Source organism: Onychomys torridus, chromosome 7 (genome assembly GCF_903995425.1).
Source record: "Onychomys torridus chromosome 7, mOncTor1.1, whole genome shotgun sequence".
NCBI classification, from domain to species: domain Eukaryota; kingdom Metazoa; phylum Chordata; class Mammalia; order Rodentia; family Cricetidae; genus Onychomys; species Onychomys torridus.
In genome coordinates this window covers 13,569,919-13,714,097 of record NC_050449.1, presented here as the reverse complement: position 1 = coordinate 13,714,097, position 144,179 = coordinate 13,569,919, and positions in this window count along the sequence as shown.

Here is a 144,179-nt window from a genome sequence, read left to right as displayed (position 1 = left end):
GGCCAGAAGATTCAACAGGCTAGACCCTACAGAAAAATGTGGAAGCTATGGCCTGACAGAAAGGTTGGATGTGGTGCAACAGGAATCTATGGGTGGTGGCAGGTAAGGCTGGTTCTGGAGGATTCCTAGAGGTAGGTTGTGGCACAGGCAGGTGTGGCTAAACTAGATTGGATCACTGGATGTGCAATCTGGGCTAGATCTGGTGGGTTGGGAAGAAGGTGTGGGTAAGAGACAGTTAGGGAGATTCACCAGAGGTAGATACTGGGTGAGAATGTGGATGATATCCCTGGGTAGAGATTGAATGTAGTGCAGAAGGGATCTGTGAGTGGGAGGTGGCAGGTTTTATCAACTGTTTTTCTTTTTTGATTACTGTTTAATCTTTTCCAATGGTATTATCTAGCCATCATTTTATTCTTCACAACACAAGGATATAGCAGATTTGTTATGGTTTAAACAAGAATAACCCTTAAAATATAACCATACAAGGTTTGGGGATTTAGCTCAGTGGTAGAGCACTTGCCTAGCAAGCGCAAGGTCCTGGGTTCGGTCCTCAACTCTGGAAAAAATATAACCAGACAACTTGAATTGTAAATGAAGAGGAAATGTTAAATGGAAGATGTTGTTATTTCTGTTGTGGAAACATGCTGATGTTACAGGTCAAACTTCAATTTACACTCAACAACATGTCGCTTTTTGTCCCCTCTCTTAGGCTTGTATGCTACAGAGTGTGTTTGCACAAAATGATGCTGTAGAGGATCCAGCGAGAATATTCTTGTCACTAATTCTATAACAACTCTAATAGGTACAGTACAGGATTGTTACAGTTTTAGTAATACTGTGATATGTTCTGTTTAAGCAGTTCAGTATTTTAGTTCTTTGGCATGCACTTCCTGTGTGTGTGATGGATGTGGTGTATATACCTGCTAGTATAGGTATGTGCACATATGGATGTGGGCACACATATGTGCATGAATGTGGAGGTCTGAGGTCAACGCCAAGTGTTTTCTCTAAAAGCTTCTCACCTTTAAAAAATTTTGTTCTCAAATTCGATCTCTCAGTGAATCAGCTCATCCATTCAGCTAGACTGACAGGCTACACTGACTGGCCAATGACTTTTATTTACTTCCCTATCTCTGCCTCCCCAGTTCTAAGGTTACAGGCTCCCACTACTGTGTTTGGCCTTTTCTTTTTTAACTTGTTTATTCTTTGTGGTTTTCACATCATGCAACTTGATCCCATTCATTTCCCTGTCCCTTTGTATCTGCCCTTTGTCCTTGCAACTTCCTTCACAAAATAAGATAAAACTTAAAAGAAAAGAAAAAATGAGGAAAAAGTAAAAATAAAAATAAAAATCTTGATATGGGAGCTGTAGTGTGACACAGTGAGTCACACAGTTTACCCTTTAGTCCATACATCCTTACTTGCAAGTGTGTATTGCAGAGTCACTGGTCTGGTTTGAGTCTTCTGGTTTCTGCTACACTATCAACCCTGGGTCCTTTCTGGGACTCCTCTTAAAAATCCTGTTGTTGTCCTGTGTCATGGAGATCCTATAGCTTTGGGTCTGCAGGACCAGCTCCTTTACATGTTCCAGTAGATTATAGATGAGATGGGTGTTCGGGTGGGCCAACTTACATCCCTGGTTCTGGGCCTGAGTGGTTGGAGGATTGGCCAGCCCACCAGCTCTCCCTGGTCCTGTCCGCCATGGTGAGCTCTCCAGCATTGCCCTGATCAGTTCACCCTATGCAGCATGGAGTCAAGGGTGGAGATGCAGGGGCCACTCTCCTGAGTGCTGCAGCTGGTGATCAGCAGGAACATCTCTCCTGTTCTCATGACCTCAGGGCCAGCTCTTGAACCTGCCACAGGCAGTGAGGAGCAGGGTGTCAGGAGGATCCAAATAAGTGGACCTCATGTGTGTTGACATATTATTACTGATTGTTAAAGAAATATTTTAGTTTCTTGTGGGGCTCATTGTGCTTCTTCATATAACGTTAACTCTTTTCTTTCATGTTTTGTGTACTTTCTATTTCCTTTAAGGACTTAAAAACAAATGTTTATAAAATCAGGTCTTAATTAAATAATCAGAAAAATAATTCAGTTATGAATAACTGTGATACAATCAGACTTTCTCTTTTAATGTCAGAAAATTAAAAACTAATTTTCATGGTCACTATTTTCTCTATTATGCCTGCTAGTTCTTTTCTCTTGAATTACTATTCCTGCATATTTACTATAAAAATAGTTTATTTAATCTTTTTTAGATTATAATAATGGCATTTCACATTATAAAAGTAAAACATTTATTTAATTTTTAGTCAACTTGATGTTTTAAATTAATTCACTCCATCCTTTGAATACTTTCCTCCTTTATACATACCATGTAACTTCATTGAATTGTATTTTGAAAATGGCTGTTAACCAGGAACAACGTCTTTGCCCTCACAGAGGTCAAAGCTTGGTTGTAGAGGTAGATGGGGGAGGGGGTGGTCAGCTTATATGTGAACTAGAAGCATAGATATTGTGCTGAATATTTAATGAAAACAAATACATGGTTCTTCTAAGTGTCTGTTGAATGTGATAAACTCATCAAGTATTGGGCATAGAGTATGTGAACAAATAATTTGTCTTCTCATTCCTCTAATAAATTGCTATAGCTTATTTCATTTGAATCAAATGTAACTTTGCAACTATGATACATAAGCAATGATTGGATATTGACATTATCTTTGAGGAAAAAAACATTGAAGAGAAAGATCATTAAAAGAATAGAGAAATAAGGTTAGAGTTAAGAGTCATTCTAATCTATGTAATGTGGTATATGTGTTTTCTGAGTCAGTAGTAATTGTTATGAATTATAAATCATAAAACCTAAATTTTTCTTTAAAAATTTATGATGCTTCCTTAGTTATACCTGTGTATTTTTAAAATAACAAAGCTGTCATAATTGGAAACTATGTCAAATTCTAACATAACATGACTAGTAAAAATTTGTGGCCAGTGTATTCCGTTCTTGACAGAGGAATTCTATCCCATATAGAAAAACAAATTTCACTTCATAAGAGTCAATACAAACTTTCATAAATAAATAAATCAGGGGCTCAAGTGTTCATTTTGAAAAGCCATGGACAGTTGAAGATTTCCTTGCATTTGTAAACAATTGTTAAATCCTTCCCTCACAATATAGCTATCCAAACTACTGGATGATTCTTAATCAAAATATTGGACTTCTTGAACCTGTTTTCCTGTTAAATAAAATTGAGGTGATGTCTGTGATATTTTCTTTTTCTTAGTGACTACTGTTTTTAAGCGTGTAAAGAGATAGTAGTGTCTTTACTCAGACACCTCAAAGAACAGCAAAGTAGAGTGCTAGGGGAGGAAAAGAGAAGACTGAAGGACTTTGACTCCAAACAAGTGCTAGAGTTGGAAGAAGCTTTGCAACCCCTGCTCTCACAAGGCTCCCAGGGAGAATCCAGATGAGAAATTTGGTCCTGCTTAGCAGAGAGCACAGAAAGGCTGCACACACACAATGCTTACCACAGGAATCTAGATAGTGGTATTTGAGCAAAGAGACCATTTCTAGATCTTATGACACTAGAGATCTTTCTACAACTGGACAAAGTATCACAGAAGACTTAAATATTCTGGAATAGCTGTGGCAAAACAGTAGTAAACAAAGGCCACAGAGGTGGAGATGTGAATATGGATCCACAGTGGGAAATATATAGAATCCTAAGTGTTTTGTTGACTTTGGGGACTTAGGTGAAATGATAAAAATATGAGGACAATCATATGGACTCTAAAATACCTACTGTATGACATTATGTTCCAGTTTTCTTTATGGATTTTTCAAGACATTAATTTTAATTGACTTTTTCATGCTTCCTAGACCTCCCATGAAATTTTCTTCTTGCCAAATACTTACCTAATGAGAACTGAGATATAATGTGTAAATTTCGACCTTAAATTGACAATGGAATTTATTTTTCTACCTATGATAAGCTTTCTTTTTCAAATAGAATTATTATATGATGTGAACGAGAAATAGAAATACAAGCAATTCAATAAGGTAATGCCTGAAGTTGGCAAAAAGGATGTAAAAGAACCTATTTATTTCTGTGAGTTTCCTGAATGGAAATATAGGATTTTTCCATGTAGGATGAGTGTTTTCTCTAGCCAGGGGTCACCTGTAACTGCTCATGTCTCAGGAACATAGGTTCTAAATTAGAAATTACCTCCACAGGTATAACCAGTTTCACTCTGCCTAGTTCTCTCTCTCTCTCTCTCTCTCTCTCCCTCCCTCCCTCCCCCCCCCCCCTCTCTCTCTCTCACACACACACACATACACACAATTTTAGTGCTTTTCTTGATTTTATTTTTATTATTCACCCATATTATTTCTCTAGTTGGTATTCTTTTTAATTTAATAGAACTAGACTGTGACCTAGTGCATGACTAGTTGTGAATCAATTTCCTCTGAGACAAACATTTCATATTGGAATGAAGATCATTAAAACTCAGAGTGTTCGAAAGGAAAGTGAAACATTCCATGCTGCAGGAAAGTTTTAAAAAGCAGGATGTAAATAGCTTAATGCCTTCAGCAAATCTCTGAAACTGACCAAATTTACTAGGTCCCTCGTTTCCTAAGCTTATACAAGCAGTAAGAACTTTTGTGAGATACTCTCAGACAAGCAAACATGCCTAGGAGGGGCAGAGCCAAGCCGGCTCCCTGGAAGACTCAAAGCTGCTGAGATTACTGGAAGTGGTGTTTTACAACTTTTGGGGCTGCCTGCAGGATGTACAGTGTGCTGCAAGTTTTCAGCTTTCATCAGCTGTCACCTATGCTGGTATAGGCCTTTGGTGATCTTTGAGTCATTTTTGCATCTGTAATTAACACCTCACCCAAATGTCTGTAAGAAACCCCAGGAAAACTCACTGGTTCACCCACTTGGACTTTGGTGATATCCTTACTTTGGCCTGTCATTGGTTCCCTATATGAGGTAGGTAGACATTTATTCATGACTCCATAGGAGTCATGTCACACGTGTGTCAAGCAACACAAGTACCAAAGTGTCTTTGTAATACTTAGTTCTAATTTTCATTTGAATAGTAATTTTTTAGCTTCTATATTATATTCTTGCCCTTGTGTTTTAAAATTCTATAATGGATCTATCCACTCAGACAATGTTAACTTTAAAAAAGAAGGTGAGATGTACAACTAACTCTGTATTTACTCAGGCCTGTAGGTTGTGAGAGTTGATTTACAATCTGAAGATCTATACTGGCTAGAAAACCATTAAAAACCTTCTTATTCAAAACCCTTTATTTCTTTTGTGTGTTTGCTTTCAATGGGGCAACTTGAAAATTTTACTTTTCACATGTCAGAAGAACATTTTCTGGTTCTATTTCCTGTTTATTTTAGCTTTGCTAAGATATAACTGACTTCTGAAAATTACTATATTTAGGGTGTATCCTGTAATTTTTTGGTATATGGAAACATGAGATGATTACCACAATCAAGCTAATTAGCACATATATCACTCATAAAGGTACCCTGTGCATGTGAGTATAGTAAAAATATATAAGATCTACTTTAAAGTATATATTATGTTATATATAATCATTGCAATATACATCAGGTCTCTTCTATATACATTATTTCTTATAACTCAAAAACTATACTCTTTACCAACATCCAATGGTTGTTTCTTTTGAATACCCACATCTCTTACCAAGATTACAGCTATTCTTTATAAAACTTAAGTCACAGTGGAGTGATATTATGGTAATATCTTCCCTTCACAACCAAATCTCATTTTTCCATAATAGCCATATTATTAGAAAGTAATATGTGCTTTTCAGATATATCCAATGTCTCCTTTGAGTGAATTCAGTCATGAAATGACTTTTAAAAACATTGGTGACTCCATGAATTATTGTACAATACTTTTTTTTGTGTGTGTGATTGAGATCTTTATTATTGTGGTAATATAAACTTTATTATTTCCACTACTTAAATTGCAAAAGTCAGTGTTATACAGTATGTTTAAAATGTCTTCAAACAGCCATTTCTCAAGTTCCAGAATGATACTTAATACTATGTAGACATACCTATTAAAGCATGTATTATCTCTCTTCTTTCTTTTTCCCTTTCTTTCTTTCTTTCTTTCTTTCTTTCTTTCTTTCTTTCTTTCTTTCCTTCCTTCCTCCCTCCCTTCCTCCCTCCCTCCCTCCCTCCCTTTCTCCCTCTCTCCCTCCTTTCCTCCCTTCTCCCCTTCTTTCCCCCTTTTTTTTTTAACAGAGAACATATTTTACTGAGGTGTAGATATAGAAGAACATACGGGAAAGAGCTTCACATCTGAAAAGGGTTTTACATTGTCTTTTAAGAAATCCTGTACTGAATTACCTTTGGATAAGTTTAAAAAGTAACTAGAAGTGAAGGAGAGCCATTACCGGGACATTTTAAACAGGAACTCCCCTACCCCACAGCTAAAATAAATTATACACAAACATGATGAGAGAAGTTGTTTGGTAGGTTCAATTTCTTCTGATGTAACCTAAGAAATATTTTTGACCATCACTGTATAATAATAGAAAAACAGTTACTGAAAGAGTAATCTGTTCTTGGGAAATTAGTTTTATCTATGTGAGAACACAAAGATAGTAACAGAATCACCAGTAGCAATCTAAGAAACTGTAGGAGTTGGTGGAATCTCACACTACAGTATTGTAGCTTTGGTAACCTGTCACAGTGTGGTGAATTATTAAATGATCTTAATCCTGGCTGGTATCAAAAGTAATTATCAAACAAAAGAAATTGTAGATACTTTTTTAAAGAAAACATATTAGACTTTCTTCAGTAGAATTTAAAATCAGCACTTTCAGCACTGGATGTGTTCTTTCTTATGTTACAGTTCCCTGAGTGGCAGCAGCATTTTTGGTGTGCTTACTGCCTTAAACACAAGTCATTAGGGAAATTGCCAGGTTGTAGGGGCCATATATATAGGGTTTGGGAATTAATTACTAAGAATTAGGAAACTTCTCTAATATGAAGTTGGATGATAAGTGCTATGCTCTTAGATGAGTAGAAAATTTAATTTATTTGTAAGGTTTGTAGTAACCTAGAATGAAATAAAAGAGAATATACTTCATTATGGCTATCCAGATCATTTGCCTATTACACTGATACTTTCCTCAGCTTTCACAGTTGTCTCAAAGTGTGTTACAGAAGGTTAAATTAAAGATAATACTGTAAATAGATTTTTCTTTGGGCCACTAGCTCACAAAAAATGACACAGAGACATGTTAATTATGAAAGCTTGGTCTTAGCTTAGGCTTGTTTCTAACTAGCGCTTACAACTTAACCCATTTCCATTAATTTACTTTGTGCTGTGTGGCTTTATTACTTCACCTCTGTATTGCCCATCCTGCTTGTTCTGTGTATCCTGGGGTCTTTGCCTTCTCCTTCGCAGTGTCCTCTCTGCCTGGAAATCCCACCTAGCTATTGTCCTTTCAGTTTTTATTAAACCAATCAGAGTGTCACATCTTCACAGTGTATGAAAAGATTATTCCACAACACGATATATTTGTGTAATGCTGATATTTGTTCAATATCATACCAGGAAAAGTATGATATAATTTCAGTCATAGTTTACATAATGCCTTAAACTGTGGTGGTAGTTAGAATAGCAGAGTAAAATATCCATACATGATCATGTTGGAAGAACGACAAAATTGTGACACAGTCAAAGGATAACAGACTTGCTCTTGTTAAGGGGTCTGGTGAAAACATGATAAAATCATAGAGAAGGTGATGTTGAAAACACACTTTAAAGAAATAAGTAGGATCATAAGCATGAAACACAAAGGAAAGTAGGAAACTGGGGAGCAGCTAAAGAGTGCGTGAGTAAGGCAGCCCTGGGAGGTCCATTTGCAAGTGGACATTAACTGAACAGCTTATAAAACATAGACAGAAAGGTAAAGGGCATAAGTGCAGCAATGCTTCTAGTAAATAAAAGGTAAATGTGGGAACTCCATGGATGTTAGACTGGGAAGCAGAAGTAGTCGCAGCATAGAAAGGGGCAGAGTTAGTGCTGACCTGCTCTTCCACTGGATGACTGCTTGGAATGAAAAATATGAACTTGAAACACTGTTACCTCTTATGAACATTGCCATTGATATATGAAAAAAGACATTCCAAGTTATAGGATGATTACATATGTAGTTCAAATGAAGTTATCCCATTTGGGCTGACAATCTTCTTACCAAGAGCTATCACTAACAAAAACATCAACACAAGTAATAAGAAACCCTCTTTCAAGTTGTTGATCAAAAGTGTTCAAGATACTTCCTCCAAAAGTGTAATCTATTGCTGTGTTCCTTGATTGCCTTCCAGAGGTTGAAGGTAAGTCTTTATTGCTGAAGACACCACGTACTTTGGACATGAGACCCAGAGAACCTGCTAGGTCTGAACTGAAAGCCTCCTACCTGAGCACTACCACTAGTGGTATCAGAAGGCACTATGCAAGTTTCCAAAGAACTGAAGAAAGGAATAGTTTTACCTAGCTATGATGCCTATAAGGCACTACAATAACAAAAAGTATGTCAGAACAACACTAAGAGTACAAAAATAGTACTCCTACCTTGGTGGTAACCAATAGCTCTCTAATTATGGCACACAGAACAAGAGTGCATAATGGAAACCTAGCTAACTATGCAGGGATAGCGAAGACATGAAACCTAGATGGAGACTTACTATTGGCACTTTATTATTAACTTTTATTTATATAATTCTTAACTGTTTTCTAAATGTGCATCCTTCTACTCACAAATAATTGTAGCCCTCACCCTTCATCAAAAAACAAACAAACAAAAAACCCCAAACAAAACACACCCCTTTTGTTTGCAATAGAAAGCAGGAATTGTGTAAAAGTTATAACCAGTCAGAACACAGAAAACAAGTTATTGTGGGTTTCCCAGTCTCAGTCGACATATCTACAACATAAATCCTGTTAAGTAGGCTTTTTCTCTCCTCAGCAGAGACTATCTGACCATGTGATGAAGCATAGGAAAAGAGGAAGGACTTAGCTAGTTCTGAGTGGATGTAGAGATTTTGAGAAATCTATCTGATTTTGAGAAACTTGTTCAGTAGCTAAAATTCCTCAATAACAATTAGTATGAATAAGAGCCAGAGACATTACAGTCCTATACTTAATATTCTTACTTCTCATTCTTGATTGAGGCTTGTGGATAGATACTCAGTATAATAATGACCTTTATGTTTTCTACTGCAGTACATAATTTTCATCTTTGTCAGTTCAAATGGTTTTCCACTAAGTCAATTTCCAGCAGGAGAAAAACTAAGGTTTTATGAAAAAATTTATAGACATATACAGACAAAACACACATACACATATATGTATGCATGTACTATACTCAAGTAAGTACAAGGAATTGAACTTTTTGTGGAAGTTAGACAAAGAAGCTATTATCCAAGAGGCTGAGGAAATGGATGACATTCTGACAGTCTGCAGCAAAGGAAACTACAGAATGAAGCTGTGAAGTTTAGAATTATGAAGGTTACAGGAAAGGAGCAATCCTTTCATCTTCTACTAAGCATAACATTAGATCACAAATTCAGTAGACAAAAAGCTCATTTCAGGCATTCAAGTACAGTGATGGTGCTATGGAGACTAAACTGTGATATTTCAAAGGGTCAAATAAGGTCCTGTTTCTGTTATAAGGAATGTACTTAACAACAGTGCTTTGTGACCTTAGGGTGACAAACAAGGGTGATAATGAGACTCTTTTCTTGAATCAAGTGACAATTCAGGAATGATAATGCTTATCATTATTTGATGTGCATAACATCTTTTTGGGATGTCCTGTTGCATGGCGATGTTGAAATTCCTGTTTAAAACATAGGAAATTAAGTGCTGTGTAGCAAGTGATAGGGAGAAAAGTAATTTATCCTTCATATATATGTATATATATAAAAGTATATATATGTATATATATACATATATATACACCTCTAAACACAAATAATATCAGTAATTGACTTTAAGAACATTTCACAGTGTGAGAATAGAAAATGTGATTTTGAGAATCATACTCTTTAATTGGACTTCTATTTTGCAATAAAATGTTTTCCATGTAATATCTTATATGACATATAACCTCAGACAAGCTGTTGAGCCAAAAGTTGTAAGTTTGATTTTGTAATAAACCTCTATTTAGGTCCTTCAGAAAAAACAAAACAAAACAAAACAAAACTTCACAGTTTGCGGAGGTGTTATATTAGGGCATAGCTCCCATTAAGTTAACTTCCATAAACTTCAGTAAAATACTACACTACCTGAGGATGAAAGAAAATTCTGTAATGGTGGGGAGATCACTGAAGTCCTCCATATATGATGGTGCATTATGTTTTACAAACAAGGGTACTTGAGGTATCAGAGTTTATCAGCTAATTCTATCTGTTGCTAGAAAAATGATCTGCCTAGAATATATTAAGCACCTGCTCTCAGATATTAACAGGGTTCTTATTATGTGGTTAAACAAACAAACACCTGTGGTGTGGCCTAGTGTTTTAATACTTACAATTACCACCTGGCAATCAATAGTCTCACAGTAATTACTCTGAAATGCCCACAACTGTTAATGGGGTTGTAGTTAACAATTTGTTCTCCCAAATTTACCATTAGAACTGTGTTCTGGAGTACATGCCCTGTGCAGTTGCCTTCAGCCTCTTGTTTAGAAGTGCCCCACACTTAATTAATACTAATTTCTACTATTATGAACTTCTAAGTAACTTTTTATCAAAGAATCCTGCATTTCTGAGTTGCATGGGGCCCTGCAAATTACCCCAGTCTGCTCACTATTTGGTTTTATGCTATTTTTCCAAATGGAATTCACTATCTCTGCACTCTGCTGTATTGCTCAGTCCATTCAGAAATAAACTGAAAAAGAAATCTTGTTGAATAGAAGTACACTGTTGATAAAATGTCATCACTTCTTTTTATTTTGGGTTAATTTCAAACATTCCATGACATTATGACCTCATGTTCTTAAAAGTAGGAATTTCTCCTTCTCTCCTGTCTTCAGTTCACTAATTCTCTTTGTTTTTATATTTCACTTGCTTTGCAAAAAGTGTATAAATTCTCATTTCTGCACATAATGTATATTTTCATTTGTATAAAATACTGTCATACTGAAGACACTTTATTGTTATTGAATTAAAAAATAAAGTGACTCCACATGTTGAGATTTAATATACTAAACACAGTTACTTCTATTCTTAATTCCTTCATGATGAGAGATTTTCACAGACATTACATTGCAGTTAATTTAAAAATATCCTGTGACTTGCTGTAGACCCACAGCAATCCTCTTCTCATTTATAACCTTGCTTTAAAATCTTTAATTTTTACAGATTTCATTTATTTCTGAAACACAATTAGATTAGTCAAAAATTTAATTAGAAAATTTGTATAGCAATGATAACTGTGCTTCATTTGTATTTTACTATTGCATTGCAGTCACATACTCTTACTAAACCCTCACATTGACCATATATTTACTGTGAATTATAAATTAACTTTATGAGTATAGGCTATATAATTCAACAGTTGGTGCTCCCATACATAGTGATGTTAGTACTCAACTGTTACCGATGGTTTTAATCACAGCAATGTCCTATCTCATATGACAATTGTATGTGAAGTCCTTTCCTACCCTGAGCCATGAGGATCTCTACTACTGGGATGGGGGGGTCATTTCAGCAAGGATTGTAGTCAACTTTTGCAACTTCTGCCTTTTCTTTTCCCGTATTCTTATTATTGGTCTTGTGTAGCTGAAGTTTTCTCCAGTCCTGCCTGGCCCACAGTCAGGACAAATCTCTGTCACCCGCCGGTCCCATAGCCACTCAGACCCAACTGAGTAAACACATAGGGACTTATATTGCTTTCAAACTGTATGACTGTGGCAGGCTTCTTGTAATCTCATTCTTCTATCTTAAATTAACACATTTCTATTAATCTATACTTTGCCACGTGGCTCGTGGCTTACCGGTACTTTACATCCTGCTCTTCATCGTGGTGGCTGGCAGCATCTCCTTCCCAGCCTTCCTATTCCCAGCAGTCTTGTGGCGATATTTCTCTATATAGCTCAGGCATAGACTGAGGCAGAATAAAAATATTAGCTGGAACTTCAGAAGGTGAGCAGTAGAAAGTTTAAAAGGCTAAACACATCTATCTCCTGGGATGAAGATTTGACTGGTTTATATTATTATATAGCAATATTAAACACATTCATAATTCTGCCCAATTTGGGGGGAATTACCTAATTGTGGGCACTATAAAAAATTTAAAAAGGAGTCTTGTTAATCTTTGTGAACTTCCTCTTTTTAAAACATCACCAGTCCACCTAGTATTTCTAGATGAGTTAATTTTAGAAGTAAAAGCCTGGAGATCCGTGCTAGATTGTAAATGTGTTATACATTTGTTCTTATCTTCTTTGATAAAGGTTAATTGGTGTTTATTCTGTTTCTCTGGGTTCATTTATCTCTGGTATTTGTGGCCTGACACTCTCAGACTTTGTGACTTTGTTCACATCTGTCAAAGTGATGCCATATGAGCTAGTATTGACTATAACATTTTCTCCTACTCGCATGCATAGCTTTTTTCATTTATAGGAGTCCTTCAGTATGTTCTGTACTACTGGAACCACAGGACTTCATGAGATATTTGCTGTGTTTACTTTTAAATTCATAGGCATATCTAAGTATTTTAAAATATTTAGTTGTGATGAAGGTAATTGAAATACTACTCTAAAATGAGTACTTAGTATTGAGAAATTAAGGTACTCTTGAGTAACGTGTTCCCACTCCATCATTTCTGATTTGCAGTAGGTTGAAAGAGAATGAAGACTTTGCCTGGAGAGTTTCACTCATAGTGCTGTCTAATGTGTAGACTGTCTACTCAAACCCGATTAACAGATCAACCAGTGGAGCACCCACTCACTTCCTTATGCTGAAAGCCTTAGTTCCTTCCTGCCACTCTAGCATACTGCTGCATACTGGTTAAGTTATAAAGCATAGGTTTATTCCCACAGTTCTAGAGGCAGATTTGCTGTCTGATAGGGACCTGTATTTCCAGGATGGGGTCTTATTTTATATCTTCTGGAGGGGGAAATGCTGTGTCCTTACAAAGTACAGAATGGAGAGGATGAGCCATCAAGTGCTGTTCACAGGATAACCCATTCATGGCTGAAACAGCACTTAAGGCCCCAATCTCTTAACATTGTTGCATTGGGGATTAAATTTCAACCTGCAATTTGGAGAGACATAGGCACTCAGGTCATAGCCACTACCTTACTCTTCAAGTGGCAAAACGAGATTTGAATTCAGCTTTGTTAGATGACCTTAGTGTGCCTCTTCACTGTATCCATAAGAATGAATTCATATCTCTACTGTTCATTGTTTACACATTTATGCCTAATGAAATTAGCTTTGAAAAATATTTATAGCTTATGTCAAAGAATGGATGGTCTATTCATCACATAGTGGAAGTTTTGGTAAACAATAAATAGTTTTAGAAAATTAAGAATGTGTAGCTAGAAATTCTGTCTATAATTTAGTAAACTGGTTTAAATGTGGTATAAAAGACATAAGGAAACATAATTTGAATATCTTTAAGCCTCTAACGCCTGAATATATCTTGAGATTTCTTGAGATTATGAAGCACAGTTGGATAGTGCATCTTGCATAATTTATTACTAGTAGAAGTCAGTCACACCTGGTTTTATTTTCAAGGTATTAGACTGTGTGGATTTAATTTTTCAGGAAATGTACTTATGTCTAGTTAGAATTCATGCTACTCTAAATGAAGAAATCCCTAAGGTTAACTATAAATGTGGCATAAATGTCCATGCTTTGATTAAAGCAAATTATTTTTATATGACATTTGTTTAAAAGTATAATCATCATTCATGTTCTGGAAGTAATTTTTATTGAGATTTTTGCCATTTCCATTAATGATGAAGTAATGCAGGACACCAATGGAGACTTAAACATGTCTGGTTTCAAATTTCTCACTAATATGATATTTTAAAGACAGCACTGTCTGTGTCTGGCAAGAGACACTCCTAGCATTAACTATGGGATCACATTTCTGTGCTTGTAACACATAAGTACAAGCTTTCACTCAATGATAGAAACTGAAAAATATTCTTAGTGACCATATAATTAAAACCAGGATTTTCTAAAGTATATTCCTCTGCTTGTTATTAGTTTCTTTCCCATACCCAATGAAGAAAAAAGAAGAGAAAATCTGTTGGTTTGAATCATTTTTTTGCTAGTGAAAAAAACTCCAACTATTGTGACTTGTGAGAGGAGAGATCAACCATGGATTGAAAATTTAATTATCTCTCTTGTTTTATCTAACTTGCCTTTGCTTCTCAGTGTTCTGGTGAACACGTCTCTTAGAAACACGTGTACTGGAAACAGTGAGCTCAAAAATGTACATTATTGGTGTTAGTGAACAGTAATGATAAAGGGCCATTGCCATCAACTTAAAAGAGCAAATGCTTGTGAAGGGCTTCAGTTGACTAAGCCTAATAGGCCTGTTACTAGATCATTGTGCTAGGAAGTAATGAATGACTGACTCAGTATAATTGGTATGTAATAGTATTGTTCATTATTGAATAATGAAAGTAGTTTTAGGAACTGATCTGTTATTGGTGGGTTTTGCAGATGAGAGGTCTGAAGATGTGGAGGGCCTGTTCTTTCTTTACATCATATATACAAGTATGCCTTAGTTGTACTATTATCCTCATGTCTTCCTAGAGGCATATCAGTAGGCTGCTCTACCTGGTATCCATAATCCCACTTTCCTCTGACAGTCTTATTTTTTGAAATAGTATAAAATATTTTTAAACATTTTAACTAGACAATGTTGTTGCCACACTGTCCTTGTTTAAAAGTCCCTGATGGCTTGGTATCTTGTTGAGCAGAAATTAGAGAATTTGTTACCTTTGTCTAAGATGATTTGGTTGCTGCTGTTGCCTTTGATGTTATTTCATACCCTATCAATCTAAGAAGTATGGACTTAGCTCGGCACAACTGGGGTCACTCTACTTTCAGCTGCTGCTATTGTACCTTCTTTTCCTCAGGGCCATTTAGGAAGATTTCACATGGCCTGTGATTCCTTGCCTTTTCAACTTGTCAAATAAATCCCCCCAAATAATTTAAAACTAATGTCACTTCATTTTCTATTCTTCCCAACTACCTCTGCCTCATTGCTTTTTCATTTTTTATGGAGATGGGGTTTACAATTGAATCTGTAGAAATTTCAATATTCAATATTAATTAAAAATTTCAGAGTGAGAAAAATATTTAAAAGGACAAAATGGGTGCCAGGTTGCCTAAGCATTATATCTAGGATTTATTTATCCTCTCTATTTTCATTTTTCTTCTTAACCATGTTCATAAACTTAACTAATTTATTGAATCAAATTTTAAATTTTAACAAAAGGAATTAATGATGTTCAGTATCTCATATATCAAGATATATATGACCTACTTTGTGGGAATTGATTATATTACTTGTGAAATCAGGTTCACATATACACTCTGAATATTATTCTGCATTGACTAATGCTTTGCTCTGTCTAGTAACAAAGTTAAGTGTGAAGTTTGATTTAGTGTGGCTTAACTATGTAATTCAGACTTTCCTTGAACTTGTGATCCTCCTGCCTCAACGTCTTGAGTGCTGAGACTGCAGACATGCCGCATAATGCTGAGCACGCAGCTTAGCTGACTGCATGTTTTTTCATATTGTTTTGAAGATTAAAAAGGTTGTTTATTTCTGAAAATTACATACGTGCATACAATGTGCTTTGACCAAATTTGCCATCGACTATCTTCCCTCCAACTTCTACTAGAACCACTCACTGTAGCATGTATCCCTACAATTATCCAGTACTTTTTTTTAGCCCACTGTGTCCAATTAATGATACCAGTATGTGCATCTATGTAAGCCCATCATTGGAACACTGACAACTTATCAGAGGTCATATCCCGGAAGAAAACTAGCTTTCTCTCCCTGAGAAGCCATCAATTGCTAGTAAATATTCAGCTAAGGTAGGGCTCTGTGAGTCTATGCTCTATCCATGCTAGAATTTTGATTGGCTTGATCTGGGTATTGGGCATGCAACTACATCCAATGTGAATTCATGTGTACAATAGCCCCATCATGTCTGGAAACTGTTTTGTAGCACTCCTCTGCAGCCCATGGCTCTTATACTCTCTCTTCTTCCTCTTCTTCTGTGACTCCTGAGCCCTTGCATAAGGGTGTATCATGCAGTGGTTTCATTAGAAGTCCAGCATGCCTTCTCCCTATGAGAATTATGAGTCTCTGTACTAACTGACATGAACTGAAAAACAGCTATTCTGATGAGTGCTGAGAAATGTACTAATCTATGAGTAATAAAGGAAATATTTAGTCTTGGATACTATTCCCATTTAACAAAATGCTAGCAATAATTCTTTCTCAGGACCTATAACCAATCCAGCCATGGATACTTAGCTCAATTAACAGTACCAGGTATGAGTTCCACCTTATGAAACAGGTCTTAAATCTAGTCAGAAAGTAGTTGGTTATCTCTTTAATATTCATTGCAGTATTGTACCAGTAGGCATATCATACCAGGCTGGTCCTTATTACCTTCAAGGTGCACAGCTGAGCATTGCTGTTGTTTTTCCTCCAGTGACTTGCATAGCACCTTCTAGCAATATAGAAACTAGCCAGCTTGTTTTCTCCACATCCCATGACTCAAGTGTGTGATGTCTTAAGCAATATGGTCCTATCACTGAGTTCTGATGGGTAAAAAAGAGAAATGGCAATTTCCTGCATTGTTTTAGGGTATTTTTTTTTTTTGTCCCCATTGAGCAACTCAAAGGGAAGTAATTCTTACTTGGGATTGGTATTTTGTTCATAACCTGTAGCTTCTGGAAAGGGCATTATTCCACCTTATAAACCCATAATTTGATTGAAATCTAGGCTGTTTTCATTTCATAACTATTGTGAATACAGTAGCAATGGACATGGATGAGCAAGTATCTCTAAAGTATGGTATAGAATTCTTCTGGTATATGCCTAACAGTGCTTTGGCTGAATCATATGGTACTACTTATATCATTTTGAGAAAAATCTACATTTTTTTCCATAGTTGTTACATAGCTACATCAGTTTGTGCTACCTTAAGAAAATGGAGTGAATAATAGGTCTCCTTTATGTACATGCCCCCACTTGTTTTCTTGATCTTAATTATTCTGATTGTAGAAGTTTTAATTACATTTGTCAGATAGCTAAGAATGTTAAAGATTTTTAAAAGCTATTTCTTAGGCATTTGTATTTCTTCTTTTGAGAAATATCTGTTCAGTTCCATAGGCATATTTACTTGTGATTTTTTTGATGTTTAAGCTTTTTTTAAAGTTCTTTGGATTTTTTTGTATATGTTAAACACAAGTATCCTATCAGATCTATAGCTAGCAAATATTTTTTCCTATTATGTAGGTTGCCTCCCCACATGATTGATGGTGTCCTTTGAAGTGTGTTTTGAAGCTATACTTGTCAACCTTGGAAGTCTGAGTAATGGCTTCCCTGCATATTGTCAGCTCATTGACCTTACATTTCCTATGTACAATAATGATAAAAATTCTACATAAATTTACTGAGGAGACTATTTTCACCACAATGATTGATGCTTCTGTAAGAGAGGTCAAGTAGATCATCTCAGACAGCACACTCTGCTCTAAGAAATTGCAATGAAAGGGATGCCAAAGCTTTTTAAAATTGCTTGGTTTCATCTCAGATTTCCTTATATAAAATTATTTATATCTGCCCACAAGATGACTTTGACAACTTTTATCAGGAAAGTACTTGCTTAGTAGACCACCTCTGGGAGGTCCATTTTGTATATTCAGGAGATCATGTTTCTATGTCTATGTGTCTTTATTCAGAACTTCTTTCTTGGAGGAGTGACCATATTTCCCTCAGGAGACAGTCTCCCTCTACTCTCAAACCCAACACTTCTTATGTAGAACGAAAATTTCCTAATGCAGCTTAAGCCAACTTTCTATGGCCTGTCTCACTGGGGATAGAAAACAGCTGGCAACCATTTTCCAGGTAATAAATCTTCATATGATTTAAACTATGAATCCCTGTACTTGCTGTGTCTACTTCCCACATGAACTGTCTCCCTGTCTTAGGCCCGTTTTTCCCATTCTTTATTTTAGATGTATTTAATTTTCAAGTATCATATTATGAGTTAAACACAACTTCTGAGATTCTTATCCCAATATCTCACAGAATGTGATAAATTCACACACACACACACACACACACACACACACACACACACACACGTCAACAATCAAAAAGAGGTCATGAATTTGATTTGAGGTAGATCAAGGGGGACAGTACATGAGAAGGGCTGGAGGAAAAAGAGGGAGTAAGTGGTACACTTATATCATAATTAAAAATAAAAAAAATAAAGGAAAATATGCCTCAAAATAGTGTGTCTCTGGACTTATAACATCACAGCCTCATCAAATAAGTGATGTTCCAGGTATTTAGCCTATGTAGCCACACATTTTTTTTCTGGGAATTCTCATTGATAATTGATAATGTCAATCAAATTAAAAAGTTATTTTCCTTCCATAAGGATATTGTCCTCAGTATTTAAAATTAAAATTTGAACAAATTATTCACATTTGCAATATGCAGGGTCTTACATACTCTTTCAGTTAGATGTCCTTAGTTAAATCATTTGTGATTAAACATAAACCTTTTTCTTTTATGCATATAAAGTTATTATTAAAACTGTGTACATTTCTTTAGCATCCCAGAGTAAATCAACTTTTGGGGAATAAAATAAGGAAGGAAATGGGTAAAGTCATATTACTAATTTTTAATGTTAGAAGATGATCATAAATGATGTAGTCGCTAGTGATTGCTGACTATTCTGTAGAGGCACTGCTCCATGGTATGGCTCTTCCTTTTTCAGTTAACAGGAGTTCAAGTAGTTTATGTGGTTGTTTTTGAGAACTTTGCATCCTTTGATTTCACTCTCTTCTCCATTTCCTCATATGAGAAAATAATCCTCTTGATAAGGGACAAAAATCCATTTTGTGTATGGACTATGAATAGTCCTCAGGAAGGCCTGAGCCTTCACTCTCCTGCTTTACCATCAGTAAAGATGGCAGCAGCAGCATTATATCACCTGCTGCTCTGGTAAGGTCCTAAGAAGGGTAGAAAGCAATGCATCATAACCTCTGCCATTTTGGTAGGAGTCAGGGCATGTGTGTTGAAATTAGATTCTAGGCTCAGGAAGGACCTCTGCAGAAGGACTCAATGACAGTGGGTTATGAGGTAATAGAACATGTTAAGGGAAAATATTGCATGGGAATGACTAGGAAGAATAATAGTATTTTGGAAAGGATAAAACGTCTATGTGAAGTCACATAGAAAGTAATCTTACGTTGTTTCCTTGTATATTTTCTAGTATTGCTAAAAGGATGATGTATATTTTAAGGTGATGAGAAATGAGAGGTAGTCTGGTCAAGAATCTATAAATAACTTTCCCAATTGTATTTTCTTTTTTCTTTCTTTCTTCTTCTTTTTTTGGTGTTTTTTCAAGACAGAGTTTCTCTGTGTAGCTTTGCGCCTTTCCTGGATCTTGTTCTGTAGACCAGGCTGTCCTCGAACTCACAAAGATCTGCCTGCTTCTGCCTCCTGAGTGCTGGGATTAAAGGTGTGCGCCACTACTGCCCAACTCCCAATTGTATTTTCGAATTTTATTTGATAGGAAACAATTAATATAACTTATACTTAGGAAGACATGTTAAATTATTTGTAAAAAAAACTGATTTCACTTGGAGTACATCTCATTCTGTGGATGGAGGTGGCCCCCAAAAGCTTATGTGTTTCAGATTCCAGCACAGTGGTGCTCAGAGGAGAGGCTTTGGAAAGCAATAAAGTCATGAGGATCTGGAAAGAGGGGAAGGGGAGGGAGAGGGTAAAGACGAGGGCAAGGAGGAGGAGAGAGTGAGAGAGCAAAAGAATATTTGTTTCATATATGGCTAAAAGGCTCTAGACCTGTGGTTCTCAATTTTCTTAATACTGTGACCCTTTAATACAGTTTCTCATGTTGTAGTGTCCACCAACCATGAAATTATTTTTATTGCTACTTCATAACTGTAATTTTGTTACTGTTCTGAGTCATAATATAAATATCTGATATTTATGAATGTCTTAGAAGACCCCTGTGAAAGGATCTTTTGACCCCCAGGTTGAGAACTGCTGTTCTAGGCTGTGATCTCGAGAGTTATGGCTTCATCAATGGGTGAATCCTTTCCCACATAGCTGGCATGACAGCTTTAATAGGAGGTAGTAGAAAATAAGAGGCAGAGGTTAATTAGGAGAAAATATGTCACTAGACGTGTGACCTGAAATGGCATATCTTGTTTCAGACTCCTGCTTCTCTCTCTTTCCTTCCTGTATCAAAGAGAGTAGCCTCTTGCATATATGTCCCAGTCATCACAAACTCTGATTCCTCAGAGGCCCAAAGCAAGGGATCTATGTGACCTTGGATGGAAGCTTGTGGAACTGTGAGTCAGAATGAATCCTTCTTCCCTGGTCATCAGTATTTTATCACAGTGCAGCAGAACTAACTAGACATGAAGTATACAATGAGTCAATAGCCAGGTCTCCCTTGCAATAGCAAGAAATAATTTTTATCCTTCCTGGATCCCCTGCTGTGTCCACAAAGTACTTTTACAAAGATGGATCTACTTCCCACTCTGCCACTGAGACTGTTACTTTCCCTGGAGATGCATCTTATTCACTTTTGTTTGACCAGAAGCTAAAACGATGCCAATGTGATTTATATTGCTATTAGATTGTTATTGGCTTCATAGAGCACTCAGGCATGGTTAAAGTGTGTGTGTATGTGTGTGTGTGTGTGTGTGTGTGTGTGTGTGTGTGTGTGTGTGTGTGAGTGAGAGAGAGAGAGAGAGAGAGAGAGAGAGAGAGAGAGAGAGAGAGAGAATTTCTGCTTTAGAAAATAGATATACTGTGAGCAAACCTGAAAAAAAAACCCACTATAAAACAATTTATTTTTCTTCTTTGCTTGGGCCTATATAAAACTCTTTTCAGTGTTTTCAGAAGTCTATTAAAATATTACACTTCAAAAGAATAAAACCTAAAAAACAAGAATAAGTCACTAAGAAATTTAATATCAGTGACATTGTTTTGCCAAACTTGAGAGTCTATGACAAGAAGTACCATAACATGAAATCAGGGTCAGAGACACAGCTTTTTGTTGGTGGTGTGTATTTGCTTTTAATGTTTTGAGGAAAGATCTTGCTGTTGTAACCCAGGCTGGCCTCAAACTCAAAATCTTCCTGCTTCCACTTCCTGCTGGTGTGATTTACAGAGTGTACTCCACCCCCCTGCACTCATGGTATACCTGGCTCATGGTATAGTTTTATTAAATAGCTTTCTTTAGATCATAGACTTCAGGAAAGTCATTTCACTATATTTGATCTTTTACACTTTGAGTTACAATGAATTATTCTTAGAAAACCACAAGATAAGCAGTTATTCTCTCTTTATTGCCTGCTTTTGAAATTCCTCTGAAACAACCTAGGTATTTATGACTTGGCATCATATAAAATTTTTCAGGAGAAACAGCAATGAACAGTGTAGCCACAAGCAAATGAATTATATGAACCATTTTAGTGAGCCTAGGAGCTTCCTGGGTTAACTCTTTGTGTCAAAACTACAACAATATTTTGTAAAGAGAAAATATTTTAAGTCAGACAACTCAGTCCTCTGTCATATTTTCAAATACTAAAATCCTTGGAATCTCTTCCTTTTAAAGTACTCTTTATGTAATTATTGAGAAGATAAATATGATATTATCATGTATTTTTAAAACATGGTAAATATTACATTTGTAGATCAATAATTTCATGTGATTTCTTCCTCATTTGAATTAATAGAAATAGAGGATGCAGATATTTTCAGAAAGGTACCAATGTACAAAATGTAGAGAATAACTTGGACTACATTTGCAGTTTTGTCTGTATTTCCTCTATGATGTTGCATAAGTTAAATAAATATTTTTTTGATTAAATATATTCTGTAAAATGCAGGAACAGAGATCTTAATAAGTCAGAAAAGGCTAATGAAAGACTCTCACAGTCTGCTTGCTACAGTATACACCAAATAAGTGCTTGTGGACATTATACTAAGGATTATTCAAAATTCTAACAAACTTTAACAAATAGAAACCAGGTCAAAATTTAAGCTGTTTAAAGATTCAGTGCAGACACAAGCAGACCATGCTCTGTAGATCTTTCCCAAACATGTTTTTATTATCTTTAAAAAATTTTGAAATATGATTTAGAAAATTTCAAAGACAAGATGGAGAAAGTTTTGATAATAGGGATTAGTGAATATACATAAAATGGATCTTTGACATCATTTGCAAATAAAGTTAAATAAAGATTCAGGATGGTCATTTCTCTAGAATGAGCAGTAAAGCATCATGGGAACTGGAGGCAAGTAGCTGTGATGTCAGCTCCCACTCTCATTGTATTTGCTACAAAAATTATTTTACAATGCTGTTGTAAGATCTAAAATGTAGGAGACATCTCACCTGGTGTTCTTTAAATTCTGATTCATTTTTTTCCACCCCATTCTGGGTGGAGAACATGGTATATTAGCCTACCCCATTGACAAAAGCTAGGAAGATCATTGGATCCCATTGACTTTTAAATAGTCTTCTGTGGTAACAAGGGCTATTGTTGCCTTCTTCTCCAAGGAGACTCATTTGGGAACCTGACATGAATTTTTAATTCTCAGCATTTATGTACTACTGTAAGTAATATTGACCCTCTTTTCTTGAGTCATGTCAAAACTGACCTTGATGAACAGCAATAATAAAATTTAGTTTCTTGATTTTTATGTAAGCAGAAAATACTTTAGATGGAATCAAACATTTTGCCCATTTCCTGAAGTACCAGATATCTCCTTAATAAATGATGCATTTATCTTGTAACAATTACTTCAATTTTAAAGTAATACATTTTATAATCTAATTGTGATTTTATGTCTTAGACAGCCTTGATACATTTTGCTTTACTTTGCTTTTTTGTCCAATCATTTTAACATAAAATATTCATTAAACTCTTATAAAAGAATGAGTACTTCTAGGTACTGAGAATAGAAACAGGAGAAAGCAGACATGACACAGAGGAAAAGATATCATGTTAAGTGCACTTTAGCCACATAAAATAAACTTGTATTTCAAGACATCATTTTTAAAAATAAAATTATGATTATGCAGAGGTTCTTGTCATTATTTAGAAATTAAAAAAGAGGGATTTCAGACATGGTCAATGGAACAGAGACCAAGAATCATTCACTCACAGAAAAAAAAAATGACTTTTGTTTAGCTAATGTCTGATAGACACCGAGATGTGAAGCTGCAAATGCAAGACATGAGAATCCATATCACCCCTGATTAGTGTGCAGCATCAATGGCTGTGTAAGACAGCTTTCCACCACTGTTAGGAAAAATCTGAAGATACCAACTTAAAGAAGGAGAATTTCACCAGGCGCTGGTGGTGCATGCCTTTAATCCCAGCACTGGGGAGGCAGAGGCAGGCGGATCTCTGTGAGTTCAAGCCCAGCCTGGACTACCAAGTGAGTTCCAGGAAAAAGGCGCAAAGCTACACAGAGAAACCCTGTCTAGAAAAACAAAAACAAAACAAACAAAAAAGAATTTCTTTTGTTTTACAATGTGGTGGTATTGTGTTCCCCAAAATATTGTGCACCCTAATAAACTTATCTGGGGTCAGAGAGCAGAACAGCCACAATATTAAACATAGAGGTTAGGCAGTGGTAGCACATGCCTTTAATCCTAGCATTCCAGAGTCAGAGATCTGTCGGGATCTCTCTGTGTTCAAGGATACAACCAAGCATGGTGACTCATGCCTTTAATCCTGGAAAGTGTGTCTTTAATCCCAAGGAGTGATGGCAGAAAGGAGAAAGGTATATAAGGCATGACGATCAGAAACTAGAAGTTTTTAGTGGTTAAGCTTTAGGCTTTTGAGAGCAGTTCAGCTGAGATCCATTTGGATGAGGACTCAGAGGTTTCCAGCTCGAGGAAACAGGATCAGTTGAGGAATTGGCAAGGTAAGGAAGCTTGGCTTGTTCTGCTTCTCTGATCTTCCAGCATTCACCCCAATAACTGGCCTCAGGTTTGATTTTATTAATAAGTACCTTTAAGATTCATGCTACATTACAACATCAAATATTTCTGTCCATGATCATTGGACATTATGTTTTGTATACTTGTAGTGATTTAGTAGCAGAGGTGTACCTAGAATTGATCAAAGGGGCTCATTTTGTGTCAGAAAAGAAGATGATCTACTGTCTCTAAGTAGGTTCCACCACCTAAAGTTTTTACTTCCACCCAATAATGCCATAATGAGTCCTTCAGTGGATTAATCCATTGGTGATATTAGAGCACTCATGAGCCAGTCACATTCCAAAAGCGCCATCTCTGGACACTGTTGGATCCAATTAATTAACATATGAGTCTTTTGGTGGGGGGGTATGTACATTCAAACTGCATTATTCTCTCTGTGGCCTTCATGTTTCCTCCCTCTTATTCCTCAGTCCATCACCTTAGAACTCAGACTCCTACATAGTCTTGGGGCATGGATAAAAGGAAGACTGTAGTGGATAGCCATCCCAACATTGGCCTGGAAGTTCCAACCCCCATTGAGGCTTTGGTAATGGTCACACCCACAAGGCGGGGCAGAGGAGGAAGCGGAAGACACAAGATAGAGAGGAGCTCTCGCTCTCTTGGTTCTGGGATGCTAGACGCTGGAGGTAGACCGAGCAGAGTTCTCCAGAGAACACCGCCAGACTGCGCCATACCTTTGCCAGACCCTACAACCTATCTCTTCATTTGTAAGTTACCCCACAAAATAAACCTCCCTTTTAACTACGTGGAGTGGCCTTAATAATTTCACCAATAGAAGACAAGCACTTTGCTCAACATTACTTGAATATGATTGAGTCCATTTTTCAGTGGATGCCTCATGTCTCTCTGTAACATCGAGACACAGTCTAACTATCCACATTTCCATTAGCATTGGTTTCCTTTACTGCCATAGGATTTGCCTTCAGCACTTCACCCACCATTCTCTAGGGTTTCACTATCTCACAATGCCAAACTTTTCCGTATTCCTCTTTAAAACAAGTTTAAAAGTTTCAAAATAGTAATGTCAAGTGAGCTACTGCATCAATCCCACTTCTCAGTAAAAATTTTATGGCAGTTAGCTTTCTATTGCTGTAATAAAATACTGGATGAAAAGCACTGAAATTGCTATTTTGGCTCAGTCTATGGTCACTTGTCTCTATTATTTTTATGTGTGTGATAAGAGCAAAATGGTGAGGCATGTGATGGAGCAAAACCCCTCACTTTGTGGCAGTCAAGAGAAGGCATGGGGAAGGAGAAACAGATATATGATAGATGATAGATAGATGAGTTAGATGATATATAGATAGGTAGATAGATGACAGACAGAAGATAGATAGATGATAGATAGATAGATAGATAGATAGATATAGAGATAGATAGATAGATAGAAGATAGAGGATAGATAGATAGATAGAAGATAGATAGATGATAGATAGATAGATGATAGATAGATAGATGATAGATAGATAGATAGATAGATAGATAGATGACAGAGACAGAGACAGACACATAGAGACAGAGAGAGAGAGGGCCCAGAGTATTGTTAATCTTCGTGAAGGTCTCCAGACTGAACATGGAAGATGGGAAATTTGAGTCATCCAATTCACTATTGTGCTAAGTTCATTATAATACACTATAAAATAAAAATAAGAGTAATTGTAGAATTATTAATATACAATAATAATTACTATATAACTTTTTTTGTATTGAGGTCTTCATAAAACATGACAAAAGTTGCTTGCCATCTATGAATATTTAAAAAGACTTGCACTATATACTTTGAGAGTCTTTTGTCCAACCTAAACTTGTCAAAAGTCAGAGGTATGCTTTCTGTCAACACTGTCTTCAATTTCTAAAAGGTCTAGAAACACAATTATATATTTATATAACTTGAAACTTTCTCACAGTGGTAAATTTGAGAATAATTTGACTGTAATAGCAGGAATCAGAATATATAAAATAAAAAATGAGGAAGATGAGATTCTGTCACTACTGATAAATTTATTTTAGAATTAGCAGCTGTGGTAAGTTCAGGTTTTAATGCACAGCTATGCTGTTGCCCTTGGGAGCTGTTTCCCAAATGCAGATTCAGGAAGCTTATTTTTAACTATCACTTTTGCAAACATAATCATTGTTGTCACGATGAATTTTTCTCTTGTAATTTTCTTTGGAACTAGTTATTTGATAAATTGATACTAACATATCCTATTCACGCTGGTTGAATGATGTATTCATTTAATCCCAGAACTCAGAATGCAGAAGCAGGGTGGATCTTCATGAATTTGAGATCAGCCTGGTCTACATGGCAACTTCGAGAACATCCAGATATCAATCCCAAACCCTCCAGGGAATTTTTAAAGTTAAAGACCCCACAACCAAGAAGAATGTTCATATTCATATATTTGTTTATCTCCAAGGGGATTGTAATGGCACTTTTTTATTGTTAACTTACAAGTAGATTTAGAAACACGTCCAAGACACATCTTTGAGCATGACTTGAGAGATTGTGTATATTAGGTTACTTGAGGTGAGAAGATTCACCCTTTCTCCCTAAAGTGAGTGACACTGTCTCAAGAGTTTATAAAAAGAAACAAGCCAGATAAGTAAGCCTATTCATCATGTTCTGCTTCTTGACTGAAGATGGAAAGGGACCAGTTGCTTCACACTTCTGCCACCATGTTTTACTGCTATGATGGACTGCATCCTTACCATGAAATATAAAATACATCTTTCCTTTCAGAAGCTGTTTCTTGTCAGGTGTTTTCTCACAACAATGAGGAAAATAATTTATACAAGTAAACCCATTCATTCCCCCCCCCTAGTTATTTATCACACCAGAACCTCATGGGGCAGTGTTGTTGATCAGCTGTTCTCTGGAGACAAGACTCACTACAAAAAAAAGTTCCTTCCACAGTGGTTTGAGGACATTGATTTTTTTAACTTTTAAAATTGAGAGATTCTATAGGTTACAAATAGGTGAAGGGATAAAGAAGTTGTATAAGTGCTTTGAGGTAATTGAACAGTATTTAGCAAGATCCAGGATTCCAGTGACTAACTTTTGATTCAGCCGACATGATGCCAAGGCATTGTTATACTGTTGGTTGCATCATTCTATCAGACACTATCCATCCATATATTTTAAGCTGATGTTTCATCACAAGTGACTCCAGGGTAAATTGTCATGCCTCAGTAACATGTGGACAGATCACTTAAACTGACTTCGCATCATGAATGACTCTGGTGTGAACTGTCATGTCTCAGTGACAGGTGGACCGATCACTGACATCTTGTGAAAATCTCTAGCTGTGTCACCTGCACTGAAGGACTTGGAGAAACTCCTGGGTAACTCACAGACCTCATACAATCTCACTTTCTTCACTTATAAACTCTTCATCATTAATTTTCAATAATAATAATACCCCTAATATCATAATAATATAATGAAATTTGTATGCTGAATGTTTGTTGCTCTGCATAGTGGCTTCCATTTTGCAACACTTTCAAAAGAGATCATAAATGTTAGATCTCAGTGAGAACACAGCACCGGTATTTTACCATAAGTTTGAATATACATATATTAATATCTCTCTCTCTCTCTCTCTCTCTCTCTCTCTCTCTCTCTCTCTCTGTGTGTGTGTGTGTGTGTGTGTGTGTGTCTATCCTTCTCTCCCCACATCTTTTTCCATTCCTTTTAGCTCCAAACAGAGCTTGGCCTGCAATTAGGTGCTATATGATACATGGGAAATAGGTTACCTTTTGCAAAGTTCCCCTCAGGATTTTCTTTCAGAGATTGGAACAAGTCCTTAATTCATTTTGAAGACAGCACTATTTAATTATTATAATGTTAAGTACTTTGAGTTAAATTAAAATTGTCTAGAATATATACATTTCCTTCAAAATAAGATGGTTATGTTCTGAAGATGAAGAGGGTAGAATATCAGTTAAAATGTGTTAAATGTCCTACAAAAGGTTGGGATTAATAAAGACTATTTACATTTTAATTTGAAATACATCTCAGAATTTAAATGTATTGGATATAAAAGAGGTTTAGGATACTGGACCAAGGTATGAAGAAAGAATGAGGGAACTCTATGCATTAGACATGTCACATACTATTATTACATGATGGACAGAACACAGGAATGGACAAATGACAGCTTCATTGTTTTAATTTTATTTTTCATAAGAGACAAGGCAGGGAGACTAGACTCATTCTACAGGAAATGATTCACCTGAACAGCTGTAAGAGAGAGAATAAAACAAATCAGTTTTCCTATTAAGCCTCAGAGCAGGGAGGCTGGGGCTCAGACGACAGTGTGAGAAGTGAACACTGGAGGTTCTGGGATGAGTGAATAGACAGGTAGTACTATAGAAGGATGGCTTAATAAGGGAATATTATGGTAGATATCTAGGGCATTTAAAAACAGGAAGGAAGTTATCTTCCTCGGAGATTTATAATAACTTTATGTTGAAGTATCACTGTTTTTTCAGATGGCTGGATTGCAGTCATGTCTCATTTTATTTGTAATTTTAAAGAAGTAAAATTCTAATGTTTATGCTTTTAATGATTTAGCTTTTAAAAATGATCCTGCTAATTTGATCCTGCTAATTTGGCTTTGGAGACAGGACAGTCTTTGGGTTGTTGTCCTTTAGGAACAGTAGGGGCAATGGTAGATGCTCCTGAGTTCCTCAAGAAATACCTGGGACCTTCCAGTGGGTAGGTCTATGCACAGGGTTTGATTAAAAGACACAGTTTCCCTTGGGATTGAAATTTTGTGTAATTATTTGATGCTGTGCCTTTTTATTTTTTCTTTTCTTTTCTTCTTTCTTCTTCTTTCTTTCTTTCTTTCTTTCTTTTTTTTTTTTTTTTTTGAGACAGGGTTTCCCTGTGTAGCTTTGCGCCTTTCCTGGAACTCACTTGGTAGCTCAGGCTGGCCTCGAACTCACAGAGATCCGCCTGCCTCTGCCTCCTGAGTGCTGGGGTTAAAGGCGTGCGCCACCACCACCCAGCCTATTTATTTTCACATTTCCTACAAAGGACTTCAGTTTCTCATACAAGTAACATTACAGTGAAATCAACTCTTTTAAAGGCATATCCCAAGATAAAAATAATTTGAAGCCTTGGGAAACATCATATTATGGTTTCACATAATGGTGAGCCAATAATTTGACTCAGGGCCAGTTAGTCCATTCAGTGAATATGCTTGCTGAAGAAGTGCCTCAAAACATTTCAAATAGCTAGTGATTTATTTCATTAAAAAATCACAGAGGTGCTGGGAAGGCTCAGGGGTAGAGGATGCCTAGCATATATGATGGTAGCTAGTTTCAATCCTTAGCAATTCCAAAAATATCAAAAATTTTATTCATGTTTTCTAAATTTTAAAATGCCTTTCTAGTGAAAATTAGTCCATGTGTCATAAAATTAAAGTAAAGTAATATATAAAGTAAAAATAATGTATGGGAATACTACTAGAAATGGTAGTGCCTATAAACATGTTCCTATGAAAAATTACATTAAGAGATAATTTTATATAGATAATTTTATATAAAATCTCATAATTCTTTCCCAGTACATTCTCATAATACATATATGCTCTATCAACACTTTCGTTAAATGTTGGGTGAGAAGACCTACCATGTTGATAAATACAGATGTAGATTGCAGCTGCCTAGTTCACAGAGGACACCTGAAATCCATATATTAATTTATTTACTCAGGATCTCAAGCTTTTGAGCTTTGTTTTTTCACAGGTGCCATGGACTTTAATTAACACATAAATACATTCATGTGTATTTCTTATTGCCTCTGAGTATATTCCAGCAATGAGGTTTCTAAGTTAAAGAACATGCAAGTAAAAATTGGCATGTAAAGCTGGAGAGATGGCTCAGTGGTTAAGTGCACCGGCTATTGTTCCAGAGGACCTGGTTTTGATTCTTGGCACCCACATGGCTGCTCACAAGCTTCTTTACTCCAGACCCTGAGGAGGTGGCTCCCTCTCTTGGCTTCTTCTGGAAATGCACACATGATATACACAGGTATGCATTAAGACAAAACACACTTATATGTAAAATAAAAAATAAAATTAAAAATTGTATTGACCTGTAAATTTATCTGACAGAGTGATAAACAATGTAGAAAAAAGGTCTGTCTGCCTCACACCATTATCACTTTATTTTTTAAAAGACTATGTTGCATTTTTAAATATTCATCAAGCTCACTGACATGGAAGATGATAGGAATGTTGCCCCAAACTATGGTACTTTGGGAAAAGTGGTATTTTGAGTTGAAATTAATTGAGACATCAGAGGAAAAGGTGTCTATATTCCCCACACCCATTTTTTTTTTTTACATAGAAAGAAGACAGATTTCCATCTGTAAAGTGATAGGAGTTTACATTTTAAACATGATTCACTCCTCTTATCAGAAGGACTAGAACTATGCTGAACTGAGTCTCCATAGTAGACACTAATTATTCAAGAATCCCTTTTCACTGTGCAGTTCCTGGTCACCATCACATGAATTTATAAGTATATATGTGACACACAGACCTCGATTCTAACCAGGTCTTTGGGCCTTCACTTCTTTTCTGTGATGCTTCCAAGTACTTAAGAATAAAAGTAAATGCATGAACTTTTCCCTCTGCCAACCTGCACGTTGCCAGTTTAGTTTGAAGATCTCAAGTACACAACAGGAAAAGGGAAAACTATGTCTCTTTCAGTGTAATGTACTTTCTTTGGCATGATGCACAAATAGAGAATGGCAAAGTTGAAAACAATTAAAGAGCTCTCTAAATGATGTTATTGTATTGTTTATGATAGAAAAGATACATTAACATAGTTACTATTCAAGCCTCATGCAAAATCTAAGGTGAATGGTAGATTCAATTCCTGTTTTCTTTCTTTCCTCCTTCCTTTCTCTGATTTCTGCTTTATTTTATTGTATTATTGACATCATACTTAACCCTCAAGTACTTTTAAAAGTTTAAAAAGGAAAATCATGCATGCTTCTTTTTCTCTGGAAGCTTAAAACCAGTGTCACAAAAACAGATACAACAAGAAGTTAGCAACCTCAATAACAGTGGCCTCCTCGGAGTATGATTTCAGAGAAGGCAAAAATGGCCTTGCCCTGGAGAAAGAGCAAAGGCTTTGGAGTCTGGCAGGTAGGAATTTGAAGTCTGAATCCACCATTTAATCCCAGACTTCAACTCAGGCTGCCACAAAGTCTTCATTTGTGCATCAGGGGGTATCATAACATATCTCAGCTTTTCGGTGAGTATTTTTATGTTTAGAGAATATAGCTCAGATTATTTTGCATTTTGTAAATATTTTTATTCTTCTCTTGTATTAAAGTTCCACAACAAAAACTAGAATATTATGACTGGTTAGGGTTTATTTTTAAAGACTAGAAAAATGATAGTTATAAGATTAAAAGAACAACCAAACCAAACCAAAACTCAGGTTTTGAATAGGCAGTAACTTCCTTAAGCAAACACAAGGGTTAGTTCAGAGTTACATGAGCAAAAAGTCAGAAATTCTAGAGTACAGTAATTATATGTGATGTAAAGTAATTCTTTAAGACTTTATTTCATTTCAAAATTCATATTATATAGAAGAGAGTATCTTAGTCTGGTTACTAGTATTATTTTGTATCACTGTTTATAGACTAACAAATATTTCCCAGAGTAGTCATAAGTTGTATATTTCATATGAAATTAGAAACTAAAGAGTGGGAATTTGGATGGATGTCCAGCAGGGAGGTTATGTGGGTGGCTCTGGAGCTGAGGATGTAGCTCTGTGGCAGGCATGTGTTCTTCTTCATTCCTCTTCACTTTACACAAGGTGACATTAGTGTAGTGGCAGGCATCATTTGGAAAAAAAGATAAGGAGCTCAGTGAGAAAGATGGCAGTATTCAAAATGTTGTCAGCCTGACCTCAAAACTTATGATGTTTCCTTCATAACCCAATGTCTCTGTACACCATTGTTAAATTAATAAGTCTGTCCAAGGACAACTTTGCTGCTCTATCTAGGCTTCAGTCCCAGGCATGAAATTAGAGACTTTTCCTGGGATTCAAGAGAAATCAACTGATACAAAATACTAAATGACCACTACTGACCAAATAGCTAGATACAGTGAAGAAGAGAGAGACCATTTGTTCACCTCTACAACTACTGGCCAGCTCATCCAAGTTTCTCTCCTATCTCTTCTCCAGTTCCTCTGTTCTGAGTTTATAGTCTTTCAAAGGTTTATGTGGCACTCTTTATTTCATGAGACATTCATGGCTATTCTCTAATTCTGCTGGTTCCAGTATAAACTCCAGGCAAGAAGAGGAAGGAAGCTGAGGTGACTTTTTTCACCTGTGCTAGCATATGCAGTGGCTTAGACAGAGTAGACAACATACAAACATGCCTTGGGCATTCAGAGAGCAGTTTCTCCTCTACATCTATTAATTACAAAAGGTTTGGATAGGAAAAACTAAGCAGGAAAATGTCTGGGTAAGTATCCCATTTAAACCTTTATAACCTAAAATGTTTGTTCAATTTTCTCATAAGGGATAACTTTATTTTCTGATTGATTTGTGGATAAATGGTCATTATAAGCAACTTTAACACTGGGTTGAAGCGTATATTTTTCAGATGAGGTGGACATTGAGGCAATATTAGTCTTAGCCCCAAGAAGAGGATACTGTGGAGCGCCTATGTCAACTTTCACATTGTATCTTAGTGAGACCTGATAATTGTAGAAGATTAAGTTCCAGTTCACCATATGTCCTGATATTTTCTGCGGTTCCAAAGAGTATTTTGGGGACTGTATATACATTTTTCCTGCTTGGCCTACTGTTGTGTGATACATTGTTTGCCTTCTGACAAATGTAGCTTGCCTGGAGATCAGAGGGTGGAACTAGCCAGTATTGGTGAAATTATTAAGGCCTCTCCACATAGTTAAAAGGGAGGTTTATTTTGTGGCATAACTTAGAAATGAAGGGATAGGTAGATTGTAGGGTCAGGCAAAGGTATGGCGCAGTCCAGCGGTGTTCTCTGGAGAACTCTGCTTAGTCTACCTCCAGTGTCCAGGGTCCAGGCACCAAGAGATCCTTCTCATTTGGATCCTGGGTCTTCAGCGTCCTCTCTTGGCCCTGTCTTGTAGATGTGACCCTTACTAAAGCCCCAATGGGGTTGGAACTTCCAGGCCAATGCTGGAATGGCTACCCACTACATCTCCCCCTTCTGTCTAAATAAGAAGGTTCTAATCTAATACAAGACGATATACAAAGAAATGGTTATCAAATATTGTCCAGGAATAATGAGGGATAATGACCTAGATAAGATGGAACTACAATCAATGCAAACAATATCAAGCAAGAAACACATACTAAAATCCAGGGAAGTCTAGAGCATGGGTAGGTGGCATATTACAAAGATCATCCCAAAAGGTGTCCTATCCTAAAGAACCTGAGTCTAATACTTAATATATTCTATCTAAGATTGTATATATATATAAAGTTGTAACTATAACTGCTAGTCTTCAATATCATCAAAGACCTGAGAAGGAATATAATAGTACCTGAGAAATGGGAAAAGGATGCAAGCAACTTTTGGGAGTCTTGCAAGAGTAGATAGAGACAGTTGGCAGCCTGGACAGTCACCTAACGTTTCTGAGCATCGTTAGTGCATTCAAATTGGCTACATGCATAGAGTATCTGACAGACCATTTTCAGAAGCAGGAATTCTGAAAGACCATCTTACCCTTTCTTGGCAGAGTACAGTGGTTGCTTTCCTTGTGTCCCACTTGTCCAGAAAGGACAGCATTTGTACTGTCAGCAGTTGAGGCAAGGGCAGTTCTTTGCCCAGTAGGCCATTTTGTGCCAAGAAGACAAACTTCCAAATGGAAATGTCTTAGAAGCCTAACATTCTCTTGGAATCAAATTGGTGCTGCCAGGAGCAATTATGTCTCATGTCAACAGAATTCTAAATTATTTAAATGCCATATCCTCTAGGTCCATGAAGTGTTTGAAGATTACCTGTCTCTCCGACCTATGTATGTATAAATCTGGGTAACCTAACTAGCATAATTATAGAGATGACAAGCATAGGTGACAATAAATCTATAAGTCTTATCTACTTAAACAACTTAAGGACTAAGGCTTCATGTAAACAAGGCAAACAGTCTGTAAGCAAATGTACAGTAAAAGGACAATGTCTTTAAAATTGTGACAATACACAAAATATCTTTAACAGAGGTAGGAATGTGTAGTGCAATATGCAATATGATAATAATCCTAAATATATATCAGTATACAGAATATCTTAAACAAAAGGAGAACATACATACAGTATGACAGATATAAATTTACATTTGTATCAATATACAAATATTTGAAATAAGAATAAAAATATGTGTACATTATAACAAACATAGTTCCGTATTTGTATCAATATACAAATTATCTTAAACAGGAATATAAAAAGTTTATATCTGTATCAACATATAAGAATTCATAACAGTGCAAATTATCTAAGGCTGCTATTTTACTAAATTTGTTTACTAATGTATACAATAGTCTACCATAATATCTTATACCTATCCATTCCATTTCTTCTTTTCCCTTTTTTTGAGACATATTTTCTTTCCTTAGGGAGAATACTGAGTTTAATAGTTTCTTCCACCCCCAACCCTAGAACTGTCATCCATAACCTGAGAAATATGAAACCTTAGGGAGAAGGGGTGTAGTTTTCTTAGAATTGCTTCCTGCTGTTTAGGGGGCTATGATATATCTGTTGGGTATTGTGAGAAAGCTCAGATATTTAAACCTCAGTTAGACTAACTGTAGATTCTGCAGCAAGTCTCTGAGAAATGGGTAAGATTGTTTGAAATTCTGGCAAGAAGTGTAGTATAATGATGATTACCATGGCATCATTCTGGATTGGATAGAGTTGTTTTTCTTGGGGACCCATCTTCCTTCTGGAGACTTCAGAGATTGCTATTGGAAAAACTTATTTTTTATCAGAATGGAAGGTTTGGATTTAAAGATGACATGACATGTAAGAAAGGATTCTGAGAAATCAAGAGTAAGCATGGAGAGAATTAGAATCTTGAAGACAATGGTCCCTTATAATTGGTTTCCTACTGTCTCACATCAGAGGGCTCTTCTGATATGGGACTGAAGAATCTCTCAAGCTTTTCTTTTATCAATATGCTTGAGTTTAGAGGAATGAGCCAATTCCATCTCCAAAGCCATCTTGGTTTATAATTGAATTGGAACTACAACTATTCTAGATTGATAGAGATATAGATGTTAGTGTATATTTTACCCTGTGTAGATTGGTACCAATAGATTCTTTCTTCCTGTTGTAAACATCTGGATATCCAAGGCCTTATGATTTCTGGAAGATGGGTATTTCCATTATCCTGGAATGACAAAAACAGAACCCTACCCCAACCTTTGATTGTTAAATTTTTCTTACAACTTGAAGAGATGTCACATTGGTGGATGATCTTTTACTTCTCCTCATAAAGGGGTTTCTCCTGTTCAAATCAAATTTTTATTAATTTTGTTGGTATCCATAGCTTTTCTTCTCCTGTGGAAACAAAAGCAAAACCCATTCCCCAATGTAGGACATATCTAGGTTTCCATTCTGAGGTCAGCACATCTTTGAAATAAACCAGTTGATTTAGCTCAGGAGTTTTGTCTGTCGTCCAATGTCTCTCCACATCTGTTGTTCCTTTCTCATCAGCATTGAGAAAATTCAAGGTTAATAAAGCACTATGCAATAGATTTCTAGGAGTCAATGTTACCTATTGTTGTTTATTTAGCATATTCTTTAAAGGTTGATTGGATCTTTCTATGACTACTTGATCTGTGGGATTGTAAGGTATACTTGTAACATGCTTTATATTGTAATAAGCAAAGAACTGTCTCATTTTATTGGAGACATATGCTGGGGCATTGTCTGTCTTAATTTGTACAGGTATTCTCATGATGGCCATAACTTCTAATAGGTGTGTAATCACAGAATCAGCCTTTTCAGAAGTCATAGGAGTTGCCCACTGAAATCCTGAACAGGTGTCAATGGTATGGTGTACATACTTTAATCTTCCAAATTTTGCAAAATGCAACACATCCATCTGCCAAATTTCATTTCTTTGTATAGCTTTTGGATTGTTCCCTTCAGGTAATGGAGTTTGGTTGTAGAAAGAACAAGTAGGACATTTTTTTCACAATATCCTTAGCTTGTTGGCAAGTGATGGAGAAATACTTCTTTAAACCTTTGCTTTTTACATGGTGTTTCTTATGAAATTCTGAGGCTTCTAGCACATTACCTATTAGTAACTGATCAATCTCATCATTACCTTATGCTAGAGGTCCTGGCAGACCTGTATGGGATCTGATATGTGTTGTATGTATAGGATGTTCCCCTTTTCTGATGATTCCCTGCAATTGTATGAATAGTGAAGTTAATTCTGTATTATCAGGAATAAATTCAGCAGTTTCAATATGTAAAATAACTCTCTCTGCATATTGAGAGTCAGTGACTATATTGAGGGGTTCTTTGAAGTCCATCAGTACCATAAGAATGGCATACAGTTCTGCCTTTTGTACAGAGCTGTATGGACTTTGTACCACTTTACTTAAGTCTCCTGATTTGTATCCTGCTTTCCCCGATTTATTTGCATCAGTATAGAATGTGAGGACTCCAGAAATTTGCTTTTGTCATACAATGTGAGGAAGGACCCATTCAGTCTCTTTATGAATTCTGTTCTCTTGCTTTTGAGACAATGGTTGTTAAACTCTCCCAAAAAGTTACTGCAGGCTCTCTGCCAGTATTCATTATCTTTCGATAGTAATGAAATTTCCTCATTAGTTAAAGGCACTACAGTTTTTGCTGGGTCCATTCCTGTCAACTGGTGAAGTCTTAATTTACCTTTTTGAATCAAATCAGAGATCCTTTTTTAAATATAAGTCTTTAATTTCTTATTTGGTTTATATGGTAGGAATATCCATTCCAAAATAATATCTTCCTTCTGCATCAAAATACCTTGGGGGAATGTCTGGAGGGGGATATGACAAGAATGTATTTAAGTTCTGGATCCACATGATCCACATGATCCACATGTGCTTCTCAAATTGTCTTTTCTCCTAGAGCCAATTCCTTTTCAGCTATGGCTGATAATTCTCTTGGACTATTTAATTCTTTGTCCCCTTCTAGAGTATTAGCCAAATTTTGTAGTCCATCTTTGGGTATTCTCATGATACCCAGTAAGTTGGAAATGCTTCCTAACAACTTTTGAAAGTCATTAAGAGTCTTCAATCAATCTCTCATTAGTTGTACCTTTTGGGGTCTAATTTTTTGTAGCCCTATCTTATATCCTAAGTAGTTAATAGGATCTCCTCTTTGTATTTTTTCAGGAGCAATTTGCAGTCCCCAGTGAGGCAAAACTTTTTTTTTTTTTTTTTTTTACTTCTTCAAACATGCTTTCTAATGTGTCTAATTTTGGATCAGCTAACAGCATATCATCCATATAGTGATAAATTATGGAAACTTTACACAAATTATCTCCAATGGTTTTTGCATAAAGTATTGGCACAAGGTAGGGTTGTTTAACAATCCCTGTGGGAAGAACTTCCATTGATATCTCTTGACTGGCTGAGAATTGTTATAATTAGGTACTGTGAAGGCAAATTTTTCTCTATCATTTTCTTGTAAGGGTATGGTAAAGAAACAGTCTTTTAAGTCAATAACTATTATAGCCCATTCTTTGGGTAGCAGAGAGGGTAAGGGCATCCCAGTCTGTAGGGAGGCCATCAGCTGAATTACTTTTTAAATAGCTCTCAGATCTGTCAGCATTCTCTAATTACTAGACTTTTTAAAAATAACAAATACAGGAGAATTCCAAGGGCTGGTAGAGTCTTCAATGTGTTGAGCATTTAACTGCTCTTGAACCAGCTGTTCTAAAGCTTGTAGCTTCTCTTTTGTCAAAGGCCATTGTCCAACCCAGTCAGGTTTATTAGTTAGCCATTTTAAAGGTAAGGCATTTGGTACTTCTGAGAGTTCAATAGCAGTAGTGCTCTGTTTGTGTACAGCATGAATGGTTGGTGACTTTTTTCTTTTATGGCATGTTATGATATTATTCCTAGAAACATGCATTGTTCTGCATTCCTTTTCTGAGAGTGTAGGAATTTTAATCTGGGTATTCCACTGTTGTAACAGATCTCAGCCCCAAGGATTTACTATATTTGCTATATATGGCTTCAGCCTTCCTCTCTGTCCTTCTGGCCCTATACATTCAACCCATCTTGAACTCTGTTTTATCTGAGAAAGGGTACCAATTCCTAAAAGTTGGACATCTACCTCTTTTTTTTTTTTTTTTGTTAGTTTGTTTGTTTTGGTTTTTTGAGACATTGTTTCTCTGTGTAGTTTTGTGCCTTTCCAGGAACTCACTTGTTAGCGCAGGTTGGCCTCGAACTCACAAATATCTGCCTGTCTCTGCCTCCCGAGTGCTGGGATTAAAGGCATGCACCACCACTGCCAGACATCTACCTCTTGAAGAGGCCAATTTGGATGCCATGATTTTGGTGTAATTATTGTCACATCTGCACCTGTGTCTACCAGGCCTTCCAGAACCAGGCCATTCATTCAAATTCTATGGTTTGGTCTTTGTTCATTTATGGAACTCTGCCAGAATATTTATTTTATTGTGTTCTTTGTGAACAGGGCTTCATCTATCAGAGTTATTTTATCATCCATTGCACTATTGGTTGTTACATTAGGCATTGGTTTATTCAGTTGTCCTAGAGAGGAATTTCTTCCACAGTGGCTGGAAATGTTTGTACCACGTTTGATTTGGGGGCCTGCAAGAGGTCCCCTGAGGCATTTCCTGAAAGTAAAGGGTTGCCTGGTATATCTATTTTTGATCTGCACTCAGTGGTCCAATGTCAGCCTTTGCCACATATTCTACATAATCCAGGAGGTGATTGGGGTCTCCTGTTTAGGCTATTCCTAGAAGACGTATTACTTCTAGGATTACCCCATGTACAATTTTTACTTATATGTGTACCACATTTAAAACATTTAGTACCACGGGCCTTCTTTCACCTCTGGGATTTGTCTCTCCTATCCAAGCCTCATTACTGTAGTTAAGAGACTCAACACCATTAGTATACTGAATCCATTTTTCCAAAGGAGCTGATCTGATCTTTAATAGTGTAAGTACACTTTTGCATTCTGCATTAGCATTGTTGCATGCCAAGGACTCAGTTAATACTTTTCTTTTTTTTAAATTATTTTATTTTATTTTAATATTATTATGTGTTTTAATTGTATACATCAGCCATGGGTTCCCCTGTCCTCCCCCCTCCTGCCCCCACTCCCACCTTCCCCCAGCACCTCCCCTCTATTCTCATGTCCTCCAGGACCAAGAAACCCCTGGGGATTCATTTAAACCTGGTGGATTCAGTATAGGCAGGTCCTGTCCCCTCCTTCCAGACTGAGCATGTGTCCCTGTGTAAGCCCATGGTTCAAAACAGCCAGCTCATGCACTAAGGACAGGTCCTGGTCCTACAGACTGGATGCCTCCCAAACAGATCAAGCTATTCAATTGTCTCACTTATCCAGAGGGCCTGATCTAGCTGGGGACTCCTTAGCCATTGGTTCATAATTCATGTGCTTCCATTCGTTTGGCTATTTGTCCCTGTGCTTTTTGCAATCTTGGTCTCAACAATTCACGCTCTTACAGTTCCTCCTTTTCTCAACAGTTGGACACCTGGAGCTCCACCTGGGGCCTGGCTGAGGATCTCTGCATCCACTTCCATCAGTTATTGGATGAGAGGTCCAAGACGATGTTAGGGTATTTAGTTATCTGATCACCAGACTAGGTCAGATCAGGCTTTCTCTCGACCATTGTCAGCAGTCTACAGAGGATATATCATTGTGGATTTCTGGGGACCTCTCAAGCACTCTGCCTATTCCTGTTCTCATGTGGTCTTCATTTATCATGGTCTGTTATTCCTTGTTCTCCCTTTCTGTTCTTGATCCAGCTGTTCTTAATTGGACTGTTGGGCATTTTGAGGTCTAATTTCTTGAGTTCTTTATATATTCTGGATATCAGCCCTCTGTCAGATGTGGGGTTGGTGAAGACCTTTTCCCATTCTGTAGGCTGTCGCTTTGTCTTGTTGACCATGTCCTTTGCTCTACAAAACCTCAGTTTCAACAGGTCCCATTGGTTGATTGTTTCTCTCAGTGTCTGTGCTACTGGTGTTATATTTAGAAAGTGATCTCCTGTACCAATGTGTTCAGAGTAACTGGATTTATGTTGAGGTCTTTGATCCACTTGGAGTTAAGTTTTGTGCACAGTGACAGGTATGGATGTATTTGCAGCCTTCTACACATTCACATCTAGTTATGCCAGCACCATTTGTTGCAGATGCTTTCTTTTTTCCATTGTACATTTTTGGCTTCTTTGTCAAAAATTATATGTTCATAGGTGTGCGGGTTAATGTCAGGGTCTTCAGTTCGATTCTATTGGTCCACATTTCAGTTTTTATGCCAGTACCAAGCTGTTTTTATTACTGTAGCTCTATAGTAGAGCTTGAGGTTGGGGATTGTGATGCCTCCAGAGGTTGTTTTATTGTATAGGATTCTTTTGGCTATCCTGGGTTTTTTGTTTTTCCGTATGAAGTTGAGTATTATTCTTTCCAGATCTGTGAAGAATTGTGTTGGTAATTTGATGGGGATTGTGTTGAATCTGTGGATTGGTTTTGGTAAGATCGCCATTTTTAATATGTTAATCCTGTCTATCCATGAACATGGGAACTCTTTCCATTTTCTGACATCTTCTTCAATTTCTTTTTTCAGGGACTTAAAGTTCTTGTCATATAGGTCCTTCACATGATTGTTAGCATAACCACAAGGTATTTTATATCATTTGTGGCTATTGTAAAGGGTGATGTATCTCTGATTTCCTTCTCAGCCTGTTTGTGTATTGTATATGGGAGGGCTACTGATTTTTTTGAGTTGATCTTGTATCCTGCTATGTTGCTGAAGGTTTTTATTAGCTGTATCATTTCCTTGGTTGAATTTTTGGGGTCACTCATGTATACTATCATGTCATCTGCAAATAGGGAGAGCTTGACTTCTTCCTTTCCAGTTTGTATCCCCTATATCTCTTTATGTTGTCTCATAGCTCTGGCTAGAACTTCAAGTACTATATTGAATAAGTATGGGGAGAGGAGTCAGCCTTGCCTTGTTCCTGATTTTAGTGGTATTGCTTTAAGTTTCTCTCCATTTAATTTGATGTTGGCTGTTGGCTTGCTGTAGATTGCCTTTATTATGTTTAGGTATGTTCCCTGTATTCCTGATCGCTCCAAGACCTTTATCATGAAGGGGTGTTGGATTTTGTCAAATGCCTTTTCTGCATCTAGTGAGATGATCATGGGGTTTTTTTCTTTGAGTTTGTTTACATGATGTATTACATTGATGAACTTTCGTATGTTGAACTACCCTTGCATCCCTGGGATGAAGCCTACTTGATCTTGGTGGATACTTGTTTTGATGTGTTCTTGAAGTCTGTTTGCCAGAATTTTATTGAGTATTTTTGCATCAATGTTCATGAGGGAGATTGGTCTGTAGTTCTCTTTCTTTGTTGCATCATTGTTTGGTTTAGGAATCGGGTTAATTGTAGGCTCATAGAAGGAGTTTGGTAATATACCTTCTGCTTCTATTGTGTGGAACAATTTAAAGAGTATTGGTATTAAGTCTTCTTTGAAGACCTGGTAGAATTCTGCAGTGAAACCATCAGGTTCAGGGCTTTCTTTAGTTGGGAGACTTTTAATGGCTGATTCTATTTCTTTAGGGGTTATTGGACTATTTAAATTGTTTATCTTGTCTTGATTTAACTTAGGTATGTGGTGCCTATCCAGAAAATTATCCATTTCTTTTAGATTTTCCAGTTTTGTGGAGTAGAGGTTTTTGAAGTATGACCTGATGATTCTCTGGATTTCCTCATTGTCCGTTGTTATGTCCCACTTTTCAATTCTGATTTTGTTAATTTGGATGCTCTCTCTCTGTGTTTTGGTTAGTTTGGATAAGAGCTTGTCTGTCTTGTTAATCTTCTCAAAGAACCAACTCTTTGTTTCATTAATCCTTTGTATTGTTCTCTTTATTTCTATTTTTATTGATTTCAGCTTTCAATTTGATAATTTCCTGGCATCTCTTCCTCCTGGGAGACTTTGCTTCTTCCTGTACAAGGACTTTCAGGTGTGCTTTCAAGTCACTAGCATGAGATTTCTCCAGCTTCTTTATGTGGGCATTTAGTGCTATGAATTTCCCTGTTAGCACTGCTTTCATAGTATCCCATAAGTTTGGGTATATGGTGTATTCATTTTCATTGATGTCTAGGAAGTCTTTAATTTCTTTCTTTATTTCTTCCTTAACCCATTGGTGATTCAGTTGAGCATTATTCAGTTTCCACGAGATTGTAGGATTTCTGTAGTTTTTTCTGTTGTTGAAATCTAACTTTAAACCCTGGTGGTCTGATATTACACAGGAGGTTATTCCAATTGTTTTGTATCTGTTGAGATTTGCTTTGTGGCCAAGTATGTGGTCGATTTTAGAGAAGGTTCCATAGGGTGCTGAGAAGAAGATATATTGTTTTTGTTTGGGTGGAATGTTCTGTAGATATCGATTAAGTCCATTTGAGCCATAACTCAGTTCAGTCCATTACGTCTCTGTTAAGTTTCAATTTGGGCGATCTGTCCAGAGGTGAAAGTGGGGTGTTGAAATCTCCCACTATTAATGTGTGGGGTCTTATATGTGATTTAAGCTTTAGTAATGTTTCTTTTACATATGTGGGTGCCCTTGTGTTTGGGGCATAAATGTTCAGAATTCATACTTCATCTTGGTGGATCTTTCCTGCGATGAGTCTGTAATGTCCTTCATCATTTCTTTTGATTGATTTTAGTTTGAAGTCTATTTTGCTGGATATTAGGATGGCTGCACCAGCTTGCTTCTTAAGACCATTTGATTGGAGAGTCTTTTCCCAGCCTTTTATTCTTAGGAGGTGTCTGTCTTTGAATTTGAGGTGTATTTCTTGTATGCAGCAGGAAGATGGGTCCTGTTTTCGTATCCATTCTTTTAGTCTGTGTCTTTTTATAGGTGAATTAAGTCCATTGATATTAACGGATATTAATGACCAGTGATTGTTCATTCCTGTTGTTATTTTTATTTTTTGGTGGTAGTGTGTGTGTACTTCTCTTCTTTGGGGTTTACTGCTGTGGTGTTATCTATTGTCTGTGTTTTCATGGGTGTATCTGCCTTCCTTAGGTTAGAATTTTCCTTCTAGTGCTTTCTGTAGGGCTGGGTTTATAGATAAGTATTGTTTAAAACTGGTTTTGTCTTGGAAGGTCTTGTTCACTCCATCTATGATGATTGAATGATTTGCTGGATATATTAGTCTAGGCTGGCATCCATGGTTTCTTAGTGTCTGCATTATATCTGTCCAGGTCCTTCTGGCTTTTAAAGTCTCCATTGAGAATTCGGGTGTTATTCTGATGGGTTTGCCTTTATAAGTCACTTGGCCTTTTTCCTTTGCTGCCCTTAATATTCTTTCTTTATTCTATACATTTAGTTGTTTAATTTTTATGTGGCGAGAGGACTTTTTGGGGGGGTATAGTCTGTTTGGTGTTCTATAGGCTTCTGGTATCTTCATAGGCATTTCATTCTTTGTGGTGGGAAATTTTTCTTCTATGATCTTGTTAAATATATTTTCTGTGCCTTTGAGTTGGTATTCTTCTCCTTCCTCTATCCCTATTATTTGTAGGTTTGGTCTTTTCATGGTGTCCCAAATTTCTTGGACATTTTGGGTCATGACTTCATTGGTTTTAGTGTTTTCTTTGACTGATGAATCTATTTCTTCTACCGTATCTTCAACACCAGAGATCCTCTCTTCCATCTCTTGCATTCTGTTGGTTATACTTGCCTCTGAAGTTCCTGTTAGTTTACTCAGATTTTCTATTTCCAGCATTCCTTCTGCTCGTGTCTTCTTCATTTTTTCTATTTCCCTCTTCAGGTCTTGGACTGTCTCCCTTACTTTTTCATGATTTTCTTTCAAGGACTTACTGTTTTCTTCTGCTTTAATTGTCCTTTCCTCTAGTTTTTTATAGCGTTCTTCCCATTTTTTTGTTTGTCTGTTCCTCCACTTTATTTTTGATTTCTTCTATATAAGGCTCTAGCCTCTTCATGATGTTACTTATAAGGTTGTTTTCTTCTTCTTCTTCTTCTTCTTCTTCTTCTTCTTCTTCTTCTTCTTCTTCTTCTTCTTCTTCTTCTTCCATTCCATGATGTTCAGGTCTAGCTGTTGGAGAAGGGCTCGGTTCTGGTCATGCTCTATTGCTCTTTATTTTGTTGTATGTACTTCTGCCTTGACATTTGCCCATCTCCTCTTGGGTTTGTTCTTGGTCTTATCAGTGTACTTGGTCCAGAGAGAGCTGACAGATTTAGGGAGCCTCTCTCTGGTCCAGATGGAAGCTCTGGGCCAGATGGGAGTGCTGGTCCAGATCAGAATGCTGGCTGGATAGGAGCTGGGGGACTGGACTCTGAGTCTTGGGAAGTCTCTGGGGTCTCCTTATTTTGTCCAGATGGGAACTCCTCTTGTCCAGATGGGAGTTCCTCTGGTCTCTGGTCCAGATGGGAGTTCCAGGGCAGGATGGAAGCTGGGGGCTGGTCTCATTCTCAGGAAGTTGCTGGGGTCTCCTGCAGATGGGTGAAGGGGCAGGTGTGGAGACTGTAGGGTCTGCCTGCAGTTTTGGAAAAGGGGAGCCTTCCCACAGGGCCTGCCAATTGGCCAGAAACTGGGGCCAAGTTGGTCAGGTCCACCAGGGATGTCCTGTGCCCAGCGGTGGGATCCAGGGGCAGTTACTTCTCTGGCTATAACCCCAGGCACTCACGTCTGGTCCAGATGGGAGTTCTGGGTCAGACAGGAGCTGGTGGTTCGTCTCTGCATCTCAGGAAGTGGCTGGGTCTCGGGCAAATGGGTGTGGGCGCAGGTGTGGAGACTGCAGTGTCTGCCTGCAGTCTTGGAAAATGGGAGCCTTCCCGCAGGGCCCATTGATTGGCCGGAAACTGGGGCCAAGTTGGGCAGGTCCTCCTGGGATGGCCTGTGTCCAGTGGTGGGACCCAGGTGCAGTTGCCTCTCTGACTTTAACCCCAGGCACTCACCTCTGGTCAAGATGGGAGCTGGGGGTTGGTCTCTGAGTCTCAGGAAGTGGCTGGAGCCTAGGGCAAATGGGTGTGGGGGCAGTGTGTTCAGACTGCAGTGTGTCTGCCTGCAGTCTTGGAAAAGGGGAGCTTCCCACAGGGCCTGCCGATTGGCCGGAAACTGGGGCCAAGTTGGTCAGGTCCTCCAGGGATGCCCTGTGTCCAGTGGTGGGACCCAGGGGCAGTTGTCTCTCTGGCTATAACCCCAGGCACTCACCTCTGGTCCAGATGGGAGTTCCAGCATGGACAGGAGCTGGGGGTTGGTCTCTCAGTTAATACTTTTCTTAATTGTTTATCTGACACAGCTTTTGTTATAGCTGTGTTCAGCCTTTGTAAAAAAATCAGTGAAGGGTTCATGCAGTCCCTGAAATATCTTTTTGTATTCCTCAATTGCTTTTCCAAGTTCTGGAATTTTTTCCCAAGCATTTAGTGCTGCTGTATGGCATAGGGATATTTTATGCTCATCATAAGTGGCTTGTACAGTCCTGTGAGCGAAACATCCCTTACCAAGTATTTGATCTTGGGTGATCACAAAACCTCTGTGTTTACCTTGTTGTTCTAAATTTCTTGCCTCTTTTCTCAACCAGCTTTTCCACTGTAACTGCTGTCTATATTCTAGAACAGCTGAAATTAATTGATGTCAGTCATCTGGAATGATTCTATGTGAGGTAGACCACAAATTTAATGTATGTTTTATGTATGTAGAGTGTATCCCATATTTAACTACTGCTTCCTTTATATTTTTAAAGTCCCTTGTTGATATTCATTGTAATGTATATGTCATATATGGCTCTGAGTGTGTGTCATCTGCTGGCTTCTCATGGACGATAACAGGATAAGCCATTGTATGAGAGCCATTTGGAGATGTTACAACTTGTATGGTCTTGCCTTTCTGCTTATTAGGTCCCTTGTCATGTTTTCTGAGAATTTCTTCTAGGGCTTGCAAATGAGCACCTAGGGTCTGTTCTAGGGAGTGAACCTCCTCTCTTGCAAGGGACTCCATATTTCTCATGGAATCATGGAAGTTTTTATGTTCTTCTGAAACACATGATTCCATGGTCCTTATCTAATCAATTAATGATAATTTTTCTTCCTTATATAGTGTCTGAGTAGCCACAACTTCACTCTGGAGAGTTAGTGTTCTATCCATTAAATATTCATATTTACTATCAATAAGATCAATTTGGGTTCAAGCCTGTTTTGTAAATTCTGGTTGGCAGATTCTAGAGAGGGAATATTTTTATGTAAGTTCTGGTTAGAAGATTCCAGAGAAAGAATTTTTTTCTGTAAGCCATCATTGCTATCTCTTATAGCCTGTAAATCCTGGTTAGCAGATTCCAGAGGGAGAATCTTTTTCTGTAAGCCATAATTGCTATCTTTTAAAGCCTGTATCAGTCCCAATAATGACTCATCTTTGTTCTTATTATTAAACCAGTGTTTGAACACTGTGTGAATTATCATGATGAATGCCAAAATGGTACAGGCCAGATATGCCTTAGGGAGGTCATATATTTCCAAGAAAATGTCATTCATCATACTGGCAAAAAGGTTTTTAAATTCTTGTGAGGTAATGTTGTTAGCCATATTACAAGAATTACTCAAAATTTGTTAGTCAGTTTTAAAGTGTAAAATTATCAAGTACTTTTACTTGAAATAAGCTTACCTTTCTGTGTTTTTTGGGGGTGCAGTAGCACTTTTCTGCCAGCAGGAGGTGTTAGTATAGCTCCAATGCAGGGCCTGCTGGCGACCTTGGCTGGTGGCAGCTGAAGGCAGGAGCCAAGATGGCAGGGAGCGGACACTCATGGAGGAGTGGGAATGCCTCACTCACAGACTAGCTGCTCCCTTTTTCAGGAATGGAACCGTGTAGGTATTCCCTGGTTAAATGGACCTTTGCAAGCAGGTTTAGGTACCCACCAGCTGGGGAGGAGGCTGAGGGTGGGAGCTGCTCAGGCCCTTTGGAATTTGCCCCATGTGAGCACCAGATATTGGTGAAATTATTAAGGCCACTCCACGTAGTTAAAAGGAATGTTTATTTTGTGGCGTAACTTAGAAATGAAGGGATAGGGAGATCGTAGGGTCTGGCAAAGGTATGGTGCAGTCTGGTGGTGTTCTCTGGAGAACTCTGCTCAGTCTACCTTCAGCATCCAGGGTCCGGGCACCAAGAGATCCTTCTTATTTGGATCCTGGGTCTTCAGCATCCTCTTTCAGCCCTGCCTTGTAGGCATGACCATTACCAAAGCCTCAATGGGGGTTGTAACTTCCAGGCCAATGCTGGAATGGCTACCTACTACAAGCCAGTAGTTAACCATAGAGGCCAGGCAGTAGTGGCACATGCCTTTAATCCCAACACCTCCAGGGAGGAAGTGGGAAGATCAGGAGTTCAATGCCACCTAGGCTATACAAAATTGACCCATTATAAAAGAGAAACAGAGCTGGGAAATGGTGGTGCACATCTTTAATCCCAGCACTAGGGAGGTGGAGATAAGAATAAAAGGCAGGTAGAGACAGGATCTTGACCCCATCCAGTCTGAGGATTCATAGAGACAGAATGCCCTAGTTGGTCTGAGATTTCCTAGAGGTAAGAAGTTTCTGGTGGCTGGCTGTTCTGTTTCTCTGATCTTTCAGCTTTCAGCCTCAGTGTCTAACTCTGGGTTTTTATTGTAAATACTGATTAGGGTCCCTCTTCAGTCTAGGGATAGCTATGTAACTTTCTTTGTTCCATTATATTTTGGTAGATATGACATGTCAACCTAAGAATGCCCTCCAGAACTAGTGCTGGACTCACCATTCCATCTTTTTCTTTCCATGTAACCATGTAAAACTCAATGAGATTAGATTTCTGTTAACTTGGCTCAATGTACAATGAAGGTAGCTAGAACCTTCATATTAGCTTTCCAGGGATACTGTGTGAGTTGACGATATTTTATTATTCCAAGATATTGAGTTTTACACTCCCTATTAAAGAAATACACTTGACTTATCCAGACTGAGTGTTTGGAATTCATTGAATAAATAATGGAGAAAATGTTTTTATTGTCTAATATTTTGAAAGAACTTGTTTAATGTAGACTGTTTGAAGTTGAACCTACGTTTTTGCAAAAAAGCTCCAATCTATAATTATACCCACAAAAGTAATTTATAAATTATAAATGAAAATTATACTTTTAATTTGGGATCAGAAATAGAGTCATTGAACAGTTCCTAGGCAACAGAGTTTATACAGGTCCTCTAAGAATGTGAAAATAGAGGTATTAATTTAGTAATTCTTCAAATATTTACTAAGTGCCTACCGTGAGCCAACCATTTAGTTAACATTTCCTATTATTCAAACATATTAATTTCCCCTAGGCCTGGCAAGTCAATTCTACCTCAGTATTTAGGGAAGAAACATGTATTCTAATCCATTCTGTTGTGTCCTTCTTGCAAAGAGGACCCAGTTCTGCTGGGAGATATTTGTCCTCAAAAACACTCAGATTATAAAGTGCATTTGATAGCTTCGGTATTAGCTGAGAAGGTCACTAAAGTTTATATGCAATCTGACAAGGCTGCCTAATTTATACTCCAGAGCAGTTTATTAAGTCAAGAAATTGAGAGAAGTCAAGGCAAAGTAGATTAGAGACAGACACTAGGGACCATGAAAGTGAGGCTCTGATCCTGAGTCAAACTGAACTAGGACTAGAAATATGAAAATGTGTAATTTGGAATAATTACCACATTTAAACTCTTTAATTTTCTAAGTTGAATAGTTATGCTGAGCACAATTATATGTCTTTTTTTCTTTCTATGAACATAAAAGAAGGAAATTATTCTGTAAAGTTAAGAAAATAAAAGAATATGGTTTTTGGGAAGTGTCCCTGGTAACTCCTTAGGTATCTCCTGCTGAGAAGCTGGTGTTACCAAGTCATGCATCAGCTGTACCAACCATGGTGACTCCATTTTTCTTTAATTGACTTCACCCAACTGCTCTTCAGCCCTGATAACCACATTCTGCTAAGCTTAAAATTCTTGTCCAACCACATCAGCAGCTTCAGGAATCTACTGCCTTTTGTTGTTAAATATTTATTTACTTATTTTATAAGCCAACCGCTGTTTTCCTTACTTTTTTTCCTCACAGTCCCATCCCTCATATCTTCTTTTTGCAACCCACATCCACACCTCCTTCATTTCTAATCAGAAAAGAGCAGGCCTCTTGTGGATATTAACCAAACATGGCATATCAAGTTTAAGGCTGGATGAGCCAACCTAGTATGAGGAAAAGGTTCCCAAAAGCTGGCAAAAGGGTCAGAGACAGCCCCTGCTCCCACTGCTAGGAGTCCACAAAAAGACCAAGGAATATATCTGTAACATATATGCAGAAAGCCCAGGTCAGTCCCATGCCAGCTCCCTGGTTGTTGGTTCAGTGTCTGTGAGGTTAGTTGATCTTGTGTGTTTTCTTGTGGTGTCCTTGACCCCTCTGGCTCATACAATCCTTATTTCCCCTCTTCTGCAGGATTCCCTGAGCTCCACCTAATGTTTGGCTGTGGGTCTCTGTATTAGTTGATAGATGAAGCCTCTCTGATGACATTTGGGCTAAGCACCAATCTATGAGTATAGCAGAATATTATTAGGGATAATTTCATTGATTTTTTTTTAACCTGTCATGTTTGGTTCTACCTTACATCTCTGAGCCTTTTAGCCCATGAAGCCAGGCCCTCCAGGCAGTGTCAGGTGTAGGCTCCCTCTCATGGCGTGGGTCTCAAGCTGGACCAGTCATTGTTTATCCATTCTCACAGTTTCTGAGCAGCCTATATTCCAGCATATCTTGTAGGCAGGACAAATGGTTGGTTGAAGGTTATGTGGCTGGGTTGGTGTCCCAATGCATCCATTGGTTACAGGACACAGTTCAGGCTGTATATCCTCTGTTGCCAGCAGTCTTAGCTAGCATCACCTTTGTAGATTTTTTGGAAATTTCATTGCATTAGTTTTCCATCTCATCCCAAAGATGCCCCCCAATTCCAGTTGTCTCTCCCAGTACTCTATGCCTTCATCCCCCCAACCTGATCCCTTCTGTCCCTGTCCTTCCCCACCCCCTCCTCCACCCATGATCTCTATTCTATTTTCCTTTCCCAGAGAGATTCCTATGTTCCCTTTGAGCTCTCCTTGTTACTCAGCTTCTCTGGGGCTGTGGATTGTGGCATAGTTATCCTTTACTTTACAGCTAATATCCACTTATAAGTGAACATGTACCATGTTTGTCTTTCTGGGTCTGGGCTAACTCACTCAGGATGATTTTTTTCTATTTCCATGCATTTGCTGGCAAATTTCTGGCGGTCATTGTTTTTAACAGCTGAGTAATACTCCATCGTGTAAATGTACCACAATTTCTCTGTCCATTCTTCAGTTGAGGGACATCTAGGTTGTTTCCAGGTTCTGACTATTATGAATAAAACTGCTATGAACATAGTTGAACAAGTGTCCTTGTGGTAGGATTGTACATCCTTTGTGTGTATGCTCAAGAATGATATAGCTAGGAAGATAGATTCTCAATTTTCTGAGAAAACCGCTATGTTGATTTTCAAAGTGACTGTACAAGTTTGCACTCCCACCAGTAATGGAGACATGTTCTCCTTGCTCCACATCCTTGCCAGCATGAACTGTATCTTGTGTTTTTGATCTTAGGCATTCTGACAGGTACAATATGGAAACTCAGAATTGTTTTGATTTTCATGATGGCTAATGATGTTGAATACTTCAAGACTTCTCCACTGAGAATTCTCTGTTTAGATCTGTACCCCATTTTTCAATTGTTTTATTTGGTTTGTTGTTATTTGATGTCTAGTTCTTTATATATTTTGGAAATTAGCCTTCTGTCTGATATGGGGTTGGTGAAGATCTTCTTCATTCTGTAGATTGCCCTTGTGTCCGAATGATGGTCTTTTGCCTTACAGAAGCTATTCAGTTTTTTGAGGTCCCATCTGTTAATTTTTGAACTTAGTGCCTGCACTTTTGATTTTCTGTTCAGGAAGTGGTTTCTGGTGCCAATCCATTCAAAGATATTCCCCGTTTTCTCTTCTGTCGGGTTCACTATATTTGGATTCATGTTGAGTTCTTTGATCCACTTGGACTTGAGTTTAGATCAGGGTGATAGGTGTGGATCTATTTGCATCATTCTATATCCTGACATCCAGTTGTACCAGTGTCATTTGTTGAAGATGCTTTCTTTTTTCCATTGTATAGTTTTGGCTTCTTTGTCTCAAATCAGGTATGTGTGTGGATTTTAATTTTAATAGGTATCTGGGTCTTTAATTCAATCACCCTGATCCACCTGTCTGTTTTTATGCTAGTACCAGGTAGTGGTTATTACTATTGCTCTGTAGTAGAGCTTCAAGTCAAGGATGGTGATACCTTCAGAGATTCTTTTATTGTACAGGATTGTTTTAGCTGTCCTGGGTATTTGTTCTATATGAAGTTGAGTGTTGTTCTTTCAAGCCTGTAAAGAATTGTGTTTGAATTTTAATGGGGGATTACATTGAATCTGTATATTTTGGTAAAAAGGCCATTGTTATTATGTTAATCCTACTGATCCATAAGCATAGATCTTTCCATTTTCTGATATCCTCTCCAATTTCTGTCTTCAAAGTCTTGAAGTTCTTGTAATACAGGTTTTGCACTTACTTGATTAGAGTTACAGCAGGGCTTTTATTTTATTTGTGGCAATTGTGAAGGATGATGTTTCCCTGATTCCTTTCTTAGCCCATTTATTGTTTGTATATAGAAGGGCTATTGATTTTCTTTTTAATTAATCTTGTATCCAGTCACTCCACTAAAGATATTTATCAGTTGTAGGAGTGTCCTGGTAGAAATTTTAGGGTTACTTATATATACTATCATATCATCTGTGAATAAGATGCTTTGACTTCTTCCTTTTCATTTTGTATCCCCTTGATCTGCTTTAGTTGTTTTATTGCTCTAGCTAAAACTTCAAGTACTATAATGGATAGATATGGAGAGAGTAGACAGCTTTGTCTTGTTTCTGATTTTAGTGGAATTGCTTTGAGTTTCTTTTCACTTAATTTGATGTAGACTATCAGCTTGCTACATATTGTCTTTATATGCAGGTTAAGTCCCAGTATTCCTGATTTCTCCAAGACTTTTATATAATGAAGGGGTGTTAGATTTTGTCAAAGGCTTTTTCTGCATCTAAGGAGATGATCACATGTTGCTTTTTTTTTCCAATTTGTTTATATGGTGGATTATATTGACAGATTTTCATATATTGAACCATCTCTGCATCTCTGTGATGAAACTTACTTGATTATAGTGGAAGATCTTTTTGATGTGTTCTTGGATTCAGTTTACAAGTATTTCATTGAGTATTTTTGCATCAATGTTCATGAGGGAGACTGGTTTGTAATTCTGTTTCTTTGTTGAGTTTGGGTACCAGGGTGACTGTGGCCTCATAAAATGAATTTAGCAATGTTCCTTCTGTTTCTATTTGTGGAATAATTTGAGGAGTATTGGTAGTAGCTCTTATTAAAGGTCTGGTATTATTCTGAGCTAAAACCATCTGGTCTTGGACTTCTTTTGGTTTGGAAGCTTTTAATGACTGCTTCTATTTCCTTAGGGTTTATAGGTCTATTTAAATTATCTGATCTTGATTTAAACTTTGTTCAGAGGTATCTATAGAGAAATTTTCCATTTCTTTTAGATTTTCCAAGTTTGTGGAATACAGATTTTTTTCTATTTAAATATATGTATTTATTAAATTTCTTTCATTTTACATATCAACCCCAGTTCCCCCTCCCTCCCTTCTCGCTCCTCCTCACCTCCCTCCTACTCTACCCCTATCCACTCCTCAGAGTGGGTAAGGCCTCCCATGGTAGTCAACAAAGCCTGGCATACCAAGTTGAAGGAGAGCCTAGCCCATCCCCATTGTATCAAGGCTGAGCAAGGTATCCCACTGCAGGGAATGGGTTCCAAAAAGTCAGTTCATGTACCTGGGGTAAGTCCTGGCCATGCTTCCAGGGACCCCACTAACAGATCAAGCCACATAATTGTCACCCACATTCAGCAGGTCTAGTTCAGTCCCATGCAGCTTTCAGAGCTGTCAGTCCACAGTCAGTGAGCTCCAACTAGCACTGGTCAGCTGTCTCTGTGGGTTTCTCCATCATGATCTTGATCCCTCCTCCTCCTCCTCCTCCTCCTCCTCCTCCTCCTCCTCCTTTTCCTTCTTCTTCTTTTGAATGCTGAATGCCATTTATTGAAGGAAGGAGGTCTTAAATACAGACTTACAGCACAATGGGAGAACCCTGGAGGGCAGAAGTTCACTTCTGATTTTTTTTTGAGCTGAGGATCAAACCCTGGGCCTTGCGCTTTCTAGGCAAGCACTCTACCATTGAGCTAAATCCCCACCCCTGCTCTTGATGTTTCACAATCTTGCATCTAAGCTGTTAACGCCCAATATGCTGGATACACAGACATGGAGCTTCCCTTAAGCATTCAGGGGGGTGGAATTAGCATAGGGAGGGTATCAAGGTCCAGGTCAGCAAGCAAGGCAACAGTTACCTAAAACGGGGGCCAGGGACCTACAGCCCCCCCCTTTTACTAAAAAAATGAGCTTCTGACTTAGGTTGCATGGGACATCAGCAGGTCACCTTACCTGTCATGGAGACACCTGTCCAGGCCACACAGGCATTCTGTCTTAGGTTGGTGAGCACCCCCCAGGAATTACCTGTCTCTGAATTCTCATTATCATACAGGCTCAATTGTGTGAGAGCTACAGAGTTAACTGTTGCCAAAGCTCTCTAAGTGGCGCTGGGCTTGCAATCTGTGTGTTCAACACAGAAGAGACCAACAGAAGTCTTAACCCACCCATAGCCAGTAGGCTATAGGCAGCTGAGCCATTCCCTTCCTTAACAAGCCTTACTGTAAATTGGAGTCCTTGTAAGATGGTATTCCAAGAGCAAATGGAACTTGAGTTTGTAAATTTATAACTTTCAAAGCCAATCAAAATGTATATAACTATTGATTTAAATTTGTCATGCCCAATAGAATGAAAAATTAGTTAACTTTAGTAGCTACTTTTGCTGCTAGGGTCTCCATTGTGCTAGCTGCAGTAACCAGTTATGAAATGGCAACCCCAGAAACAGTAGTAGCAGTGGTCATCACTGTTATAATAGCAACAATGGCAGCAGTGATGTAAAATTCTCTTCTGGAGCATGTGGGTATCCATTGGCATGGACACAACATGAACCTCCAAGGCCCATTATTCTTGATCCCAGCATGACTTAAGCTGGCAGCTCTGCAAAAGAACAACTAAGAACCATAAAGGAAAAACAGGCAGCTCACAAGCAGCAGAACTAATGGCTACATTCAGACTCACAAATTTTAAGGTATCTTCAAAGGGGGCTAAATGAATTTCAGGAGACCAAAAAATGTTGCACAGAGCCACTCCTGAGAAGTAGGTACTGCTCCAGCATGAATAGGATTGTGAAAATGAAAATGCTTAGCTTGGATGCTACTGTTACTACATGGAGGTCAATGATCTTCATTGTTATCCTTACAGATTTTTGAAATATGACCCAATGATTCTTGGGATTTCCTGATTTTGTTAATTTGGCTATTCTCTCTCTACCTTTTAGTTTGAATAAGATTTTGTCTACTTTGTTGATTTTCTCAAAGAATGAACTCTACTTCATTGATTTTTTATATTGTTCTCTTAGTTTCTATTTTATTGATTATTAGCCACGAGTTTGATTATTTTCTACCTTCTACTCCTTTTGGATGTGTTTACTTCTTTTTGTTCTAGAGCTTTCAGGTGTGCTGTTAAGTTGCTGGTATGAGATCTTTCTAATTTCTTTATGAAGGCACTTAGGGCTATGAACTTTCTTCTTAGCACTACTTTCACTGTGTCTCAGAAGTTTGGGTATATTGTGCATTGATTTTCATTGAATTCTAGAAAGCCTGTAATTTCTTTATTTATATCTTCCTTGACTCATTGGTAGTCCAGTAGAGAGTTGTTCAGTTTCCAGGAGTTTGGAAGCTTTTTGTTATTTCTATTGATGTTGAAATTCAACTTTAATCTGTGGTGGTCTGATAAGATACAAGGGATTATTTCAATTTTCTTGTATCTGTTGAGACTTGCTTTATGACTGAGTATGTGGTCAATTTTAGAGAAGGTTCCATGAGGTGCTAAGAAGAAGGTATATTCTTTTGTGTTGGGGTGAAATGTTCTGTAAATATGTGTTAGGTTCATTTGTTTCATAACATCTGTTAGTTCCATTATCTCTCTCTTTAATTTCTGTCTCAATGACCTGTCCATTTGTGAGAGTGGGGGTCGAAGTCTCCTGTTATTAATGTTTGGGGCTCATTGTGTGATTTAAGATTTAGTAATATTTCTTTTACAAATGTGGGTTTCCTTGCATCTGGGGCAGAGATGTTCAGAATTGAGACATACATCATCTTGGTGAGGTTTTTTTTTTTTTTTTTTTTTTTTTTACTTTGATAAGTCTGAACTGTCCTTCCCCTTCTCTTTGAATTTTGAATTAATTTTGATTTGAAGTAGATATTAGAATGTTTACACCAGCTTCTTGGGGCCATTTGCTTGCAAAATCGTTTTCCAACCCTTACTCGGAGGTAATGTTTGTCTTTGTTGTTGAGAAGTGTGTTTCTTTTATGCAGCAGAAGGATGGATCCTGTTTTTCCATCCATTTTGTTAGAAATCTATTCTTTTCATTAGAGAATTGAGTCCATTGATATTGAATGATATTAATGACCAATGATTGTTAATTGCTGTTATTTTGTTGTTGGTAGTAGTGATAGTATGTGTATGAGAGAGAGAGAGAGAGAGAGAGAGAGAGAGAGAGAGAGAGAGAGACCCTTCTTTTGATTTTGCTGGTGTGATTTTATTTCTTGGACTTTCATGGGTGTAGTTTATCTCCTTAGGTTGGCGTTTTCCTTCTTTCACCTTCAGTAGGGCTTGACTTTGTAGTTACATACTGTTTAAATCTGACTTTGTCATGGAATAGCCTGTATTCTCCATCTATTGTTATTGAAAGCTTTGCTGTGTATAGTAGTCTTGGCTGTCATCTGTGGTCTCTTAGAGTCCTCAAGACATCTGTCCAGGCCCTTCTGGTTTTTAGAGTCTCCAATGAAAACCCAGGTGTAATTCTAATAATAAGTTTGTCTTATATGTTACTTGGCCCTTTTCCTTGCAGATTTTGACATTTTTGTTGTTGTTCTGAACATTTAGTGTTTTGATTTTTAAGTAACAGGGTGATTTTCTTTTCTGGTCCAATCTATTTGATGTGTTGTAGGCTTCTTGTACCTTTATAGGTGTCTCCTTCTTTAGGTCCTGAAAATTTTCTTCTATGATTTTGTTGAAAATACTATCTGGGCCTTTGAACTGGAAATCTTTTTCTTCTTATATTCCTATTATTCTTTGGTTTGGTCCTTTCATAGTGTCCAAGATTTCCTGGATTTTTTGTGTCAAGAAGTTCTTAGACTTAACATTTTCTTTGTCTGCTTCATCAATTACTTCTAATGTATCTTCTATGCCTGAGAGTCTTTCTTCCATCTCTTGTATTCTGTTGGTAATGATTGCATCTGTGGATCCTGTTTGAGTACCTAGATTTTTCATTTCCAGAATTCCCTCATTGTGTGTCTTCTTTATTGTTTCTATTTTTATCTATCTATCTGTCTATCTATCTATCTATCTATCTATCTATCTATCTATCTATTATGTATACAATGTTCTGTCTGCATGTATGCCTGCAGGCCAGAAGAGGGCACCAGATCTCATTATAGATGGTTGTGAGCCACCATGTTGTTGCTGGGAATTGAACTCAGGTCCTCTGGAAGAGCAGCTAGTGCTCTTAACCTCTGAGCCATCTCTCCAGCCCCCTATTGTTTCTATTTTTATTTTCAGGTTTTGAAAGTTTCATTTGCATCCTTCAACTGTTCTTTTTTTCATTTTATAATTTTATTTAATTTTACATATTAGCCATGGATTCCCCTGTCCCTCCCCCATCTTCTCCCCAGCCTATACCCCCTTCCCACCTCCTCCAGGGCAAAGACTCCCCTAGGGATTCAGCTGGTAGATTCAGTCCAGGTAGGTACAGTCCCCTCCCCCCAGGCTGAGCAAAGTGTCCCTGCATTAGCCCCAGCTTCCAAACAGCCAGCTCATGCACTAAGGACAGGGGCCTAGGGGCCCTCCCAAATAGTTCAAGCTAATCAACTGTCTCACTTATCCAGAGGGATTGATCCAGTTGGGGGCTCCTCAGCTATTGGTTCATAATTCATGTGCTTCCATCAGTTTGGCTATTTGTCCCTGTGCTTTTTCCAAACTTGGTCTCAACAATTCTTGCTCATAAAATCCCTCCTCTTTCTCAACAATTGGGCTCCTGGAGCTCCACCTGGGGCCTGGCCATGGATCTTTGCATCTGCTTCCCTCAGTCATTGGATTAGATTTCTAGCATGACAGTTAGGGTGTTTGGCTATCCACAATGGAGTACTACTCAGCAGAGAAAAACAATGACATCATGAGGTTTGCAGGCCAATGGATGGATCTAGAAAAAATCATCCTGAGTGAGGTAACCCAGACTCAGAAAGGACAAACATGGTATGTACTCACTCATAGGGGGATATTAGATGTAAAACAAAGATGTCTAGACTGCTACTCACAACGCCAGGGAGGCTACCTAGTTAAGAGGACCCTAAGAAAGACACAGGGATTGCCCAATGACAGAGAAATGGATGAGATCTACATGAGCAAACTGGATGTGAGGGGGGGGGAATGAAGGGCAAGGGTTGAGGGAAAGAGAGCTGAGGGGATTGGGAGATCCCAGCTGGATCAAGAACAGAGAGGGAGAACAAGGAATAATAGACCATGATAAATCAACTGTTCTTTTAAATGTTTTTCCAATCACAGTTCCCCCTCCCTCCCCTTCTCCCACTTATCCCACACCTTCCCCCCAACCCCAACCACCATCCACTTCTCAGAGAGGTTATGCCTCCCATGGGGAGTGAAAAAAGTGTGGCATATCAAGTTGAGGCAGGATTAAGACCCTCCCCCACTGTATTGAGGCTGAACAAGGTTTCCCTCCATAAGCAATGGGCTTCAAAAAGCCAGTTCATGAAGTAAGGATAAATCCTGATCCCACTGTCAGTGGCCCCACATACTACCAAAGCCACACAACTGTCACATTCAGAGGGCCTAGTTCAGTCCCATGCAGGTTTCCCAGCTGTCAGTCCAGAGTCAGTGTGCTCTAACCAGCTCTGGTCAGCTGTCTCTATGGGTTTCCCTATCATAATCTTGACCCCTTCACTCATATAATCCCTTCTGCCTCTCTTGAGACTGGACTCCAGGAGCTCCACCCAGTGATTAGCTGTGGATCTTTGCATCTGCTTCCATCAGTTACTGGAGAAGGTCTGTGATGACAATTAGGGTAGTCATCAATCTGATTACAGGTGAAGGCCAGTTTAGGGACCCTCTCCACTATTGTTTGCAGTCTTAGCTGGGTTCATCCTTATTGATTCCTGGGAGTTTCCCTAGCACTAGGTTTCTTCCTAACCCAATAATTCAATTGTTTGTTTTTTCTTGGCATTCTTTAAGGTATTTATTTATTTCCTATGATTGTTCTTACTTTCCTGAATTTCCTTAAGGGGTTTATTAATTTCCTCCTCAAAGACTTCAATAATCTTCATAAAATTACTTTTAAGGTCTTTTTCTTGTGCTTCAGTTGTGTTGGAATATTCACGGCTTGTTTTAGTAGGACAGCTGGGTCCAGGTGGTGACATAATGTCTTGGCTATTGTTTCTTGTATTCTTATGCTGGCCTCTAGAATTTGGGTTTTGGGTAATCAAAGGTCCACATACAAATTTCTGAGTGTGTCTTTGTTGGATGTGTGTTTTGTTCCTTGGTTTCTGTTTTTTTCTCCAGTCTTTTGGTCTGTGTGGTCTAGGCTTCTCCCAGTCTGTTTGGTCTCTGGTAGAGTGGGGAGTCTCTATCCCAATTAGAGGCTTTGGGAAAGGGACTGAGAGGGCACAGGACTGGTGATAGGGTGGGGGGGGATGCTGAGATACTGAAAGGGGAGGAGCCTTTGGAAGGCAGGCTGCCTACCTTGTCTTCTCCTCACCTGCTTGGTCTCTGGGAGAGTGAGGAGTCTCTGCCCTAGTTGGAGGCTGAGGCAAAGGAACTAGGAGGGTGTGGGACTGGTATATGTTGTGGTGAAGTGTTGAAATAGTGGGATAATGGGGGAGTTTGGAGGGTGAATAACCTACATGAACTTCTTCCAGTCTTTGTGGTCTCTGGTAGAGCAGGAAGTCTCCACTCCAGTTGAGAGCTCAGCTTTTGGTGGATGGGCTGGTCTCTGGTAGAACAAAAGGGTCTCTGCCCCAGTTCAGGATTGAGATTTGGTAAATAGGAGTGTAGGGAATGGGGGATAGGGTGGGGAGAGGCCAAGAGAGTTGGAAAGTTTGGTGGGCATGCAGCCTACCTGGACTTCTTGCAGTCTGTCTGGTCTCTAGTTGAGCAGGAAGTCTCTGCCCAATGGGAGCTGGGACAGTGCAAGTAGGAGAGTGTAGGGTGCAGGGACACTGACTAGTGAAAGAGTGTTCAAGTTTTCAGAAGGCAGCCTGCCTGGATTTCTTCCAGTCTGAGGAGTCCTTAGTAGAGAGTCTATTGTTTTAACATTCTTGACCAAACACAACTGAAGCTCCCGAGGTCCACTGTTTTAATCAACTGAAACTTTTAGAATCTTTATTAGAAAGTTTTGAAATTTCTGCCATCTGATCTGTCCCTGAGAAAATGTAATTGTGGGTTTTGGCTTTATAAAACCACCCTGCCTCTCTGTGGGCTTGAAAGTCCTTTCTGGCATGAGCCTGTAACATGAGTTGCTAAATGGTCTTATAAATAAAAAACAAATCCAGAAGCAGGTATTGGGGTGGATGCTGAATGATCAGAGAAGCACAAGCCACAGCTAACCTCATCTCACCAACTTCTTAGCTGATCCTGTTTCCTCAAACTGGAAGACTTTGAGTCCTCACCTGAATGGATCTCAGCTGAACTGCTGCTAAAAGCCTCAAAGCTTAACCAGCCTCTAGTTCCTGGTCCTCATGCTTTATATGCTTTTCTGCTTCCTGCCATCACTTCCTGGGATTAAAGGCATGTGTCTTTTCCAAGCAAGACATGAGATCTCAAGTGCTGGGATTAAATGTGTGTGTCACTATGCCTGGTTGTTTCCCCAAAGGGATCTCTTCCTCTGGAATGATAGGTTTAAAGGCATGTGCTACCACTGCTTATATGACAGATATGGATCTATTTGCAGCCTTCTACACAATAACATCCAGTTATGCCAGCAGCATTTGTTGAAGATGCTTTCTTTTTTTTCCCATTGTACATTTTTGGCTTCTTTGTCAAAAATTATATGTTCATAGGTATGCGGGTTAATGTCAGGGTCTTCAATTCGATTCCATTGGTCCACATGTTGGTTTTTATGCCAGTGCCAAGCTGTTTTTATTACTGTAGCTCTATAGTAGAGCTTGAGGTTGGGGATCACGATGCCTCCAGAGGTTGTTTTATTGTACGGGATTCTTTTGGGTATCCTGGGTTTTTAGACAACAAAATGCCCAACAGTATAATTAAGAAATGGGCTGTAGAACTAAACAGAGAATTCTCAACAGAGGAAGTTCAAATGGCTGAAAGACATTTAAGGAATTGCTTATCATCCCTAATTATCTGGGAAATGCAAATCAAAATGACCCTGAGATAGCACCTTACACCTGTCAGAATGGCTAAGATTAAAAAAACTGAAGACACCTTATGTTGGAGAGGATGTGGAGTAAGGGGAACTCTCCTCCACTGCTGGTGGGAATGCAAGCTTGTACAGCCACTTTGGAAATCAATATGGCGCTTTCTTAGAAAATTGGGAATCCATCTTCCCCAAGACCCAGCTTTAGCATTCTTGGGCATATACCCAAGGAATGCTCAATCATACCACAAGGGCATTTGCTCAGCTATGTTCATAACAACATTGTAATAGCCAGAACCTGGAAACAACCCAGATGTCCTTCAACTAAAGAATGGATAAAGAAAATATGGTACATATACACAATGGAGTACTACTCAGCAGAGAAAAACAATGACATACTGTGGTTTGCAGGCAAAAATGGGTGGATCTAGGAAAAATCATCCTGAGTGAGGTGACCAGACTCAGAAAGACAAACATGGTATGTACTCACTCATAAGAGGATACTAGATGTAAAACAAAGATGACTAGACTGCTACTCACAATTCCAGGGAGGCTACTTAGAAAATAGGGTCCTAAGAAAGACACAAGGATTGTCCAATTATAGAGAAATGGATGAGATCTACATGAACAACCTGGACATGAGGGGGGGGGTAATGAAGGGCAAGTTTCGAGGGAAAGAGAGTTGAGGGGAGCAGGAGATCCCAGCTGGATCAAGAACAGAAAGGGAGAACAAGGAAAAACAGACCATGATAAATGAAGATCACATGAGAACAGGAAGAAGCAAAGTGCTAGAGAGGTTCCCAGAAATCCACAATGATACCTCCACTGTAGACTACTGGCAATGGTGGAGAGAAAGCCCAAACTGACCTAGTCTGGTGATCGGATGGCCAAACACTCTAATTGTCATGCTAGAAGTCTCATCCAATAACTGATGGAAGTGGAAGCAGAGATCCTTGGCCACGCCCCAGGTGGAGCTCCAGGAGTCAAGAAAGAGAAGGGATTGTAAGAGTGTGAATTGTTGAGACCACAATTGGAAAAAGTACAGGGACAAATAGCCAAACTAATGGAAACACATGAATTATGAACCAAAAGCTGTGGAGCCCCCAACTGCGTCAGGCCCTCTGGATAAGTGAGACAATTGAATAGCTTGAACTGTTTGGGAGATACCCAGGCAGTGGGACCAGGACCTATCCTTAGTGCATGAGCTGGCTCTTTGAAACCTGGGGTTTATGTAGGGACACTTTGCTCAGCCTGGGAGGACGGGACTGGACCTGCCTGTACTGAATCTACCAGGTTCAGCTGAATCCCTAAGCGAGTCTTTGCCCTGGAGGAGATGGTAAATGGGGGGAGGGGCTGGGGGATGGCAGGGGCGGGGGAGGGAGAGGGGAGGACAGGGGATCCCATGGTTGATATGTAAAATTAAAACACAAATATGTCTATGAAAAAAATAAAATAAATATATTAAAAAAAAGAGTTAAATGATGGCTAGTACTGGAAATGCAGCCAACTACCTGCAACTAGTGATATCATGGATCTTGAAGAAGAACCTAAAACCACAAGTTTACTAACTCAGCCTAATTCTAAATGCATTCTATATCTCTAACAACTATTAAATTTGAAATAAAGCTTGATCATGGATATCCTCCACAATTCATTGTAAGATGGACCTTGCACATTTTGGTAGTTCCTCAGGTCTCAGTACATTTCCATGAACATAATGGCTGTTATTAGGCACTGACTCTTAAAAATATTTATAAATTTATAATCTTAAGCCATTGATTTATTCTAGAGAAAGGAAAATTACAAGTGAACTCAAAGACATTTTAGAAAGAAAATGAAGTCTTTATTTTAAATCTCATATTTTCTTCCTTCCTTCCTTCCTTCCTTCCTTTCTTTCTTTCTTTCTTTCTTTTTTAAAGATTTATTTATTTACTGGAGGCCAGAAGAGGGTTCTAGATCTCATTACAAGTGGTTGTGAGCCACCATGTGGTTGCTGGGTATTGAACTCAGGACCTCTGGAAGAGCCATCGTTGCTCTTAACCACTGAGCCATTTCTCCAGACCTCATATTTTCTTTTTTTCTTAATTAGCTTGGAATTCTTGCTCAACCACATACAAATGGTATAAGCTATTAAATGCATAAAGACATAGAGACCAGTGAGTAATTGATTAAATTTAAAACATTATAGGTATAAAATTGATCAAGAGACTAGATTACTAGACCATAGAGCAGGAATAAATTGAAGGAAGGTTGCTGATTTGGGAAAAATAACAATAAAATTTCACATATAAAAAACTAAATGGTACTGAAATTACTCATTTACACTAATGGGTTTTAGAAATTCAATTTAAATCAATGTAGATTTAGAAGTGATTTGTTTACATTAAGAGTAAGGCACAGCAGACATTGAGGAAAAGATTGAAATAAGATTGAAACTTAATATTGGACGTTAAGGGATGAAAACAGATGAGGTAAGTTTTAAAAAGAAGGAATTTCTCTTTACTTTTGAAATAAGGTTGTTTGTGAGTTATACATTGGAAAACAATATGCTCTAGAAAATTCATGATTTCTTCACCAGAGGAAGCTTCAAAGAAGATGAACTGCCCATTTGTACTCTCCATGATTTCCACACTGGCAATTGCAGGGGCAGTGGTGAGATGCCACAGGCTCATGTGGAGCAGCAGGTGGTTATCTCAGAAAGTTAACCTTGTCAGTAACATGAAAGATTTTCAACAACTGAAACCTGATCAAGGAGTTAAGTCAGTAGGCTATTTGGGACAAAATAGTTATTGTGATATAATACTTCTTTTATATTTGTTACTTCAAGGATGCAAATTTCTTTTGAAAAAAGAGACATGAATGTGAGATGTAAATTAGTTAGATAAACATGTCTTAATAGACCAACAGTTATAAATATGATCTACAACTTTACATACTCATGGAATGAGAAAAGGAAAGAAGCTCTTCATTACGAATAATGGTGATATAAAATCAACATACAATTACATTTATTGGTTTAATAACCACTGTTTACAGTTATTTTATTAAACTTATTTTCTTTTTGGTGAATGGAAAGGAAACAAATTTGAGTATCTAAAAATTTCAACTGTATATTTCAAAATAATTTGTAGGAAAGCTTATGAGAAAAGGAGGGGTTTTTTGCCTATTCTAAAAGAGGCATAAAAAATCTTGACTAGTAAAGGAGGAAACATAAGAGCAGGTGGAGTGGTGATACAGTGTGCAGGGACAGTCTGTTTTCTTTGGTGAAATTCTAGGATGAATCTTGTCAGTGATACACCACCAGAATGTGAACTACCTGAGAGGGGTTGCCTGATCCTCTACTTGCCAGAGGCTCAGATGATGGCTTGGGTAGTAGGTTTGCTTTGTAACTAGTGCTAATTCTGTGAGATTACAAGATTTTTTAAAAGTGTCAATGAACAAGTGATTCAATTACTATCTTCGTCTACTATCTCTCACAGGGTTATTCCATGTGCCTCTATAGCCTCATTGTCAGTTGGCCCAGATATTAGACTTTGGTATATAGCAGAAGGGTACATGTAGAGAAGTATACTTAGAATAGATTTGGTTTACAAGAATTTTATGATGCTAATGTTCTCTTCCAATTACATTGAAATTGAAGTTAAATTGTATCTTTCTACATGGGATTAGGTATTAAAAATAAGAATAGATCTGAAACACCCAGGACACAGAAAGATCTCTGTGATTCAGTCCCTTCAGGAGACATGCAATGATAATGGAGTAATGGAAGAAGAGAGAGAGAAGGAGGGAGGGAAGGAGGGAAGGAGAGAGAGAGAGAGAGAGAGAGAGAGAGAGAGAGAGAGAGAGAGAGAAAGAGAGAGAGAGAGATGTGAACTGAGAACTTGAGAACTGAGTAGCCAGAAGAACAATAATGTTTGGTAAAACCTTTTAAAACATATTTTTACCCTATATTTAGAGGGAAATTAGATAATTTAAATGGCAATTAACTTATTTTATTGTTGCAACTCCCTTTTCTCCTTTAAGAGAATATTCCATAAACTACTTTAAGAATAGTAATAAGAAAATTACAGTTTCTCTACTATACTGACAAACACATTTAGCTGGTAGTCTAAGAAAAAGATGAATGATTTATTTGCCTGAGGATAACTAGTTTTTTTTTTTTAACTTTGCAAAGAATTTCCATCCTTGAAGCAGAAAATCTTATATTGTTACAACATGCCATATGCTAAGCCATGGGATAGTAATAATAAATTCTTTTAAAAAATAATTTATTTATTTGTATTTTATGTACATTGATGTTTTGCCTGAATATATGTTTGTAGGAACATCCCCTAGAACAGGAGTTACAGACAATTGTGAGCTGCCATGTGGGTGCTGGGAATTGAACCTGGGTTCTCAGGAAGAGCAGCCAGTGCTCTTAACCACTGAGCCATCTCTCCAGCCCCTATAAATTCTTAAATGTAAAGAAAAATATGTTAATTTATGCAATAAGGATATGGAAGTGGGCAATGCAATGTAAATATAAGCTCTGCACTATATAGAGATGGTGGAAAAAACAGACTCACATTTAAAAAGGGGGGGATAGAAAAGAAAAGTACTTGATCATGAAAAAAATAGAAAAAAATCACAGCATAGAAAAAAATCACCACAAAATAGAGCATAGACCTATACATTAATTTTTAAACTCTGAAGTGAGAAGGTAAATAGCAGAAAATTGTTCTACACTATGCTTAGGTCAAAATTCATTAGCAAGTATACCAAATAGAAAGATAACAAGAAAAGACAGCAGTAAACCTGGGGATACTTTATATATGTGACAATGTATGATAAATACAAAACCCTCAGCCCAGGAACTCACATCTATGTCTACCCCAGATGCCAGCCAGCAAGGAAGACTCCTATGTGCAGGCTTCCCCAACAACACCCCCCCCCCATCGGACCCTGTAATCTACAAGACCCACTCCCTACCCTAAACCCATTCATCCCCCTATGACCTCAACACTTCCCTGAGACAGAGAATCTGCCAGCTCAGATTGGACTAAAAGCAGGTCCCTGAGACACAGAATTCCCCAGCTGCAATTATACTAAGAGCTACAATTTTACCAAGAGTTGCTCACTCAGACACAGGCACCTCTTGTACCTATTGGAGGAAGAGATTGGTAGACACCTGTACAAAAATACAAACAACAACATAAAGAGCAATATGGCATCACCAGAAACTAGCAGTTCTATAACAGCAAGACCTGAAAATCACAACAAAAAAGAAGAACGCAACCTTAAAAATAACTTTATGAAGGTGGTAGAGGCCTTTAAAGAAGGAAAAATTCCCTTAAAAATGGAGGAAAAGACACACAAAAATTGGAAGAAATCAATAAAGCCCTTAAAGCCAAGAAAAAGCAAATAAACAGGTGAAGAAAACAGTTGAAGACCTGAAAATTGAAATAGAAGCAATGAAGAAGACACAAACTGAGGAAATGCTGGTAATAGAAAATCTGAGTAAATGAATAGGAACTAACTGCAGATGCAAGTATAACCAACAGAATACAAGAGATGGAAGATGATTGCTGGCATGGAGGAGGAAATAGATTTTTCAGTCAAAGAAAACACTGAAGCCAAAAAAGTCATAACACAAAATGTCCAGGAAATCTGGGACACCATGAAAAGGCAAAAACTAAGATTAATAGGGATAGAAGAAGAAGAGTACCAACTCAAAGGCACCAAAAATATATTCAACAAAATCGTGCAAGAAAACTTTCCCAACTTAAAAAAGGAAATGCCTATGAAGATACATAAAGCTTATAGAACACCAAATAGACTAGACCCCCCAAGAGTCCCCTCGTCACATAATAATTAAACCACTAAACATACAGAATAAAGAAAGAATATTAAGAGCTGCAAAGGAAAAAGGCCACGTGACTTATAAAGGCAGACCCATCAGAATGACACCTGACTTCTCAATGGAGACTCTGAAAGCCAGAAGATCCTAGACAGATGTAATGCAGACACTAACAGACCATGAATGCCAGCCTAGACTACTATACCCAGCAAAACTTTCAATCACCATAGATGGAGTGACCAGGACATTTCAAGCCAAAACCAGATTTGAACAATATCTGTCTACAAATCCAGCCATACAGAAAGCACTAGAAGGAAGAAAAAATCCAACCTAAGGAAGTTAGATGTACCCACAAAAACACAGGCAATAGATAACCCCACAGCAGCAAATCCCAAAGAAGGGAAATACATACACACTACCTCAAAAGATAACAGGAATTAACAATCACTAGTCATTAATATCCCTTAATATCAATGGACTCAATCCACCTATAAACAGACACAGGCTAATAGAATGGGTAAGAAAACAGGATCCATCCTTCTGTTGCATATAAGAAAGTTCAAAGGCAGACTCTACCTCAGAGTAATAGACTAGGAAAAGACTTTCCAATCCAATCTGGAGTTAAGAAGCAAGCTGATATAGACATCCTAATATCTAACAAAATGGATTTTAAACTAAAATCAATCAAAAGATTGGGAAGGACATTACATATTCATCATAGGAAAAATCAACCAAGATGAATTCTCAATTCTGAACATTTATGCCCCAAATACAAGGGAACCAACATATGTAAAAGAAACATTACTGAAGCTTAAATCACACCTGAAAACCCCACACACTAGTAGTGGGAGACTTCAATATCCCACTCTCACCAATGGACAGTTATACCAGACAGAAACTTAATAGAGTAATAAGTGATCTAGCAAATGTTATTACTCAAATGGACTTAATAGATATCTACAGAACATTCCACCCTAACACAAGAAAATGTACCTTCTTCTCAGCACCCCATGGAACTTTCTCTAAAATTGACCACATGCTTGGGCACAGAGCAAATCTCAATGGATACAAAATATTGGAATAACTTCCTGTATTTTATCAGACCACCATGGCTTAAAGTTACATTTCAACAATAACAAAATTACAGAAAGCCTACAATCTTATGGAAACTGAATAATGCTCAACTGTATTACCAATAGGTCAAGGAAGAAGTAAAGAAATTAAAGACTTCCTAGAGATCAATAAAAAAAAAATGTACAACATACCCGAACTTATGGGACACTATGAAAGCAGTGCTAAGAGGGAAATTCATAGCACTGAATGCCCACATAAAGAATTGGAGAAGAAATCTCACACTAGTGACATAACAGCACACCTCAAAGCTCTAAACAAAAGGAAGCAAACTCACCTAGGTGGAGTAGATGTCAGGAAATAATCAAATTGAGGGCTGAAATCAATAAAATAGAAGCAAAGAGAACAATACAAAGAAAACAAAGAGTTGGTTCTTTGAGAAGATCAACAAGATAGACAAGCCCTTATCCAAACTAACCAAAAGACAGAGAGAGAGCATCCAAATTAACAAAATCAGAAATGAAAAGTGGGACATAACAACAGACAATGAGTAAATCCAGAGAATCATCAGGTCATACTTCAAAAACCTCTACTCCACAAAACTGGAAAATCTAAAAGAAATGGATAACTTTCTGGATAGGTACCACATACCTAAGTTAAATCATGACCAGATAAACCATTTAAATAGTCCAATAACCCCTAAGGAAATAGAATCAGCCATTAAAAGTCTCCCAACCAAAAAAAGCCCTGAACCTGATGGTTTCACTGCAGAATTTTACCAGATCTTCAAAGAAGACTTAATACCAATACTCTTTAAATTGTTCCACACAAAAGAAGCAGAAGGTATATTACCAAACTCCTTCTATGAGGCTACAATTACCCTGATTCCTAAACCAAACAAAGATGCAACAAAGAAAGAGAATTACAGACCGATCTTCCTCATGAACATTGATGCAAAAATACTCAACAAAATTCTGGCAAACAGACTCCAAGAACATATCAAAACAATTATCCACCATGATCAAGTAGGCTTAATCCCAGGGATGCAAGGGTGGTTCAACATATGAAAGTCCATCAATGTAATACACCATATAAACAAACTCAAGGAAAAAAACCACATGATCATCTCACTAGATGCAGAAAAGGCATTTGACAAAATCCAACACCCTTCATGATAGAGGTCTTGGAGCGATCAGGAATACAGGGAACATACCTAAACATAATAAAGGCAATCTACAGCAAGCCAACAGCCAACATCAAATTAAATGGAGAGAAACTCAAAGCAATACCACTAAAATCAGGAACAGGGCAAGGCTGTCCCCTCTCCCCCTACTTATTCAATATAGTACTTGAAGTTCTAGCCAGAGCTATAAGAAAACATAAAGAGATTAAGGGGATACAAATTGGAAAGGAAAAAGTCAAGCTCTCCCTATTTCCAGATGACATGTTAGTATACATGAATGACCCCAAAAATTCAACCAAGGAACTCATACAGCTAATAAAAACCTTCTGCAACATTGCAGGATACAAGATCAACTAAAAAAAAATCAGTATCCCTACTATATATAGTAGAGAACTAGGCTGAGAAGAAAATCAGAGATACATCACCCTTTACAATAGCCACAAATGATATAAAATACCTTGAGGTTACGCTAACTAAGCATGTGAAGGACCTGTATGCTTAGTTCCTTGAAAAAAGAAATTGAAGATGTCAGAAAATGGAAAGATCTCCCATGCTCATGGATAGGCAGGATTAACAGTAAAAATGGTGATCTTACCAAAAGCAATCTTCAGTTTCAACGCAATTCCCATCAAATTACCAACACAATTCTTCACAGATCTGGAAAGAATAATACTCAACTTCATATGGAAAAACAAAAAACCCAGGATAGCCAAAAGAATCCTGTACAATAAAACAAACTCTGGAGGCATCATGATTCCTGACCTCAAGCTCTACTATAGAGCTACAGTAATAAAAACAGCTTGGCACTGGCATAAAAACCAACATGTGGACCAATGGAATTGAATTGAAGACCCTGATATTAACCCGCACACCTATGAACATATAATTTTTGACAAAGAAGCCAAAAATGTACAATGGAAAAGAGAAAGCATCCTCAACAAATGCTGCTGGCATAACTGGATGTCAATGTGTAGAAGGCTGCAATTAGATCCATATCTGTCATAGTGCACAAAACTTAAGTCCAAGTGGATCAAAGACCTCAACATAAATCCAGCTACTCTGAACCTGATAGTAGAGCAAGTAGGAAGTACTCTTGAATGCATTGGCACAGGAGACCACTTCCTAAATATAATACCAGAAGCACAGACACTGAGAGAACCAATCAATCAATGGGACCTGTTGAAACTGAGAAGCTTTTGTAGAGCAAAGGACATGGTCAACAAGACAAAGCAACAGCCTACAGTATGGGAAAAGGTCTTCACCAACCCCACATCTGACAGAGGGCTGATATCCAGAATATATAAAGAACTCAAGAAATTAGACATCAAAATGCCCAACTGTCCAATTAAGAAATGGGCTATAGAACTAAACAGAGAATTCTCCACAGAGGAAGTTCAAATGGCTGAAAGTCATTTAAGGAATTGCTCAACATCCCTAATTATCTGGGAAATGCAAATCAAAATAACTCTGACATACCACCTTACACCTGTCAGAATGGCTAAGATCAAAAGCATAGGAGACAGCTTATGCTGGAGGAGGTGGAGCAAGGGGAACTCTCCTCCACTGCTGGTGGGAATGCAAGCTTGTACAGCCACTTTGGAAATCAATATGGTGCTTCCTTAGAAAATTGGGAATCCATCTACCCCAAGACCCAGCTATAACACTCTTGGGCATATACCCAAGGAATGCTCAATCATACCATAAGGGCATTTGCTCAGCTATGTTTATATCAGCTTTGTTTGTAATAGCCAGAACCTGGAAACAACCTAGATGCCCTTCACCTGAAGAATGGATAAAGAAAATATGGTACATATACACAATGGAGTACTACTCAGCAGAGAAAAACAATGATATCCTGATGTTTGAAGGCAAAAGGATGGATCTAGAAAAAATCATCCTGAGTGAGGTAACCCAGACTCAGAAGGACAAACATGGTATGTACTCACTCATAGGAGGATACTAGATGTAAAACAAAGATGACTAGACTGCTACACAACTCCAGGGAGGCTACCTAGAAAATGGGACCCTGGGAAAGACCCAAGGATCACCCAATGACATAGAAATGGATGAGATCTACATGAACAACCTGGCCAACAGTGGGAGTAATGAAGGGCAAGATTTGAGGGAAAGAAAGCTTAGGGGAGCAGGAGATCCCAGCTGGATCAAGAACAGAAAGGGAGAATGAGAAATAACAGACCACAATAAATGATGACTACATGAGAACAGGAATAGGGAAAGTGCTCGAGAGGTCCCCAGAAATCCACAATGATGTATCATCTGTAGTCTGCTGGCAATGGTCGAGAGAAAGCCTGATCTGACCTAGTCTGGTGATCAGATGGCCAAATACCCTAACAGTCATCTTGGAACTCTCATCCAATAACTGATGGATGTGGATGCAGAGATCCTCAGCCAGGCCCCAGGTGGAGCTCCAGGTGTCCAACTCTAGAGAAAGAGGAGGGTCTGCAAGAGCGTGAGTTGTTGAATCCATGATTGCAAAACACACAGGGACAAATAGCCAAATGAATGGAAGCACATGAATTATGAACCAAAGGCTGTGGAGCCCCCAGCTGGATCAGGCCCTCTGGATAAGTGAGACAATTGAATAGCTTGATCTGTTTGGGAGGCACTCAGTCTGTGGGACCAGGATCTGTCCTTAGTGCATGAGCTGGCTGTTTGAAACCTTGGGCTTACACAGGGACACTTTGCTTTGTCCGGAAGGAGGTGACAGGACCTGCCTGTACTGAATCCACCAGGTTTATATGAATCCCCAGGGGTGCCTTGATTCTGGAGGACATGGGAGTGTAGGGGAGGGGCTGGGGAGAAGGTGGGGGTGGGTGTGGGAGCGGGGAGGACAGGGGAACCCATGGCTGATGTATAAAATTTAAAACACATAATAATAAAGAAAAAAATATTTAAAAATAGAATCAATGAAATAAAGAGTTGGTTCTTACAGAAAATAAAAGATACATAAGTCCTTATCCAAACTAACTGAAAGGCAGGGAAAGAATATCCAAACAAACAAAATCAGAAATGAAAAAGGAGACATAACCACAATGAGGAAATTCAGAGAACCATCAGGTCATACTTCAAAAACTTGTACTCCACAAAATTGGAAAACCTAAAAGAAATGGACAATTTTCTGGATAGGTACCACATACCAAAGTTAAATCAAAACCCGATAAACAATGTAAATAGATCTATAACCCCTAAGGAAATCGAAGCAGCCATTAATGGTCTCCCAATCAAAAAAAAGAAAGGAAAAAAAAGCCTAGTACTAGATGATTTCAGTGCAGAATTCTACCAGAATTTTAAAGAAGAGCTAATACCTATACTTTTCAAGTTGTTCCACACAATAGAAACAGAAGGAACAGTACCAAACTCTTTTTATGAGGCTATAGTTACATTGATACCCAAACCATGCAAAGACGTGACAAAGAAAGAAAATTACAGACCAATCTCTCTCATGAACATTAATGCAAAAATATTCAATAAAATATTGGCAAACTGAAACCAAGAACACATCAAAATATTATCCACCATGATCAAGTATGTAGGCTTTATCCCAGAGATGCAAGGATGATTCAACATAAGAAAATATGTCAATGTAATACACCATATAAACCAACTGAAAGAAAACAACCACATGATCATCTCATTAGATGCTGAAAAAGTCTTTGACAAAATCCAATACCCCTTCATGGTAAAGGTCTTGGAGAGATCAGGAATACAAGGGATATACATAAACATAAGAAAGGCAATTTACAGCAAGCTGACAGCCAACATCAAATTAAGTGGAGAGAAACTCAAAGTGATTCCACTAAAATCAGAAACAAGACAAGGCTGTCCGCTCTCCCTTTTTCTATTCAATATAGTACTGGAAGTTCTAGCTAGAGCAGTAAGACAACAAAAAGATATCAAAGAGATACAAATTGAAAAGAAAAAAGTCAAACTTTTGCTACTTGCAGGTGATACGACCCCCAAAAATCATACCAAGGAACTCTTACAGCTGATAAACACCTTCAGTAATGTGACAGAACACAAGATTAACTTGAAAAAATCAGTAGCCCTCCTATATACAAATGATAAATGGGCTGAGAAAGAAATTAGAGAAACATCACCCTTTACAATAGCCACAAATAATATAAAATACCTTGGGGTATGTGGTGGTATTGTGTTCCCCGAAATATTGTGTGTTCCCTGAAATAAACTTATCTGGGGTCAGAGAACAGGACAGCCACAATATTAAACATGAGCATAGGCAGTGGTAGCACACACCTTTAATCCTAGCATTTCAGAGACAGAAATACCTTTGGATCTCTGAGTTCAAGGCCATATTAGAAACAGCCAGACCTGGTGACACTCGCCTTTAATCCCAGAAATGCAGCCTTTAATCCCAGGGAATGATGGTAGAAAGTAGAAAGATTATATAAGGCGTGAAGACCAGAAACTAGCAGCATTAGGCTGCTTAAGCATTTGGCTGGTTAAGCTTTTAGGCTTTGGAGCAGCACAGTTCAGCTGAGATCCATTCTGGATGAGGACTCAGAGGCATCCATTCTGAGGAAACAAGACCAGCTGAGGAACTAGCAAGGTGAGGTAGCTGTGGCTTGTTTTGTCTCTCTGATCTTCCAGCATTCACCCCAATAACTGGCCTCGGGTTTGATTTTATTAATAAGTACCTTTAAGATTCATACTATAGGGGTAACTCTAATCAAGCAAGTGAAAGACCTATATGACAAGAATTTTAAGTCTCTGAAGAAAGAAATTGAAGGAGATATCAGAAAATGGAAAGATCTCCCATGCTCATGGATAGGTAGGATTAACATAATAAAATGGGCAATCATACCAAAAGCAATCTACAGATTCAATGCAATCCCCATAAAAATCCCAACATAATTCTTCTCAAACCTGGAAAGAACAATGCTCAACTTCCTTTGGAAAAACAGAAAACTCAGGATAGCTAAAAGAATCCTGTGCAATAAAGCCACCTTTGGAGGCTTCATAATCCCTGACCTTAAGCTCTATTATAGAGCTATTGTAATATAAGCAGCGTGGTACTGGCATAAAAAATGACATGTGGACCAATGGAATCAAATTGAAGACCTGACATTAATCCACACACCTATGAACATCTGATTTTTGCCAAAGAAGCCAAAATTATACAATGGAAAAAAGAAAGCATCTTCAACAAATGTTGCTGGCATAACTGGATGTCAACATGTAGAAGATTGCAAATAGATCCTTATCTGTCACCATGCACAAAATACAAGTCCAAAGTGGATCAAAGACCTCACCATAAATCTAGTTACCCTGAACTTAACAGAAGATAATGTTGGAAGTAGTCTTGAATGTATTGGCATAGAGGAAACCACTTTCTAAATATAACACCAGTAGCACAGACACGGAGAACAACAATTAATAAATGGGACCTCCTGAAACTGAGAAGCTTTTTCGGCAAAAGACATGGCCAATATGCCAAAAATGACAGCCTACATAATGGGAAAAGATCTTCAACAACCCTACATCTAACAGACTGCTGATCTCCAAAATATATAAAGAATTCAAGAAGCTAGAAACCAAAATGCAGAATAATCCAATTTAAAAAATGTCTACAGAGATGAACAGAGAATTCTCAACAGAAGAATCTCATATGGCCAAAAAACATTTAAGGAATTGCTCAACATCCTTAGTCATCAGGGAAATGCAAATCAAAACAACTCTGAGATACCTTCTTACACTTGTCAGAATGGCTATGATCAAAATTACTGATGAAAGTTGGAGAGGATGTGGAGAAGGGGAAAACTCCTCCACTTTTGGTGGGAGTGCAAATAGCCACTTTGGAAATCAGTATGGCAGTTTCTCAGAAAATGGGGAATCAATCGACCTCAAGACCCAGCTAAATCACTCTTGGGTATATACCCAAGGAATGCTCCATCATACCACAAGGATACCTGCTCAATTATGTTTATAGTAGCATTATTCATAATAGCCATAACCTGGAAACATCCTAGATGCCCTTGAACTGAAGAGTGGATAAATAAAATATGCCACATATATACAGTGGAGCACTACTCAGCAGTAAAAAACAATGATATCATGAAATTTGTGGGCAAATGGATGGAACTAGAAAATATCATCCTGAGTGAGGTATCCCAGACTGAGAAGGAAAAATATGGTATGTATTCACTCATAAGTGGATACTAAATGTACGGCTACATGATAACCACAGTACAGCCTACAGCTCCAGAGAAGCTAGCTAACAAGGAGGACCCTAAGAGGGATGCATAGATCACCCTGGGAAGGGGAAATAGATGGGATTTCCATGAGTAAACTGGGAATGATGCGGGGAACAATACAGGGTAGGGGATGTGGGATGAGAGCATAAGGGAATAAATGGGATGGTTGACCTGGAACAGGGACAGAGTGGGAGAGCAATGAAAGAGAAACCATGGTAGAGGGAGACATCATGGGGATAGGGAGAAAGAGGGTGCTAGGGAAGTTCCCAGGAACCTTCAAGGATGACCCCAGATTAGACTATTATCAATAGTGTAGAGGGTGCCTGAACTGGCTTGCTCCAGTAATCAGCTTGGTGATTACCTTAAGTGTCATCATAAAGCCTTCATATAGTAACTGATGGAAGTAGATGAAGAGATCCACAGCCAAGCACCAGGCTGAGCTTCAGGAGTCCAGATGGAGAGAGAGAGAGAGGGAGGGAGGGAGAGAGAGAGAGAGAGAGAGAGAGAGAGAGAGAGAGAGAGAGAGGAGATCCTATAATGAAGGGGCATTAAGATCATGATGAGGAAACCTACAGAGACAACCAAACCAATCTGGTGGGAACTAATAAACTTTAGAACAACTTTATAACCTCCATGGGATTGGACTAGTCCCTCTGCATAAGTGAGACAGTTGTGTAGCTTGATTTAATTAAGGAGCCCCCTGGAAGTAGGATCAGGATTCATCCCTTATGCATGAGCTGGCTTTTTAGAGCCCACTACCTATGATGGGACACTGTGCACAGCCTTAATTCAGGGGGAGGAGTTGGACATGCTTCCACTCAATGGCCAAGGCCTTGCTGACTCCCCATGAAAGGGTGAACCTTGTTGGAGGAGGGAATGGGTGTGAATTGTGGGGAGAAGGCTGGAGTGGAGGGAGGATGTAAGAGAGGGGAATTTGTGGTTGATTTGTAAAATGAATAAAAAAATTCCTTAAATAAAAAAATACAGAACTCAACAGACATTTGAAGAATGTATTCATAACATTTAAATTCAACAATAAGAAATCAAAACAAAGACAGTAAAACAAAATTGATGAAATCTTTGAATAGATATTTTACTTAAAAGATACACAAATGCCAAAAAATGAATATGAATAGCTGCTCAACATCATCCCTCACTGAGGAATTTCTAGTTAACATCCAGTGAAACATCACTGCATGCTTCCTGGGATGTCCCACAATACACAGTGTTACTGAGGATACAGAACAAGGAGCTCTCATTCATTGCTGATATGAATACTAGAAGTCTCATCTCAAGAGATGAGATAGTTTCTTCTGGAGCCATATGAGTACCATGACCCAGGGACATGGATTCAGTTTACCCCAGTTCTATGTTCAAATGTGGTAGCTGTTCCCTGGAGTTTTTATAGCAATACAAAGTTATAAATCACAACACTATCAAAATACATTGGTGGAAACATCAAGTAGGTAGGCTATAACCAAGTGGGGAAACCTATGCTGTAAGTCTCAAATGCTATCTGGTGATGTTCTTGGGTTTTTGATTGGTGGAAATTAGTGATTTGATAACATTTCACTGATAGTCACAGGTATAATAGCTCAGACACAGAAGTGGGCATGGGAGGGTTATTGAAAGGGAGTAAGGATAGACCAGCATAGATTGTAATGAGGCTCTATATTGAAACATTCCAATCCCTCTACAATCACTGCAGGTGAGTTTTATTGGTTTGCTTTTAAAAATTATTTTTGTCATTATTATTTTTTTGTGTGTCTGTGTGCAAAAGTGTTTGCAGGTACCGTGAAATATGTGAGGTCAGTGACAAGCTGCAGCAGATGGTACTCTTCTTTCATGTGGTGGGTCCTGGGGATAGAACTCAGGTCAGCACATTTGGCAGCAGGTACTTTTACTGGCTGAGCCACCCTGCTAGTCCTCACTCAAGTTTTAATCAGTTAATCAACCTTGAAAATTATTTAATGCAAAGGGCAGTTTCTTTTTGTGAACTTTTGCTGACAGCACAAAATGGCATAGTCACATTAGAAATGTTACAGATTTTCTTATTAAAGTTAAACATATGTTTATTATAGACTCCAGCCATATTTCGTTCAGGTATTTATTGAAGAGAAATAAATTTTATGATCATTTAGGATTCTCTGTGTATGGTCTGGAGAGAAGACTCGTCAGTTAAGAGCGCTTACTCCTCTTCTAGAGGACCTGAGTTTGGTTCTCAGAACCCATGTAGGTGGCTCACAATCTTCTATAACTGCTGCTCCAGGAGAGCCAATGTCTCTGGCTTGCATGTGCACCTACTCTCCTGAGCACAAACCCACATATATGTGCATGTGTGCACATGCACACACACACACACACACACACACACACACACACATACACAGGTACAGCAACATGTAATTTAAAAGAAATTAGACATCACAATGCCCAACAGTCCAATTAAGAAATGAGCTGTAGAACTAAACAGAGAATTCTCAGCAGAGGAAGTTCAAATGGCTGAAAGATATTTAAGGAATTGCTCAACATCCCTAATTATCCAGGAAATGCAAATCAAAATGACCCTGAGATACCACCTTACACCTGTCAGAATGGCTAAGATCAAAAACACTGAAGACAGCTTATGCTGGAGAGGATGTGGAGCAAAGGGAACTCTCCTCCACTGCTGGTGGGAATGCAAGCTTGTGCAGCCACTTTGGAAATCAATATGGCACTTCTAAGAAAATTGGGAATCCATCTCCCCCAAGACCCAGCTGCAGCACTCTTGGGCATATACCCAAGGAATGCTCAATCATACCACAAGGGCACTTGCTCAGCTATGTTCATATCAGCATTGTTTGTAATAGCCAGAACCTGGAAACAACCTAGATGCCCTTCACCTTAAGAATGGATAAAGAAAATATGGTACATATACACAATGGAATACTACGTAGCAGAGAAAAACAATGACATCATGAGGTTTGCAGGCAAAAGGATGGATCTAGAAAAAATCATCCTGAGTGAGGTAACCCAGACTCAGAAGGACAAAATGGTATGTACTCACTCATAGGAGGATATTAGATGTAAAACAAAGATGACTAGACTGCTACACAACTCCAGGGAGGCTACCTAGAAAACAGTACCCTAGGAAAGACACAGGGATCACCCAATGACAGAGAAATGGATGAGATCTACATGAACAATCTGGGTGACAGTGGGAGTAATGAAGGGCAAGGTTTGAGGGAAAGAAAGCTTAGGGGAGCAGGAGATCCCAGCTGGATCAAGAACAGAAAGGGAGAACAAGGAATAACAGACCATGATAAATGAAGACCACATGAGAACAGGAATAGGCAGAGCTCTCAAGAGATCCCCAGAAATCCACAATGATATATCTTCTGTAGACTGCTGGCAACGGTCGAGAGAAAGCCTGATCTGACCTAGTCTGGTGATCAGATGGCCAAACCCCCTAACAGTCAAGCTGGAACTCCCATCCAATAACTGATGGATGTGGATGCAGAGATCCTCAGCCAGGCCCCAGGTGGAGCTCCAGGAGTCCAATTGTCAAGAAAGAGGAGGGACTGTAAGAGCATGAATTGTTGAGATCAAGATTGGAAAAGCACAGGGACAAATAGCCAAATGAATGGAAGCACATGAATTATGAACCAAAGGCTGTGGAGCCCCCAGCTGGATCAGGCCTTCTGGATAAGTGAGACAACTGAATCGCTTTAACTGTTTCGAGGCTTCCAGGCTGTGGGACCGGGACCTGTCCTTAGTGCATGAGCTGGCTGTTTGGAACCTTGGGCTTACACAGGGACACTTTGCTCAGCCTGGAAGGAGGGGACTGGACCTGCCTGTACTGAATCCACCAAGTTTAAATGAATCCCCAGGGGAGTCTTGGCCCTGGAGGAGATGGGAATTGAGGGGAGGGGATGGGAGAAAGGTGGGGGGGGGGGTGTGGGAGCGGGGAGGACAGGGGACCCCTTGGCTGATGTGTAAAATTAAAACAAAAATATAATAAATAACAAGAAAGAAAAAAATAGTATAAATAAATATAACATGCATAAATACAAAATTAAAATTCTCTAACATAAATGTAGGTGACACCTTTTATTAATAAGTACCCAAAGTTAGAAAAAGCACATGTTCCCATTGTTGGTGAAAGGTAAAGTATGGACTATCCATAAGATAGACTGCCACTCATTAAGAAATTACTGAACTACTGGTGCTTATTATAAGAACAAATTGTAAATTTTAACTTGTTTAAATTCTGGTTCAATAAATGTTTTTTTCCTCTTCTAAAGGAAAAACTATTTGGGCTCTATAGAAATATATCAGGGTAACAGTTAATCCTTTGGATAGCTGTTGAGTTATAATTCACTTAGAAAACAAATAATTATTAATAAAATTTTTATCTTTATAGTCTATCCCAGCCAGTAAATGTATAAAAGAACACCAGAATTAGATTTATATTGATTTCAAAAGTTAGGTAAATGTAGTCACTTCTTATTGGTGACTTCTGACATAATGTGAAGACAGAGGTACAATATGACTTTCCTCTGAGGGAAGAAGATGATCCAAAAAGTCAAATACAATCAAGCCTTTGCTTACCAATACCACTTTATAAGTAGTACAAGGGGGAAGAATATACTGAAGGATGTCCTGCATCATTAAATTAATAAGATTCCATCAGAAAACTCTATAGTTATTCAAAAATAAATAGTAAAGCAAAGAAAATGAGTGATGGAAGGAGAGCTGGTCCAGAGAGGATTCCAGTGCACATTAATCATTTCATGGGTTAGCATTATTGGGTCCTAATTCAAACAAACTGGGTAAAAATTAATTTTAAGGGACAAGAAGAAATTTGACTAGTCAGTAAAAATTTGAACACAAGAGCCATTATAATTATTTTTGTAAGTATAATGAAATTCTAGTTTTTCAAACTTGTGCTGATTCTTTTAAACATTTTGGTACTCACGGGTGAAATAAGCAGGTGAAATAAGATGCTCTAGACTTGCACTGAAGCTAATTGAGAGTGGGAGAAATGAGTCCAGAGCAAACAGTACATACAGTTTCCTATGGGCTGACAAGTGTAGAAGGTGGGTAATGATGTCTACCAGAGCTCTCTCTATCATCTCATACTCTTAGATATATATTTAAAATTATATGCAGCAAAACTATAAAAGAATAAAGACAGACAAACAGAGAGATGCAGGAGAGGTTGGGGCTATAAAATCATGATAATTAAGCACTTTGTAGGCTAAAAATAAATATTTTTCCATTCAATATTTCAGGCAGAAAGAGCTGACTTAGTTCCTGGTTCATTTCCCAAACACTCTACTGGGGCTTGAAGGAGTAAAAGCTTGCAGTGAATAAAGAACCATGACTCATTGGGCTCACTCTGAAAGGAAGTGGAGATTTATTAGTGTCATTATGCTTATTTTACTCATAAAGCAATGCAACATGCTTGGGTAGGTACTATAAGCTGTAATTCATTCTCTTTGATTGAATCTGAATACCAGTCCCAAGTTCTTTTTACCCATCTTGCTTTCAGATGTCAATAAACAACCAATTTCATTTCTTTAAATGAAAATTTGGATGGATCTCTTGCCAAAGAAATAGTTTTAAAATATTTAATAAGTGTGTTTTAAAGCTGTGGAAATCATAGCAATGTCATTACTTCAGATGTCAAGAAACAGATGTGGGGATGATAGTGACAGTATTATCACTGGAGTTTAAGTTTGCTTCCATGCATACCCAGCCAGATTAAAATAAAACTTAGGTAATTTATTTGGTAGAAAACAAATATCTGAGATAAAGGAAAATCTTAAGCAGCCAATTGTGCCTGTCCACTCTTAATATTTCAACCTGGGAGGACACATATTAAGAATTACAGGTGTGTTTTTAGAACTCATATTTTGGTCATGATAGTTCAACTGTGACAACAGTGTAATAATTAGACTGAATAAAATGTCCAGGGAAGAACACACAAATTTGTCACACAATACCAATGGTTAAACCCTGAAAACATATATATACAAGTAACATGATGCACACTAAGTAAGTTGTATTTATGTGTTTAGCCATATATATGTAATAACAACTAAAGAAAAAAAGGCCATGAGTTTAGAAAGGGAACAAGGGGAAGGGCACATAAGTTGGTTTGGAGGCAGAAAAGAAAAAAGAAATGACATAATTATATTTTAATCTCAAAACATTGTCTAAAATGTATGATTATTTTGTTTTCCAAAACCAAAAAGATTTTTTCAATATTACTTGGTAATTTTAACTCATTTATGAAATTCTAAAATTTGTCCTAAGATTTGAAGTCAACTCTTTTTTTACTGTGTTCCTCACTATTTCATATCTATATCTCACAGAAAAGGCTTATATTCTTATTTCTATTTTGGTGATATAACATTTTATCAAAATCTGAAAATTTTCTGAGCATGACTTGATTTTTACATGATTTGAGACCCACAGATTGAGTGTGACAGAAAACTCATGTTGCTTTAATCAAGGAGTTGTCCTTTCTTTTCTCTTCCTTCCTTTTGTCCTCCCTCCCCACTCTTCTTCTGCCCTATTTTCTGTCTTCCTTTTTTCTCTTTATAACCAGGATATAAGTAAGAATGGTGTTGTACTCAAGGGAGCCTGACCAGACTTCCCAATATTCTAATAGAATCTAGTTTTGCTTAATTAGTTCTCTGTTGTCTCTGTGTGTGAACTGCCTTCTTACAGTCTTGAGAAATGGTCATACAACTCTAACCCACTTCCACTTGATCCAAATATTCTCAAAAATGTGCCGGCTTTTGCTTCACAAATTTTATCAAAAGGCTCCTTGATCTCAAAGATTTCGACTGCGTCATAGGTACATTCTTGAAAGAATCACTGCGACAGAACATGAAACATGGTTGAGTTTAGATTAACATTGGCCTAATGCTGTAATTACAGTGTAGGTCAATTTACTTGAAAATACATAGTAAAATAGTTACCAAAGGAACTGTGAATGCATGCTCACTTATCAGCATAATCAGAAAAGCTGTATTGTATACATTTTTTTCAGAAAGGAATATTTTAACTTTAACATAGTAAAATTACATATAACAAAACAATTATCAAGCAAGAATTATAGTTATAATATCTAGTCTATTTGTATTTGGTAAAATTAAAGAAGACATCCCATCTATCCTATATTTGTGAGTCTAAGGTTTCATATCTAACTTACCTTTTATCTTAACTAAGGAAATTATAACTATCTAGTCTTCAACTACATCAAAGATCTCAGAAGGATATAATATTACCTGAGAAATGGGAGAAGGATGCAAGCAACTTTCAGGAGTCTTGCGAGAGTAGACAGAGACAGCTGGCAACCTGGACAGTCATCCAAAGTTCCTTATAAACAGTGTTGCTTCATGTTCTTGATTTTGGTTTCTCTGTTGTGCAGGGGCTGTTTACAACAATTTTAGAATATTCCAGAAGTGAGGTATGTAACTTAGACTGCTTTGACACATATTATGGAAGAATCATTAAATGATAGAAATTAATATAGTCAGAGTTCTGGAGACTTGACATTCAAGGTCAAGGGTTAATGTCTTGTCAGCATTCTCCCCCTGGAAATCAGGTACCTGCTGTGAAATAACCCTTCTGTACACTGTGAATATGTATTAATCTTATTGGATAATAAAAAGTTGACAGGCCTGTAGCTAGGCAGGGAGTTAGGTGGGAAAGCTAAACAAAACAATGGGAAGGAGGGAAGAGTCAGAGGAGATGCCAACCAGCTGCCAGAGAAGCAAGACCTGCTAGAGGACAGGTAAAGCCATGAGCCATGTGGCAAAACATAGATGAATAGAAATGGGTTAAACTGAGTTTAAGATCTAGTTAGTACTAAACCTGAGCTATCTGTTGAGTATTTACAATTAATATAAGTCTCTGTGTGATTATTTGGGACCGGAAGGAAGGGATAGGAAATGTTGTCCCTTTATAGGTACCCACCTTGTCTCTGAGCTTCGGGCCCTTGGTGTGTGTTAGAATGAGGTTGGTGGTTGTGGCAGAGGATGTGGGTGTTTCAAAGTCAGGGAAAACAGATTGAAATCTCTGTCCAGGGTTTCCTTGTATTTAAGTCCACAAAGAAATCACTCAGGCATGAGACAGAGCAAGGAACTAAAAGAAAATCTGTTGAGGGCAAGAGTAGAAATTTAGTATGTGAATTCTAGCCTCTCAGCCAGTTCCCTGAGACTGTGGGTAACTTGTTTTATGGAAACTTTAATGGGGAGAGGATTATTTCTGAGCCAAAATGGAAAAACAGTATGGGTTTTCAGGAGGGATCAGGATTTTCCAGAATAATGTTGGCTTCTATTTTCTGAACTGATTTGGAATTTGGGGATATGCACATCAGAGGCCATGCTCCTGGACTGCCTCTACCAAGCATGCTGATAAACAACTTTGATAAAGAGAGTCCCCTCTTAGGGAAAAAAATAGTCAAAGGTTCTTATCTATGGAATAATTTTAACATGATGAACACTTGTTGCAATCCAATAATGGTTCTTTAGTATTGCTCAGGCTCTAATAATATGAATAGATTATGATACATGACAAGAGGGCTTTGCATAGGTAAATCCAGTGATGGAACTTACAATCGGGTGACTATTCTGGGTTAATTTGTTGGGTCCTCTCTAGCCACAGGAGCCAACAAAGAAATGAGAACCTTATTCCTAGAAGCATGAGAATGAAACTTTGACCAACAACTGATGATCTAGGAGGAACTCTCTCTTAGGACTCTAGTAAGAGGCCAAAGTTCCCATGCCAGCACCTTGATTTTAGACATTTGAGGTCTTAATTAGAAACTGGGCCTATGTATACTGTAAGGCAATAGACTTATTGTTCAGGGCTGCTCAGTGGGTGTTTATTGTGGTAGAAATCGAAAACTAACCTGCCTTGTTTGTGAGTTTTTCCATGTACTATGGAGTTATGGAGTCACTGGAGAAAGGGTGATATAGCCTGGTGTAGTTAGAGTTTTCCTGCCTGGTCCAGTCAGGATAAATCTCTCTTACCCGCCAGTCCCAAAGTCACTCAGACCCAACCAAGAAAGCACACAGAGACTTATATTGTTTACAAACTGTATGGCCATGGCAGGCTTCTTGTTATCTGTTTCTTCTATCTTAAATTAACCCATTTCTGTTAGTCTATACTTTGCCACATGGCTTGTGGCTTACCAGTGTCTTTACATGTTGTTTCTCATGGCAGTGGCTGGCAGTATTCTGTATGTCGAATGTGTTGATCTGATTGGTTAAAATAAATAAAATGCTGTTTGGCCAGTGGCCAGGCAGGAAGTATAGGCGGGACAAGAGAGAAGAGAATTCTGGGAAATAAAGGCTGGGGCAGAGCGACACGGCCAGCCACCACCATGACAAGAAAGAAATAAGGTACTGGTAAGCCATGAGCCACTTGGCAAAGTATAGATTAATAGAAATGGGTTAATTTAAGATAGAAGTAGATAACAAAAAGCCTGCCACGGCCATAAAGTTTGTAAACAATATAAGTCTCTGTGTGTTTTCTTGGTTGGGTCTGAGTGACTGTGGGACTGGCGGGTGAGAGAGATTTGTCCCGACTGTGTGCCAGGCAGGAAAAATCTAAATACAGTCTGGCATGTAAAATTAAGTTACATAAGCAAATTTTCTTTCCATACAACAACAATGTCTGGTATAAAATTCTCAAGAAAATCTCACATGTTAACTCTGATCAAACTTCTGAAGGAAGAATGTTTAAAGTACTTCTTTCCATTATAAATTCTTTATATTTGTTATAAGACAGTATAGTATATTCCATAAGTTTATATTTGTTTTCAACCTTAAATCTTTTGTTTTTATTACCTTCCTGGAGTTTATTGTTGACATTGTCATCTATTGTTCTGTAGATATTGTTATGTCACTGTTTTCAATGTCTCCTAGGCAATTTTCCTATTTAATATTGGAGCTTTATTATCTACATTGTCTAGCATAGTAAGTTTTCTTGCTTAATTTGTTTGGTATATCTTTATTTACTTAATATGTTTTTGGTTTTAATCTGTAGCTATATTAACACTTTATTAATTCCTAGATCTGTCTTTTTAAGGAAGTTTTGAGGCTCACAGTTGTTTTAAGTACTACTTTTTAAATTAATTAAAGTACACCATTATATATTTTAATTATTTATTTTATTGTTGATATTATAAAATGATCACTTCATTTCCAATTTTTCTTTCCTTTCTCTAGATCCTCCAGTATATGCTTCCTACCCTCTTTCACATTTGTATCCTCTTTTTTCATTAATTGTTTTTTAAAAAGATTTATTTACTTATTACACATACATTGTCCTGCTTGCACGTATCCCTGCAGGCTGGAAGAGGGCACCAGATTTCATTTCAGACAGTTGTGAGCCATCATGTGGTTGCCGGAAATTGAATTCAGGACCTCTGGAAGAACAGCCAGTGCTCTTAACCTCTGAGCCATCTCTCCTAATTATTTTTTTCATGTACTTAATTACATATAACACACACACACACACACACACACACACACACACACACACACACACTATTCCTAATTATAACATGTTCATTGTGTATAATGATGCTTGTATGTATGTTTTCAGGGCCGACCTGTGGTATTGGATAACCACTTGGTTTGCTCTTCTCTGGGGAGGACTATTTCTCCCACTCTAAGCATTTCTTAGTTATCTGTAGTTCTCCATGTAGGGCTAAAGCCTCTCCTTGTCCACTTGGCTTGTCTATTGTTGTTCTTTCTTTTTTTTCCCTCTGAGACAGGGTTTCTCTGTGTAGCTTTGTGCCTTTCCTGGATCTCCCTCTGTAGACCAGGCTGGCCTCAAACTCACAAAGATCTGCCTGCCTCTGCCTCCTGAGTGCCGGGATTAAAGGCATGTACCACCACCGCCTGGCTGTTGTTCTTGTTTGCAAGTCAGGACAGTGAGACTTTTTGAGAAAATTTCTCATGCAACCATGTCATGGAGATATGTGGTAGTTTGAATGTAATTGGTCACTATAAGCTCATAGGGAATGGCACTACTAGGAGGTGTGACTTTGTTGGAGTAGGTATGAACTTGTAGGAAGAAGTTTATCACCGTGGGGGGGGGGATTTGAGGTCTCATATATGCTCAAGTCATGCCCAGTGACTCAGTTCACTTCCTATTGCCTGAGGGATCAAGATGCAGCTCCTTTTCCACTCTCAGCTCCTTTTCCAGCATTATGTCTGCCTGCACACTGTCATGCTCTGTCATGATGATAATGGACTAAACCTCTGAACTGTAAGCCACCTAATTAAATGTTTTCCTTTGTAAGAGTTACCATGGTCATCATATCTCTTCACTGCAATACCAACCTTAACTAAGACAGAAGTTTTTGACATGAAACACCTCTTTAGGGATGTATTCTTTTGTCTATAATCTTTTATCACTCATATTTGTATACTTTTAGCTATTTTTCTACAGATAATAGAAGTAAATGTAAAAGGCTTACAAGGAATTCCTATGACAGAATTTTTCATCACCAGTAAGTATATCTTCCTCTTTTCTTTTTATCACTAAGTGTGGAGCAGTAATGATACAGGGGCAGGAGAGTTGGCTCATTTTTAATGCTTTGGATGAGAGAAGGATTCTGAAATTATCTTAGCCTTAGTGGGTAATTTGGGGCTTACAATTACATACTAGATTGACTCTCCTAGTCCCCATTTCATATAGAATCAATCTTTCTGCTGATGAGTTATCAGAAAATGTGAGAAATCTAAGCTAAATTTACTGTGGTTCTACCACAGTCTGGGTACAGGACCTGAGACAGGAAAGGGGTGATGGTGTGAAGAAATGAACTGTCTGACCACCAGATGAGTTTCACACAAGTGGCCAGCCTTGAATAACTCCAGCCATCTTTATTTATACATCAAAGCCAAGCATGTTTTTCCTTACTAACAAACAAGTTTTTTTTCCCATCCTCCAACATTAACCTCCAGTAAAAACAAATATGTCAAATATATTTTCCCCACTTTTATATCAAATCATCTTTAAACCAAAACAATATTTACCATTTTGCTGGCTTGGCCAAATACCAATCCAGGTACATTCTGTCTTTACAAAACCAAAAGGTGATTGACATAGGCACACATTTTCAAGAACAACAATCTCTTTCAAAACATATTTGCAGAAATAGGAATGATCTGCTCCTGAGTCTGTTAGCACTGAATCAGAACAGCTCATGGGTCAGAAGTGATAGCAGGCATCCCCAGATAAGAAACCTGAGAAACATCAGCTCCCAAAGAATTTTAGGGGAAAATATTAGAGAAAAAAATGAGGTTTCCAGGAATGATCACATCTGTCCCATTCATGTTTGACAAAATGACACTAAAACCATCAAGAGTATCATCAGTATTATGAGAGAGAAGAGACCATGCAGGCCATGTTCGCCCAGGAGTATTCTGGGCTGTCCTGAAGGCAACTGGTCCCTGATGAGTGGACTGTCTCTGTGGGCTTTTGCCTCATCTGGAGCTCTGTTCAACAAGCACTCATGCTGTTCCCAAACTAGGCTGCATAGCTCCCAATAGAAATTATTATCTGTAAAGTCAGCTCCTAAAAGTTGTCTTTCGGGATGTAGCTTTTTATTATTATTGCTGCTTAGCTAGATTAGAAATTCCGAAGGTAGGCACTACAATCTAATAAAAGTAATATTTCTCAGAAGACTAAATTCTGAATGATAGATACTGCCTAAAACATGAAACTGTTTTCTCATTACCTATGGAGCACACTGCAACACCTTGATCCATTTTTGAAGATACTTCCAGAGATATTGACCTATTTCACTCACATTCCCAGACACTCCTATTTATGTCTTTTAAACTTACTTCATATTGATCCTTCCCACATCTTGTCTGCCTCTCTATACTCATCCATGATTTACTTTCTCTGTGTAAAATGTCGTGTTCAACGTGGTGAAAGGCTAAGCCTATAACTAAGAGCCAAATTTAAGAAACTTTTCTCCTTTCCAAAAATAAATTTATTTATGTCCTTTTATGTTCTTGGAGCACTTTTTTTTTAATAGACAGTCATGCCTGAAGATCTTGTTACCTCACCCTCTTGGTGGGAAGATTATAGGTATGAGCCCCATGACTGGTTACAAAACACCTTTTTGTGTGGTTTTTATTATATTATTTTATTGGGTTACTATCAAAATAATTTTATTGTGACATTCCACACATGTGTCATCTTACTTTGCTCTCATTCACCCTGCTTTACTTCCCCATATCCCTTTCCAAAAGGATCACAGTTCCCTTGATCCTTCCATGTAACCTCAGTTTTCTTTCTTGTCACATACTTGAATTTGAGTATGTATGTATAGAGTAATTCTGCATGTGAGAGAACATATTTTATTTTCTTTCACCCACTACCTTTCTACATTCCCTTCTCTACCCTGCCTTTCTCCCCTCCACAGTCCCTTTTCCAGTTTCATATGAGATATTTAAGAATATAATATATATTTCCATTGATATTCCTTATATGAGAGAAAACATGTACTATGTTTCTTTGCTAGTCTGGTATATTCCATTTAATTTGATGATCTCTACTTACATATATATTCTTGCAATTGACATCATTTCATATTTACAAATGGATAAAATTCTATCATACATATGTTCCATGTTTTTTTTTATTCTTTCATCTCTTGATGGACTTCTCGGCTGGTTCCATACCTTAGATAGTAGAATAGTGCAGCAGTAAACATGGATGTGCAAATATTTTTATTGTATGTTAAATGGCTACAGATATACAAAGTGAAGTATTTATAGCTGTCTTGGCTTAATATGTTCTAGTTTTGAGTTTCTACTACTCACCAACAGTATCATGATCAGCTAATCATAGAGAATGCTTGTTCAGGTTAAGTGGAGTCCTAGACTAACTTTGTCTAACTTTCAGTTCCCTGAAACTATGAAGACACCTGTGGTTATTTTTCTGCTTCCTCAAGGAACAGAGTGGCAAAACAGATTCAGAAAAATCCCAGGGGCCTTGCATTAGTATCCTGGTTTATGAAGTGAAAGCTGCTATGATGACAAAGGATTCTTAGGAGCATAGCTTTCTTCCACATCAGGTCATAAAGAATCAGTATGTGCTTGGAAGGTGAATGCAGAGCTGAAGAATCTGTCAACATGAATATTCAGCTCAGATTGAGAACAGCTAGAAAGTTACACTGTTAATCAGGTAGTGATGCTGGCTGCAGATCTCTTCTGAAATCTGCATGTTTTTGAAAAAAAAAAAAAAAAAAAACAAGCCCAGCTAAGCAAATGGCTAAGCATCAAAAACTCCTGGTACCAGGGACACAGACATTCACTTGGACAATTCCTCCCCATAGACCTATGAACAAAGACAATCATAATTAGCTTCATGCTACACAATGAAATGATTTCTTTGTTATGGCATTTTATCCTCTAAGTCAGTTTTTATTTTCTGATATAGCAGCCATCAGAGATGTTTGGCTTACCTTCATATTCTATAAGACATCTTGCTAGTACTGTACCTGATGGGGAGAACTGGTCATTACTTAGCAGCATCAACAAGTTGAAGTTATGACTGTAAAGTATAAAAATTTAGGATCTACCCCACATAAGTTATAGAATCTTGATATGCTTCAGTATATACATCCTAACATGAGTCAGATCAATGATCTTCTATCTCAAAATTTTAACACATGAGGAACATTTGGGGAGCTGAAAGAAATCCCCCCTTTTCTCTATTTCCTTTGGCCCTTTCTTGGTTACCTGAAACATTATTTTTGAGTGTGATAAGAAAGCATGTTGAATCATATCAATGTGTGGTACAGACTATAGGAAACATGGGCATTGTGTCTTAATTGACCTAAGGAAGTAGACTTGTCTGTGGCAATGAGAAATGGTATGTAGAATGTTCAGTAAGTTGGACCAAGCAAGACAGAGGCAAATCCTTAGAATTTTCATCTAAGGCTATGCCTTCTTTGCACACAACTATATTTAACTTGAAAAATACTTTGTGGTGTGACACCAGATGAGTACTGAATGAATATCTGACCAAATAGCACATTCCACTGTATTGCTTGTATTGGCCACTACATGCTAGGGATTATATGATGCCTGCTTCTTAAAATCATGCATTGCAACAGAAATCTGTAAATTAGAAAAAGGTTTCTAAATTTGGGTCCTAGAAAGTACAAAAGTTACTGGTCCACATGGTGGCTTAGACTCACATATAAGAGGTTGCAGTTCTTTTTAATTAATTTTTCATATATTTTGTTCATATTCTTTCCACTTTCCCTAAATCTTACAGATCCTCACTACCTCCTGGGTCACCCAACATCATGTTCTTTATCTCTCTTTTGTTTAAACCCATATCTAACACCTTGTGACCACATCCCTGCAACCTCTAGTCTGTTAGGACTAGTTGAGTATGGAGAGGTACCATAACCACCGACAGAAGGGTAGCTTTAGAAGGTCACAATGATGGACAGGCTCTTAAGGACTGTGTTTACATCTACTTGTGAGAAGGAAAGAAAGCACAGGCACTTACTGGAATAATTCATCAAAGCCTTTATACACTGATTAGCACCAGGAAGAACAGAATTGAAATACTGATGCCAACAGAGTCATGAGAGATGTTGGTAGACATCTTTGAAATCTATGTCTAATGGAAATATACAGCCACAGAGTTCTACTTACCGAGGTGCATGTGCTTTAATACTGCTGAGTCTTCAGACTGCCAAAAGCACAGACTCATGTTGAAGCTTTATTCAAGACAATTTCCTAAAGGAATTGTAGCCAGTATAGCAGAAGATTTAGATTTGACCCTATTCTTCATAGGTGGAAAATGGAAGAAGACTCAATGCAATCTTTTCAGGAAGACTGTGCTAGTATCACAACTTGTGTGTTCATAAAATTCCTCACTCATTGTCATAGTAATCCATATGCATGCCTTTTATCAATAGACTCATAGACAAGGAAGCAGATAATTCATAGTTACACAATTTACGAGTTTGTCTTACTGACCTGGAAGGATCTCAAGTAAGTGGACCACTGTGATATGTTCTTGAGTACTTAATTATGGTTTCAGTTAGCAGCTCATACCTTTTAATGATGTGATGTCATCTCATGATATTCCATAGCTTTAGCCAAGATAGAGTATAATAGGCTATCTTGTAACATTGTTATACTTTCTTTTCTATTGCTGTGATAAAACATTCTGACCTAAAGCCATGTAGGGGAGGAAAGGGTTTATTTCAGCTTGCAGGTTATAGTCTATAACTGAGAGACGTCAAGGCATGAAATCAAGCAGGAACTTAAGCAGAGACCATGGAAGAACATTGTGAATCAGCTTGCATTCAGATTATGCTTAACTAGCTTTCTCTTCTTCTTCTTCTTTTTTTCTTTTCAAGACAGGATTTCTTTGTATAGCCTTGGATGTCTTAGAATTAGCTCTCTAAACCAGGCTGGCCTTGAACTCACAAAGATTTGCCTGGCTCTGCATCCCAAGTGCTGGTATTAAAGTCATGCACCACTACTGACTAGCTTAGCTAGCTTTCTATATATGCAAAACCACCTGCACAGGGAATGGCACAGCACTAGAAGATAAAGGAAGTCAATACAGACAAAACCACCAAGGATTTGGGCCTTACATGTCCTGGTCTTACACAGTAGATGTACAACCCTCATGATAAGGTAATGCCACAAAGCATGATCATGGATCACCAGGTATGAAGAAGTTTTGATTATCAAGTTAGGATTTTAGTTATAGATGCATAGTTTTGGGCAATACTATTTTCTAACTTAATGTTATTCTTTCTCTATTTTCAGGTTTATTCAGTGGTCAATGGCTAAGATTTTCATTTCAATAGGAATGTGTGTAGACATCTACACACTCACATAATCAGAGTAGCACTTTATGCATGCAGTCTATGCCTAAAAGCCCTGTTTCTACTTTCCACACAGATTTCTATTCCTGGAGGTTGGGCCTACCTATTTAAAGTGTTTGAAGATGCTTCCTATACTTCTGGCTTCCATATGGATTTGACCATTGGGCTTTGCCAGACATAAATTAGGTGGTGAAAGACCTGGAGGTCAGAGTGTTGTTACCCTTGATTCTCTTTTGCAGTGTCAATAAAAATGGACTGCTACTGGGGATGTCTTCCTGTATATGTTGCTCTGATTGATTGATAAATAAAATACTTATTGGTCAGTAGCCAGGCAGGAAGTATAGTATAAGTGGGATAATGAGAGAGGAGAAGTCTGGGAACAAGGAAGATGATGAGTCAGGAGATGCTGCCAGATGCCACCATGAGAAGAAAGATGTAAAGTACCGGTAAGCCACAAGCCATATGGCAGTAACATATAGATTAATAGAACTGGGTTAATTTAAGATATAAGAACTAGAGAGCAAGAAGCCTGCCATGGGGATACAGTTTATAATAATATAAGTCTCTGTGTGTTTACTTGGGTTTGAGTGGTTGTGGGCCTGAGCATGACTGGAGAAAACTCTAACTACAGACTGCATCCCTTAAAAAAGCTCCCTATCCTCTCAGGTGGCCCTTTCTACAGCTGGTACTGCTGGGTGAATACCTCTCCTGCCCACTAAGGAGCACATACAGTATAATATCTCCCTCTACTGCTGTCATATCTAGTGTACGTCATACCATTTTGAATTTTCTAACCCTACCTACATCTTATAAATTGTTTCTAATTTGTTCACCACAACTACTTTGCAGTGATTCCTTCTTTCTGGGCCCTCAAACTGGTTAATTTATCAATATTTACAATATGAAATCAGCAAGCAATTAAAGTTGGACTTTTTCAAGTGAATTTTATTTATACAAATAGAACTCATTCTCAAAATTGCTAGTTGAACTTAAAAATTTGACAGCAGCCTAGTAAAGAACTGAGCTTACAATAATAAGACCTTATTTGTGATAATTTTCAGTTAGAAACATTCTCATATTTGCTTCTTTAAACATAACTTGGTGATGTAAAATGAAGAGAAATATTGGGTATAACTGAGTTGATGGATCAGTGCACATGCTTTTCCATATCTCCCTTTCCTCTTTCTTTCCTCATGTTCGGATTCTTCTGCCTAAAATGTAATTTCCAAAATGTTCTTTCAATCCTCTTTGGCTTTGGGTAGATTTATTGGTAACACTGAGTTGTACTTGTTTATTTGAACCACCGCTATTTGATTAGCATTTTTAGATTTGGGAGTCTGATCTCTGGTCTAGGTGGAGGAGACCGTTCTTAGTGAGCTCAAAAGAGCTCACATTTAAATAATTTTTCTTCTTCTAAGATCAGGCCCACTAAAATATAATCTCTTTAATTTTATAATTTTCAGGTGGAAATCATTTAAAAGAAGTATGAAAGACTGTATAAAATCTTATTTTCAACTAGGCTGATAATTCTTTGTGACATATTCAGAATTTCATCCCATTTGTGTCATGTTTGAGTTTATATTCCTTTTTCCTTTACTTCCCTAGAATGCATTGCCAAATTAGTATGTACATATCACAAGACAGTTCATTTTTAATACCAAAGTGAAAGTGACTGTTATTTTTAGACATTTTACCTATTCATGTGATACAAAGAAAACTATCTTGATATGTTGAAAAATCCAGAAAAGTTTGGAGTAAAGCATAATTCCCCCCTTGTCTTAGATACTAATTGACTAATTGGATAAAGAGCTCTAATCTTACATATCTATTTTTATCCTCTGGCACAAAGCATTTATATATTCAGTCTTTGTTACAATATTTAGAGTATCCAAATTTATGAGAAACCCTCTGGTTATGTACATTTAAACAATTAGGCACAAATATTGTATGGACAGATTGATTCTGGATCAGATATTAACATTTTTCTGCTGTTATCACCTCATAGAACTTGGGAAGCAATGATGATGTTTTGGACAGAGGGACATTAACAGCAGCAATAATCATGTAATAAGTACTTTCATGAAACAACTTACTTCTTCTGTTGTCAAGGAGATACATGAAGGGCTTTATTTAATCTGATAGTTGAGAGAACCAGGTCTCAGGGAAAGTTGGATGCTGGATTGGCAATATGGAATTGATAAGAATAGAAGATAAAACTTGTCAGGCAGTTTAGGACAGGGTCCTCAAAAGGATCTTCTCTTTAGCCAGAAACAGAACATGTTGGTTCTTCACAGGCCAAGAATGACAAGAGGGAGCTGTAGCTAATGCTGTAGCTTGTTGTCTTTCTTCTTTTATGTTAACTAATTAACACCACAGCCTGCAAGATGCATATGTGAGGATGTGACTGAAATGGGAAGCTCCTGGAAACATTGTGAGTAGGCCAACTAGGTTGGACTACTAACCTTCCCCAGCCTTCTTCCAGTTTTTATTGTAAGTCTTATTAAAAGCTCCTGGACTAGTCAGTGATAAATCATGTTCTCAAACCTGTTTTTACTCTACAGGTGCTGAGCTTTCAAGTTTCTACCCATGATTCTATAATAAAACTCTTTTTGAAACTCACTTGCCCATAGTCCAGAAAATTCATTCTCTGAATTCACAAAATGAGAACCAGAGCCACTGACTCAGTGAAAGGTTTGTATGACTATGACTGTCTGGGACCCTAACTTGTGTTAGCTATTAGGCAGTTAACTTAGAAACCTCTGTCACACCCTATTTTTCCATATCAGACTGATTATTAAAAATTGTGTATAGTGGCTGGAGAGATGACATAGTTTTAGGAGCCCTTGTTACTTTTCCAGAGAACCCAGTTTTGAAATCCAGCAATCCTATGGCAACTTACAATTATATGTAGTGCCAGCTCCAAGGAATCTGACATCCTCTTTTGGTCTCTGTAGGCACTAGACACACAAATTTGGTGCATAGACATATGTAGAGATAAAAAAACCCATCCACACAAAATAAAAAGTAACAATAATAAAAAAAAAGAAAAAAATATGCGTATAGATTTAGGGTGGTGGTTCATGCTTTTAATCTCAACACATGGGAGGATGGGAGGCAGATGGATTTCTTTGAGAATGAGACTAGCCTGGTTCTAGCCAGTTTCAAGGCAGCCATGATTATAGAGTAAGACCCTTTCTCAGACAACAAAAACAAAACCCAAAACCTTGTGCATAAAACTTAGAAGTGGATGTACTTTCAGGTGACAAAAGGCATTTCATTGGCAAGTTTGAGGAGTCACTTCAACCTAATTGCTGCCTCATCCATACTGTTGTTTTTAATAGCCAAAGCTGTTACCATGCGAGGAAGATCACAAGGCACAACAAAACCCATTATCAGAGCTTTATTAGGAGAAGGGAGGGACAGAAGAGAGCATGACCAGGCCTGTGGGAGACACATGCAGAGAGAGAGGGGGGGGAGAAGCAGAAGGAAGAAGAGCGGAGAAGGTTTTGGAACTGGCCTTTTAAGGATTCTCCTGCACATGCACATGTGGGCTTACAGAGCTATGCCACAAATTCACAGATTGCATGCTACACCCATTGTGCATTCAAGCAGCACATGGATTATGCAGGACATAAGAACTCTTACTTGGCTACTGAACTGTGCATGTGCAGTCATATAGCTGGAGGAGTGGCCAGAACCCTAACATATACCAAGGTAGTTACCACTGCTTGGTTGGATATGTTTATTATAAGTACAGTGTCACTGAATATGCCCCTTGTCAACAGCTGCTGGAAAGCAATATAACTTTTGTTTTCTGCTTTCTCAGATAATATAGAAGTGAGATGTTAATTTTAAACTGTGGGTATGTTTTAATACATTATTTTAAATAATGGAGACTAAAGAAAACAAAAACCTTAAGTAAATTAATAAATGCCTGTTATTTTGGGTGGGAGTTTATGTAGACATGTAGTTTCCCTCATTTCAAGATGCAGGAACTGTGGCCTAGTTCTTAATTGAGTTATCAGGAGCCTGTCATGGTATTTGCCTGGCCTTCTCAATCTCCACTAACAGCTGCCCAGGAGAGATGATTATCCCTAGTTACATCCAACCACAGACTGAAAAGAAAAAATGTTTAGTGTTCTCCCTTCCCCCTTTCTGTAGTTAGAGTTTTCCTGCCTGGCCCACAGTCAGGACAAATCTCTCTCACCTGCCAGTCCCACAGTCACTCAGACCCAACCAAGTAAGCACATAGAGACTTATATTACTTATAAACTGTATGGCTATGGCAAGCTTCTTGTTATCTACTTCTTCTATCTTAAATTAACCCATGGCTTACCATTACTTTATCTTTTTCTTGTCATGGTGGTGGCTGGCAGTCTCTCTCTGCCCCAGCCTTCACTTTCCAGAATTCTCCTCCTCCTTGTTCTACCTATCCTATCATTCCTGCCTAGCTATTGGCCAATCAGCACTTTATTTATTTTAACCAATCAGATCAACATGTTTGACATACAGAACATCCCACAGCACTTCCCCCTTTCTTTTTTCAAAAAGCAAGGTTTTAACTTTTATATAGTAAAATTTCAGATAACAAAACAATTATCAAGCAAGAATTACAGTTACAATATTAAAGAAGATATCCTATCTATCTTATATTTGTGAGTCTAAAGTTTTATATCTAACTTATCTTTTATCATAACTGAGGAAATTATAACTATCTCGTCTTCAACCACATCAAAGACCTCAGAAGGATATAATATTACCTGAGAAATGGGAGAAGGATGCAAGCAATTTTTGGGAGTCTTCCAGGGTAGACAGAGACAGCTGGCAGCCTGGACAGTCACCTAATGTTCCTTTGTAAAGTTGGGGCATTTGTCTTCAGCCCACAGGGCTAGAGTCTCTTGGTCACTTCTCTCAGTGTCCTGTAGAATGTCTAGCAGTTTCCTCTGTGAAGCAGGAAACCGAAGGACCATTTTGTCAAGCAAAGTTTAGTGGTCACCTTTCTATGGGTCCTACATGTCCAGTTGATCAAGCAGTCCAGGCAAGAACAGTTTCTTGCCCAAATGGCTATTTTTGCCAAGGTGAAGATAAGATATGAATTCAATGCCCATCCTCCTCTCTGAAGTAAAGAGCTATTGCCAGGAGCAGACATGTCTCACTGTCCAGAAAGTCTAAATTTTAAAAATATTTTAAATGCCATATTCTGTAGGTCTTTGAAGTATTTGAAGATTACCTATCTATCTGAAATATCTCTGTGTATACCTAGAAGACTTAACTAACATGGTTACGAGTATGATTATCATAGATGATTAATTATTAATCTATGTTTAATTATCCATTATAATTTTAAATGAGCTATACAAACAAAATACCTTAAACAAGAGTAGAAATATACACACAGTATAACAAAATTAACTTTAAGTTTGTAGCAATAGACTAAAATCTATACCAATGTAAAACATTTTAAACAAGTTGTTGCTCTTTAGAAGTAAGTTCCTTAATCTACCCTTTCTTCCTATTATATGTATATCATATCCCCTTTTCTTCTTTGAAAGAGATCTCATTTATAATCAACCTGCTTTAAATAAAAATACTGTTTTTTTTTTTTTTCTGTCCCACACCAGAGGGCTCTTCTGATTTGGGACACAAAAATCTCTTAACCTTTTCTTTTAGCAATATGTCTGGGTTTAGAGAAGGAGTGACCCAATTCCATCTCCAAAGCCAGCTTGATCATTTTGGGAAATTGAGCGCAGTTTCTCTTACTATTTCCTGCTGGAGAGGGATGCTGTATCTTATGGGGACATAAAGAAAATTTTAGGATTATGGAGTATTCCGTGAGGGTAAACCTGTGAGCCAGTTGCCTTGAAACCATTCTAGATGTTTGATCATCTGGGCTATGGTATCATTGGAGACTTTTCAGGTGGTCTTGGCTGATCAAACCTGATATATCTTAATCTGGAACAAATCCACAGCCTCTGGCTTTCTGTGGAAACAAAAGCAGAGACTCTTTTCCAAAGCAACATATCCTTATATCCAAATTTTGAAGTCAAGGTACCTTTAAAATTTACATATTTGTTTAACTCAACAGGTTTTACGATCAAATCTTTTTCTGTAGTTAAAAATTCCAAAGACAACATAAACCAGATTCTCTGTGTAATATCCATCTTTGTAAGACTGAAACACTGCTGTGGCTGGGGTTTCTCCCTACCTCAGCTTCCCAATATGGCAGTGGTACAGTTTACTGCCAGCTCTGGGTCTGGAGCCATGTGTACCATCATCTATCAGAAGTAGTTCTATCAAAGCAGTCCATAGCCCAGAAACTTTTTTTTTTTTAACCAGTGAAGGCTAAATCCACCATGCAACAGAGTAAAGTGCCACTTGTAGACTCCTCATTTCTGCCACACTGCAGGTCAAATGCACATGCCAGGAACCCGCCATAGTAGCTCAAACCAGCATGCTGCTGCTAACTTGAGAGAGACAACTAGGAAGCTGTTTTTTTAGCTCTGTTTTAGAAATCTTTTTTCTCAGGTTTTTGGTGGAAACTCTTGCCAACACGTTGGGCACCATTTGTAGTTAGAGTTTTCCTGCCTGGCCCACAGTCAGGACAAATCTCTCTCACCTGCCAGTCCCACAGTCGCTCAGACTCAACCAAGTAAGCACATAGAGACTTATATTACTTATAAACTATATGGCCGTGGCAAACTTCTTGTTATCTACTTCTTCTATCTTAAATTAACCCATTTCTATTAACCTATACTTTGCCATGTGGCTCGTGGCTTACCATTACCTTACCTTTTTCTTGTCATGGTGGTGGCTGGCCGTCTCTCTTTGCCCCAGCCTTCACTTTCCAGAATTCTCCTCCTCCTTGTTCCACCTACCCTATCCTTCCTGCCTGGCTATTGGCCAATCAGGACTTTATTTATTTTAACCAATCAGATCAACATGTTTGACATGCAGAATATCCCACAGCACCTTCTGTCCTGTAACTACTGTTGATGCAAAAAGAAAAAAAAGTACAAATCTTATCTCAATGAGAACAAAAGATAGTTTTCTCTGAAACCATCTGAATGACCCTTGTTCAAGAAGCACACATTTAGGTTACCACAAATTCCAAGTTTCAATGTGGAAGAAGTTTCACAAATTTTTTGTTGCTTATGAAACAGAGAAAATAATAAATCAAGGCGAGTTTAAAATATATTGATGAGTACATCAGAAATGCAGGTTGAAATGGGGGGGGGTAACTTTTCTATAGGCCCAGAATGCTACCTGATGACATTTTTAGCTTTTGTACAATTTGTAGAAGCTTATTTCCTTCTAAGTAAAGAGATTCTGAAAGGTCTTTTATCAGTTGTCACAAGCCCTCTTAACCTCTTAACCTCTGGACCTGCAACTTTCCAATCTCTCTACAGACCTGAAATTCTAATTAGCCAATAGGCTCTGTAGAAAGGCTTCTTTCAGGAGTTTCCATTTACATACAGACTCAATTTCTTCTCAGAAACTTTTATTTACACTACCATAGTATGTAAATGTTATACTAATATTGCAGGGACCCCCAAAAGACCACCATAGGGACTAAATACCATATGTGAAAGCAAAGAGCCTTTATTTCAAGCTCGAGCTTGGACTCTCCATCTGTCTGATGCAGTGGTGAGAGCAGAGAGTATTGAGCCCTGGAGGGGTAGGTTTTTTTTTTTTTATCATAGTAAAGGTTGGAGGTTAGATGATTTCCAGGGTTCAAGACCCTTACTGACTGACATTTTTCTAGGGATGTCTTGGCAAAAAGGGAAATAGGTGTGTGGGACAATTGGTAATGTTATTTAATCTTATTTAACAGTTGGGGTGTTTGGAATATCAGGTACTTCCCCTTAGATGTTTGCCCATTCCTTGGTGGTGCCAGGGTGGTGTCAGTTTGTGGTCTTTTCTGGAACTAGGTATTGCCTTAGAGTAAACTAAATCTCAGGCTTATCTTCTGGTTGGTCTCTATGGAGCCTCTCATAGCAGTAATGTAGCTAACTTGCTGCTTGGGTTCCACATTGATATGTGACAAGCTCTGGTCCCTAAACTAGAGACACTCTCTGCAGATCCTTTCCTAAGCAAAAGTACCCAGTCATCTGCTTGCTTTTTCCACATCCATGTTCTCACTGACCTCATATTTTGACCTTTGTGTAATTTATTTGTAATACATACCAATATTTTATATATGGGCTGATGCTATGACACACAGATCTAAGTGACATCCATATCTCACATGTATTCTATCCTTTCCTTAAATACAGTTTGAGGAACCTGCATGACTCCATTTTGAAGGCAGGAGCAATTATGCTATATTTTTAAAAATAAATTTCTACTTACTGTGAAAGTTGAGTTGCTCTCTGTTTCCTGGAGCCCGAACTTCCAAATCCTTGATTTGCTTTTGAGAATATCCTTACCTTTCCTGGCCTTCCCCTATCATATGCTGAGTGACCATAATTGTTTTTTAAGATTGTTGTATTTCCTTATTGTCCAATTGTCTCCCTTCTGTAAAACTATTTTAATCCTTAAAGGAGCCCAAGAGATGGATTCAGGGCTGCTCTCTTTAACTGAATTTAGCAGGTAGTCACTGGCTGTTGTGCCCTGAACACAAGAACCTGAAGAGACCACCAGAGACACAAACTCACCAAAATGCAAAAGCAAGGTTTATTGGAACAGTTCAAGCCACAGCAGGGACTTTGGTCAAGCACCCTGACACAGCGGAGGCTAGAGAAGGTGCCCGCCCCCTGCAAGCTCAGATTTTAAAGGCAAAAACCACAAGGATACATCATTTAGGGGTGCTATTATGGGTACAATTCTGATTGGCTCAAATTTTAGGGGCTTTTCAGAATTTCTGTTATCTTACTTTGTAATTTGACTGGTTGTTTGTCAAACTTTTTTGGGACATTCTATGCTTAATCAGTTGCTACCAGATAGCCCCTCAAACATCCTTACTTTTTATGTTTGACTATCTCTGGCATTGGGACATCCTGTGGTAAAAATCAGTTGCTACCAGATGGCTCTTCAAACATCCTGACTTTGTCCTGGGACCTATGTTAGCAGCTCTGAGAATTTTGAAACTCAGGCCTGTTTTAAGCTGGGGTGAGGGACTTGCTTGAAAAGGGGGGCTTTGGTTCTTCACTGGCCAGCTCTCGGGTACACACCACTAAAAATCAAGCTCACTTCCAATCTGGCTCCAACTGTGGCAGTGGTCTTATTCTCATGATGTTATCTTCCTTAATGACCATGTTAAAATTTATGTTAAAACATGTTCTTTGTAATCAACAGTTTTGATTCACACAGAGTTTCTGAAATTCAATTCCATGGTTAAGGCCATAATCTCATCTGCAGTTAAGTGGATATCCCTAAACAGACCTCCTGAGGCTGCTATAGACTACTGCATGGACTGCCAATAGCAAAAGGAGCTACTTCAGAGCAAGGCACCAATATGGGAATCACCTGCCTGCTCTTCTAAGAAACTAGAAACTGGGTGCTGCTTTCTTTGTGGCTTACATTATGATAGGGTGACTTATAGGTCCTTGGGGGAAAATGTTAATGTACAAGGGGAGTAGTTAAAAGCTTAAAAAATTTACATTTCAAGAGAACAGGGGAAGTACAATTCTAGTTTCTAAAGTAAGAGCTGTAAGAAAAAGGCTGAAAGATGATAAAGCTAAAGCTGTGTGAGAGCCTCTGCTTGCCTCCCATCCCTGGCTTGCTCTAGCTAGGTTCAACTATCTGTTGTTCTTTGAATGTTCCACCTGCTCTCTTATTTTATGTCATGGTTACAAAAATCTTTTCCCTAGTGAAGTAGAAAGCATATTCAAAAAATTTCAATAGTTTTCTGTACTCTCTGATGTAAGACAGAGCTTTAAAATTGCCTCAGCTTTTCCTCTCTTACCTTGACTAGAGTTTCAGCTGACAAACTCTCCTCCAAGGCTCAATTCCACTAAAGTGTTTCTTGCTGAGGTTTATGTGGTTTTTGCACTGTCTTTACAATGATTTCTGAGTGCATTGTGCTTCCTTCTACCAAAGTCTTTGTTCTTAATTATTCCATCTTTCATTTTGCTTAATTAACCCCACCACATTTAATCAGTATTTCCTAAGGTTACATTTGGGCACTACCTTGCAAATTTCTTACAAGTTTGTGACATTCTGTCTGTTTTTTCCTTTTTCTTTTTGGTATAAAACTATTTTTTAAAGCAATGTATATTTTGACAGGGTATGCTAAGAATTGTTGTAAGGAGAACAATGGTATTGATACAAAGACTCAGTGTGAATTAATGCTTTCCCAGAGACTTGAAGAGAAATTTAAGCAATATTTGTGGCTCTCCAAGAAATATATACTAATTAAATCTCCAATGATGAAGATAAAGGTAGTAATTAAACACAAGTCTATTTATTTTATTTTGTGTTGTTGTTGCCAGTACATAAACTACAGATCTCATCTGTGAACAAAAACTGAAAAGAATCCCTGTGTGCAGAGATGGATTTATTAGAATTTCAGTACTGTGGAAGGAAAGCCTGCTTTGAGGCTGACATTGACAGCTTAGAGTTATAGACCATCTTCTTAATGTGTTACATCATAATGTCACCTTCTAAAAAATCATTCATCTCTGGTTTTTTAGTTAAATAATAATAATAAAATAATAAATGTCAAATGATATCTTGCTCTGAATGCCTTATTCTATTTTTGATGTCTCATAAACCCTAATAAAAGTAAAGGCTTTTTTCTTTTTAACAAAAAGCTATTTTCAGTTACCTGCTAAAGTAAGCTAAAACTTTAACAAGTAATTAACTTAAATTGATTAAGAAAAAAAAGACTATTAATGTAACTGTTAGATATTTAAGATATCATGTTTTCCGTGTCTTAGCTATAGTCTCCCAAGCTTTAAGATTACCTCACTAAAGTTGTTTTCAAAATTTTGTAATACTAATGTTAAGATTAACATGTTTTAGATGTTTAAAAATAAATATGGTTGTAATAAGTTAAAAATAACATAAAGGTTATAAAACTTTGGTTTTTATTTTTTCCTCATTAGATAAAGCCCATTCTTTTTGAATAATCAGTCATTGCCTTAACCATAAAAAAATCAGTTTGGAGTGTGATACCTACTCAGAGTATGATTGTAAAACTTATTTTAATGGACAAATGTCCTATTAGCTTCTGATATTACTAGGATACACAATGACACCAAGGAACATGCCAATTTTTGTGGAGAAAGGCTCATGAGGCCTCAACCTTATATCAAGAACTATAGGCAACTAAGGAAAGCTAGGAGCAGCAGAGATGTCCCTCCCCATGGAAGAGAACAATTGACTGTTCAGTGTCACATGGTCAGCTGTGAAAGCATACATACATATAACATTGTGTGAAGTGAACAGATTATATTTAGAAGTATATATGCATACACACATATACGCAATAACAATTTTTTTAAATTTTTTTCTTCTTTTTTCTTTTTTTGGTTTTTTGAGACAGGGTTTCTCTGTATAGTTTTGGAGCCTGTCCTGGATCTTGCTCTGCAACCAGGCTGGCCTCAAACTCACAGAGATCTGCCTGGCTCTGCCTCCCAAGTACTGGGATTAAAGGAGTGCACCACCACTGCCTGGCTGAATTCTAGGAAGTCTTTAATTTCTTTCTTGATCCAGTGGTGATTTAATTGAGCATTATTAAGTTTCAAGGAGATTGTAGGTTTTCTATAATTTTGTTGCTGTTGAATTCTAAGTTTAAGTCATTATAGTTGAATAAAATACAGGAGGTTATATAGTGGAAATTAATGAGGTAATTCTACCCTGTTTATCTGATAGTCAAAAGAGGTTTATTTTGGGTACACTTACAGCAAGCAAAGGGGTCAGGTAGGGAATCCAGGAGAGGTGAGGCACAGTCCATCATTGTTCTCTAGAGAACTCTGACTTGGTCGGCAGTCCAGCATCGATCATCCAGGATCACGAGGTAGCCAAGAGAGAGCAGGCACATACGCATCTCAGGTCTAAGGGGTCCCCATCTAGGCCATGCCCCAGGTGGGGCCAGGTACTTAGCAGTTATCTGCTGCCTTCTAGGGTTGGTGCTTCAGGGGTGAATCACAGACAACTACCCCTATTTGTCTAGGAAGATAATTCTAACCTAACACAAAACTATATACAATAGGGATAATTATCAAGGAGAAATAGAGGGTAGTGACATAAACAAATGAAACTATTACCAACAAGAGAAACATCAAACAAGAGACACATACTAAAATCCAGAGAAGTCTGGAGCATAGGTAAATGGCATGTTACAGAGATCATTGCAAAAGGTGTCCTATCCTGAAGAACCTGAATTTAATATTTAATATGTTCTAGCTAAGAAACAAGAAGATTACTACTACAACTGTTAGTCTTCAATAATAATAATACCTGAGAAACAGGAGAAGGATGCAAGCAACTTTTTGGAGTCTTGTGAGAGTAGACAAAGACAGCTGGCAGCTTGGACAGTCACCTAAAGTTTCTCAGCATTGTAAGTGCATTCAAATTGGCTACAGGCCTAGAGTATCTAACAGATCATTTCAGATGCAGGTATTATGAATGACTCTGTCTTAGCAGAGTTCAGTAGTCACTTTTCCTTGTGTCACACTAATTCTGAAGGGACAGTATATGTGCTGAGAGCAACTGAGGCAAGGGCAGTTCTTTGCCTAGTAGGCCATTTTGTGCCAAGAAGACAAACTTCTAAACAGAAATGCCTTAGAAGCCCAACAGTCTCTTGGGATCAAATCAGTGCTGCCAGGAGCAATCATGTTTCATGTCAGAGAACTCTGACTTGGTCTGCAGTCCAGCATCCAACATCTAGTATAACAAGGTAAACAAGAGAGAGCAAGCATGTATGTATCTCAGGTCTTACCTGTCTCTGCCACATCCTGGGGGTGAGGGGCAGGTACCTAGCAGTAGTTATCTGCTGCCTACTTGGGGCAGTGCTTCAGGGGTGAAGAACAAACAACTACCCCTACAAGGTTATTCCAATTTTTTTTGTATCTGATGAGATTTGCTTTGTGACTGAGTATGTGATCAAATTTAAAGAAGGTTCCATGGGGTGCTGAGAAGAAGGTATATTTTCTTGTGTTTGGGTGGAATGTTCTATAGATGTCTAATAAGTCTATTTAAGTCATAATGTCCATTAGTTTTTTTATTTCTCTGTTAAGTTTCTGTCTGGGAGACCTGTCCATTGGTGAGAATGGGGAGTTAAAGTCTCCCACTATTAGTATGTGGTGTTTGGTGTGTGATTTAAGCTTTAGTAATGTTTCTTTTACAAATGTAGGTACCCTTGTATTTGGGATATAGATGTTCAGAATTGAGACTTCATTTTGGTGGATTTTTCCTATGATGAATATATGGTGTCCTTCCTGATCTCTTTTGATGGATTTTAGTTTAAAGTCCATTTTGTTAGATATTAGGATCTTGCTTCTTAACTTCATTTGACTGGAAAGTTTTTTCCCAGCCTTTTACTCTGAGGTGGTATCTATCTTTGAATTTGAGGTGTGTTTCTTGCATGCAGCAGAAAGATGAATCCTGTTTTCTTAACTATTCTGTGAGCTTGTGTCTTTTTCTAGGCACAATTGAGTCCATTGATATTAAGGGATATTAATGACCAGTGATTGTTAATTCCTGTTATCTTTTGGTGATAGTGTTGTGTGTTTCCCTTCTTTGGGATTTGTTGGTGTGGGATTATCTATTGCCTGTGTTTTCATGGGTGCATCTAACTAACTTCCTTATGTTGAATTTTTCCTTCTAGTGATTTCTGTAGTGCTGGGTTTGTGGCTAGGCATAGGTTTTGTCTTGGAATGTCATGTGCACTCCATCTATGGTGATTGAAAGTTTTGCTGAGTATGGTAGTTTGGTGTAGAGAGCTGCATGTAGCCACACCCTAAAGATGGCGCTGGCCTCCACCCTCTGCCTTCCCGATGGCAAACACTCTTTATGGTAAACAGCTCCTTATTTGGCTATGGCTGGATTTGTGTGCTGCTGGCATATGCGTGAACCTGTGGACAGTGCCCACGTGGCTGTCTGGGGTTGGCAGCCCAGCCCTACTTAGGTGCTGGGAGAGGCTTGCCCCAGGAGAGAGAGACAATGCAACTAACAAAGGGTCCTGATTAAACTGTATTAAGAAGAATCCAGGTGTTGCATCATCCTTGCTGGTCGAGGCAGGCGCGACAGTTTGGCCTGGCATCCATGGTCTCTTAGTGTCTGCAAAATGTCTGTCCAGGACCTTCTGGCTTTCTGAAGCTCCATTGAGAAGTCAGGAGTTATTCTGATAGGTTTACCTTTATAAGTTCTTTGGCCTTTTTCCTTTACTGTTCTTAATATTCTTTCTTTATTCTGGGTGTAGTGGTTCGATTATTATGTGTTGAGGGGAATTTTTTTTTTGGGGGGGTCCAGTCTATTTGGTGTTCTGTAAGCTTCTTGTATATTCATAGGCATTTCCTTCTTTAGGTTGGGAAACTTTTCTTCTATTATTTTCTTGAATATATTCTCTGTGCTTTTGAGCTGGTATTCTTCTCCTTCTTCATCCCTATTATTCTTAGGTTGGGTCTTTTCATGGTGTCCCAGATTGCCTGGACATTTTATGTTATAATATGTTGGCATTAATGTTTTCTTTGATTGATGAATCTATTTCCTCTATCATATTTTTCAATGCCAGAGGTTCTTTCTTCCACCTCTTGCATTCTATTGGTTATGCTTGCATCTGTAGTTCCTGTTCATTTAGTCAGATTTTCCATTTCTAGCATTCCCTCAGTTTGTGTCTTCTGTATTGCCTCTATTTTCCTCTGTTTCCTCAGTTTTCAAGTCTTGAACTGTTTCCTTCCTCTATTGCCTCATTTCCCTATTGCCTCAGTTTCAAGTCTTAAACTGTTCCCTTCACCTGTTTGATTGCTTTTTCTTGATTTTCTTAGCTTTCTTTGAGGAATTTATTGGCTATCTTCCATTTTTTTCTTTGTCTTTTTCTCAATTTCTTTAAGAGAATTTTTCATTTCCTCTTTAAAGGCCCCTATCATCTTCTTAAAGTCATTTTTTAAGGTTGTTTTCTTCTGCTTCTTCTGTGTTGGGGTGTTCAGGTCTTGCTGTTGTAGAACCCCTAGGTTCTGGTGGTGTCATATTGCTCTTTATGTTGTTGAGTGTATTCTTACACTGGCATCTATCCATTTCTTCCTCCAGTTGGTGCAAAAGATGTCTGTCTCAGGGAGCTGCTCTTGTTTGGACCAGCACTCTTGGTCCAATTGGAGCTGGTAGAGTCTGTCCCAGGAAGCAGCTGTTGTCTTGGATGATGAGTGGGTTTGGGGGATGGAGTGGGGCTTGTAGGTTACAGGGTCCAGTGGTGGATGGTGGTAGTCAGGCCTGCCTGCATGAGTCTTGCCTGCTGGCCTGCAACTGGGGCTGCAATAGAGGTCTCATTTATTAATAGTTCATCTTAGTGCATATACTGTGTTCTGTTCAGAAAGTTGTCCCCTGAGCCAATGCATTCAAGGCTGTTACCCACTTTCTCTTCTATCAGGTTCAATTTCTTTTTTTAATTTTAATTTTAATTTTTTGTTTTTTGAGAGAGGGTTTCTCTTTGCAGTTTTGATGCCTGTCCTGGATCTCACTCTGTAGACCAGGCTGGCTTTAAATGTAAACAGAGATCCACCTGGCTCTGCCTTCCAAGTGCTGAGGTTAAAGGTGTGTACCCCTGCTGTTCTGCCCAGGTTCAGTGTTTTATGTTGAGGTCTTTGATCCACTTAGACTTGAGTTTTGTGCAGGGTAATAAATATGGATCTATTGGCATTTTTCTACATGAAGACATCCAGTTTAACCAGAACTATTTGTTGAAGATGCTGCCTTTTTTCCATTGTTTCTTTCTTGCTTCTTTATTAAAAATCAGGTGTCCATAAGTGTGTGTATTTATGTCTGGGTTTTCAGTTTGATTCCTTGATCAACGAGTCTGTTTTCATGCCAATACCATGCAATTTTTAATTACTATAGTGCTGTTGTACAACTTGAAATCAGGGATTGTGATACCTCCAGCAGTTGTTTTATTGTTCAGGATTGTATTAACTATCTTGGGATTTTGTTTTTCCATCTGAAGTTGTGAATTATCCTTTCAAAGTCTGTAAAGAATTGTCTTGGGCGGTTGGAGAGATGGCTAAGTGGTTAAGAGCACCAGCTGCTCTTTCAGAGGACCCATGTTCATTTTCCAGCACCCACATGGCAGGTCACAACTGTCTGTAACTCCAGTTCCAGGGGATCTGACACCCATGGCAAAATACCAATGCACATAAAATAAAGTTATATAGAAAATTTTTAAAAAGAATTGTCTTGGAATTTTGAGGGTGTGTTGCATTGAATCTGTAAATTGCTTTTGGTAAGATGGGCATTTTTACTCTGTTAATCCTACCAATACATAAGCATCAGACACCTTTCCATCTTCTGATATTTTCTCCAATTTCTTTCTTCAAAGACTTATTTTTATCATATAAGACTTTTACTTCCTTGGTAAAAGACTTACCCCAAGATGTATGATATTATTTGAGGCTGTTGTGAAGGGTGTTGTTTCCCTGAATCATGAATTTATCAACTCTCTTTTTCCATTTTCACTTCTCTTTGTTTCTCTCTTCATTACAATAAGGATTGTTTTGGAAATGATGAGAGCCTGTGCTCACGAGGCTGTGAACAAATGGGTTTTCTCCTGCATTGCCAGCAGAAGTTCAGACTGTCACCTTTCTGGACTTTAAGCAGTCATGTTTGTGAATACAAGTCAAACATCAATATTTGCTCAGGAATTAGCCCAATGAAGTTATCAAACAAAGGAACATGGGCATCTGGACAACAATGTTCTTTGTAGCATAATTTATAATAATGAAACATTGGGAACAGCCTAAATACTTACAATGGGAGGTTAGTTAAATTGTAGATATGGATTCCTTGGATTGCCATGCAATTGCTAATAAAATTCTTTCAAAATATCTAAGGATGTATGGCCATGTTTCAAATAGATTATAAGGCAAGCTGAGCATGGTGTTACCCTCATGTAACACTATTACTTAGAAGGCCAGCACAAGAAGATCACATCTTCAAGAACAACTTGGGTAATATAATAAGACCCTGTAAAAATGCAATATAAAAATTATATATAAACAAATGAAAGGATTACAAAACAAAAGGGGAGATATTCTCTAAATTATCTTGTTTAAAGTATACTCTGTATTACTTAATGTAACCCTAATTGTTAAATAGTTATCTGGCAAGTGAGTAAAAATGTGGCAAATGAAAACATGTGAATTAGGTTAGTTCATACCTCGAAAAGATGGAAAAATATTTTCTTGCCTAGAAAAAATGAGATGCATGGGAGCCACCTTTAACTTAGAGCTTCCTACACAGGCAGGTGAGGCTTTGAGAAATAAGATCACCATGACAGCATTCATTTACACAACTTGACAAGTAACTTTGCTTTGTAATTTAGATCTAAAATTCCATACATTAATACTTAAAACTGTTACAATTTAATTAATAATAGGTTCAAAATTATAAGTCCTGACTGCCATGTTTAAAGGAATGTTAACCCTCTCATACAGGTCAAATACAGAAACTGATTGCGAAGCTTTAATTAAATGATCTATTTTACCAGGTGACTTTCATTAAATAATGTGTGTTGTTGGATAAGCAGTAAGACCTGAGACTCAAAATGAGTTTTAACATTTTAGTATTACCCTGAGCATCTTGTGCTTGTAGGTTGTATCTTTTCCCTTTGAAGGAATGATATTTTATTGTTAGGAGTATTTTAATGTGTGTACTATTAACCAAAGCAAGCATTTCTCTTTAGGACCTATTCCAGCATCTCATATCACTGTCTGTTCCATCCTTGACAGACTGAACTCATTTAGAAATCTGTTTTAATTAGTGATTTAAGCATATGATTCTATTATTAATCACCATTTTATTGGGTAATTTAAGACAGGACAGAGTGGTGACCTTTACTTAATGAGTCTTAATTTCACAAGTTCATTGTCATTAATACACTAAGCCATAAGGAATATATGGAGTCAGAGTGTTTTTGAACACAAGTAGAAGTGAGAGCCAATAAAGATGCTCTGTGCATTGGCTTTGAATGGCTGGAGTTGGATTACCAGTGACTTAACATGCACTAGGATGGTGTCTCCTCTTTACATCTTTTTATTTCCAACTTTTAGCCTGAATAGCTATAGCGTCTTCTGAATGTATGGACTACTATTCTATGTTGGAAAGGCATTTTTTTCCTTCTGGTTTCACTTTTTTCATTCTATTTCATTATTGTATGAAATTGTACTCAAAGAATAAGACAGCAAGATTACAAGATGTTTCTACTGCTGGACCTTATCTAAATGATGAAATCATGAGCCTTGAGTAAAGGGTGTAAAGGATTGTAAAGGATAGAACAAGTGGGAGGTGGGAATATATTTTGCAGGTGACAGGATTATGAATCACCAAGAACTGAACAGCCGAATGGCTGACAGCATCTGTGAAAAATCACCAACATTCTCATCTCTGTGTTCACTGCTCATGCATAGAAAAGGAGAAGTGTCTAGGAGTAAAGACTAAGCACCAATTGACATCCACAAGAAAATGAACACCTCAGATTCCAGCCACCTGGACCAGAATTTCAAAGTCCTTTAAGGAGCTGGAACTGGCTTCTTTTTTTTTAAAAAAATATTTTTTTCTTTATTATTATGTGTTTAAAATTTTATATATCAGCCATGGGTTCCCCTGTCCTCCCCCTTCCCACACCGAACCCACCCCCACCTTCCCCCAGCCCCTCCCCTACATTCCCATGTCCTCCAGGATCAAGGCACCCCTGGGGATTCATTTAAACCTGGTGGATTCAGTACAGACAGGTCCTGTCACCTCCTTCCAGACTGAGCAAAGTGTCCCTGTGTAAGCCCAAGGTTTCAAACAGCCAGCTCATGCACTAAGGACAGATCCTGGTCCCACAGACTGAGTGCCTCCCAAACAGATCAAGCTATTCAATTGTCTCACTTATCCAGAGGGCCTGATCCAGCTGGGGGCTCCACAGCCTTTGGTTCATAATCCACGTGCTTCCATTTGTTTGGCTATTTGTCCGTGTGCTTTTTGCAATCTTGGATTCAACAATTCACGCTCTTGCAGTCCCTCCTCTTTCTCGACAGTTGGACACCTGGAGCTCCACCTGGGGCCTGGCTGAGGATCTCTGCATCCACTTCCATCAGTTATTGGATGAGAGTTCCAGCTCGACTGTTAGGGTGTTTGGCCATCTGATCACCAGACTAGGTCAGATCAGGCTTTCTCTCGACCATTGCCAGCAGACTACAGATGATACATCATTGTGGATTTCTGGGGAACTCTCAAGCACTCTCCCTATTCCTGTTCTCATGTGGTCATCATTTATCATGGTCTGTTATTCCTTCTTCTCCCTTTCTGTTCTTGATCCAGCTGGGATCTCCTGCTCCCCTAAGCTTTCTTTCCCTCAAACCTTGCTTCATTACTTCCACTCCCTGGAGTTGTGTAGCAGTCTAGTCATCTTTGTTTTACATCTAGTATCCTCCTATGAGTGAGTACATACCATGTTTGTCTTTCTGAGTCTGGGTTACCTCACTCAGGATGTTTTTTTTAGATCCATCCATTTGCCTGCAAACCTCATGATGTCATTGTTTTTCTCTGCTGAGTAGTACTCCATTGTGTATATGTACCATATAGGCTGTTAGAAAGAAGCTAGAAGAACTAGCTTCTTTCTAACAGCCTTCAGATAAAAGCCTAAGCTTCCTAAGGCTTGTCATGAAAACTTATGAAGATACTACCCAACTTTTGTTTACACAATCAATTGTGAAATAATAGTTTTCATTGTTAAGCAATCAAATTAGTGATAATTTGTTACAGGTGCAATGGAAACCCCAACATAAATCTATTGTGAAGATGATAGCTATAAATGGCATAAATCCTAGTGTAAAATGAAATTAAACTGAAATTTAACACATTGATAAATTAATAAATACCTGTTAATTGTCTAGATAAGTAGAAATAAATGTTAAAAAATAGTTAAAAGTATTGAAAGCAGAGGATGGAGAGATGGCTCAGTGGATAAGGGTCTTTGCTGCTCTATCAGGAAGACTAGAGTTTGGATCCCAGCACCTATATCAGGTCCAGCACAAATGCTTATAGTCTTAGTTCCAAGTGCACCCTCTTCTGGCCTCCACAGGCACCTGCATACATATATGCACACACATCCACCTAGGTGTACACATACAATTGTTCATTTTAAATGCTAGAAATAGTTTTGTGTAGAGATCAGAACCTGTGTGTGGTGACATTTTATTTGTGATGGAATGTGATATTTTATTTGTATGTTAATAAATAAAGTTGCCTAGAGATCAGAGGTCAAATAACCATTAAGCAGAGGCCTGGCAATGGTAGCACATGCCCTTAATCCAATCACATGGCAGGCAGAGGCTCTGTGTGGTCAAGGACACAGCCAAGTATAGTGACATGAGCCTTTAATCCCAGTACCAAACATAGAGACCTGGAGGTCTGTATAGACAAGCAGTGATGAGGAAATCACATGGCTGAGCTTAGAGCCAATGAGAAAGCAGAACAGAAGGGCAATAAAAACCCAAGTCAGACAGGAAGTAGCTCTCTCTGGGGAAGCTACTCCTGGTGGTAAGCTAAAGCTAGTCATGGCTATTGCTCTGATCTCTTTGGCTATTTCCTCTGTATTTGTCTCTGTGCTTCTTATTTACTAAGACAGTTTAGAAATTCATCTACACCTGTGTGATAAGAAGACCTGAGTCTTGATAAAATGTTTATTATTATTATTTGATTTTCACATGTATGTATATATACACATAACAAACTAATAAAGTGTTAATAGAAAATATCTCAGCATTAGGGATGATTTTTGTTTTCTTTTCATACTTTTTTATTTTTAAGATTTTAAGAATTCAATTATTATTATCTTTTTTATTACCAGGGAGGGTCCTTTTGATACCATATCCATGGACTGGCTTTAGCTCAGCAGTTACTTCGATAATGCGTCTGTTCGCTACTTTGCCACTCCTGATACCATATCCATGAGAGTCTGCACCCCAACGCTGACAAGATGTGGGAAACCATCAACTAAAGGGAAGATATATTTATTGTGGTTCACAATTTCCAGGGTTTTATTCCATGGGCACTTGGCACCATCATTTTTAGGCCTGTGTTAAAGCAGAGTTTCATTGTGGGGAACATGAGTAGAGCTAGGAAAGGAGGGGAGTGGAAGGGAGAGGAAGAGGAAGATAGTCTCTGGGACCTGCTTCCTGTCCTCTCCTGCTAAAGTTTACACTGTCATAATAGCCAGTTGAACAACAGATCTCTTAATGAGTCAATTTATGATGAGGTCAGAGGCCTCATGAGCTAATCACTTCCTGTCTCTGATCACTGGTGCATTATTGACCAAAATATCAACAATTTTGCTTTGAAGGGAAATTCAGGTCTTAGCCACAATTATCATTCTTCTTTCTGTATGAATATGCTAGAAAGTACATACATATTATGTCTTTTAACATATTTTTATTTTTAGAATGACTTGTAATGTAGTCCAGTACCTAACTAACACAGTCAACATGATAATTCTCAGCCAATACTGAATAACTATCTAAAACTATCATTTTTATTTGAAGCATTCTCATGTCCAGTTAGATCTTGTAGTGAATTTTATTTCTTTGAATTATTTCTTTAAGACCTTTGGCATTGGCTTTCTAACATTTGGCTGTTGGTATTGATTGTTAGTATGAGCACTTGAGTTTGCATGGGGAAAGATAGGGCCAGAAGGAGGAGCAGCCGTGGGTACAGTCCCCAGGGAGACCTTGGAAACCAGACTCCAGCACTGATTACTAATCTGCAGTTCCAGATATTGTTCTATTTCTGTGACTTGTCCTTTCACTCAGGATTTATATGATCATCACATTGCATTTTGTCATTAGTAATGAACTTTATTATGTAAAATAACTGAAAATCACATCTATCCTATATTACAATGATGCTTGTGCTGCCACATTCCCTTATAAATTGCATATTCAATCCAACAAACATGCCCTGGTGATCCATCCTCCAAATATTTCTATCCTACCTATATACATTAATAATGGTGATTTTTTTTACAGCAGTCTGAACTGGCAAACAACCAAGAGTACTAAAGTCATGTTTTTTTTCTCTCTTTTAATTTAATTTCATTTCTTTTTTATGAGATTGGTTTATGTTATTTGATTTCTCATTAAATTTTATATTTGTGAGTTTATTTTATGATTTCTCTGATATGCCAAGACTCCCTTGCTGCAAACGATAGTAAAAAGATGGATAACCTTGCAGAGGCAGTTTATTTCATTTTTAAAAAGTCTCTATACTTTTCTACCAACTGCATTCTGGTATATTCATGATTTGAAGAATAGCCTAAGCATCTAAACTCTTTTTTTACTTCTTCTAAAGCCATCCTTTATGTCATGTATGCCCCAGTAAAAAATTCAATTTATAAGTAGTTTTCATTTCAAATTTTAACACTATGAATGGGGCTTGTAAGTGAATCTTACATTAGATGCAGAGCTCAGGTGAAACTAAACTGAATACCCCAAGCACTGTCCTTTTTTCAAAAAGTATGTATGATAGTATTAGCTCCTTATTCTTCACAGGTCTGCTGTGAGAGTGAACAATCTTGGTGACATGACAAAACCCTGAGGCACATGCTTTGGCTGTACTTCTTATTCTTTCTAGACTATTCTGCTGTGGGCTGCAGGAATATATCATAAAAACTCAGCTGGTTATGGCAAAGTCACTACTTGGAGAGATCAAGGATTTCCTCCAGAAGAAGTTTTTGGTGTTATTTGGGTTGTTATATATCAGCTGTCTTCTGTTATGAAAATCATGTGTGCTTCATAGTTTTCCCAATCCACTTTTCCCTAAGAAGGGCTAGCAGTACAGACTGACCACTCTCTGGAATACACATTCCAGGAATTTGGAGAACAGCCTCAGGAAAGGCTTTCTCTGGAATCAGGTATCTCCCTTAGCCACTTTCAAGGACTACAGGAAGCACCACTCAGGTGGGCACCCAACTCCTGAGGACTATCAATGATAACAGCACATGTGCAAGTCTCCTGACTTAATATAAATTCTACAAGGAGACACTGCCCAGGTGGGCACCCAACTTTCAAGGACTAACAGTGATAGCAGCCCACATACAAGTCTCCTGACTTAAATTCCACAAGGGGACACTGCCTAGGTGAGGTGGACATTAAGTAATAACTTTACACAATTTAGCTCAGACCCTCCCTTTCTTATACTGGGACTTCCAGGGCATGGGACAGAGAAGAGAAAAGAGAATGGAAGAACTAGATGGGTAAGGACTTGAGAGGAACAAACTGACATGGGGAAGAACTAGATTGAAGGTCTAGAAGAGAGTACAAGAGGAACAAGATGGGAGATGAGGAAGAGCCAGATGAGAGAGAAGGAGATGGGAGAGGAGCTGATAGGGGAAAGAACTAGATGGATAAGAACCTAGAATGGACAGAACTAGATGAAGGAATTAAGATAGAACCTAGAGAGGACAGTAGATAAATAGATAGAGAGAAATCAGGCAAGGAAAGAGCTAGGCGTGAGAGCAGAATAGAAGCTGTATAGAGAGAAAAACCATCACAGAATAATAAAATGTATGAACTAAGGAGCTTTGTGTACATAGATTCATTTCTTTTCATCAAAGATTAATTATCAGCTGGTTGTAGATTCTTCCCAGACCCTGGGAGGGGACTATCGAGGGGCTGGACCACTATAGTCCCCAATACTATTCATGGCTCCCTAGTGATTCACAGTGTTCCAGCTGACTCGCTCAGACTATTTCACCTAGTACCAAGCTGTCTGATTCTATTTGAAAAAAAAAAAAAACCCAAAAAACAAACAAACAAAAAAAACAAGAAGACCAGTTCACAGGGTTAGTAAAGTTTATGATTCAATATGAAAGGAACACAGGGATTTAAAAGATAGGTCCAGAGAATTGGAGACCAGTCCCCAGCTCTCATTAGGGCCAAAGCTCCCATCTGGACCAGAGGTGTCTGGGGTCATACCCAGGGAGGTCTGTCCCTAGATGCCATCTCTGGGCACTAGCCTTTCCCAGAGAATACCTTCCCAACTTGGCCTCAGTTTCTGGCCATCAGGTGGGGGCAGGGGGCAAGGGAGGGAAGGTTCCCATTCTCCAATACCCACAGCAGACCCTGAAATCTACATGCCCTGCTACTACACCCATGCACCCGGAGGACCCCCCCCCCCGACTTCCTGAGAACTGGAGACCAGTCCCCAGCTCCTAGCCAGCCCAGAGCTCTCATTTGGCCCAGAGAGCTCCCATTCAGCCCAGAGAGCTCCCATCTAGCCCAGAGAGCTTCCACCATGACGGAGAATGAGAGAGCTCTCATTGAACAAAGAGCTATCATTGGGCCAAGAGTAAACTCAGGAGACAGGGAATCTGTCAGCTCTGATTGAACCAAGAGTGGCTTTCTGAGAAGCAGAATCCACCTCCTCTCATTGGACCAAAAGAGGCTTCCTGAAATGCAGAATCTGTCAGATCTGACTGGACCAAGAATGCTGATAAGACCAAGAATGAACCCATGAGGAGATGGGCAGATATCAAGGCAGAAGTACATACAATAAAATAAAGAGCAATACAGCATCACCAAATTAGCCCTCCTCCAACATCAGAAAATGGAAGAAGCAGAAGAAAGCAACCTTAAAAATAACATCATGAAGATGCTAGAGGCTTTTAATGAAGAAATAAAAAATGAAATTGAGGAAAAGACAAACAACAAAGTGGAGGAAATCAATAAAGAACATGAAAAGTCAAATAAAAAGTGGGAAGAACACTATAAAAAATGAGAGGAAAAGACAAATAAAGCAGAAGAAAACAATAAATCCCTGAAAGAAAACAATGAAAAAGCATCGAAACAGATGAGGGAAATAGTCCAAGACCTGAAAAGGGAAATGAAACAATGAAGAAGACACAAGCAAAGGGAATGCTGGAAATAGAAAATCTGGGTAAATGAACAGGGAACACAGATGCAAGCATAACCAACAGAATATGAGACAGAAGAGAGGTTCTCTGGTGTGGAAGATACAATAGAGGAAATTGACTCATCAGTAAAAAAAAATATACCAATGCCAAAATATTATAACACAAAATATCCAAGAAATCTGGGACACCATGAAAAGACTAAACCTATGAATAATAGGGATAGAGGAAGGAGAATACCAACTCAAAGGCACAGAAAATATATTCAACAAGATCATAGAAGAAAACTTTCCCAACTTAAAGAAGGAAATGCCTATGAAGGTACAAAAAGCCTATAGAACACCAAACAGACTTGACCCCCAAAAAAGTCCCCTCACCACATAATAGTTAAACAAGTAAACATACAGAATAAAGAAAGAATATTAAGAGCATCAAACAAAAAGTCCAAGTGACTTATAAAGGCAAACCCATCAGAATAATACCCGATTTCTCAATGGAGACTTTGAAAGCCAGAAGGACCTGGACAGATGTAATGCAGACACTAAGAGACCATGGATGCCAGCCTAGACTAATATACCCAGCAAAACTTTCAATCATCATAGATGGAGTGAACAAGACCTTCCAAGACAAAATTATATTTAAAAAATACTTATCCACAAACCCAGCCCTACAGAAAGCACTAGAAGGAAAATTATAACCTCAAAATACACCCTCAAAAACACAGGCAATAGATAGCACCACAGCAGTAAACCCCAAATGAGAGAAGTACACACACACTACTAAGAAAAAATAAATGACAGGAATGAACAATCACTGGTCATTAATATCCCTTAATATCAATGGACTTAATTCATCTATAAAAAGACACAGGTTAACACAATGGATATGAAAGCAGGATCCATCTTCCTGCTGCATACAAGAAACACACCTCAAAATCAAAGATAGAAATTACCTAACAATAAAAGGCTGGAAAAAGACTTTCCAATCAAGTGGTCTTAAGAAGCAAGTGGGTGTAGCCATTCTAATCCAGCAAAATAGACTTCGAACTAAAATCAATCAGAAGGGATCAAGAAGGGCATTACATATTCACCACAGGAAAGGTACACCAAGATGAAGTTTCAATTCTGAACATTCATGTCCCAAACACAAGGGCATCCACATATGTAAAAGAAACATTACTAAAGCTTAAATCACATATAAAACCCCACACATTAATAGTGGGAAACTTCAACACCCCATTTTCAACACTGGACAGATCTGCCAAATGAAACTTAACAGAGAAATAAAGAATTTAACTAATGTTATGACTCAAATGGACTTAATCAATATGTACAGAACATTCCATGCTAACAAAAAAGAATATACCTTCTTCTCAGCACCCCATGGAACCGTCTCTAAAATCGACCACATACTTGGCCACTAAACAAATCTCTATAGATACAAAACAATTGGAATAACCTCCTGTGTTCTATCAGACCACTATGGTTTAAAGTTAGATTTCAATAACAACAAAAACTACAGAAAGCCTACAATCTCATGGAAACTGAATAATGCTCAACTGAATCACCAATGGGTTAAGGAAGAAATAAAGAAAGAAATTAAAGACTTCCTATAGATTAATGAAAACAAATATACCACATAACCAAACTTATGGGACAGCGTGAAAGCAGTGCTAAGAGGGAAATTCATAGCGCTCAATGCCCACATAAAGAAGTTAGAGAAATCTCACACTAGTGACTTAACAACACACCTGAAAGCTCTAGAAAAAGGAGAAGCAAAGTCACCTAGGAAGAATAGATGTCAGGAAATAATCAAGTTGAGAGCTGAAATCAATAAAATAGAAACAAAGAGAACAATACAAAAAATGAATGAAACAAAGAGGTGGTTCTTTGAGAAAACCAAGATAGACAAGGCCTTATCCAAACTAACCAAAAGACAGAGAGAGAGCATCCAAATTAACAAAATCAGAAGTGAAAAGGGAGACATAACAACTAACACTGAGTAAATCCAGAAAATCATCAGGTCATACTTCAAAAAACCTCTACTCCACAAAACTGGAAAATCTAAAAGAAATGATTTTCTGGATAGGTACCACATACCTAAGTTAAATCAAGACCAGATAAACCATTTAAACAGTCCAATAACCCCTAAGGAACTAGAAACGGTCATTAAAATTATCCCAACCAAAAATAGTCCAGGACTAGATGGTTTCAGTGCAGAATTCTACCAGATCTTCAAAGAAGACTTAATACCAATAGTCTTTTAAATTGTTGTTCCACATAATAGAAACAGAAGGAACATTACCAAACTCCTTCAATGAGGCTACAATTACCCTGATTCCTAAGCCAAACAAAAATGCAACAAAGAAAGAGAACTACAGACCGATTTCCCTCATGAACATTGATGCAAAAATACTCAATAAAATCCTGGCAAATAGACTCCAAGAATACATCAAAACAATTATCCACCATGATCAAGTAGGCTTCATCCTAGGGATACAAGGTTGGTTCAAAATACGAAAGTCCGACAATGTCATACACCATATAAACAAACTGAAAGAAAAAAAAAAACAAATTGATCATCTCACTAGATGCTGAAAAGGCATTTGAGAAAATCCAACACTCCCTTCATGATAAAGGTCTTGGAGAGATCAGGAATACAGGGAACATACCTAAACATAATAAAGGCAATTTACAGCAAGCCAACAGCCAACATCAAATTAAATAGAGAGAAACTCAAAGAGATTCCACTCAAATCAGAAAGAAGACAAGGCTGTCTCCTCTCTCCATACTTATAAAGGAATAGTAATTGAAGTTCTAGCCAGAGCAATAAGGCAACATAAGGGGATCAAGGGGATACAAATTGGAAAGGAAGAAGTCAAGCTTTCGCTATTTGCAGATGACATGATAGTATATATGAGTGAGCCCAAAAATTTGACCAAGGAACTCATACAGCTTATTAACACCTTCAGCATCATAGCAGGATACAAGACTAATGCAAGAAAATCAGTAACCCTCCTATATACAATTGACAAACAGTCTGAGAAGGAAATCAGAGATACATCACCCTTTACAACAGCCACAAAAGATATAAGATACCTTGGGGTAACTCTAACTAAGCAAGTGAAGGACCTATATGATAAGAACTTTTAGTTCCTGAAAAAAGAAATTGAAGATGTCAGAAAATGGAAAGATCTCCCATGCTCGTGAATTTGCAGGATTAACATAGTAAAAAATGGCGATCTTACCAAAAGCAATCTACAGATTCGATGCAATCCCCATCAAAATACCAACACAATTCTTCACAGACCTGGAAAGAACAATACTCAACTTCATATGGAAATACAAAAAACCCAGTATAGCCAAAAGTATCCTGTACAATAAAACAACCTCTGGAGGCATCATGATCCCTGACCTCAAGCTCTACTATAGAGCTACGGTAATAAAAAACGGCTTGGAACTGATGTAAAAACTGACATGTGGACCAGTGGAATCGAATTGAAGACCCTGACATTAATCTGTACATGTATGAACACCTGATTTTTGACAAAGAAGCCAAAAATGTACATTGGGAAAAAGAAAGCATCTTCAACAAATAGTGCTGGCATAACTGGATATCAACATGTAGAAGGCTGCAAATAGATCCATATCTGTCACCGTGCACAAAACTTAAGTGCAAGTAGATCAAAGACCTCAACATATATCCAGTGACTCTGAGCCTGATAGAAGTAGTCTTGAACACATTGGCAGAGGAGATCACTTCCTAAATATAACACCAGTAGTACAGACACTGAGAGAAACAACCAATCAATGGGACCTCTTGAAATTGAGAAGCTTTTGTAGAGCAAAGGACACGGTCAACAAGACAAAGTGACAGCCTACAGAATAGGAAATGATCTTCACCAACCGCACATCTGACAGAGGGCTGATATCCAGAATATATAAACAACTCAAGAAATTAGACATCAAAATGCCCAACAGTCCAATTAAGAGATGGGCTATAGAGCTAAACAGAGAATTCTCAACAGAGGAAGCTCAAATGGCTGAAAGACATTTAAAGAATTGCTCTACATCCCCAGCCATCAGGGAAATATAAATCAAAACAACTCTGAGATATCACCTTACACCTGTCAGAATGGCTAAGATCAAAAACACTGAAGACAGCATATGCTGGAGAGGATATGGAGCAAGAGGAACTCTCCTCCAATGTTGGTTGAAATGCAAGCTTGTACAGCCACTTTGGAAATCAATATGGTGCTTTCTTAGAAAATTGGGAATCAATCTCCCCCAAGACCCAGCTATACCACTCTTTGGCATATTCCCAAGGAATGCTGAATTTTACCACAAGGGCACATGCTCAGCTATGTTCATAGCAGCATTGTTTGTAATAGCCAGAACCTGGAAACAACCTAGATGCCCTTCAACTGAAGAGTGGATAAATAAAATGTGGTACATATACACAGTGGAGAACTACTCAGCAGAGAAAAACAATGACATCCTAAGATTTGCAGGCAAATGGATGGATCTAGAAAAAATCATCCTGACTGAGGTAACCCAGACTCAGAAAGACAAACATGGTATATACTCACTCATAGGTGGATACTAGATGTAAAACCAAGGATGACTAGACTGCTACTCACAACTCCAGGGAGGCTACCTAGAAAAGAGGACCCTAAGAAAAAGACAGGGATCACCCTGTGACACAGACATGGATGAGTTCTACATGAGCAAACTGTTTGTGAGGGGGGTAATGAAGGGCAAAGATTGAGGGAAAGAGAGCTTAGGGGAGTGGGAGATCCCAGCTGGATCAAGAACAGAGAGGGAGAACAAGGAAAAAGAGACCATGATAAATGAAGACCCTATGGAAATAGGAAGAAGCAAAGTTCTAGAGATGTCCCCAGAAATCTACTAAGATACCTACATATTAGACTACTGGCAATGGTGGAGAGAAAGCCTGAACTGACCTTCTCTGGTGATCAGATGGCCAAACACCCTAACTATCATACTCGAACTCTCATCCAATGACTGATGTAAGCAGATGCAGAAATCCATGGCCAGGCCCCAGGTGGAGCTCTGGGAGTCCAATTGCAAGAAAGAGGAGGGATTGTATGAGCAAGAATTTTTGAGACCATGATTGGAAAAAGCACAGGGACAAATAGCCAAACTAGTGGAAACACATGAACTATCAACCAATGGCTGAGGAGCCCCCAACTGGATCAGGCCCTCTGCATAAGTGAGACAGTTGATTACCTTGAACTGTTTGGGAGGCCCCCAGGTAATGGGACTGGGACCTGTCCTTAGTGCATGAGCTGCCTATTTGGAACCTGAGGCCAATGCAGAGACACTTTGCTCAGCCTGGGTGAAGGGAGGAGGGTGACTGGGTCTGCCTAGACTGGATCTGCCTCAACTGAATCTACCAGGCTGAGCTGAATCCCTAGAGGTCTCCTTACCATGCTGGAGATGGGAATGGGGGGTTGGCTGTGGGGAGGGCAGGGAGGCGGGAGGAGGGAGGACAGGGGAAGAAATAAAATAAAAAAATAAATTAATTAAAAAAAAGAAAACCAGTTACACTGAACCTGATAGAAGAGACCAATGAGCCTTGAACTCATTAGCACAGGAAAAGACTTTCTGAACAGAACAGAAATAGAGAAGGCACTGAGATCAACAATTAATAAATTGAGGCACTTCTACATAGCCAAGGATACCATTGTTGTGGGATGTTCTGAATGCTGTGAATATGTGTTGCTCTGATTGGTTGATAAATAAAATGCTAATTGGCCAGTAGCCAGGCAGGAAGCATAAGCAGTATAAAAATCAAGGAGAATTCTGGGAAGAGAAAGGCTGAGTTGGGAGATACTAGCCCACTGTCCAGGGAGCATCATGTTATGGCACACAGATAAAGCCATGGAACATGTGGCAACATACAGATTAACTGATATAGGCTGAGTTTAAGTGTAAGAGCTAGTCAAGGGAAAGCCTGAGCTAATGGCTGAGCAGTGTTAATTAATATAAAAAAGAAAAAAAAGATGGGTCCAGTCATGCAATGGTTTGTTGCAGCAGAAGTACCTCTAGCAGAACTCTTGAGGTCCAGTGGGAGAGTTTCCTGAAGTACTCTCAGGATCTAGGTGAAGAAGTAAGGTACTAGATCAAAAAACATGTAACAGAAAGTGAACTAGTGGTCGCCATTGAGAAAAAAAATTAGAGATACATTTTGCAATTGCAAATTGCTGACTTTGCTTCTGTAAACTTGCTTGCATTAGACACTGACCCATCTCCTCCCTGGAAATAAGTAAAAAGTTTCAGAGTCTAGACGCTGGCCTTGGGATAAGGTCTATAATTATAGATAAAAAAAAATAATAAGTCTCTGTTTAAAAATTCCCCAAATGGGACCCAAGCTAATGACCATCTTGTGAGTCCAGCAAACTAGATCTAATGTCAGCCAATCACAAGCCTGTAACTATGCGAACTCCCCTCCAGAGTAACCGCTCCCCCTACATCTCCCCTGAGCCAACCAGTTTACAATGATTGTTACAAAATTTCCTGCGTAACAAAATGATTGCTGAAATATATGATGATTTTTAAATTGGGCCAAACCCTGGACACCTGTTATCTTATGCTAAATAGTTTCTGCCTTTAAAAATGCTTGTAACCGCTGCTCGGGGCTCTCTGACTGACTGGGGCAGAGAGTCCACTAGCGCCAGTGCTGAATACATTCCCCTTGCTTGTTGCATCTGCTGGTTTGGAATCTTGGTTTCTGGTGTGCCCTCCCGCAGACAAAAGTATCCCCGGAGTCTGGGGGCTTTCACCATGGCTAGAGAAGGGAGGAAGGATGGGGAACAGGAAATGACTGTTCATGGATGATAATTATAGTTGTCTTTTTTTTTTTTTTAATCTGAGACAGGGTTTCTCTGTGTAGCTTTGTGCCTTTCCTGGAATTCACTGGGTAGCCCAGGCTGGCCTCGAACTCACAGAGATCCACCTGCCTCTGCTTCTCAAGTCCTGGGATTAAAGGCATGCACCACCAACACCCGGCTATAGTTGTCTTTTAAAAAATGTACTATTTTGTAGAGGTACATGCTTACAATCTGTGTGTGTACATTTGTACAGGAATGTGTGTCTGTCCTTGTCTTTTACTGTGTTTGAGACAGTGTATCTCTTCTTGTTTGATGCTTCAGAACCCCTGGTGGACTCTGTGGACTCTGTCTAGCTGGCCTGCATGTTCCTGGGGATTCTCCTGTTTCTGCCTTCCATTTTGCCACAGGAGGGCTGGGGTCACAGGTAGGGGGACTATGGACTGTTTATAGATGATTTCCAGGGATATGAACTGGATCAGACTTTTATAACCAGAACTTTTTACCATTGAACCGTTTCTCCAGCTTTGAGTGTGGTTTTCCTTGGGGGATGAGAACTGTGTTTTAAAATGGGCAGTGGTAATGGCTGCAAGTTCTCTGAAGGTATTAAAAACTTTTGAATCATACTTTAAATAAATAAAATACTTGTCAAAATGTTGTGGAGTTATACTCTTCCAACTTTAAAACTTAGGTAGTTACTACATGAGTAATTAAAATTAACATAAAAGGATTCCCCCATTCCTAGAATTTTATAGTATATTTTCTGAAAAATATTAAAAATAGATACCTTTTTAGTAGAAGGTGGGGCTTCATCTTATAGTAGAAATTCTTACTTCAGGAGCCATGCTACTATAAAAAATGGAATATGCTGTGATCAGACTGCATTTACTGTTTTTGTGATATTGTTTTGACTCACATTGCTACTTCTCTGCTTCACTCTGCTAAGAGGAAAACCCCGCAGAAATGAAGCAGTCTATTCATGCTCCAGCAAAAAGTTGTTACATCTTCTCTGCTCGCCTAAGGGAGTTTCCCAGCAGAAGTGTCCATTGCTTGTCTGCTCTGCCCTGGCAAAAGAAGGTCTTCATCCAAAACTCAATTAGAGATTTTATTTGGGAGGGAGGAATCTAGGAAAGCAGCTACCTCTGCCAGGATGGAGAAGGGCAGCTGCCAGCTAATCAGGCACAGGGCTTATACAGGCTTCTTAGGGGTTGAGTTTTTCCAGGGAGATTTTAAGGGTGGGAATTGATCTGATGCATCCCTGAGTTTAGACGAGCTCAGAGATTGGCTGGATTTTGTGCTCAGGGATTGGATGACTTTTCCTGCTCAGGAATTGGTTTGTTTCATGCTCAGCTGGTCAGAGGCAGAGTGTGTTTCTTTCACTGGCCCCTTTTAACCTTTTGGCTCTAGTTTCAGGGCCAGGGTGTGTTTCTTTCACAGGCTCTGGGTCCAGGGCCAAAGTGTGTTTCTTTGGCTTTGGTTTCAGAGTTAGGGTGTGTTTCTTTGGTTCTGGTTTCAGGGCAAAAGTGAAAAAGTGAATTTCTTTCATTGGCTCTGATTTCAGGGTCAGGGTGTATTTCTTTGTTTGATGCTTTTACCCCACGCCCCCCCACCCCATGATGAAAGACCCCTGGAGAGGTCTCCCTTCAGGAGAGACCCCCGGCTCAATGAGCACGCAGCGACCACCGATCAGATGCAACAGCACGAGGTTTATTCAAACACAGGTACCTGGGGCAACAAAGCCTCTCGGAAGACCAGCGCGCCTCTGGGTTGGTGGGATGGGTTTTTATAGCAAGAAGCGCGGGAAAGCATTAGTCAAAGGGCTCTGATTGGATAGTTTAAACAAGGCGCGAATGGTTACAAAGCTCTGATTGGACAATTCAAGTGAGGCGCGAATAGTCAAAGGGTTCTGATTGGATAGTTTAAACAAGGCGCGAATGGTTCTGATTGGACAATTCAAGTGAGGCGCGAATATATAAGCATAAATCAAATGGGGCGTGGATTCAGGCTCAGGGCGGTTTGTGGGTTTCCTTGGTAACCAGATATGTGTGTCGACTCAACCCCTATCTAGAATTCCAGCTACTCTGGTTGCCTTCTAGCTGAATTCCTTTGTTCCCCTACATGCCTCACAAGCTAGGGGGTTTGCACAACAGGGCAATGCTTATCGGCTATCTGGGCTGCGGTGGGGCCATTCTATTTCCTGGAACTGTCTTTTGTTCCCTTATAAGCCTTGCAAACATAGCATTCCTATAGGGGTGCCGGGGGGTCTTTCAATGATACATGTCCTTTAATGAGGCCAAGCTTACTCCAACAAGATCACACCTCTTTATCCTTCTAATCCTTTCAAACAGTTCCACTTCCTTGTGAATAAGGATTCATACTTACAAGCCTATGGCATTGATTATTATTCAGACCGCAATGCAAACGAAGCTGCAAAGAAATCTCTGTGACCACCAGTTATCTGGAAGAAGCAAAAACTAGACCAGCTGCCTGAAAGAGGTTTAGAATGACTGAATCCCTTAGAAAGACCACTGTTCAACCTGTTGAGTTGTCTGCAGGCTGTGTAGTGTGCTCCAGGTTCCCAGCTTTTGTGAGATGTCACCCATGCTGGGGTGGGCTTTGGTGGTGTAGCTGTCTTTTGAATTATTTCTGGTCCTGTAAGTAACCTTTCACTCCTATTCCTGTAAAGAACCCAACAAAACCCAATGAACTTTGGACTTTGGTGATATCTGTACTTTGGTCTCTCATGGGATCCCTATCCTTGGTGAGTCTATGTAGCATTTCCTAGGAAGAGTTAGTCACACACCACCACAGGAAATCTAAAATCGTTAGAACGAGAGTTGCTGTGCTATGGTGTATTTAGGAGATCCTAACACCTTATGACAATGGTCATAGGTTGGATTTTCTGCATTGTTTATTTTTTACATTGTAGTCATATCATTTGGGTCATAAATTGATGTTTCATTTTTACAACCTCTTGTTTTGATAACTTGAAATATTAATTTCTGGGATGGAAAATAGTGGATTTAAAATTCATCAACCCCTACTATATTTATAGGATACCTTTTTCAGTTGCTACAACAGGTATTTCACATTTTCCATCTTCAGAAGGAAAATTGGTAAATCATGTTAAGCAACTGTTTACCATTACAGACATAGTTGATTTAGCCCAAAGCCTTCTTGAAAATCAAATAACATAAACCAAGTAGTAGGTTTCTAGCCAAATAAATAGAAAGGAAATAAGATTGAACTGTTGAAATACTTTGAAATTATAGTTGAACTTCTGGAAGCTTTGATGGATGCTTAATAAGAGATACTAGATACTTCTAAAGATTTTATGATATTTTTATTTTGTATAAATATAAAAATTATGCATATGTACATATATGAGATACTGATATTTTGTTCTATGGAAATTATTCCAAAAAAGTTTGCCTTAGGCCTGTTGGTGGAAGTTTGTCTTTAAGAACTTAGACTGTTTTGCCTGAAAAGAGTGTCAGCCTGGAACCTTGGGTCATTTGAGGACATTTATTGTAACATTTTGATTTCTTTTGAGCCATGTGTGTTAGTTGACTTCTACAAGGACTGAAGACTGTAACACAGGTTGGCCAATTTGGCAGTTAGCATGGCAAATAGCTAGCCATCTTTACAAGACCAACATCTGAACCAAACCAAACCAAAACAGAATGAAATGAAATGAAACAAAATAAAACAAAACCATGGAACCTGGATTTGAGTAGCCCCTTGACTGAAAATACTCCACAAATGTTGACACCAATAATATCTGTTAAAACAGTGCCCTGTATATCACCAGGTGATATAACACACTCTGAAAATTTCCTTGGGCAGTCTTCAGTCTGCATCCTTTTCCTGTAATAGCTATTTTTTGAAATGTGTGAATCTTCCTAGAGAATTATATTAATTTAAGTGATCTTGGGACTGTCTGGGCTATGTTTTTGATCTGATAGTCTCCAGTAACTATTCATTATTACTCCTTTTATAAATTCTACTTTTCTGTGCCAAATGCAGATTTTTGGAAAAAAACCTTTTTTGGAGTGCTGTTTATCTCTGGCATCAAGGACTAGTAATTAACACAAGAAGACATCAAACAAGTATTTATTGAGTGGTCTTGCAGTATATAGCTCAGTAGTAGAAGACATGGTTAACATTCACAAGATACTAGATTTAATCCCCATTTCTGTAAAACAAACAAAAACTAAGTATTTACTGAGTGAGATGATGACAAATTAAGACCATGTTTATCTTGTGTTTTCTTCCTCCATTAAAGTAAGAAAACAAATTTCCTCAGAAGAATTACCCATACTTAAAATCTCAAATCTCCTCTTCTCATGCTTTCCTCTGCTAAGCTTGATTGTCTTTATTTACTTACTTTTATCAGGAGCCAGGCTACTAATGATCTTCACATTGTTAAAATGAGTGATGAACTTCTGTTGGTACCTGGCCAAGCTAACTATTCATTCACTCTGGAAGGACTATCTTCTTGCATGGCAAGCAGGAAAATGCAGGACCTAAATTTTATACCTACCTTTAAGTAGATGCTTCTTATGTTCATTTATTGGTTTTCTCCCTTCTTCATTCTTTAAACATTGGAACGCAACAGGCTTTTTATTTATTTATTTATTTATTTATTTTTTAATTTTTTTTTTGTTTGTTTCTTTTAAAGTGTATTATTAAACTTCAAATCTCTGTCTCAGACCTCTATAGAAACTTCTGGACTCCTTTTCTTTTTCTAAAAAGTATTAATTTTAATTTTATTTTTCCAGAAGATGACTTTTCTTCCATTATTAAGAATCAAGCTCTCCTATTGGGCTTTAGTGGGAGTCATGGGGCAGCATTGCAGGTCTACATAGGAACGAAGAGTATTCAGTCTTTCCAGGCTTCTTGAGACCCATTCCTGATCATCTTGCTATGAATGGCACAGCTCACACAGTGTCACAGATTCATGTACAGCCTGGGAAGCACAAAAGCATACTCAGCTTAATGTCACCTTCTTAATGAAAATGTTCCTTTTCACTGCAGCCCAAACAAGCAGCCCCCTCCCTGTTCCATCTGTACACTGGTGCTCAGTTATGGTCTACTTTGTTCGTTGGCACAGTTACCATCTAGACACATGATGAACAATGATTACTTGTCATTTGGGCTGGGTATCTCTTCTCTTCCCACTGGAATATGAGCTCCATGATGAAAGGGTAAGTATGTACAGTGCATAGAACAAAGCCCAGCACACAGGAGTCATTGATGTGGTATTTCTGAGCTATCACTTTTTGAAAAGGACACTTTCCTAGTGACTGAATGGACTAAATGTGTAGAAGTAGAAACCACCATGAAATGTGGAGTAAATATAGTTCTACATTTCCAGTTTGCCATTCACTAGCAGAGTGAGTTACTCAAACTTGTAATCTGTTGTTATACTTCTCTATTTTATAAATTTATGTAATAATAACATTTCTTAAATTTACCTTTTAAATGAAATAATTTATATAATACCTGACATTACAGTAGTGGATATTTAACAACATCTGTACTCAGTGTCTCTGAAACGTGTGTGTATGTATGTGTGTGTGTGTGTGTGTGTGTGTGTGTGTGTGTGTTACAGAGTTTACAAATAATGATAGTTAATTCAATAACTCTTTGTACTTCAAGATACCCCTTTGAAGTGAGTTAGGATGTTTGTAAGTGTCAGAAATTTGAAAATAAAAAGAACCTATACATTCCAAATTTTTGAAAAAGAGAAAGTGAAATCTTAAGATGTAAATGAGTTTTGATAAACTGGATCCACATGCCAAGTCTCCAGGACCTGATGTATCAGTGTTGTCTGCAATCATAATAAGAGATGAAACAAGCATGCATTTTGTCAAAACGTCACATGAAAGGCTACTCTGTTTCAGAAATGTTTTAGGGGCGGGGTTAAATTATTAGTGATACTTGGACTGCTAAATAGAACCTTTCAAATAGGATATAGGTGCTCCTGTTTTTTTTCTTTATTTCTTTTATTTTGAGAGACAGACATGAGAGTACTGGAAAAATCTACCTGGTATCCAGTTCTTGGTTGCTCAGCAAAGAAACTCTCATCAAGCGTTAACTAAAGCTCAGCTTTCTTTGAGGTTTGTAGCTGGAGATAATTTTAGGTGTGGGAACATGAAAGCCAGGAAGCAGAGAGCAAACTACTTCCAATTCCTGAGAACTGCATCTGTCTTATAATGACTACAGTTGTCTCAGTGTCCTTTCACCTTTGCTGAATGGAGCTGGGGGAGGCAGAACTGTCCCCAAAGATGCTTGGTCATTATTGCAGTGTAAGTGTGCTGGCAGGTCAACTGGTCAGGTTGTTCCTTTGGATTTGGCTATTTTAAAAATGAAAAGAAATTGGAAGCAACTACAGTCCTATTGCCAACTAACTTAGAAAAGATTGTCAATTTTCTCCCTTGTACTTGGGGAAGTGCTGGTGTCATCTTGGGGAGAGGAAGCATTATTCTTTAGATATAATTAGTATATACTGAGGGTTGTGAGAAATGCATATTCTTTTCTTAAGACAAATGAATGCTCCCAGAAGCTTACTTGTCTGTCTTAAATGAAAAGCCAGTCCTTTCTTATGGCAGTGATATCTACTGATTAATTATATTTACATGCACAGCTATACTACTAACTCTGTTACTGTTAACTAACTGAAAATGCAACCTAGAAATATGAAAATTATCCCAACCAATGCAGCATCTGTCGAATTCTTCCTTGTCCAATGAAAGACAGAATAATACCATTATAGAAAAATACCTAACAATTTTACATAGCTGAAATAAATTATTCATGTAACAATGTGATTCTTAGAAGTTGATGCCAAAAGCTATAATGGAAAGAGAATTGTATCTCAATCTAACATCAAGAAGATTGTTTCTATGTTTTCTATTAAGAGAAAGCATACACATTGATTTTGTGTGGGTGGAAGAATATATCTATTTTGTGCCTTACCTGATTAGCTACAGTCTCAATCATCTTTATTGTATTTTATGGGATGATTAGTTATTCTTATTGTTAAGAAAGGAAAAAACAATTTAATAATTTCAATGTTTGTATTACTTCCTCTACACTGAGACATTATTCAAGCATTCAGTAAGATGTCCCCATTTCTGGGAATAACTGATCCCAATAAGAAGAATCTTCAAGTGTTTGATTATACCTCAATATACGGAAGAAATTCATGCATAAATGAGGAGGATGGACAAAAATTATGTTAGATTTTACAATTACCATTGAAAATGTATTATCACTGTGCCCAATTTGCCTTTGTATCCATTTGCTAATTCACATGATACACAAGTGCTCATGGATTTAACTATTTTAAATTTAAAGGAGCAATTGTTTAAACATGTCAAGTTGTGCTTTTACACTACACAGAGTTGGCACTGGGTTCCAGAAGATAGGTGAGGGACAAGAGGAGCTGCCTAAAGGAAATACAACAAGTAAGAACTTCTTGAGGTTTTCTGATGACCATTGATGATTGCTTTCTGTAGATATATGTGCATAATAAAAACTATTTTATACCCTCTGCTCAAGGAAAATTTCACCTAATAACCCTTGCATGTGCTTGAGGAAAATTCATATCCTAAATTCCTACTCATAACCATTTTACTTGCAGCAAGTAATTATTTGAATTTTATTAATTATCATTTTCATAACTGAAAAAAGAAATTAAATTCCACAGAGAAAGGAAAGACAGTTTGTTTAGAGCATATGTAAAACTATTTAAGATTTTACCTGATGTACAGTAGATGAACATGTGTTACTTCTCCTAACATAGGGGGCACTTACATATTTCATCCCAATTCTCTTATCTTCAGAAACTAGGAACAGGATAAAGTGAGGAAGCAAACGCCACTGCTTGCTGACTCTCACCATTGTCTAAGGTAGAGAAAAGAGTTCAGGAAATTTGATTTGTGATCAGAAAGAGCAGCAAGAGAACCACAGGAGTCACACTAGCTCCCAAAGTGTTTAAAGCAGTATTGGAACTGTAAGGCTCAGGTACTCTAAGGCTCATGAGAAATATAGTCGCATAACAAGTCACATATGCAGCAGATATTACCCCATCCTTTGAAAACTAAAACCAAAACCAAAACCAAAACTAAATGAAAAATCTCTTTCAAATTGATCTGAACCAGGAAGCAAGAAAATTACTTGGAACACCTTATGCTAGAACATGGGCAAAGTGCAGCCAGACTTGCCAGGATATCAAGCAATAGCCCCATCTCAGTTCTACATAGAGTCATTGTTCCCTTTAGAAACCTCATGATCCAGGCCTCCACTGTTTGTATTTCTTTCAGTACTTTTATCATCCAAAACTCTCATTAGAATGGCCCGTTAAACTGTTTCCATCATTGAGGTGGGCATGTTTCTTGCCCATATTTCTGAACTCTTCCACATTCCTCCCACAAACCAATTCTTTTTTTAAATTAAATTTTCATTCATTTTACATACCAACCACAGATCCCCCTCTCTTCCCTCCTCCTAGCCACCCAGCCTTCGCGCCAACCCCCCCTTCATTCCCAATTCCCTCCTCCAACAATAGCAGAGCCTAGTACATTTAATTGAGGCAGGTCAAAGCTCTTCCCCTTGTATCAAGGCTGTGCACAGTGTCCCCCCATAGGTAGTGAGCTCCAAAAAGTCAGCTCATGCACCAGGGATGAATCCTGATCCTACTGCTAGAAGGTCCCTTAAGCAAATCAAGCTATACAACTGTCTTACTGATGCAGAGGGCCTAGTCCAGTCCCATGGAGAATCCACAGCTGTTGGTTTAAAGTTCATGAGTTCCCACTAGCTTGGTTTGTTTGTTTCTGTAGGTTTTCCCATCATGATCTTGATGCCTGTCACTCATAGAATCCCTCTTTTCTCTCTAAGACCAGACTCCTAGAGCTTGGCTTGTTGCTTGGCTGTGGATCTCTGCATCTGCTTCCATCAGTTACTGGATGAAGGCGCTATGATGACAGGGTATTCACTGATCAGATTATTGGGTTAAGCCAGTTTAGGTACCCTCTCCACTTTTTCTAGTAGTCTAATCTTGGATCATCCTTTTGGACTCCTGGGAACTTCCCTAGCACCTGGTTTTTCCCTATTCCCATGATGTCTCTTTCTATCATGGTATCTCTTTCATTGCTCTCCAACTCTGTCTCTGTTCAGCTTGACCATCCCATTCCCTTATGTTCTCATCCCCCATTCCCTACCCTCTATTGCCCACTCTTAACCCCACTTTATTCATGGATAGCTCATCTATTTCCTTTTCCAAGGACAATCCATGAATCCCTCTTAGGGATTCTACAAACCAATTCTAAAGGCTTAAGAATCACTGGTCAATTTTATTGTAACAATGGCCCCATTTCTCAGTACCAATTTTCTACATTGATTCATTGTCTTGTTGCTGTAAGAAAATACCTAACCAGAAGGACCTTAAGGGAAAAGGATTTATTTTGGCTTAAAGTTCACTGTAATAAAGTCCATTATGGTCTACATAGCATAGTTGCTGGACCAAAAGCCTACTGGTTATATTGCGCTTTTAGTCAGGAAGCAGAGAACAGTGACTACTCATGTTCACCTTGGTTTCTCCTTTTTATTCATTCTAAGACCTCAGCTCATTGAATAATGCCATCCACAGTTTACATGCATCTCCAAACCTCAGTTAACCTAATCTTGGTTCTCTTTCAGAGACATGCCCAGAGGCTTGAGTCCTAGATGAATGTAGAGTCTGTGAAGCTGACCAACAACTATTTACCCAATGATATTGTTCTTCCTGCAGAATAATAATTAAAATAGTTATTTTTATCTTTATACAAATGCTAGCTCTATAAATGTAAATATAATTTAGTATATATATATTCATAAATTCAGTTGGTTTATTCAAGTCAAAATTTATAAGATACATATTAAGTTTCTAGTTAGAATGAGAAAAATACACGCTCTTTTAAAGTGAATGGGTTTCAAAGCTAGCCAGCTCTCACATTTGCTTTGTCATTGAGAGGTTTTCCCATGTTCTTGATAAGTTTTGTGCAGGCATAAAAAATAAATTTAGTGCCTTAATATTTGAAATTAGTATTTGCTTTATATTCAAGTTAAAAATTGATCTATATTGATCTATAAGCTTTTAGTTTTAACTGATAAATGTTATCATTCTTTTAATAAATCTATTGCATTTAATAGTACCTTTTGAGTCACCCCTTATAGCAATTAAATGTTCTTAACATATTAATCTGCCTTTACAAATTTAACATAATAAATGTTTCTTCCTAAGTACTTCAAATATCTAACAAATAAAAATTGTTCTCAAGTACTTAAATATGCCTTATAAATATTATAGTTTGAATATGTAAATGTGATACTTATCTTCCAGTGTTGTTAAATGTAATTATTTTACTTTTCATGTTAAAACTAAATATTTTACTCAAATTTTTATTTATAATTATTAAATGTAACTCTTATGTATCTAATGTTTTTATGTTTTCATTTATATTTGTATATAAATGTTTATTTATGCCTCAATTATTTTTATGTACAAATATATTTGCATATGTGCAAATTATTCTTAAGCTTAACATAAAACATTAGCTCTAGTACTTTAACTTTTTGTTGTTTAATTAAACAATTAAAACTTGTTTGCCCAACAATGAACCATTCATAGCATTTCAAATAACTCTCGAGTATTTTTCAAGTAAATTGAATCTGCAATATCCAGTTTAGCAGAAATTGAATATGAGTCAAAGATTTTAGAACATACTTAAAATCTGGATGTTTTCAGTTTGGCAAGAACCATGTAGATCTCACTTAAATAATAATTATTTAACTCTCTGTTGACTTGCTTGTTGACCTTGACCAAATGTCCTCCCTATGCTGATTTCCTGCCAGTTTCCTTCTTCCTGAAAGGGAGGTTCTTAGTTTGTGTATCCTGCATTTAGTGTAAGCAGTTTAGATGCAAGAATGTAGAACATGGTAGCAAACTTCTGCCCTCCAGGGTTCTCCCATAGTGCTGTAAGCCTGTATTTAAGGCCTCCTCCCTCCTTCAATAAACTGTATTCCTCATTCTGCTGAGGAGAATGACATGCTGTCTCTTGTCTCTGTTTTTTGATCCACAACCCCTCACTTGGAAATGGTGAATGGGTGGTGGTAGTGCAGGCATTACTGCTACACTTATCTCCTTCACTTACTTTTAGGATGCATTAATCCTCACCCTCCAAACAAAATTCAAAACAAAAACTTAACTGTGGACTTCATTCTGAAATAGTCCCATATAATTTTTACCTGTCAGGGCCCTCAGCCTTAATATTTATAATGCTGTTTCTGCTTGATTCTGTTCATCTTGAGTTCTGCTCTTGCATTTTAGTAAAAACACTAAATCATGACAATAAGAACCTCAAAATATGAATTGTTGATGTTCTATCCCATTGAGATATCTATTGAAATAGGGATATGTACTAACCAAATAAAGTATCCTCTTCATCATTTATGCTTATATTTTTATCCAAGTTTGGAACAAGAGTATTATTTACTGGGAATAAATAATTTCAACAATTTCTGTTTTTCTTGTTAATAGTTTAACTGATGTGTACTGACTGTTTAAATTCACATAATATTTTCAATATAAAAATTTAATACTGAATATTTGAATTTTATTTTCTTGTTTTACTTTTAAATTATATATCTATATCTATCTATCTATCTATCTATCTATATATATATAGTCTGTTAAACTTATGATACATTTTTCCAACGAAAATTCCTTGAGAGGTACATCAGTAATTTCATTTCTGAAGCTTTCTTGTTACATTGTACAATAAAAATTTAAATATTCAATATTTCATTATGGTTTATATATTTTTCATGCTTTATTGAACTTTGATTTCAATACATTAATTTAATCAATATAATCATCTAAATATTTTATAATCTTTTAGCATTTATTATTTTTTAAGTACTGAAAGTCTCCTAAAGTGGAAATGGACTGGGCTTCTTTTGGTATCTAAAAACACCTTAAAAATACTTTATAGAATTTTGTAAAAAAAAAAATGAGAGTTTTAAAGATCTTAGACTTCTTTTACCATCATGATTAATTTATATCTCTCATGTTGTTGAATTTTACATTTCTTTATATTTCTTTTGATTGGGAAAGAATTATATTTTCCTATGAATTTGGCAATAATTATTTTCTCTACTTATATATTCATTCATTACTTTATGAAATATAATAAGATACATACAATGAAATGTAACCAATTATATTGTAAGCCATAAAGACAGATAAATCATGTTCATTCTTTTTCATGCCTACATATTTTTTACAAAAGATTACTTGTAAATAGGTAAGTGATTAAGATTAATTAAAGCACAATAGAATTTTGATACAGACTATGGATATGTAAAAGAATCAGCAAGTGTTCCTTAGTCTCTTACATGTTGGTGGATAATATGAGACTTAGTGGACAATTCATTCATGTGTTCCCATGTGTCAAAATTATTTAGCTCAAGAGACATAGGACAAGCAGAAAAGCAAATCTTTGCTTCAAGTCACTAATTCATGATTATATTCTGGGCAACAGGAATGATGAACTGTTTTTGGAGGGTTTGACATTCTAATGTGATTTTCTCAAGAAAAATGAATGGTGGCATGGTGAACAGCGCTATGGAGGGAGAAGAGCAAAGGTTTGTCTGGAGAATAGAGTACGGATCTCCTCTTCATCGCTGCCAGTGGTGACATAAAAACCGGGGCAGAACAGAACTTTATTTGGAGCATGTTCGGCATGCTGGGGGCCCTCTTTCCCATTGTCCAGTAAAGCAAAGAAGATGGAATGTTAGTCTTATCTCTGTGATTCAGGTTACACACAAGAGAATAATGAATTGGCATTGGCATTTCATCAAGAAAGATTATCTCTTATAAGACTTTTCAATTCAGGTCCTGAAAATAACAATTTAATGGATAAAAGTCTCCCCTTACATTTCATTTGTTATACAACTTTCTGCTGTGGATATCTCTCTGTGTAAATAAAGTTCTGATTGGCCAGTGGCCAGGCAGGAAGTATAGGCGGGACAAGAGAGAAGAGAATTCTGGGAAGTAGAAGGCTGGAGAGAGACACCACCAGCTGCCGCCATGAGAAGCAACATGTAAAGACACTGGTAAGCCACAAGCCATGTGGCAAAGTATAGACTAACAGAAATGGGTTAATTTAAGATAGAAAAGGTAGATAACAAGCAGCCTGCCACAGCCATACAGTTTCTAAACAATGTAAGTTTCTGTGTGCTTTCTTGGTTGGGTCTGAGCGACTATGGGACTGGCGGGTAAGAGAGATTTGTCCTGACTGGGCCAGGCAGGAAAATCTAACTACAACTTTCTGTGATGATTTTTTTTTTCTGGTTGGATTATACCTTTTCTACATTTATTTCTTACTTTAACCGTTCTGCTCATTTGGTATGATAAATCATGTCAACTTCATCATTCCTTATGTCTTTGTAAACCTTTGATGAGTTTGAAAATAATTCTTCCTATTCTGAGAGTGGATATGCTGGACATGATTCTAGTTCTGGGCCTCGTTTTGCGGTATTCAGATGTGCCTATGTGTCTTATTTGATAAAGTGGCTGTGATGGTTAATCATGGTTGCCAACTTGACTGGCTCTGCATTCAACTATGAGACATAACTCTGGTCTGGTTGACCAAGCTATTTCCAGGAAGGATTAATAGATATTATCCTTTCTAAGATTAGGCAACACATTCTAATGAAAGCTCAGAAATAAAAGAGTCTGAAGGAAAATAGTATTGCTAGCTTGTTCACTTTGATTCCTGTTTGAATATATTTATCCAGGTGCTGCTTCTATTACCAATAGCCTTCACTATGAGAATATATGTTTTTAACCTTCCAAAGTAGACTGAAGACCAGTGACTCTTGGGGAAATCCCCCAGTTCCAGATTTGGATTGCTTAGGTATCTGGAAATTTGGACAGATAAACTAGCAGGTGTGAATACAGACATTATTGTACCACCCAGACTGAATCATGTAAGCCAATTTAGTAAGGCCCCTTTGAAATACGTTTTCTCCTTTTCCCACTAGGAAGTCAAAATACAGTGGCTACATGTCCCTTTTAGGAAGGTCTAGGCATCATTCCTGAATATAACTGCAGGCAACTTCCTCCTACTCATTATGTTACAGTCAGTGAGTTCCAAGTCTGAAAAATGACTTATAACTAGAAACAAAGCATAACATGACTGGGATGGCTGTCCTCAGCCTCTGTGTTATAAATCCTTAACTTTGAATTGTGTTAATTAAGTGATGCAGTTGGGACTTCTATTGTGCCATAAAATTATTGCTCTCCTCAGCTTTTTTTTTAGTCATGGACTTCTGACTGTGTTCAGCTGTGTAGAAACTGAATTATTTATAGAATAAAAGAAAAATAATAGAAACAGTTCCATGGACCTGTACCTTCAAACAAGATTCAAAAATAAACCTAGGTCTAATTTTCATTCTCAAATGAAACATCTTCAATGTGGCATAAATCTTCAGTAAAAAATTATGTGTTCATGAACCTCTCTAGACATTTTCTGGAAATCTTACACTTGATCAGATGGTAAACTAAACTAAGCTGACTAAGTCCATACTTAAAAATTATATGTTGAAGCTAAGCCTAGACACTAAGCAAAATGTAGACTATGTATTTTCCCTATTATGTGTTTTTAAATATTGTATGGATTGTGCAGAACTATTTCTTGGGGGAGAAAGTTTCATTTTAAACACAAAATTATTAACAATGACTATAAACAATAGAGTGTAGTTATAAACTGAACATACCATAGAGTAATATAACTCAGTGAGAAAGAGACCAGTAACATATTGTGTGATAGGAAGGTAGCCAGTAGTGATTTCAAGGTTGATAAAAAAATTATTGTAGCCTTGCCGATAAAATATCCATTAATAAAGCTTGTTCCATTCTTTTCAATTGATTCTTTGAAAATTTCATACAGTATGTTTTGATCATATTCACAATTCCTGCAACACTCTCAGATCTTTCTCCACTTTCCTATATACCCAATTTTGTGTCTCTTTATTTTTTCACCAATCTTATTAGTCAGGATTCTCAAAAGAAACAGAATTTATAGAATAAAAAATATACACAAAGGAGATTTATTAGAGTGTGTTATAGGCCATGGTCTGAGTAGTCCCACAGTGGATGTACCCCTGTAGAAAGGCCAAGGATCTGGTAGTTATTCCATTTGCAGTTCCAATCTGGTTCTAGAGTCCCAGGGTATCCCAGGAGAGCTGCTGGTCTTTAGTCTACACTGGACTCGTGAAGAAGGTTACAACACCAGCAAAGGAAGGCCTCAGCAGTAGGCTAGACAAACTTGACAGTGGAAGTGAGGGCAAACAGGCAAATAGCAAAAGCCTCCTTCTTCATTTCCTGTCATGTGGACTCCCTCCAGAAGATATGGTCTAGATTTGGTGCTCTTATTGGCTTGGGTTTCAGTTGACTTCCGATATTGTCAAGTTGACAATTATGGTTAGCTGTCACAAGTGAGTCAACCCCTAGTTAACTTGTCACACAACCACTTTTCCTTAATGTCACACTTAATTTCCAAGTGAAAAGAGTAACCAGGTCATAATCCTTTCTAACATTATATGCGAAACTCATGTACAACCACACATTTATTATGAATCTGGTTTTTTTGTTGTTGTTGTTGTTTTTCAAGACAGGGTTTTTCTATGTAGTTTTGGTGCTTGTCCTCGATCTCACTCTGTAGACCAGGCTGGCCTTGAACTCACAGAGATCCACCTGGCTCTGCCTTACTATGAATATTAACGCAGGTGGCAATGTCCCTTGACAAATGCTTATATTCTTAGTGTCTCATAGCTTATACATGACAACCACTGATATTATCTCAATCAATGTCATATTACATGACATGGGAACAGAGGAAAGAAAAACAAATATTGGTTTAATGTATGTGTGTATATGCATAAACATGCTAACAAAATAGGAAAGAATTGCTCATATTGATTACAACCCATGAGTGTGCAGTTGATTGTGTGGGCTTGGCTGGTTTTTATATCTTTCTTCCTCTACTACCCATTCTTTGTATCCTCTATCCTCTTGAATTACCTCCATAGGTCTTGTCTTTTTTTTTTTCCCCTGGAGGAGTATATGTACTTCAAAGAAATTTTTAGTAAGTTTATTTTTCACATGCTGAGGCTATATATTTGCATGTGCCTAGATGTAAAACTATGTTCAATAGTATTATACTCTAATGGGTGGGGCAATAACCTGACTAGACACCCCATGTTAGCAAATTAAAAACCCCAGGATTCAGGATGTTACCTCTTTCTGAGTTATTGGCCAATGGTATTACAGAGACTACCAAGCATTACAAGCTATTGCCAACATGCTGGGTCAGTTTTTACTAGATGGAAAGACTCTGTTGCTGAAGATACTACATACTTATGCAACAGTACATAGTGAAATAAAACTGATACCCACCTGGAAGCTTCATTTCTACTGGTTAGTGTTCATGATATTAAAAGGTGCTGTGCACCTTGCCAGAGGAGAAAATTAATCATCAATCTCTCCTACTTGTGAACCCTGAAAGCTACAGTAATGACTGGCCTGACAAGATGGTGCAATTGTGCCATGAATGTTATGGGAGTAACCAACCACTTTCTGCATGAATCTAAGGTCAGCATTATGAAATAAAACCCTTACCTGATACTGTTAAATGGGCCAAGAACCTGTCTCTAGGTAGGCCATAGGTCCAATGGGAGAGCACAATACTACTACTCTACTACACAGGCAGTTTTATATAACTCCTAGCCACTTATTTCTATACCCATAGAGCAGAGTATCTCTTAACATTCATTAGGGAAGCCTCTCATCCCAGCAGATGGCAGTTAACAGAGAGGTACTCAACTGATCAATGAGCCAAGAATAAAAGATGGTTGGGTGCTCATCCCTAAATGGAATACCCATATTTACCCCTCCACTTAAGGTTCAGGGATTTGTGAGAAAGTGAGTGCAAAAAGATTGTAAGGGCCAGAAGTGGTGAATAATAAGGAGAGGGTGTTCCACACACAACAGAGATGCACACATTAACTCTCAGTGATTGTGACAACAATCACAAGACCCGCACAAGGCCCAGTCAGACAAAATTCTATCATGGATTGGGGAAGGTAGACATGAAATCCCCTGTCTTATCTTTTACAATAATAACATATTATTTTAACTTAAACTTTTATATTTTCTTTCTAATCTTTTTTTCTTTATTATTATGTGTTTTAAATTTTATGCATCAGCCATGGGTTCCCCTTTCCTCCCCCCTCCCGCCCCCATCTTTCTAGTCTTTTAAAATCTACTTCTTAATTCTGAAAGTGAATGTGGATACTACTTATTCTGTATTTCCTCTTAAAACTTTCAATTATGGTTTATTTTTTATTTTACAGTAAGTATATTTTATTTTTAAAAAACAGTAGTGTTTTAAAAGTTTCACACTGTAAGTAAAAACAATTCATGTATGTAAAGTCGGCTATAACTTTTTTGCATATATTTTATTTTTAATAAATATTTTAGTAATTTTATTACAGTTCTCTTAGCATACTATAAACTCCATTGGTGAATCATTATCTCTTGCTTTTACTTCTTTATGTCCTATATACATATTGAAAATGTTGTTTTCTCTTTGTAAAAGGACAAAAAAATCATTCTAAATTCTTAAATTCAATAATAGGACAAAATAATTTAGACCAACATACTTTATGTTAGATTTATAGTACTTGTATGGAAAGAACAAATTAAGTTTATTATAAGATTCTATTTACTGGGTTTCATTTATATTGGGAATTTTCTTTAATATTTAATAAAACACAAAGAATACCTGAACCATGACTTATCTGCTAATAAATTATAATTTCATATTTTGTTCATCATGGTATAATTCTTAGGTAACTAGAATTGGGTTTTACTTTTCATTGACTATTATATGAAAACCCATACAGCACTCAAGCACTTTACTAACCATTAAATTACCTGGCAAACATTCCATTTTGTTGAACACAGCTTTTGGGGGTTACAAAGTATAAAATGTTCTGGAGACATAAAATGGAATATGCTTCAGAATTTTATGGTTCTGTTTTTTATCACATTCATTTTTTTAAAAAAATGATTTTTGTTATTATTGCTTTTATACATCCTGACCTCAGGTTTCCCTTCCCCTTCTCTTCCCAGTCCCTTCCCCTCCCACCTTGCCTGTGTCCCCCCCACCATCCACTCTACCTCCATTTCTATTCAGAAAAGGGAAGGTCTCTCATATCAACCAAACATGGTATATCAAGTCCCCCTTATATTAAGGATGGACAATGCAACCCAGTATAGGGAATAGGGTCCCAGAAGCCAGCAAAAAAGTGAGAAATAGCTCCAGCTTCCACTTTCACAAGTCCCACAAGAAGACTAAGCTATACAACTGTAACATATATGCAGAAGGCCTAGGTTAGTCCCATGTAGGCTCCTTGTTTGTTGGTTCAGTCTCTGTGAGTCCCTATGAGCCCACATTAGTTGATTCTGTGGGTTTTCTTGTGGTATCCTTAAACCTCCTGATTCCTAGAATCCTTCCTCCTCCTCTTCTCCAGGGTTCCTAAGAACTCTGCCTAATGTTTAGCTGTGGGTCTCCATCTGCTTCCATTAGTTGCTGGATGAACCCTCTCTGATGACAATTGTTCTAGGCACCAATCTACAGTGTAACAAAATATCATTAGGAATCATGGCACTGACTTTTTTTTGCCAGTAGTGTTTGGTTCTGTCCTAGGTCTCTGGGCTCTCCAGCCTCTGGGTCCTGATGCTCTAGGCAGTGTGAAGGGTTGACTTCCTCATGTGGCATGGGTCTCAGGCTGCACAAGTCATTGGTTGGCCACTCCCACAATTTTTATTCCACCATTACCTCAGCACATCTTGTAGGCAGTCCAAATTGCAGTTTGAAGGTTATGTGGCTGGGTTGGTCTCCCAGTTCCTACACTAGAAGTCTTGCTTACTTACAGTTCCATGGCCAGTTTAGGCTCCTTATCTATCACTGCTAGGAGTCCATAGGTCACCTATGTAGATTCTTGTTTATTTCCATGGTGTTATGCTTCTAGCTTGTCCCTGAGATGCCCCTTCCCAATTCCAGTTGTCTTTCCTAGTACTCTCTTCCTCCATCTTCCTCACAGCCTATCCTTCTTGTTCCCATCCACCCACACCCTCCTCTACATGAGATTCTGTTCTATTTCTGCTTTCCAGGAAAATTCATATATTTCCCCTTAAGCCCTCTTTTTCATTTAGCTGCTCTGGGTTTGTGGATTGTAGCATGGTCACCCTCTATTTTAAAGCTAATACCCACTTATAAGTGAGTGTATACCATGATTGTCTTTCTGGGTCTGAGTTACCTCACTTAGGATGATTTTTTTTTAGTTTCATCCATTTGCCTGTAAATTTCATGATGTCATTGCTTTTAGTAGCTGAGTAATACTCCACTGTGTAAATATACTACACTTTCTGTATTCATTATTAGGTTGAGGGACATCTAGCTTGTTTCCAGTTTGAACCTATTGCAAATAAAACTGCTATGAACATAGTTGAGCAAAAGTCTTTGTGGTATGATGGAGTGTCCTTTGAGTATATGCCCAGGAATAGTATGGCTGGGTCTTGAGACATATTGATTCCCAATTTTCTAAGGAACCACCATATTGATTTCCATAGTGGTTGTACAAGTTT